We start from the raw sequence: 106,306 nt of genomic DNA, 5'->3' as shown, positions 1-106,306 counted from the left end.
AGAGGCGTAATCAAGGAGTCTGGGAGGTCTTTTTTGGTTTTGCTGGAAGATCCTAAAAGGAAACAAATCTGGGTCCCCTAAAGGGGGAGGTTTCTTCAAGAGGAAAGGAAATTTTAGCACCAGGGGCCTAGAAAGCGGAGGGCGAATGCAAGGCCGAGATGCAGAAAGTGCGGAGGTCGGGTAGGGCCCCCGGCGCGAGCTGGGGAGCTGCAAGGGGGCAGTTGGGGCTTGAGGGGGGGGGAGGAAAGAAAAGTGGGCCAGGGGTCTCTGAGGAGAGTCTTATCCAAGAGGGAAGGGGATGCAGAAGGTGCGTGCGTGACGCGGTGCGAGGGGCACCCGCGGCGCCTGCTGCGCCCCTCGAAAGGGAGATTGGGCCCCCCTAAAGAAGAAATATAAACGAATTAGATTTTAAAAGGGGGGAGGGGTTGAAGAATGAGGAAGGGGCGGGAAAGGACGGGGTAGCGAGGAAAGGGAGGGGGACAGGGGCAGTAGCAACCGGGTTTTACCCGCCCCCGGGGGCTCGCGCGCCGGGCCTCGCGCCTTGCGGACCTCCCAGCGGCCTCCGCCTCCCCCGCGCCGCCTGCCGGCCGGGCGCGCACGCGCAGCCGGGCCCGCTCCCGGGGCGCCCCGCTCACCCGCAGCGCGGACGCGCGTGCGTGGCCGCTGGCCGCCTCGTACGGCCCAGAGAGGCCTCGCGCGCGCGCCTCGCACCGCCCGGGCTCCCGGCGCGTGCCGCCCGGCGGCGCATTCTCTGCGGCTATTCGGCCGCCGCCGAGGGGCGGGGCCACACGAGGGGCGGGGCTTGGCTGGTCAGGTGGCCAGTGGCGGGCGGGAAAGGAGGCGGTTGGTCGCCATTTTGGGAGGAGGGTGGTTGAAGGCGGGAGAGTGTGAAGGCGTAGTTGGAAAGGAGCTGCGGGGGGAGGGGCCGGACCCCCACGACCCACACACCGAGGCCGAGAGTCGGGCAGCTCCGGCCATTGTTCCTTGAGAGCGTCGTTCGGACGCTGCATGTGGAGCTTCGGCTCCCCGCGGGCCAGCCTCCCGCGATGGAGGGGGGTGTTGAGAGCAGGGGCCGCCCTCGCAGCGTCGTGGGGCCCAGCGAGGCAGTCCCCCGTGGTCCCGAGGGGCCACCGAGGCCTGCCTGGCAGTGGGTTGGGAAGATGCGGGGCTGCAGAAGCACAAAGCGGTCTGCTCCACCTTTCTTTAAGCAAACCCTGAACCATTTGTGGAGCAGGCTATGTCCTGAGCTGTGCTGCCGGACAGAAGGAAACCGGGAGGAGCAATGGCCCGGGGTGAGGTGGGGGCGTGCTGATCGGGCAAGAAGTCTGAACCGTGGAACGACTTAAACGGGGAATTCATTCCTTAGAAATTGCGCACTGAAAACCTATGGAGACAGCAGATTCGTGGTTGCCTGGGGGCGGGAATGGGTATCGACTAGTAAACAAACTCCAGGGGATCTGATTGGGGTGATGGAAGTATTCTGAAAGTGGGTTGTAGCAACGGCTGCACAGCGTGGTGACTTTACTAAAAATCCTTGTATTTTACACTTAAAATGGGTGACTTTCATGTAAATTATATCCCAGTAAAGTTTTGATGTTTTAAAAAAAACTGATCCCTGAGGTAGGTAGAGCAGAGAGGAGAGGAAAAGGACTGGCATTCCACTTTTGGATTCCTTCATTCAACAAATATTGTTTATTGAGTTTCCGTTCTGTTCTGAAATACCACAGTATATGAGTCAAACATCCCTGCTCTGTTTTATGTTCTAGAGCAACACTGTCTGGTAGAAATATAATACAGGCCCCAAGTGCCAGTCACATAATTTTACATTTCTTAGTAGCCATATTTTTATTTTAATTTATTTATTTTTTTGTGTGGTACACGGGCCTCTCACTGTTGTGACCTCTCCCGTTGCGGAGCACAGGCTCCGGATGCACAGGCTCAGCGGCCATGGCTCACGGGCCCAGCCGCTCCGTGACATGTGGGATCTTCCCAGACCAGGGCACGAACCCGTGTCCCCTGCATCGGCAGGCGGATTCTCAACCACTGCGCCACCAGGGAAGCCCAGGAGCCATATTTTTAAAGGTTAAAATAAAAGTTTTAAAAAAGGTGAAATTAACTTTAATAATACAATTTAACCCTAAATGTTATTTCAACAGGTAATCAATACAAATTTTTTTAATGAGATAATTTACTTTGGGGGAGACTTTAAAATCTGGTGTGTATTTTACATTTACAGGACATCTCAGTTCAGACCAGCCACATTTCAAAGGCTCCATAGCCCAATGTAGCTAACGGCTTTGGTACTGAACAGCGAGCATACCTTTAGTGGGGGACAGGCAAATACATTTAGAATGCAATTTGGTTATCCTTTTTGAAAAATGTAAGGAAAGAAGGTAGAGACTGTCAGAGGATGCTATTTTATATAGGTCAATAAAAGCCTCTCTGGCAAAGTTACACTGAGCAGAGACTGGAAGGCCATGAGGAAGGGAGCTATAAAAATATCTGGGGGAGGAGCAAGTGCAAAGGCCCTGAGGCAGGAAAATGTGGGATCCATTTGAACAGCAGTGACCAGTGTGGTTAGAACGACGTGAGTAAAGGAAAGCGTAAACTAGGGATAGGTTATGTAGGGCCTTGTAGGTTATGCAAAGACAGGGATTAAAAGCCTGCCTTCGTTTTAGGAGGGATTCTTCATTTATATAGCAAACACTAAAAAATACTGAGTTTCAGCTGTATGATCTCTTGGTGGAAGAAATGAGGACCCTGGCCAATGGGTAGATGAGAGTTTAAAGAATAGGACTTAAGCTCCTGAAGGAAAGTGACATTTTCCTGTCCTTTGACAAACATTGATCACTTTATGGACAGAGACAAGATCCTTGCAACACATAACACAAAGAAGTAGCATTCAGAAATTATTTTAGAAGACTAGAAGTTAATGCGACAGCCCAATAAACAAACAAAGATATGAAGAGGCACTTCATACAAGAGGAAACATAGGAAAAGGGGCCTAATTATAGCAAGATTTTAATGCAAATTAAAACCACAGATATTAGGTCACACCCACCAGTTTGGCAAATTTTTACATTTTTTCTATCACGCAGAGCAAGGGGAACTCATAGTACTGGTCAGAGGAAAATTGGTACAATCACAGTGGAGTACAAATTGAAGATATTGAATAAAATTAAAGATGTGATGTGTCCCATGCCCCAGCAATCCAGGGATTGACGGTAGAGAAACTTGCTCATATGCACTAGGAGATGTGAACAAGAATAGTCATAAGCAGCAATGTTTGTAATAAACAAAAACAAACAAACCAACTTGGACGATTCTGGAACAGAAAAAGGACATTAGTGGAAAAATTAGTGAAATCTTAATGACTGAAATTCAATGCAGGGAACACAGGTTTGAGCCCTGGTCTGGGAGGATCCCACATGCCGTGGAGCAACTAAGCCCGTGTGCCACAACTACTGAGCCTGTGCTCTAGAGCCCGCGAGCCACAACTACTGAGCCCACGCACCACAACTACTGAAGCCCACGCACCTAGAGACTGTGCTCCACAACAAGAGAAGCCACTGCAATGAGAAGCCTGCACGCTGCAACCAAGAGTAGCCTCCGCTCGCTACAACTAGAGAAAAGTCCTCGTGCAGCAACGAAGACTCAACGCAGCCAAAAAAAAAAAAAATTATTGATGAAAGTTAAATTAAAATTCGGTAGTCACATTAAATGTAAATGTTAGTGATTAGATTATACTTTTTAAATAAATTTTGATTAAAATGTAGTAAATAAAAGTAAACAGTGAATTAAAATTTAAATTATTAAATTATATTTTCTGCAGATGATGTTCTACAATTTTAATTCTACAATGAAAGGAATTCATGCAACATGTGTGTGAAGGTACCAAACGCAGGGCCCTGGTGCATGGGAGATGCTCCGATGGGTGAGTTTCGAGGTAGGATGTGAGCTCAGGCTTAGAAGCTGGGGATGCTAACCTCTCGCCAGAGACCACATGCCATGGTGGAAGGAGCATGAGCTCTGGAATCAAATATTTATCAGCAGCAGCAGCATCCCTGCCATGTGCCAGGCACTGTTTGAAGCCCTTTACGTATATTAACTCACTTGAATCCTTATAAGCACCCTATGAGGCAGATACTATTCTTATCCCCATTTTCCAGATGAGTAAACTGAGGCACAGAGACACTCACTGAATCAATGGGGAGGAGTCAGGATCCAAAGACCTGGATTTGAACCCAGCCTAACCCACAAGCTATATGGCCTCAGTCGAACCTCAGTTTCTGCCCCACAGATTGAGTACAGTGACCCACTGCGTGGGAGGTCACAAAGAGAACATGGGAATACTTGGAAGAAAGCCCTCATTGAATCGTAACATATGCTGAACATATGTGAATGATTAAACAGCCAGGAGGGAGGCTGGCAGTCCAGGCAGGGAAAAAAGGCAGGAGCAAAGGTACTGAGGCCTCACCTTGGAGGCTGGGCCGGTATGGCTGTGCTGGAAATTGCTATAGGAGATGGGGAGTGAGGTGTGTTTGTGCCTGAATCCTGGATGCCTCCTGGAGCGGCCTTTTTCCTTCTGATGCTTAGTGAATGTGCCACTTGGTGGCCACAAGGCAAGGCACTCTTCTGGTAATGCTGGTTCCCATGGGTGGGGGTAGTGTGACTCTGAGGGGGTCAGCTCCTTGGGTCAGGGCCTCCCAACCTGAAGACATGTCCCATTATCTCCGGTGGAGTCTCAGAATTCCCCCCAAACCCCTAGAGAAAACTCACCTCAATTTAGGAAAGTGAAATAGGTTGTAGAACTGGAAAGGACCAGAGATGTCCTCTGGTCCAACCCTTTCAATATACTCAGATCAGGAGATTGAGGCCCAGAGAGGGCAAGGGACTTGCCTAAAGTTACACAGCAAGTCAGTGGCAGAAACAGGGCCAGATGCAGCTATCTTGACTCCTGGACCTGTGCTTTTTCATCTCCCCCAGGTTTGTGTATGGGAGTATCTGGGTATTCACATGAATTGAACAGATGGGAGCAGGGGAGGGGAGCTGCCAGCCATATTGCACTAAAGGAGAATTGGATGGGGCTTGCTTTGACAATGAACAACAACCACCATGCTATTAAATTTTTTTTAAGTTTGACATTCAGCCATTTTACTGAATAAATGATTCAACCAAGTATTTCCAAAGTCTCTACTATATCTCCAGTAAGCTAAGCACTGAAGGAGATTATAGACAAAGACCCAAGAAATTGTCCCACCTTGTTAGGTCTTAATGTTTGTGTCCCCCCTAAATTCATATGCTGAAACCTAACCCCCAATGTGATGGTATTAGGAGGTGGGCCTTTGAGATATAATTAGATCATGGGGTAGAGCCCTCATGAATGGGATTAGTGCCCTTTTAATTTATTTTTTATTAAAAATTTTTTTAATTGAAGTATAGTTGATTTACAATGTGTTAGTTTCAGGTGTACAACAAAATGATTCAGATATATATATATATGTTCTTCTTCAGATTCTTTTTCCTTGTAGGTGATTACAAAATATTAAGTATAGCTCCCTGTGCTATACAGTAGGTCCTTGTTCATTATCTATTTTATATATATAGTAGTGTGTATATGTTAATCCCAAACTCCTGATTTATCCCTCCCTCTCCTTTCCCCTTTGGTAACCATAAATTTGTTTTCTATGTCTGTGGGTCTCTTTCTGTTTTGTATATAAGTTCATTTGTATCTTTTTTTTTTGATTCCACATATAAGCAGTATCATATGATATTTGTCTTTCTCTGTCTGGCTTACTTCACTTAGTATGATAATCTCCAGGCTCATCCATGTTTGGATGTGATCAGATCATGGGGGTGGAGCCCTCATGAATGGGATTAGTGCCCTTTTAAAAGAGACCCTAGAGAGCTCCCTCACCCCTTCCGCCATGAGACGTTATAGCAAAAAAAAAAACCCAGCTGTCTATGAGGAAGCAATATCACCAGACATTGAATCTGCCGGCACCATGATCTTGGACTTTCCAGCCTCCAGAACTATGAGAAATACATGTTTATTGTTTATAAGCCACCAGTTTATAGTATATTTGCTATAGGAGCCCGAATGGACTAAGACACACCCTTACCAACTTCACAATTGTCATCAGATAAGGTTGGAGAAGTAAAAAGAGACACATAAAATAATAAAGAAAAATTATCAAGGTTAGGATTGGCCATGATTAAAAATAACACTAGGCAAGGTTTTGCTGTACTCTGCCACCCCTCCATCATCTTATAAGTGCATTTGCCCTTCAGGATCTTCTAGATGGACACCATCTCTTTTTATCTTTGAGTCTCCTGCAGTCAGACATTTAACAAATATTGAACACCTGCTCTGTGCCAGAATACCACAGTAAACAAGCAGACAATCTCCCTGGTCTCATGGCATTTACGTTCTTGTGTGGAAGACAAGCAATAAACAAGGAAAGAGATAACAAGTTAACTCCAAAATGAGATGAGAGCTGTGAAAGAAATGAACACGACAGTGTGATAGAAAGGGTCTGGGTGCTTTAGAACCTGGCTATTCAAAGCACAGTACCCAGACCAGCAGCATCAACAGCTTGTTAGAAATGCAGGAGCTCAGGCCCTACCCCAGACCTCCTAAGGCAAAATTCCCATGGGATTCATGTGTACCTTGAATTTTGAGAAGAACTGCCTCAGACGCATGATCCACGAAGACTTTTCGGAGGAGGTCGCATTTGAATTGAGACCTGAAGGTTAAGAGTGAGGCTGTCAAGCAGAGGTCTGGAGCAACAATTCCAGGCAAAGGGAACTTCAAGTACAAAGGTCATCATACCAAGTAGAGGTCTGAGGAGCTCCAAGAGGACCCGTGTGGCTATGGCAAGCAAGTTAGGGATACCGATGAGGTTAAAGAAGTGGATGAGGGCCAACCAGAGCCTGATGGGCCCTGGGAAGGGGTTTGGACAGCATGTGAAACCAACAGAATCCACTATATGCGAAGAGAGACACAATCTGATGGGCATTGACAAAAATGTTCCTCCGGGCCTGAGGGACTTCATACTGTGACAGCTTAGCTAAGCTGGAACCACATTTCTCAGAATTCCCTTCCATATATGGTCTGGGTTAGGCCTGGCCAGAGGAGAAATTCACACAACATTAAGATTCATTCAGTGATTTTTATCTAATGTCAATCCATGTTCAGATTTCCCAATCATCGTCCAAATATCTCACCTTAATAATATTAATATGAATAATATTCCAGGTGACGATTAGAGCTGTCCTAAGTTTGATCATACATAATTGCAAAAAAAAAGAAAAATCTTCTGGGGGTAGCAAACAGCATCTTCCAATAGTTTCTCCCCTTGGAGTGACCAAATTTTACACAACCAGCCCTAAACGGAATAGTGTGATGGGAAATGCACGTCTCATGCCTGGAGATTGTGAATGAATTGACAAGCCCGTGACCAGGGCATTGTTTGGTTTTAAAGCTTCCCCAGGGTGATCACAGCGTGCAGCCTGGTTTGGGAATCACTGCTGTGGCGACAGGAAAACCTGCGGGTCTCAGAAGTCAAAGCCTCCCCATTCTGTCCCTGGGATGTTGGTGGATAAAGCTGCCCCCGTGGTCCTCTCTGCCTCCCACCAGTGCCTGACCTGCATGCAGACCACCTGCTCTTTTCCACAGGTCATGACAGTGCTTCTGATACTGGGATCAGGAAGGTTATCTGGTCACCGAAGCTTTGGAAGGCGTGAGAATGCTTAGGAAGCCCAGGCAGAAAAGGAGAGTCAAGGGGTCGGGGGTGGGTGGGGGGTGTGTGTGCCCGGATTTGCACTCGGAAAAGTGCAGGCATTTGAGGAGAAGTCAATCAGTGAGGACACTGAAAAAGAAGAACCAGAGAAGTGGAAGGAAAACCATGAAAAATTAAGCCCCGGTGAAGCGAAGGAGAAAGACGCTGTCTCCAGAAGGAGTGAGGGGTCCACCCTGGCCACCGGTTTTTCCTCTCCATCCCGCTTTCCTGTCCTCACATTCGTCCCTTGAATCACTTCCTTCAAGCATCCTCAAAGCCCTTGCCCCTCCCAATCTGCAGTAGGCACCTGGCCAAACTCTGCCATCTGCCTCTCCAAGCCAGCTGAACACGGCGGGAGGAAACCACCCAGCCAGCCTGGCATGTTTTACCTGAATCACAGAAATCACAGACCTCGAGGGGGCACAGGGCACTCTCTCTGTGTCTCTGAGGAGCTTGCTTTCGCTCCATCACAATAGGACTGTTTACTTCCAGGCCTCCCACCCACCCAGCCCTGCCATCCAGCTGATGGCCATGTCCCATGCTTCTCTGTGCAAACTGAAGCCGTCAGTCGGGAACCCCCTCATTGACTAGCCTGAGAGCACAAGCCCCCTCATTTTTCTCATTGGTTACCAGTCCCCCAACCTTTGGGTTCCATCCTGTTTCTCAAGGACTGAGGTTATTTCCTTTCTTCTTTCTTTTTTACCTTCTTTCCTTCCTTCCCCATTTCCTCTTCTGCTGATGCTTCTAGTTCTCCTCCTCCTCCTCCCCGCTTCCTGTACAATCTGGCCCCATGCCAGCTGCTGTAATCCTTTCTAAAAGGCAGATGGGGACCCTCCACCTCTTGGTGGGAAGAAGGGTCATAGTACTGCGGACAGATTTAGCTACTACTGTCTTGTCTAGAGGTGTTTAGGTGGTGACTGTTAGCTCCCTCCGTAGTAAAGGAAACTCTTCTCCTTTGTGAACAGCAATCTGAGACGTGATGTTTTGAGACCGTGTGAGCATCCTGCACCCCCCCAACCTTTCCCCAGGGATGCTGGCATCTGATTCTGTTCTTCGCCTGGAAAAACGTTTCCCAGCAGTTGACCACGTCAGAGATGATAGCAGCCTGAACTCAAGTAGTTGGGATGGAGATGGTCAAAGGTGATGGCTCTGGGTTTAATTGTAATGAAATCAATTCCTCACTGTGTAACTAATGACTAAGTACGCATCTCCTTTGCTTGTTCCGTGAGGATGGGGGCCATGCAGGTCTTGGTCACTGTGTCTCCAGTACCTAAGAGGACCTTCCAGTAACAATAATATAAAAGCACCAGGTAGTGTTCGAGCACTTCACATCCACTCCCTCACTGAGCAAGGAGGGTTGCTGCTATGTCCATTGTACAGATGGGGAAACTGAGGCACAGAGAGGAGACTAACTTGCTCAAGGCACAGAGCCAGTAGGTGGCAGAGCTGGGATATGAACCTGGAGGCCTCATTCCAGAGCCTGCACTCTTCAATATCATACTCTCTGGCTTCAGAATGAAGCTGCAGGGCTTCCCTGGTGGCGCAGTGGTTAAGAATCTGCCTGCCAAGGCAGAGGACACGGGTTCGAGCCCTGGTCTGGGAAGATCCCACATACCACGGAGCAACTAAGCCCGTGAGCCACAACTGCGGGGCCTGCGCTCTAGAGCCCATGAGCCACAGCTACGGAAGACCACGTGCTTAGAGCCCATGCTCCGCAACAAGAGAAGCCACCACAGTGAGAAGCCCGTGCACCGCAACGAGGAGTAGCCCCTGCTCGCGGCAACTAGAGAAAAGCCCGCGCGCAGCAACGAAGACCCAACGCAGCCAAAAAAATATAAATAAAATAAATAAATTTAAAAAGAAAGAAAGAAAGAAGCGGCAGTGCCACTATGGAAAACAGTATGGAGGTTCCTCAAAAAACTAAAAATAGAATTGCCATATGTTCCTGCAATCTCTTTCCTGGGCATATATTTGGAGAAAACCATAATCGAAAAGATACAGGCACCCCAATGTTCATAGCAGCACTATTTACAATAGCCAAGACATGGAAGCAACCTAGATGTCCATCGACAGATGAATGGATAAAGAAGAGGTGGTATCAATACATATACACGATGGAATACTACTCAGCCATAAAAAGAATGAAAAAAAAAAAGAATGAAATAATGCCATTTGCAGCAACATGGATGGACCTAAAGATTATCATACCAAATGAAGTCAGACAGAGAAAGGCAAATACCATAAGATATCACTTATATGTGGCATCTAAAATATGACACAAATGAACCTATCAACAAAACAGAAACAGATGCACAGACATAGCGAACAGACTTGTGGTCACCAAGGGGGAGGGGGAGGGGGGGACGGAAGGATGGGGAGTTTGGAATTAGCAGATGCAAACTATTATATATGGGATGGATAAACAACAAGGCCCTACTGTAGAGCACAGGGAGCTATAGTCAATATCCTGTGATAAGCCATAATAGTTTATCACAAAAGAATGTGAAAAAGAATGTATATACAACTGAATCACTTTGCTGTACAGCAGAAATTAACACAACATTGTAAATCAACTATACTTCAATAAAAAAAGAAATCCTTTGAGACTATAATAATAAGGATATTCTCCTTAAACACAACCAAGCAAAAAACAGAAGAAGCTCCAGTAAAAATTTATTGAATGAGTTAACACTGCAGGGTGTGGAGAGGATGGGGGGTGGGGAGTTTGGGAAATGTGTTCCAGGTCATTTCAGCTCCCTCTACTTAAAATCCTTTTAAGGGGGATTTTTGTCTTGTTTGCTGGGTTTTTTTTTTCAATGATGGGGAAATGTCCAGCCTTCATCGAATGGGTTTTCTGATCACGAGTAGCACTGAGCCAGCCTGGCAGATGGGTCCCTGCTCTGCCATGCCAGGTCCTTTAGGGCACAAGGCGCCAAGATTCCAAAGTGCAGCTCCTTCCATGAAGAAGACAATTCAAGTGTGTCCTATGTCTGAAGCCACCCAGGATACTCATTTTCCTAACAGAAAAATCCAGATTCACAGATACTGTCCCTTCCTTACCAAAGTCGTTGAAGTTTCCCTGTGTGGGGTCCAGAAAAGAAAGGGTGTAACAAAGGCAATTTGGCCAAAGCCATCTTTGTGCAGGTGACGTGGGTGGCTGAGGAACCATGCTTCTCTCCCTTCCACTCCTACCTCTCACCTTATTTCCTGAGATTCAGCAAGATCATCAACTTCTCTGAAATTAAGACCATTGTTCCTTGATTTCAATGATAGTAATAGCTCTCAGCTAACACATGGTCCAAGTTTCAAAGCTGTTATTCTTTGGCCGTGGCTTCTCTCTTTCTTGAAATGTTAATTCAGCATCCATGGAAGGGGCATATTTTGTATTATTAGCAGCAAGCTATGAGCTGAATCGGAATAAGAGTTTCAAGAGGAAGTTGTTGAGGGAAAGGTGAGAGATAATTTTGGATTTCTTTTGTCATTCAATAGGTACAAAAATACTGGGTGTTGGGAATGCCCACACGTTTATCCCAGTGCTTAGCCTCTCCTTTTATCAGTTAGCTACAGCTGTGTAAGAAACCATCTTGAAATGTCGTGGCTTAAAACAACAACTTTTTCTTTTTTTCTCACGTGTATTTGGGTCGTCTAGACAGTTCTGCTAATCTGGGCCAGGCTTTGCTGACCTTGGCTGGTTTCACTCGTGAACCTGCCATCATCCTCTGGCAGGTTAACTAGAGGCTGGCTGGTTTCGCATTACTTCAGTTGGGATGACTCAATTCTTCTTTACCTCTCCCGCACGTCACTCCAGCAAGCTAGGCCAGGCGTGTTCTCATGGCAAAGGTGGAGAAGAAGAGAGAGAAGAGAAATACTCTGAGCCTCTCGAGGCTTAGCCTTGGAATTTGTACACTCCTGCTGTATTCTACTGGCTAAAGCAAGTTGTAAATTTCAGTTCAGGGAATGGGAAAAGAGACTCCATCTCTCTTTTTTTTAATTTTTAAAAAATATTTATTTATTTATTTTGGCCCTGCTGGGTCTTAATTGCGGCACGCAGGATCTTCACTGCGGCATGCAGGATCTTTAGTTGCGGCATGCATTTGGGATCTAGTTCCCCCATCAGGGATCGGACCCAGGCCCCCTCCATTGGGAGCGCGAAGTCCTACCCACTGGACCACCAGGAAAGTCCCAAGAGGCTCCATGTCTCGATGGGAGGAGCGGCGAAAGCACACTGCAAAGCGCCGGGATAAAGGGAGGGGTGGAAACGGGCAGCCTCAGGCAGGGAAGAGGGGTCTTTCGTATTTCTGCTTCTCCCGTGAGCCAACAAAAGTCTGAGTCCCATTGTCCACAGTTGCCTCATCTGCTCCACGGTCCTGTTTGCTGACTTTAAACTTCACTTCTTTCTGTGAGTCCCTTAGGTCTCTTTTGGGGCAGCTCAGTCCCATTCCTTACTCTCCAAGCCCCCAACCCCACCTCCACCCATCATTGGAGGCTGATGAACCCCCCGCCTACTTCAGGATGAGGCCGATTTCCAGCTTCCCTGCCTTTTGTTTGTTTCTTCCATCTCCTGTGAGGAAGTGTTTGTTCTCCACTGCTCATGAGGGAGGGGTTCAACCTGGACTCCTCCCACTTTCTCAGCCCCCCCCCTCATCCCCCACCCCGAGTTAGTCACCCTTCTACCTCCCTGTGGGTCAGTCCTCTTGTTAATATCCCCACGTTTCCACCCTGGTCCAGGCCCCACCATTATCTCTTGCCCTAGACTAACAACATACACACAGGCATTGTAGGGGATGGTGTCTGTTTTGTTTTGGTTTTTTTTAGCGGTACGCGGGCCTCTCACCGTTGTGGCCTCTCCCGTCGCGGAGCACAGGCTCCGCACGCGCAGGCCCAGCGGCCACGGCTCACGGCCCCAGACGCTCCGCGGCACGTGGGATCTTCCCGGACCGGGGCACGAACCCGTGTCCCCTGCATCGGCAGGCGGACTCTCAACCACTGCGCCACCAGGGAAGCCCAGTGTCTGGTTTTTAATCCTGGTTCTGCTGTTGATCAGCTGGGTGACCTCAGGGAACTGACTTTGCCTCTCTGTGCTTCAGTTTCCTCCTGCTGTAGACTGAATGTTTATTACCCCCCAGCCCTCAAACCCTGTGTGTTGAAACCTAATTCCCAAGGTGATGGTATGAGGAGATGGGGCCTTTAGGAGGTGATTAGGTCATGAGGGTGGTGTTCTCATGTATGAGATTAGTTCCCTTAGAAAAGTGAACCCAGAGAGCTCCCTCACCCTTTCTGCCATGTGAGGACATGCAAGAAGATGGCTGTCTGTGAACCAGGAAGCACCTTGATCTTGGACTTCCCAGCCTCTAGAACAGTAAGAAATAAATTTCTGTTGTTGATAAGCCACCCAGTGTATGGTATTCTGTTCCAGCAGCCTGAACAGACTAAAATACCTCTTCTATAAGACACCTCACTTCTATAGCTTAGTGATGATAATAGTATCTGCTTATAAGGTTGTTGGTTGTAAGGATCCGAAAAGCAACCTCATCTGAAGATCTGAAGCACTTGGGACTGTTCTGGTCCTGGAAATTGACGGGGATAAATGGCGATGATAGGATGGGGGTGGGGGGATTGATTCCATCCGATGTGCTAGGTCTGTGCTCAGTATGTCACTGGTCCTCCCAGGGAGCCTAGGGGTTAGTTCCATTTTCCTGAAGAGAAAACTGAGGCTCAGAGAGCCTCAAGGTCACGGTTGCCCAAGGTCACGGTTACTGAATAATTGGGCCACAATTTGAGCTGAGATCCATCTGATTCCTAAGTTTCCGGCTTCTCCCTTGTCTCCCCGCTTCCCCTCTGACCCCCAAGTCTCTGCTCCTCAGTCAGCCAAAGGGAGGCAAGGAAGGGGTAAAGCTAATCAAGTCTCCCCCTTCCTAAGATTTTTCAGCAACATGACTCAGTCCAATGCATGCTCCAAGATTGGATCCCATACTGGCAAAAACATGGCTATAAAGGACATTATTGAAGGGAAGGGAGAGATTTGAATTTGTGGATCAAACAACAGTATTACTGTATCAGTGTTACATTTCCTGATTTTGATAACTGTCCTGGGGTTTTTGAAGAGAAAGTCTTTGTTCTGTAGCTCCATGCTGAAGTATTTATAGGGATCAAGGGACAGGATGTCTGCCGCTGCCTCTCAAATGTTCAGAAAAGAGTGAGATAAAACACACGTGGTTAAATATTATTGACTGATGAACCTAGGAGAATGGAGTTCTTTTTACTCTTGTTTGAGAAGAGTAAACTGTGAAAGAGTTTTCTGTGGGCCTCTCACTGTCGTGGCCTCTCCCGTTGCGGAGCACAGGCTCCGGACGCGCAGGCTCAGCGGCCACGGCTCACGGGCCCAGCCGCTCCGCGGCATGTGGGATCTTCCCGGACCGGGGCACGAACCCGTGTCCCCTGCATTGGCAGGCAGACTCTCAACCACTGCGCCACCAGGGAAGCCCTGTGGTTTGGTCTTATTTCAGGTGAAAAACAAATCAGCAAAAACACACTCTTCATTCTGTTCCTCAGTAGGTACCCATGAGAAAGGAAAATCTATGTCCACACAGACACTTGTACACGAAGGTTCAAAGCAGCATTATTCACAGCAGCCAAAAAGCAGAAACAACCCAAATGTTTATCAACTGATGAATGGATAAACCAAATGTGGTGTATCCCAACAGTAGAAATATTTTAGTATAGTTGATTTACAATGTTGTGTCAGTTCCAGGTACACAGCAAAGTGATTCAGTTATATATATATATATAATATCCTTTTCCATCATAGGTTATTATAAGATATTGAATATAGTTCCCTGTGCTATACAGTAGGACCTTGTTGTTTATCTATTTTATGTTCAAAAAATTTTTATTGCGGTACAGTTGATTTACAATGTTATGTTACTTTCTGCTGTACAGCAAAGTGAATCAGTTATACATATATCCACTTTTTAAAATATTCTTTTCCCATGTAAGTCATTACAGAGTATTGAGTAGAGTTCCTTGTGCTTTGCAGTAGGCCTTTATTACTTATAGTGTGTATATATCAATCCCAGTCTCCCAATTTATCCCTCCCCCCTTGTAACCATAAGATTGTTTTCTACATCTGTGACCCTATTTGCGTCTTATGAATAAGTTCATTTGTACCATTTTTTTAGATTCCACATATAAGCAATATCATACGATATTTGTCCTTCTCGTCTGACTTACTTCACTTAGTATGATAATCTCTAGGTCCATCCATGTTGCTGCAAATGGCATTATTCTTTTTTATGGCTGAGTAATATTCCATTGTATCTATGTACCACATCTTCTTTATTCATTCCTCTGTCAATGGACATTTAGGTTGCTTCCATGTCCTGGCTATTGTAAACAGTACTGCAATGAATATTGGGGTGTATGTATCTTTTCGAATTACAGTTTTCTCTGGATATATGCCCAGGAGTGGGATTGCTGGATCATATGGTAGCTCTATTTTTAGTTTTTTACAGAACTGCCATACTGTTCTCCACAGTGGTTGTACCAATTTACATTTCCACCAAGAGTGTAGGAGGATTCCCTTTTCTCCACACCCTCTCCAACATTTATTATTGGTAGACTTTTTAATGTCAGCCATTCTGACCAGCGTGAAGTGATACCTCATTGTAGTTGTTTTATTTTTTTGGCTGCACCATGTGGCATGTGGGATCTTAGTTCCCCAACCAGGGATCGAAACTACGCCCCCTGCATTGGAAGTGTGGAGTCTTAACCACTGGACTGCCAGGAAAGTCTCCAACCTCACTGAAGTTTTGATTTGTATTTCACTAATAATGAGCAATGTTGAGCATCATTTCATGTGCCTATTGGGCATCTGTATATCTTCTTTGGAGAAATGTCTATTTAGGTCTTCTGTCCATTTTTTGATTGGGTTGCTTGTTTTTTTTGTTATCAAGTTGTATGAGCTATTTGTATATTTTGGAAATTAAGCCCTTGTCAGTTGCATCATTTACAAGTATTTTCTCCCAATCCACAGGTTGTCTTTTTGTTTTGTTTATGGTTTCCTTTGCTGTGCAAAAGCTCATAAGTTTCATTAGGTTCCATTTGTTTATTTTTGCTTTTATTTCTATTGCCTTGGGAGACCCAACGGTGGAATATTATTTAGCCATAAAAAGGAATGAAGTTCTGATTCATGCTACAGCATGGGTGAACTTTGAAAACATCATGCTGGGAATTCCCTGGCGGTCCAATGGTTAGGGACTCTGCGCTCTCACTGCCAAGGGCCTGGGCCAAAAAGAAAACATCATGCTAAGTGAAAGAAGCCAGACACAGAGGCCATATATTGTAGGATTCCATTTATATGAAACATCCGGAACAGACAAATCCATAGAGAGAGACAGCAGATTCGTGGTTGCCTAGGGTTGGTGGGGAGGGGGAAATAGGAAGGACTGCTAATGGTATAGGGTTTCTTGCTGGGGTGATGAAAATGTTCTGGAACTAGATAGTGGTGATGGTTGCACAGCCTTGTGAATATACAATAAACCATGGAATGGTCCACTTTAAATTAACAAGTTTTATGGTATGTGAATTGCATAGCAATTATAAGTAATAACGACAGTGACAACAAACCGTTCAATGACTGTTTATGGCTTTTGGGATCAAACCCCAAACCCCTGGGGTAAGGTCATCCAGTCCCGAAGCCTGTCTCAGCCAAGCTCTCAAGACTCCAGCAGTCCAACCTGCCTTCTTTCCCTGCCATTGCCACCTCTGCGGCTTTGCACCGACCTGCCCTTCCCCTCCACCCTTGTCTGACTAACTCTATTTATCTGGCAAGTCTTAGCTGACAGTTGACTTCCTTCCGGAAGGTGTCCCTTAATCCCAGAGTCTACGTCACCGGGTTCCCAAAGGAGCATTTGGGGTGACTTCCAGGTGACATTTTAACTGTTATGAATTTATTTTAAAGCACGTTGGGGAAAAAAGGAACTGGCCCTTCACACCCGTGACTTCATGACTACTGTTCCTTGGGATCAGCCTAAGGTAGCCCCAGGGGAACCCATCAGAGGAAGAAAAAAGTTGGTTGAAAGAACAAATTTTATTTTACTTTATTGAAGTATAGTTGATTTATAATGTGTTAATTTCTACTGTACAGCAAAGTGATTTGGTGATACATGTATATTTTTTCATATTCTTTTCCATTATGGTTTATCACAGGATACTGAATATAGTTCCCTGTGCTATACAGGAGGACTTTGTTGTTTATGAGAGAACACATTTTTAAGGTACAGACAATAGAGGCAGTACTCGGCAAAAGTTGTGAAATAGACCTTTAGGAATAATAGAAGTGGCGAAACCCCGGGGGGCTGAGTTAACTCCACCTGACCTCCCATAGCAGCCATCAGGCTAATATCTGTCACACTGCGAAATGATTTGTTTTTTGTCTGTCTCCCGCACTAGGGTGTGAGTCCCATGAAGGCAGGGCTGGGCCTGGCTCTTCCCTGCTGTGTCCCCAGCACTGACGGCACAGGGCAGGGCACGGAGCAGGTGCTCAGAGAGGGTGTGCTGAATAAACTGAGGCCCAGCTGTTCCGACTACCCCCAAGGGCACTAGGGAGCCTTAGGACGGTTTCAATCAGGGGAGTGTCAAGGTTGATCTGTGCTTTAGAAATTCCAGACTCCCTTTCTACTTTGGACCCGGAAAATCCACACTCCTCCCCATCTGACCTTTCCTATCAGACTCCCCTTTACCCTTCTCCTCTTCCGGGAAGCCTTCCTGAACTGCAGGCTGGGTCAGGTCCCTGCTCTGGGCTTCCACAACCCCCCACCTTCCCCCATCCCAGCCCTGTCTACCCTGGGGGTGGGTCCATATCCTCCAGAAACTTGTGAGATCTCCACAAGTTCTGCCCTAGGCTCTGAGGAACCACTCCAGAGCAGGTGTGTTGACTGGACCTCTCTCCACTGCCATCTCCCTAGATCTCCCTCCATTCTCTTCCTCCACCAGCCCTTCCCTAGCTGTTTTTGGATCCTCTCCTCGTATACACTGCCATGTGTATTATTTTTAAAATCGTGTGCTTAACACCACTGCTTTCTCACCATTTAAAATTAAAAAACAATTTTTGTATCACGAAATTGACTGTTTTCACCATTCAAAACGTACAATTCAGCGGCATTGAGCACATTCACAGTGCTGTACCACGATTACCGCTATCTAGTTCTCGAAATTTCCCATCACCCCCAAAGGAAACCCTATGCCCATGTAGCAGTCACTCGCCACTCCCCCCTCCCCCCCAGGCCCTGGCCACCTCTGCTTTCTGTCTCTATGGATTTGCCTCTTCTGGACAGTTCATATAATGGACTCAGCCAATATGTGGCCTTTTGGATCTAGCTTCTTACACTTAGCATCATGTTTTCAAGGTTCCATGTCATAGCATGGATCCGTTCCTTTTTGTGGCTGAATAATATTCCTGTGTGTGGATAGACCACATTTTGTTGATTCATTCATCTGCTAGTGGACATTTGGGTTGTTTCTACCTTCTGGCTATTGTGGATAATGCTGCTGGGGACATTCATGGACAAGTTATTGTTTGAGCCCCTGTTTTCAACTATTCCGGGTACACACGTAGGTGTGGCCATGTAGTAATTCCAGGTGCGACTTCTGGAGGAAACAGCAGACTGTTGTCCATATTGGTGGCCCCTTTACCCACCAGCAGTGTGTGAGGATTCTGATTTCCCCACGTCGCTCGTAACACTTGGTATTGTCCCTTTTTTGGATTATGGCCATTCTAGCAAGGGCAAAGTGGCCTCTCATGGCTTTGACTTGCATTTCCCTAATGACTAATAACCTTGAGTATCTTTTTATGCGCTTCTTGGTCATTTTCCCACTACCTTTTGCAAACTGACCTCAGCTCCTACCACCTTGCTAAAGCCATTTTCCCAATATTCACCAGTCCACTGACTTCCCTTTTTAAAAATTTTTTTTAAAATTTATTTTATTGAAGAATAGTTGATTTACAATGTTGTATTAATTTCTGCTGTACAGCAAAATGATAAAGTGATTCAGTTATATATATATATATATATATATATATATATATACTCTTTTTCATATTTGTTTCCATTATGGTTTATTACAGAATATTGAATATAGTTCCTTCGGCTATACAGTAGGACCTTGTTGTTTATCCACTGGCTTATCTTTTTTTTTTTTTTTTTTTTTTTTTTTTTGCGGTACGCGGGCCTCTCACTGTTGTGGCCTCTCCCGTTGCGGAGCACAGGCTCCGGACGCGCAGGCTCAGCTGCCGTGGCTCACGGGCCCAGCCGCTCCGCGGCACGTGGGATCTTCCCGGACCGGGGCACGAACCCGCGTCCCCTGAATCGGCAGGCGGACTCTCAACCACTGCGCCACCAGGGAAGCCCCACTGGCTTATCTTAATTCCCATTTTTTCCTGTCTCTCAGCAACTCTGGATGCTCTCCTCTCTCTCCCACCATGACCTACCCATTCTTGGTCTTCCTCTTCTTTTTCTGGAGAGAGATTGTGGGACCTTGGGCCAGTTATTTAACTTCTCTGTGCCTCGGTTTTTGCATCTGTGAAATGAGACTGCTAACTATTTCGCCTTCTTGGTTGTTGTAACAATTCAATGAGCTTAGAAGTGTGCCTGGTGATTACGCCGTAATGATCAGGGAAGTATTTAATGGTGAGAGGAGTAGGAGGGCTGAGGGCAGAACATTTCCTCGTGGAAGGTACTTAAAAAAATTAGGGGCTTCCCTGGTGGCGCAGTGGTTGAGAGTCCGCCTGCCGATGCAGGGAACGCGGGTTCGTGCCCCGGTCCGGGAAGATCCCACGGGCCCGTGAGCCGTGGCCGCTGGGCCTGCGCGTCCGGAGCCTGCGCTCCACAACGGGAGAGGCCGCAGCAGTGAGAGGCCCGTACCGGAAAAAAAAAAAAAAAAAAAACCTGGAGGGTGAAAAAAATAAAATAAAATTTAAAAGCTTGCCCTGATACAGAGTTTTAGGAAAAACCATCAGAAATTCTTTTATTTAAAAAAACCCCACAAGAATATTACTCAGCCATAAAAAAGAATGAAATAATGCCATTTGCAGCAACATGGATGGACCTGGAGATTATCATACTAAGTGAAGTAAGTCAGACAAAGACAAGTATCATATGATATCGCTTATATGTGGAATCTAAAAAGAAAAAAAAATACAAATGAACTTATTTACAAAAGAGGTTCACGGACATAGGAAACAAACTTATGGTTACCAAAGGAGAAAGGGGACGGGGGAAGGGATAAATTAGGAGTCTGGAATTAACATACACACACTACTATATATAAAAGAGATAACCAACAAGGATCTACTGTATAGCACAGGGAATAATACTATTTTGTAATAACCTACAAGGGAAGAGAATCTGAAAAAGAATATATATATAATATATATATATGGACTGAATCACTTTGCTGTACACCTGAAACTAACATGACATTGCAAATCAACTATACTTCAATTTTAAAAAGTGAAAAAAAAAACCCCACAAAACTCCTCTACAACAGAAAGCATACAAAATAGTTCACCTTCATTAAGAATCTGCATTAAGAAATAGAGACACAGATGTAGAGAACAAACGTATGGACACCAAGGGGGGAAAGAGGCGCGGGGCGGGGGTGGTGATGAATTGGGAGATTGGGATTGACATATATACACTAATATGTATAAAATAGATAACTAATAAGAACCTGCTGTATAAAAAAATAAATAAAATTCAAAGATTCAAAAAAAATCTGCATTAAGCTTCTTATAGCTTTTAAAACAATGCATCAAAAGACAAAAAAGTTTTTAGGGGCAAGTGTAATATGGTGGTTAAAAGTATGAACTTTGGAGAAGGGCTGCCTGGGTCCGAATCCCTGTGACGCCCGATGTGGGCAATTCTATAACTCTCTGTGACTCAGTTTCCACATGCGTAAAACGGGATGCTGTTAGAACCTGCTAGGATCTTTACGGGCATTCACCGAGTTTATCTATGTACCTGGGCCGGCAGCGGCAGCTCTGGTAGGCGTTAACTTAGAACTACAACATCTCGTAGCCGGTCAAGTTTTCACTCTAGGCCTGGGTGACTTTCCCAGCCATCTAAACAATGTTTCACAAACCCTGTAGCGAACTTATACAGAGGAAGTCTTGACAAGTAAGATCCATAACAGGTCAAATCTCAGCTGCAGGAAGTCGTTCTCATTCTCTGATCCAGATCTCCCGGAACAGAGAGTAATAATAAAAGTCAAAACCCGGACAACTCTCCCTTCTGCAGGTCAATTCCGCCAGCGTCGTTTTCCGGAGGAGGCAGGCTTCCCTTCTTAAAGGGGCCTCTCCTAGTTTTGACTTTCTCTTCTCTCTCCTAAGATGGCCTGGCTGGTTTCTCCTCCTCATCCCCCACTTAGCAGCTCTCAAGAAGCGGCCCCTCCCTCTCCGCTGGGATGTTAAATCCTGCAGTGATTACTAATAAATAAAGCCACTCTTCAATGAATCTGGATTTCTGTTGGTCCCGAGTACATGAAGCAGCTCAATTCCCCAAATACCATTGTGGGTTGTAGGGGGCGCAGGTCGGGGGTCCATGGCCTGTATAGCCAAGTCAAGAATTTTCCTAGGGGCCATTGCTTCGAGGTACGTGGATGAAAAGGGAGAGTTCTCAGAACTTAATATTTGTTTACAAGTTTCTAACTTTACAAAGGTCCAAATAGATCTACTCTCCATGCACCCCGGTCTCCCTCCCCACAGACGCTGCAGTTACCAGTTTGTTTCTGCTTTAGAAGATATTCTGTGCATTTACCAAGAAGAAGCTTATATTTTATCACCTCCCCCTTAAATTATTATACACTCTTCTTCCTTCATTGCCTTTTTCCCGTTAACTGAATTCATAGCTTATTCCGCGTCGGTTCATGTATTACTTCCTCATTTTACGGTTATTTCATGTCCCCCTGTGGGCCAGACCACAGCTTATTTAATGAGTCCCCTATCCATGGGCAGCTAGGTTGTTTTCGGGTTTGTTTATCCTTACTACTTTTTATGAAAACAAAAACAATGTTCCCTACCCCCTTGGTTAGCATTTATCAAGAAACCTGCTGAAGCCTCAACCTGCCCGCCTCCGCTGCCAGCCTCCACTTAGAGTATCCCCATCTCCAGGGTTCCAGTGCTTTGGCGGCGCGTCTTATGTGGGTTGCCTAGCTGTCAGGCGCAGGCCGGGGCCCTCTAGCGCCCCGCCCCATGGCCGGCCCGCAGTCGGGCCGATTCAAATCCAGCCAATGGCAGCGTGTAAACAAACCCAGGCCCCGCCCCACGATGAATAATTCCCCGGGCCGGCGCGAAGCCCATTTAACTAGGCGGGGAATGGAGGCGGGACGGAGATGTGGCCCCGCCCCCAAAGTGGGCCAATGGGCGACTAGACCCCGCCCCCCGCACTTGCCGCTCTGAGGACCCAAGGTCGGGGTGGGCTTGTAGCTGCCTGATTTGCCGCCGCTCGCGGTCTTGGCGCTCCAAGCGAGCCAGCGTAGCTGCGTGCTGGGGTAGCACTGTCCCGCTGTACGAGCCATATTTAAAGGGCGCGGTCCCAGGGCGCAGGTCGCTCCGGAGTTAGTGCTCTCCTAGTCCTCCTATTTTTCTCCTCCTGGCGGCTAGAATTCGGATCCTGGAGAGGTCTTTGATGAAAACTTTCCCCTGAAGTCGGATTGAACGAGAAGTGGAGGGACCGCAGGGGTGTTTGGGGCAAGGTTTTTTCTTGCTTTGTTCCTTCTTGTTATTGAAGTGTTACATGCCTCCAGAAAAGTGCACGGATCCTAAGCGTGCTGCTCAACTGAAGACGAAAAACACCGTGGAAACATCTTGCCAGATCCAGAAACAGAACTTGGGTTGGCCAAGTTTTAGACTTTGCAGTTGCGGGTGCGAGGGAGGAGCCGCCATGGCCGTTGTTTTGACTTTCAGAGGCACAAACAACTTGTTTAAAAAAAAAAAAAAAAGAAAAAGAAAGAAAGAAAAAGGAAAACCACTCCTCTGTAGAGAAACGGGAATCAGGCCAGGCTCTGGTTAGGCTCCCTCAGGGTACGCGCTGGGCTGTTGGACGGGTAGGAGGTGTAGGACTCAGAGATAAAGGGTATTAGGATCTGGTTGGGAGAGCTGAGGATGGGGTGGGGAAGGACTAGAAATTTGAGGGGACTAGAAATTTGAGGGGATAGAAAATGCGCTTGTACTGGGGGTGGGAGAGGGGAGGTTTCTGGGCTGGAGGGTTGGGAGGACCAGGGGGACTTGGAGCCGGTGGGCTAAAAGTGGAACAAGGCATCACACAGCCCCTGGAAGAGGGCAGGTTAATTCTCCAGTGTCCTGGACTTTCCACAGCAAATGGGTTTCCTGCTGTTCCTTTTCAGCTGCACGGTTATAATTAAAACACTCCGTTAAACGTTGAGATGAGGGGCCCAGAAATCCAAGCTCATTCAGCAAATATTTCTGACGTGTCTGTCTCCTGCCCAGACCTATGTTAGGAGAGAGGAAATATTGTGACCTATATGGGATTAAGTTCCATATTGGCAGGCAAGGACCCTGTGTCCAGAGCCCAGCTGAGCACAGCGGTGTAGCGTATTTGGTAGATGAGAAAAGGTGGGTGCATCTTCTCCCGTCCTAATTTCTCATATCTGGATGCTGCTCTGTCCCTGTCCCATAAGAGCTTCTATGTGCCTCGTCCCATTTCATCCTTTCCATAGCCTTCATAACGTCTGGACTCTGGGGACAAACAGAGCTGGGTTTGACTCCCCGGCTGTGTGACATTGATCTGGTTTCTTACCCTCTCTGAACTGGTTTCTCCACATAAAAAAGTTAGAATTGAGGTTTAAATGAGAGTCAAGGGGGCTGGTATTAACCGTTGTCAGAGTGTTTATCAAAGCGAGTAGTTAGTTAGGATTACCAGCTTAATGTGTTCGGGGGAGATAAACAGATGTCTGCAATGCATCAAAAACTGAGATGGATTTGATGGATGGATAGATGCACAGATGTGTGATTAAGCTAGTACAGTTAGGATGCTGATGATTGAATCTAGGTGGTGGGCATTTATCCTATTTCTTCCACTTTTCCATATTTGAAAGTGTTCAGAATAAAATGTTGGGGGGCGATGGATTTTGGTGTCTGACTATACGGTCTCATTTTACAGATGAGAAAATGGAGGAGCTGGAGAAGTGACTTGCCCCAGGTTCATCTGGTGACTTGGTAACAGAACATCTGGAATTAGTCCCTCCCCTGACTGGGTATCCCTGGGGCAAGTTGCCGAACCTATCTGGGTCTCACTGCCAACCCGATTCTGAACCTGGAACTTACAACTTGCATCTGATTTTCAAAGGGCAGGGGTGTGTCACCGCCTAAAGAATAGCAGTTCTCTTCCCATTTGGGCCCATATAGACCCCTCCTTTGGCCTTGGACATTTGACCTCCCAGGGCTTTAACAGCCATGGCTAGATTGGGGGCTTCTTTCACACCCATGCCCATTCCAGGCCACCTGGCCTCAAGACCATCTTCCTAAGAGGTCAGGTATACCTGTGGAAGGGTGGATATTATCTCATTGCTCAGCAGATCTTTCTTGAGCACTTATTTAAGTGGCAGGCATTGTGTGTTGGGGGGAGTTGATACCATAATGCACCTAAGAAGCCTGGAACCTGCTACAGAGGGCAGGGGAAACTGAGGCTAAGTGACTTATTTGTTTACTTGCTCATTGTCTGTGTCCCCTAATAGACTGTGAGCTGTGGAATGGGGGTGGGGGGTAGCGATAGGGCAGGAACCAGGGTGTTCTTGGTCACTGCTATATTCCTGGCACACACTAGATACCCATAAACAATACTTCCTATATGAATGAATAACCTTGGACAGTCATCCCCCGCAATGCCTCCGGTTTGCTACCTTTGAACCCCAGTCAGTTCCCTAGTTCCGAGTCCCCCAGGGTTGGCAGCTATAACAAGAGACACCAGTGCCACCCAGCTCAGATCAGGTCCCACTTCCCCGGTTGTGTGACCTTGGGCAAAACGCTTCCCCTCTGTGAGCCAATTTAGTTTTCTACACTGCAAGGTGGGAATAACTAAAGGTCTCTAGATGGGAGTTCCTGGAGGTCTCTTCTTGGTGAAGACTGGAAAAATGGCACCCAGATAAATGAATACAAGGTGTAGCCCAGTGGCTCAATCTTAGCAAATGGCAGGGCAAGCACAAAAATAATGTCCTTGTATGTTGCTGTTCCTGGAAGGGTCACATACCTCAGTGGGCCATGGATGACTACTATAACTATATGAGTTATAGATTGACCACTGTCTTATATTTGGGGCAACACGTGTTCACTTCTGGAATTGATAAAGTTTCCTTTTTCTGTAATTGTCAATAATAACAGCACTTATCTGGCACTTCCTGTCAGATGCTGCTCTCCATGAGAACATTTTCTCCTAATGACCTTGTGAAATGGGGCCTATTAATTATTTTCTCTTGGAAATGGAGGCACGGAGAGGTTTAGTAATTTGTCCAAGGTCACACAGCAAAGGAAGTGGCAGGATGTGAAGCACGGGCTCATTGGTTTGAGTCAGGGCGCTTAACCTCCGTGGTCTCTTAAATAATATGCGTAGTGCCACGAAGATGCCAGGATCAATTCTAAAGCTTAAAACACATAGGTCTCAATCACTCATTTACTCAACACACATTTATTGAGCTGCTTCGGTATACACATGGCTTTTCCAGGGCACCGGGGAAACAGAAGGTAAGAAGAGACCAGAATATAAGTCTTCTTGGCCTGTGCGCCCCGGCAGGGTAGCTCCGAGCTGTCTGGGTGCTCGATGGGCCGCGAGCAAGGCGCAGGGCAAACAGCAGGCGCTCAGCAAGCGTTCCCTGAACGAACGTGCGAATCGAAGTGTCACGCCCGCAAGGCGTACACTGCCCCGAGGGGCGGAAACAGACCCAACACCACCGAGGCGTCCCGGGGCTTCTGGGAGTCCCATCTGCGCGGCCCGAGAGGCCTCCAGGAGGCTCTAAGACAGGTCGGACACACGTCCCCGGCTCCCTCCCCGGGGCGTAGCAGCTCAAAAGACCGACTGAGGTGAGTGCGCGAGCCGCGTTCGGGGTCCCGGCCAGTAGCCCCAAAGCACCCCCCGACTCCGCGCCTTCCACCCTTTTGGCTCCGACTCCCGGCTCCTTCGCGATTCCACCTGCGGGGCCTCCCCTCTCCTCCAGCCGCGACTCCCGCTACCTTTTCGAACCTTCGGCGCTCCCCCTGGTCGCGTCCTTCAGCCCGGCGACCATCCCCCGCGTCGGGGCGCGCCCAGGGCGCACGGCGCCCGCTCCCCAGACGGGCTGGGCCCCCGGGATACGAGAGGGCGAATCCCTTCAGCCTTTCCCCCTAAGCCGGAGCACCGCTCAGTGTAGTCCGCGGACTCCACCGTAGCCTGGGAAGGCGCGCCCCTGAACCCCCGGGACTAGGGCTGAGGAGGGGGCGGTGCCGGTGCGGAGGTCACCCTCCCGGGGCGTTCGCAGCCTCCCATTCGTTCGCGGGCCCGCAGCTCGGCGCCCAGAGCCGAAGCTGGTTTGCTGAGTCGCGGGGCGGGGCCTCCCCCAAGCCCGTCCCTCGGCGAGGGCGGAGGGAGGAGGAGGAGGAGGAGGAGGAGGAAAGGGGGGGCGGAACACAAAACCTGCAAGGTTTTTTTTTTTCTTTTGCATGTAATTAAAATATAAATTTTTTTTTTTTTTTTTTTTTTTTTTTTTTGCAAACCCGAGGGGTCCCGCCCGGAGCGGGCGCGGGTCCGGGGCGCCCGGGCCGCGGCGCGGGGCGGCGGCAGGGGCCTGGCGGAGGCTGCCGGGCGGCCGCCATGCGATCAGGCAGTGCGCTGACCGGCCCGGCCGGTCGGCCCCTTCTGGGTCCTCCCTTTGCAGCCCGTGCGGGGCCGTCTCGGAGACCCCGCGCCGACGGCTGCTCAAACATCAGGGTGAGTTTCTCACAATGTAGCAATTTCTCTTTAAATCTCTTAACTCTCTCTACCTGCGAGTCGGGGCTGTGACAGGGCGCAAAAGCGAGGGGGGAGTGGGGGTTGGCGGCGAGGGTGTGTGTGGGGGGAGCCGGAGCCGGGGCCGAACCCACCCCCCCGACACTCACACACTTAGCCCCCCAACCGGGGCGCATCGCCCGCTGCCTCTTTTTCTGTTCGGCGCCCACCACCCCCGGCAGCCCCCCCTCACCCCCCGCGTCTCTCCATCACCGCCGCACCGATCCTGCAGGGACCCCCCCACCCCCACCCCGGGCTCCCCTGCCCAAACCCGGCGCCCGGTGCCTCCCCGGCCCTCCCGCCGGCTGCCGGGGATACAATGGAGCGGCGGAAAAACGAGACCTAACGTTCCACGGGGGGAGGGGTGGGGAGACCCCCTCCCCCGGCCCGGGCCCCCCCCTCCCCTCGCCCTGCTCCCTGCCTTTCGGGGAAGAAGAGGGCAATGGGGCAGCGGATGATGGTTTCCCGGCCGGAGCTGGCGAGCCTTCATCTCTCCTCGCCCGTCCCCTGCGCTCCCTCCTCAGATCCCTCCGGGGGTGCTGGAGAGAAACGGGGCCTCCGACATGCTGGGGAGGGATGGATGCGGAAGGAAGCCACTGGGTCTCCTCCTCCCCACCGCCCCGAAACAATGAAAGGAGTTGACTTGGTCCCCCACCCCCCAGCAATGAAAGGAGTTGACCCCCGCCCCCGCTAGCTGGCTGTTCCCGGAGGGGGCCGTTACGGGGGGTGGGGGGGAGGAGGGAGGTGAGCCTTACCCCTGTCACCTCCGAGATTTGGGGCGGCCCCCCATCTCCACCCCCTCGGCCTAGCAATGGGAGGCACCAGGCCCAGCCCGGGCACCGCGCTCGGGTGGTGACCTTTAGACAAAGGCAGCCCTTTCCCTGTGGTGAGCCCGGACGAGCCGGGCCCGAGGCCTCCCCGGGCCCCTGCGGAGGGCGGCCGGGCCGCGGGCACCCGGAGGGAGGGATGGAGGAGGAGGGATGGAGCCATCTGGTTTTTCCATCCCTCGCTGCCCCTCGGCTGCTTCTCCGGCTCCTGTCACGGGCAGCCGCGGGGAGACCAGGGACCGCGGGCTGCCCAGGCCTTGGTCCGCGGCCAGCGGCGAGCGGGGCGAGCAGCCGCGGGCGGGCTCGGGACGCAGCGGTGATTGGAAGGCACGGCGGCTCCTTCCTCTCCGCACCCCTTTGTTTTGCTTTGTGGTTCTGAGCAGCTGAACTTCCCGGGAGGTGGGGTCAGAGGCCGCTGTGTCAACTCTCCCCGGAGGCCCGGGGTGACAGCTCCCAGCCCTCTGGTGTACCCGGACCCGGTGCTCCTGCCTGTGCTCGGCCTTCTGTCCGGACAGGCAGCCCCTTTTGTCACACAGCCCTCCGATAGTATAGATCTGGGGATGCATTGAGGGTTTGCTTTTCCCTCACACCTCCTTTCCCAGGGCGCTTGCTTGTCAGGGAAACAGTTTTTAGAAACACCCCCAGACTTCACGGCCTGAGATTTCTGAGAAGTGCTCTGTGCTTTCAACCTCTCCCCTCACCTGGGGTGGGGATGGGGGCCTCAGTCAACGCCGACCTGTTAGGGTGGTGGGAGAACAGGGGAGGAGGACAGCTGAGGAGCCACCCCCTTCCCATGTGCCAGCGTCCAGTGAGACTTAAGGGGTGTGCTTAGATACACCCCCCTCCCCCAGAGCTCCCCCACTCCTGGAAGGTGGAAATAACATCTACCCAGAGAGCATTAGGGATTGGCTACTGTTAGGTGTGCTACCCACTGGCCACCACCCGAGGAGGAAGTTGGGTCAGTTATGTGGTTCCCATTTTGCAGACAGGCTAATGGAGGCTCAGAGAAGCTAAGTGACTTGCCTGGGGTCACACAGCCCCAATCTGTAACCGGCTCAAGTTTTTCCAACTCAGCTCAAAACTCTTAGGTTCTCCTGTACCCCTCTTTGGCAATTTGTCCCTTTGACTTCAGTTGAGTCTCAAATGTAGATAATACCAGGAAGGAGCGGCCAAATTCTACCACCCCGCCCCCCCCCGAGTGCCCCCCCCCCCCGCCGAGAGTGCTCGTTTGGGGAAGGGGTAAGGAGCATCTAGAAGGTGGGCTGAGGGCAGGATGCTTTCACCTGTGGCTGGAGCAGAGCATTTGCCTGCAAGAGCTGAGGATTGGAGGTGTGGAGTCAGGAGAAGGGGGGCCCCAGGCCTCGCTGGCTGGGGTTTGGGGGGCGCTTGGTCGGTGGCCCCTCTGTCATCCTCTTCCTGCTCCACCTGAGCTGGGACTTGGCCCCGCTGGGAGGGAATCTGAGCCGCCGGGGACCTTCGTCGTTTGTCACTCTGCCCTGTGACCCTCCGTGGCGCTGTGATGTAGCTGGCAGAGAACTCCCCTGCCCGTTCTCCCCTCGGCCTGGGTGGCAGACTCCCTGTCCCACCCTGTAACCTCAGGCCCTAGATTCAACTCACTAGTCCTCAGTTTCCTCATCTGCAGGTGGGGATCAGTAGAGCTTCCTTAACCAACCTTGCGGTGACTGAAAGTTTTATCCAAACGTGTTATTTTTAGTTTTTCTTCAGCATACGGGGATATGGCAGGCCTGTAGGTGTGGGGAGGAAAGTTGGGTGCTGGATATTTTAGGGTGGATGGCAAAAGGCATCTATCTACCCTGGAGGAATTCCCTGTGGTGGTGGGTGAGGGCAGGCTGTAAGGGGTTCCACTTTGGTGACTCTCTGCCTCCAGCTCTCTGGGACCCCACCCCTTCAGCACTTACTGGTGCCGAGTACACATGTGGCCGGGGGGAGGGGGGAGGGGGAAGGGCTGAGGAGGGCCCAGCTTACCCAGTGCGGGGGCAATATGGGTGATCTTGCCATTTTACAGATGAGGAAACTGAGTCCAGCGGAAGCCTGTTCCATGGCTGAGAGGGGACTCCAGCCCAGACTTCAGGGACGGGGGTGTGATTGGAGAGGGGCTGACACTTTGAGGGACACCCTGCAAATACCTTCCTGAGGTGACAGGCATCATAAGTGATCATAATTCCTGTGGGGCGGGGGCAGGAGGGGAGGGGCTGTAGGTCTCTCTAGGGTGAGCACTTCTTGAAAGTTGGAACTGACTTTTGGGGGGCAGGGTGGGGGTGGAAAAGGGGGGAAGTGTGAGGCCCAAGAGTGACAGGCCTATGCCCCGCCCCCCTTTTTTGCCCGCTTCCTTCCCAGAGGCCTCAGAGTCCTTTCCCAACCTTCCCTTGGGATGTGGGATCTTCCCCCTCTCCCCTCTGAGAGGCTGTGAAAGGGTCCAGGGGTCAGCGCCAAAGCCCAGGGTGTCTGGCAGGAGGGTCCTGGGGTGTGTGGGGGTACCCCGGGGTCCTGGGGGGGGGGTCATCTTTGAGCCCCAGACCCAGCCACCATCAGAGTTCCCGCCCGCCCTCCCAGCTCTGGCTGTCTTGACTCCTGGTCTCAAGAATGCAGAGGGCTGCTGGTGGGGGGAAGTTAATTGGAAACAGGAAAACATGGCATTCCTTTCTAGCCGGCCTGGGCCTGAAAAGCAGTGAGGGGCTGCCTTTCTCCCTCTCCCGCCCTGCAGGGGAGAGGTGGGGGGGGGGGGATGGCATGGTTCTCTTGCCTCTGTCTCTTCGGGCTCTGTCCCCCACCAGGCTCCCTGACTCTTAGTGGAAACAGCAAGTTGCCTGTTTTACATCCATGATGTAAGATGCTCTCCCCCCAGTCAGAATGACTTGCCCCCATTTTTCACCGGGTCATATCCAAGTTTGTCCCCGCTCTCTGAGGGCGGAGGGCCTGTCTCAGTTGGCTCCCCAGCGTAGGATGTGTCACACTAGAGACACATGGGAAATGTTTGGTTGACTGGTCCCCAAAGATTCCCTCCTCCTTCCTTCCCTAGACTTCTCCCCTGCCTGGGGTACCACCAGTAGAGTTTTATCCCCATTGACTGAAGCCTTTGTGTCTCAGTGCCATGCAGGGTCCCCCGACGGGAAAAGAGAAGGTTTTCTAAGACATTTCTGGTTTGGCGACAATTAGTTTTGTGTCCTGAGTTTGCAGGTATTCATGGTGGTGGGGGATCTGTTGGCAGGAGAAGCTGGAGAGAGGGCCTGTCTGTCTTTAATTGTCCCCGATTAAACTTCCTGAGGGCCTACTGTGTGCCACGGCCCTGGGGCCCAGATACGATATTGGGACCCAATCCGGGAGGAGACTAGAGAGAAGTGTTGTCTTCAAGGCTGCTGGGGGACTTTGATGCCTTCTGTCTGGGTGGTTTGCAAAGGCTCCAAGGGGGAAGCAGCTTCTTTCTCTCTTTCTCTTTTTTTCTAAGTGATACATCCACATGGGACAAATTCAAAATCTCAAACACAGTAAGTCTCCCCCCTTTACCCTCCGGGGCATTCCTGGTCCCCCAACTCACCTCCCCAGAGCACTGCCTCAGTCCTGATGCCCTGTGCGCACACCTTTATATACGTGTGTGTGTCTGAAAGAATATTTATTTTGCACGGACGGTAGCACCCCGTTCCCACCGTTCTGCACATTGCTTTTCTCACTTCCTCTCCCTGGGAGATGTGCACCATACCTGGAGGGGTTTCTTTGGCTTTTTCTCAGCTGCGTTGTATTCCTCCGTGTGGGCAAATCCTCCTCGACTCAACACGGATGTGGAGGTGTTTCCTAAAGTTTCAGCGTGCAGAGCCAGAGGGCACGTATCCATCTGTCTTACCGAGAAGTGGGTATGCCAGCGGGATAAACTCCTGGAGGCGGGATTGCTGGGTCAAGAGCCTGCCATTTGTCATTTGGTCACTCTTAAGGAGGCACCTGTGGAGCTGTATCTTGAAGGAAGTCGTTTCCCCTCCTGGTCAAGTCATCCCACCCATCCATCCATTGTCTTCGCCTCTCGTGACCTCCTTGCCCCTTCCTTCCTGCCTGTGGCCCGCACCCTGTGCTTGCTGCTTGGTGTGGAGGTCAAGGGTGGGGGCGCCGTTGATTCGAATCCCGGCTCTGCCGCTTGCTGGCTGAATGGATGCAGGCGGGGGGCTTGCTGGCTCTGGGCCTCAGTTGTCCCCTCTGTTAAATGGGTTCACCTCAGTACCTACTTTTGGAAAGCTTGTCGTGAGGATTAAATAATACCCATCAAGGTGCATGGGTAGCCTAGCTGAGTCATTCAGTGGAGGTGTCATCTGTCATTCTATGGCAGTTCTGTCTCCTGGGGTCAGGGACCCCTTAATTCTGGGCTGTGAGCCCCCTTACCGGCAGGCTGGGGACGGAATGCTGGCTTTTCCACTTACCTGCAGCGTGACCTTGGGCAAGCGATCCTTTTCTGGCTCTCGATTTCCTTGTCTGTAAAATAGGCCCGTGATGGCTCCCTGGCAGGGGGGCTGTGAGGGCCGAAGGAGGCACTGCCCTCCCCAGCCGGGCGTGCAGTAGCCGTTCAGGAAGGAGCACCTGACGTTGCTGTTATTTTCACTATGATTACGGTTCTCCTATGGGCCCCACGCTGACTTCGCCACTCTGAAAGCTCTCCATTGTCTTCCTGAAAGGCACATAGGGAACATTGTTGGCATTATAAACTGCACAGCAGTGGAGGGCACAGGGCAGGCTGCTGCGGTGGCATGGCCCTGGGGACAGACAGGGCCGTCCTGCTCTGGGTCTCGCTTTCCTCATCTGGAAGAACGGCTGTGATGGGAGACCTGCCTGTGTGCTCACGGATGTTCAGTGCTTAACACAGTGCCTTACGTGTCACAAGTGCTCAGAAAATGTCAGTGGCTGTGATGGTGCTGGTGGTGGTGGTGGTGGTGGCGGTGCTGGTGCTGGTGGTGATGGAGAGAAATCTCCCGTGGAATTAGATACCTGCGTCCTTGCCTCCTTCCCCTAAACCCCCGGGCAGTCAATGTTGGCACTTTAATCAGAGGGAAGTTTCCAAGGCGATCAAATACCCTTTGAGCCTAAGTTTCCTCGTCTGTAACAGAACTCATGGGGTCTTTGTGAAGCTTAAATGAGTGAAGATGTAGAAAGCTTTTAAGACAGGCCCTGGCTTGCAGGAGTGTGGTGAAAATTCACTTGCTTGTTGTTATTTTACTTTTTTATCATGGAAATTTTAAAGTACCCGCCAAGAATTGAGAGAATAAAATAATCAACCCCTGTGTACCCATCGCCAGCTTCACCAATTTTCCGCCGATCCCTCCTCCTGACCCCCCACCCGCCGCGCCACCCTGCACTTTCTTTTCCCTTTTCTGCTGGAGTACGTTTAAGCAAATTCCAGATAGCATATCAGTTCAACTGTATCATAATCGTTACTAACGGTGTTACTATTTTTGGTATCCAGAATCTGTTTCATCACCTCCGGGTTCTATCCTGTTCTGTGATGGAAGAGACATTAGGCCCATTTCATAGATTGGGGAAATCGAGGCTGCAGGCAGTAAACTTTGGTCAGGTTGTCCTTGATCTGTGTTCCCATCCTGTCTTGGCCACCCCAGGCTTTGCACCTTGGCGGCTGTTTCTGATCACACGGGCTTGGGCATTTATGCCTGGATGTGGGTTCTGATATTCTGTGCAGAAATCCCAGTCAGAGAAGGTAGGCCAGTGGCAGGGGGATGGACAGATGACCCCTGCAGTGAGGGGTTACTGGGTCAGCCGCCCGGGTTCGAGTCCTCTTTCTGCCCCTTCTAACCTTGTGACTTGGGGGCAAGTTACTTCCTTTCTCTAATTCCAGATTAGAGAACCAGAAGTACAGGAATAATAAATCGATGCTTCTTTCAAGAGCTTTTGCATCAGTTACATGAGGTCCTGAGTGGAAAAGTGTTTTGCAAGTGCTTGGCTCAGAGTGAGCTCTCTGCAGAAGGTAGCAGTCACCATTGTCACTGTACTTAGTTATCACTTCCGTGGAGGCTGTAACCAAACGCTCCTTCCAGGGGTAAGAGGGTCAGAGGAAGGGTTATATACCTGGAGCCCCTGACCAGGCCTGGCTGCCTTAATCCCCTCCTTTTGCTCACTCCATCCTCTATAATTCTCCTTCAAAGTGTTTCTTGTCCTTCGAGGGGCTGGCTGGAGGGGGCTGTTGACTTCTAGGTAACCCCCCCCCCCGCGCCCCCAGCCTCCTGTGTCCCCTATGGCCCATCCTGGCAGCCTTGGGTGCGGAGTGAGGGAGGAACATCTCTATGGCTGTGGGACCCTCGTTAATGACCCCCGGTGGCCTCCGCAGCTTGGAGGTGAAGGGCGGTCCATTCCTCCAGGACACCTGCAGATCGAAGGTCCCTGGAGCCCCCTTTCCAGAGGATGGATGCTGCCCTGTCTCTCGTCCACGATGTGGTACTGGGCAGGCTGTTGCTCACAGATGCTCACGGGATGATTGTGACAGTTGGCTAGACCGTAACCTCCCTTCTGTCCTTCAAGGCACCTCACCCATCTTCGAACACCAAGCGCTCCAGGCTAGGTGACGGGGCCCCCCCCGGAAGAGTTCTCAGCTCTTTACCCTCTCAGGCCAGGCTCCCCTCGGCCTAGCAGGCTCTGGCCACAGTGGCCTCACTTCTCTCCCCAGAACATGCCCAGTGCCCTCCCACTTTTGTGGACATGCATCCCCTTTCACAGAAAGGTGTGTGTGTGTGTGTGTGTGTGTGTATGTGTATGTATGTATTTCTCCCCCATCCTCTCATTGAGTGTAATTGGCATACAATGAAATACACAAAGATGAAGGGTGCTTCTCCACGAGTCTTGCCAAACCATAGCAGCCTGTGTAATCCACACCCCATCGAGATCCAGAGCGTTCACATCGCAGCCAAAAAGTTCCTTTGTGCCCCTTCCCAGCCAACACCCCCTCCCAGAGCAGCGGGTCACTGGCCCCGCTGCTCGTTGATCCTGTTATGGATCTGCCTCTTCTTGAATCTCAGCTCAGCATCACTGTTTTGAGATTTAGCCTTTTTATCACTGAGCAGGAGTCCTTGGGAAGGCTTTACCTCCTTTCTCTCGGAAGAGAGAAATCTGCCCCGCCGCTGCCCCTCCTTGAAGTCTCAGCATCGCATTCGCCCCTCCCCAGGGTGCCCTACCCAGCCTCTGGCCTAGGGATACTCTTCCATTTCACTGCTCCACCCCTCGTAGCCCCACTGGGATGTAGGTATCCTGTGAGCTTTTCTTCAGGCCTGGCTTTCTCACTAGATTCTATAAACTACAGAAGGAGGGAAATCATGTGCCCCGTGTTCTCCGCTCCTGGTGTGCAGTAGGAACCCTGTAGATGTTTGTTGACCGACTCACTGACGGACTGAAGGATGGACATGTCACAGGCATGGAGAAAGGGAGCAGAGAGCCTGTGCTTGGAGTCGCTATTCTGTTTCTTAAAGTGGGACCCACCTGCTTCCAAAGCACCAAAAATGCCAATCTCGGGGTGCCACGCATTTCCTGGGAGTCCTGGTGGGTGGGGCCCGAGAGGCCCCCAGCCAGGCTCAGCTGCCTTCATTGCCCCCCTCCCCGGGCCCATCCCCCCACCACTTTTATCAAGCCCGACCCCTGAGTGGTTCCTTGGCTCAGGAAGCCCAGCCCTCAAAGCTGCAGGGCTCTGCCTGCAGCGGCAGAGCTCCACCGGCAGGCCCCTCACCCAGGACAGGCAGCTAGGGGTCTCCCAACTGCACTTGACACTTGGTCCATGGCCATCGCCCATCCTGCCCTAGCCACCTCCCCATTGGCCAGTACTCGCTCCCTAAGTGTCTTCAGAGAGGGAATGAATCAGGGCCCATGGGGCAGGTCAGGACTGCCCACTGCCCAGCAGGGAGACTGAGGCTGCGGGGGGCACTCAGGTGCTGCCCTCCTCAGTTCAGCCAGGACTGGAAGCCACACATGCTGTGTTCCCACAAGCCATTTGTTGTAAGTTATGCCTCCTTTTACAGAGATGCTAAAATGGGGAAAGACTCAGGTCTCAAGTTGATAAAAACGTGCGGGAAACTTCTGCTCCATCTTTGCCTTCTGGTTTCTGCGGCCCTTCTGGGCTGCCTGTGCTTTGCCACCTAAAGTCTCAAAGCTGTTTCGTGAGCTGATTTTCTTTGTCAGATTTCTGTCTCCTTAGCTGGACCAGCAGAATTCCCTGACATCTGCCCAGCCCTTGCCCCTCCCTGAGCCCGTCCCCCTTCCGCAGTCCTGTTTTTTCTTTGCGACCTTTAAGGGGCAGGGAGCCTTGTCTGCATTGGTCACAGGGGACAGTGAGCCAACTTCTGGGCCTGAAGAGCCCCCGGCCAGACTCTGTAGCAGAAGAGGGAGATTTATCTAAGGGAGTTCCTAACAGAAGTCTGCTTTAAGGAAATGAACAGTACAATATATATACTCACACACATACATTAATATATGTTACATATTATCATACTTAATGTAATAATTTAGTGGTAAATTTAAACTCAGCAGTATAATAGGCATATAGTAAATGTGTATATTACGTATACATATATGCAAGTGCATATATATATATATATATATATATATATATATATGTATATATCTGTACAAAATTCCCTTGTATTCCCATTCCCTTCCCTGGCCCAGTGCCCTGGCAAATTGTTTGCTTTGTGTGGTGGACTTTTGCTTTCTACAGAGGATCCTGCTGTATTTCTCCTTCTGAGTCTTTTTCGCCCAGCACCCGCTTTCAGGCCTCCTGTGTTGCTTACTTGTCCATCTCGTCTGTTGCTTCTCCTGGCTGTGGGACTCTGTGCGGTGCAGTTTTCATGGTTTGCTTAGAATTTTCCCCAGGGCCAGACCCCCGGGTTGCCTTCCTCTCCCGTTACAGCGAGAGGTGAAGTGCCTTGTCCAAGGTCACACAGCTAGCTAGCTGCTGGCAGGGATTTGAATCCAGGTGCATTGTACAGGTTAATTCAGACCCACTTAGCAGGCCTCCCTCGTGTTGGGCCGCAGCTCTGCACTCGGGACAGGGGAGGGGGGTAAGCCCAAAACACACCCATCCTCCCTGCAAGGTGAGATCAGTGTCTCAGGAGTGTCAGCTGGGCTGGTGGAGGCCAGGAGGAGGCATTGCTTCTGGGGTATGTTGGTGCATCCGGGCAGGCTTCCTGGAGGAGAGGGCTTCTGGGGGCAGGCTTTGGGCTCCACGCCATTTCTAGCAGAGAGAAACCTGGGATGCTTTGCACAAAGGCCAGTTGAAGCTTCACGGGGAAAGAGGGCCCAGGACACTGGGACTGAGATCTGGGGTGCTTTGGTTTTGTTGATGGGAGGTAAGAGAAGGAGGGAGTCCAGGATGATCCAAAGTCACTGGCCTGAGCAACTGAGTGGATGCAGGTGTCCTTTCTTGAGATGCTGTAGTGGTCTCTATAGTTTGCGGAACACAAACCCCAGAGAGTAAAGCTCCAGCACCCTCTCGGCTGGTGGTGAGGTGCAGACGGAATGAATGAATGAACTGGAGGCGTCCCAGGGCTGGGCATGATTCCCCAGGGAGAGGACAGGAGAGGGTGGAGAATCAACTTAGGCGGCCACCCACGTGTAGGGAGGGGTAGGAGCTTCTTTGGCCAAAACAGAGAAAGAGGGAGGGGGAGCAGGATCTGGCACAATCAGCATCTCAGGAACAAAGTGGGAGAGTTTTTAGAAAGGTTTAACTTCCATGGACTTGAGGACAGGCTTCCTGGGTTGGATGCCGCTGTTCTGGAAGCAAAGATTTCCTGGGTTTGATGGGTATGTAGGGGCGGAAGCCAGACTGGAATATGGTGAGGAGTCATGAGAGAAGGATGCCTTCGTGGATGGATGGATGGATGGATGGATGGACGGACGGACGGACGGAAGGCAGGCAGGCAGATGGAGCTCTTGGCAGCCAGAGTTTGAAAAAAAAAAAAAATCTTGCTACCCATTATGGCTCCCTAGTGCCCTCAGGTGAAAGTCTAACCGCCACCTCCCCCCACAGAGCCCCATTAGTCTGGCCTGGGCTTATCTCCCTGACCTCATCTTCTGCCCTTTCACCTTTCTTCCTGCACCCAGCTTGTTCCTGCCTCCCCACCTTTGCCCTTGCCTCTACTTGCTGTGATCTTCTCCCATTCCTTCCTGTCTCTGGGCTCCCCGTCCAGTCCTGCAGGCCTCCGCTTAAATACCGCCTCCTCTGGGAAGCCTTCCTTGAACGACCCTGTCCAACTTCCTCCGTGTCACGCGGTTTATTTCTGTGTGAGGATTCATCCCCCGGACCTGACTGGGAATGCATCCAGACTCAGTATCACTGCAGGAAGGAGGGACCAGGCTTAGAGATTTTTAGGATCTGAGCAGGCTTAGAGAAAAGGAAAGGAGCGAAGGAAGATTCTAGAAGAAGGGGGGGGCGGTGCTGGGTTGGGCTCAAGAGTGAAGCTTCCTTACAGGTCAGGAGGTGAGGAAGAGAGGGGTGTGAAGGCAGAAGAAAGATGTTTGTGCAGTTGGGAAGGAGTTCAAGAGGCCACTGCAAACCTGCTTGGAGACAGGAGTGGGGGGCAGGAGGTGGGGGGCAGGAGAAGGGGAGGCCGGTGGTATTGCCAGCTGTTGGGAGGGTGAGAGCTTTGGCCGTCCTGCCCCAGCTGGGAGAGGCAGCCGCCTTTTATCTTTTCCAGGGCAAGGTCTTAAGAGCACGAGGTGGTCCTTAGTGTGGGGGAGGGAGGGCTCAGGTCCTTTGGGGAACCTGCTTGGAGGCCTCCGACCTTTCCCCCAGAGAAACGCATGCTTGACTCTACATCGCAGCCTTTGGCGGAGGATTTCGGGGGTGTTGTGGATCCAGTTGGGAGCTTTCCACAGCTCATGACCAAAGCGACAATAATAATAACAGCCACGCGGCCATGAGCACCCGTCTAGGGCCCTCAACAAGTCCTGACTCAGTTACTCACGTCAGGACCTTAGGAGGTAGGTGCAGTGAGCATCCGCATTTTACAGATGAGGAAACTGAAGCACTGGGCCGTTAAGTGACTCGCCCAGAGTCACACATCTGTTAAAGGGTAGACTGGGGATCCCCCACCCCACGCCGGGTGGGGGCAGTCTGGCCCCAAAGCCCAGGCTTTTAGCCATAAAGCCTCACTGCTTGTTACAGGGACCGGGACTGAAAGCCCACGGTCAGGAAGCTACCTTTGCCCCGCCCCCCTCCACTCTGCTTATTGCCCTGGGATCCAGCTTGGGTCTCAGCTTAGCCAGTGGAGGCCCCGGCTCAGCACGGTGCCGTCCCACCCTCCTCTTTCCCTTTTTAACCCCGCCCCCCACCCCCGTGGTGTCTTCATTAACATAACGATGGCGCCCCCAGCTTCTTCAGATGGGTTTGTGAGTTTGTGAGCGAGCCGCCACAGTCACCGGGTGGGTGACTGACGGCGAGACCTGCAAGGAAGGGGTCAGGACCCCGGAGGCAGATCTGGCCTGGAGGCAGCTGCCGGACTTGGAGCAGGGGCCCATCACCTCTCGCAGCCTCAGTTTCCCCATCAGCGAGGGGGGGGGGGCCTGATGCCTTCCTCTCGGAGGTTTCATAGATGACGTCACATGTCAACAGATGTGCTGCAAATTTATGGCAGTAACCGGCTTCCGAGGTGTGTCAACATTCAGAATATTTCAGACTGCAGCGCAGGCTGGAATGGGGTGGGACAGCCCTCAGCCAGGCAGGGCAGCTCCCCTTCCCCAAATAGGCTAAAGATTTCTGCAGCAAATACTATTCCTGCTGCTAATATATCTGTGGCTGTTTTACACTAAGGAGGATGCATAAGGATAGTCATTGCAGGTTAGCTTTTGCCCCACAATGAGTAAAGGGGGAAAAAAAGGGATGGTTTTTAGAGATTTTTGGAGGTTGGAATTGCAGATATGGGGTTGTAGATCGAGATGATCTGCGACGTGGTGGGATGTCTGTGGAGTTTCATTGAGGTAAGGTACCGCCTGGCACTTAATAAGCCCGTTGTAAGTGCTGGTAGCTGTTACTCTCACGGTGGCTGCTGTTATTATCACTGAACCAGCCTTTAGTCTGTACCTACTAAATCTGCGCAGATTGGGCTGTGTTGCAGATCAACAGTTTCTCAAACTTGAACGCGCACACGGATCCCTTGGGGAGCCTGTTCAAATGCGGAGTCTGATTCAGTGGGTCTGTGACGGGCCTGAGACTCTGCATTTCTAGCAGGCTCCCAGGGGACACTCGGGCCGCTCCTTTGAGCAGCAAGGGGTGGAGTGGTTTCTGGACGATTTCCGAGTTGCTTCAAGGGCCCTGCACCGGATGCCGAGGCTAAGATCAGATTCCTCAACTCTTTGGGGTTTGCCAATTTGAGGGCAGATCTGTATGAATTAATTAGACATGGAAAAAAGTCATATATAACACTATGAAAGTCTTTTCACTGTCCCCTTGTCCTGCCCTCTCCAGAGGTGCCCTCTGTGAGGAGTTTGGGTGCATTCTTTCTACCCCTCTATTCTGTGCATGCATTTTTTCCTCTTGATCACAGGTACCATGTGAATTATCCTACACCTTGCTTTTTAACTTGAACGAATGTCTTAGAATTATTTCCATGGCAGCAATCTAGAGCTCCAGTCTTTTTTTTTTTAAATTGAAGTATAGTTGACTTACAATGTTGTGTTAATTTCTGTTGTACAGCACAGTGATTCAGTTATACATATATATTTACATTCTTTTTCATAGTCTTTTCCATTGTGGTTTATTACAGAACATTGAATACAGTTCCCTGTGCTATACAGTAGGACCTTGTTTTTTTAAAAATCTTTATTTAATTAATTGATTGATTGATTTTTGGCTGTGTTGGGTCTTAGTTGTGGCACACAGGATCTTCACTGCGGTGCATGGGCTTCTCTCCAGTTGTGGCTCGCGGGCTCCAGAGCACGTGGGCTCAGTAGTTGCTGCGTGCAGGCTTAGGTGTGGTGTGCAGGCTTAGTTGCCCCAAGGCATGTGGGATCCTAGCTCCCTGACCAGGGATGGAACCCACGTCCTCTTCATTGGACGGCAGATTCTTAACCACTGGACCACTAGGGAAGTCCCCAGGACCTTGTTTTTTGTTGTTGTTGTTGCTGTTGTTTGTTTGTTCATTTGTTTTTTTTGTTTTTGTTTTTTGGCTGCACTGTGCAGCATGTGGGATCTTAGTTCCCCAACCCAGGATCAAACCCACGTCCCCTGCGTTGGAAGCACAGAGTCTTAACCACTGGACCACTGGGGAAGTCCCAGGACCTTGTTGTTTATTCATTCTGTATATAATAGTTTGCATCTGCTAATCCCAAACTCCCAATTCGATCCTCCCCCACCCCTCCCCCCAGAACCCATTCTTTTAGCAAACTAAAGAAGGAGGAGTATTCCATAATTTATTTAACCTCTACTCTATGGATTTTTTTTGGGGGGGGGTTCCAATTTTTACCTTGAGCTTATATATGTCTTTATATTTAAAGTGTGCTTACATTTAAAGTGTGTCTCTTGCAGACAGCAGATAGTCTGTATCCTTTTGATGATTGGAATGTTGAGACCAGTGCTGTCCAGTAAGAAAATCCTAGCCACTTACACATTTCTTAAAAGTTTCTAGTAGCCACAGGAGAAAGAAATAGGGAGAATTAATGTGAATATATTTTATACAACCTGTTATGTACAGAATACTATTATTTCAACATGTAATCAGTCTAGAAGTCACTAATGAGATCTTTTACAGTCTTTTTTTATTGCGGTAAAATGCACGTGACATAACATTTCCCATTTGCACCATTTTTAAGTGCACAATTCAGTGCCATTAAGTATATTTGCAATGTTGTGTAACCATCACCGCTATCCTTTTCCAGAACTTGTTCATCCTTCCAAACAGAAACTCTGTGCCCCTTAAACAATAATTCCCCATCCCCCTCTCCCACCACCTACTGGTAACCTCCATTCTACTTTCTTTCTCTATGAATTTGACCACTTCTTCCTCATATAAGTGGAATCATACAGTATTTATCCTTCTGTGTCTGGCTTATTTCACTTACCGTAATGTCTTCAAGGATAGTCATCACATTCGCAGCATCTATCAGAATTTCCTTCCTTTCTAAGGCCGAATACTATTCCATTGTCTGAATAGACCACACTGTGTTTATCCATCCAATAATAGACAGACACTTGGGTTATTTCCACCTTTTGGATATTGCGAATGGCGCTGCTGTAAACATCGGCATACAAGTACCTGAGTCTGCCTTCAGTGCTTTTGGATACATACCTAGGAATGGAGTTGCTTGGTCATCTGGTAATTCTCTTTCACTGTTGTCCACGGTGGCTGCACCATTTCACATTCCCACCAGTAACGCACAAGGGTTCCGATTTCTCCACGTCCTCGCCAACACGTGTGGTACAGTGTTTCCCCCCTTCCGCCCCGCACTGAGTCTTTGAAATCCAGTGTGTGTTTTCCACTCAGAACATCTTGTTGGACTAGCTCTGTTGCCAGGGCGGGGCAGTCACATGAGGCCTCTCTGAGTGGACGGTGCAGGGTTAGACCGTTTGTATTTGCCCTCGTTACTGATGTGGCTGCATTGAAATCTTCTATCTTACTACTCATTTTTGGTTTATCTCTGGTGTTCTTTGTTCCTTATTCTCTCGTTTCCTGCCTCCTTTAGATTAATTGGGTAATTTGGCCTTCTGTCTTATCTCCATTGGGAGCTGATTCATGCTACCTCTTTATTACCCTAGAGTTTCCATTCTGCGTCTTTGACCGGGACCTGGGCTCTGATCCTGAGTGAGATGGGAGCCATGGCAGGCTTTTGAGCAGGGGAGTGACCCAACCTGACATTTTTGTATCCGCACCTGCAGTTGCTTGTGCAAGAGCGTTTCTACTGGCCAGATTCCTAGAAGAGGACTTGCTAAGGCAAAGGGAAGCGTGTGTTGAGGTTTGAGGAGGCCCTGGCAAACGGCATTCCAGAAAGGCCTCACTGTTCTCATCCCTTGCAAACAGCAGCCAGAATTTACTGAGTGACTGCTTGGTGCCAGGCCCTAGACATGCTGGCGAGAATCAGCCCAAGTCCTGCTACTTAAATAACTCTTGGTCCTGGAAACGCAGGGCAGTCTCTGGAGCGGCCTCTGAGCTCAAAGGAAGGTGAAGCTTTCAGAGGAACCAGAAGAGGAGAGGCCAGACGCTATTCTAGGTGGCACAAGGAGACCTGGCACAGCCCTGGTGTGAGCTCTGGCTGGACCAAGCAGTGGACTTGATTGGCCGGGAGACTGCATGTGTGGGCTCCCCATCCACACGGGACATACCGAGGTACAGCTAAGGAGTAAAATAATAGTACCTCCCCCTTGGGGCTTGTTTGGGAGGGTTCAACAGGAAACAGGCAGCGCACGGGTTGCTGTTTGACTAACTTACCCCATTGGGAGGGGTTCAGCATCAGGAATGGGTCGGCCTGACCTCGGGACAGGCATGATCCATGCTTTGGACGTGTTTAGGCAGATAGACTTGGACTTGGAGCCCCAGCTGTCTTCCTTCTTGAGGCCAGCTGTGCCAGGCCTCTGTTAAAAGAGGATAAATAACAGTAGAAGCTGCTTCTCGGGAGAGTGATGAGGGTCAGGCAATGAGATGGTGGCCACATGGAGCTCAGGGCCCTCCTGGACCAGAGTAGGGTTAGCCACTATTGTTATTATTGCTGTTGCTGCTCTTGTCATTTTTGTTGATTTAAGGCTTAGAGGCAACAGCCAGATCCTTCCAGACCGGCCCCCCCCGCCCAGGACTGAGACCCCTGGAGAAATGAGGTCGGTTGCTCAGGGTCAGGAAATTGCAGAGCAGGGATTTGAAGCCAGGTTTGTCCGACCTGAGCTCAGGGGCTCCCCGCCTCCAGGCCTTGGGGGAGCCTTGGGCTCAGCACAAAGACTCTTCCCTTCATAGATCAACCAGCGAGCAAGGCGTGCTATCACGGTAACACCACCTTCATCAGTAATGATAACGGCAGCTCGCCAGCGGTGACTCAACAGGCAGCAGGACCTGACCCGAAGCCAAGCTATTTGTAGTCTGTCTTTGCTCTCCGTGTGAATATGCGTACATTTGGCTGCAGAAATATTAGTGTTTGATTACTGGGTGGCGTCTCAGAGCTGCTTGTGGGCGTTCCTTCATAGACAGGTGCGCATCCCAGCACCTGGCAGAGTCTGAAAAAGAACCTGCTTTTCGGAAAGCATCTCCCCTCAAAGGTTTTGAATAAAGGCTCTTGGACCCCTTAGAATATATATTCTGTCTCACGCTTGCCTCCCCCCCCCCCACCAAGGGTACACGTTGCCTGTACTGTTTGGCGACGTTGGATGGTGTTTACTATTCAGATTCCGCGCTCCTCGCTAGACGATGCAGAATGAGCCTTGATGGGCTCCAAAGGGGAGGAAGCCGGGTGGGTGGTAGGAGTGGGCAGAGAGGCTTCTGGAAGCCTGTTCCCCGAAAGCTGGGAGCCTGGAGGCTGTGCTGGGCTGTGACTGGTGATGAGGGAGGAAGGGGGAACGTGATGATGGGCCAGACTGGCGCCTGCCCTGTGATAGGGTGCTCCTTGCGTGGCTGGACACGGTGTCAAGGGAACCAAGAGAGAAGCCAGGCCCTGGAAATGGGCAGGAGAGGAATTCAGGGCGGATTTTATTCCCTTTTGTCTCCAGCCCTTCCCTCTCTGCCGGGCCCTCCGCTGGGTTGTCTCAGAGGCACCTCAAACTTAACACGTCGGACCCCTCACCCCCACCCCCGAAGCAAATAAACAAAAGTAAAGGCCGCCCCCGCCAGTCCGGCACCATCTCGTTCCATCCTCCCAGTGGCATGGGTCAGGTACTTGGGCATCATCCTTGACTCTTTTTTTTTTTCCTCTCTCTTTTTAAATTTTATTTATTTATTTATTTATGGCTGCTGCTTGGCTTGCGGGATCTTAGTTCCCCAGCCTGGGATCAGACCCAGGCTGCAGCAGTGAAAACGCCGAGTCCTAACCACTGGACCGCTAGGGAACTCCCAATTTGAATTTTTCTTATTGTGATAAACAACGCATGACATAAAACGTAACCATCTTAAGCCCTTTTTAGTCACACTGTTGTGTGGATGCCCCTTACCCTTCTGTCTTCTGCACCCCATCAGTCCAGCAGTGTAGCCTGTGAGCTCTGCCTGTGCGAGAGCTCCACGGTCTGGCCTGGCTCACCAGCCCCGCTGCGCCCACCCTGGTCCAGCCACCGTCACCTCCCGCCTGGACCATCTCAGTCTCCTCCTCCTGGGGCTCCCTCCGTCCCCTGCCCCCCACCGGCTATTTCCCTCCCTCAGCCAACCGGACCCTGTTGTAACCTGAGTCAGCTCACGGCCCGGCCCTCCTCTGCTCAGAGCCCTCCCGTGCTCCCGTCACTCAGAGCAAAAGCCCAAGAACTCCACTCACATATGGGTGAGCTGTGAGTGTTAAAAAAAAAAAAAAAAAAAACAAACCACACTGGATTTCAAAGACTTCAAAGGAAGGGGGGAAAAAAAGTCAGTTACCCATTAATACTATTTTTTTTCATTAATACTATTTTTATATTGATGACGCGTTGAAATGATCACGTTTGTATATATCATATTACATAAAATGTATTCTTGAAATTAACATACATTAAATTCACCTCTTCTTTCCACTAGAAAATTTAGAATGACACGTGGCAATTGCCTTTCTGGGGGGAAGCACTGGTTTAGAAGGCACCTCCCCTATTGGGTTGTCAGAGGGGTGAATGAATGAACATACGTAGCTTTGAGGACAGTGCCTGATACATCTGATGCAACACGTTAGCTGTTATTGCTTTTGAATTGTGGGAAAATGTGCATACCATAAAATTTACCATTTTTAAGTGCCCAGTTCAGTGGCACTAAGTGCGTTTATGGTGTTGTGTGACCATCACCGCTATCCATTTCCAGAACTTTTCCGTCATTCCAAACAGAAACTCAGTACCCATTAAACAATAACTCTCCGTTCTCCCCTCCCACCAGCCCCTCGTAACCTCTCATCTACTTCCTGTTTCCATGAACTTGCCTATTTTATGCACCTCATTTAAAAATTTTTTTTATTTTATTTTCTAATCTTTTGGCTGCACCCTGCGGCATGTGGGATCTTAGCTCCCCGACCAGGGATGGGACCCATGCCCCCTGCAGTGGAAGCGCAGTCTTATCTACTGGACTGCCGGGGAGGTCCCATATGCTCTCATTTAAATGGAATCATACCATATTTGTCCTTTTGAGTCTGAGTTATTTCACTTAGCATAATGTTGCCAAGGTTCATCGATAATATAGCACCTTTCAGAATTTCATTCCTTTCCAAGACTGAATAATATTCCAGGGTGTGGCTGTACCGCATTTTGTTTCTACATCCCTCAGGTGATGGGCACGTGGGTTGTTTCTGCCTTTTAGCTGATATTATTTTTAGTTCATGATCTGACCCCTGGCTTTCTATCTATCTATCTAACCTCATCTCCCACTAACTACTCTCCCCCTTACTTACTCTGCTTCAGCCTCACTGGCCTCCTTCCTTGACTCACATACACATCCACCTCAGGGCCTTTGCGCTTGCTATTCCTCTGCTCCATGATTCCCTCCCTCCCCTCCTCAGTCAAGCCTGCCTTTATTACTCTAGTTAAAATTACAAATACCTTGTCCTTCTTTTTCATTGCTTTTCCTCCACAGCACTTAGCAACTTCTGATATAATATTTATTTTACATTTATATTGATTTTACATGTCATAATCTTTTATAACATGTGTATTTTAAATATTGATAAATAATTCTATACATGACATATATATTCTAATACCTATTAAATATTTATTCAATAAATAAAAGCTAAATGCATGTGAATTAAATATTCGTAGATACTCAGTATAATCTGTTATATTGTTCTTTCTCCGTTTCCCTCCTTACCCTCCTCAAAAATGTAAGCTCCACGTGAACAGGGATCTTTGTTTTGCTCACAGCTATCCCTCCAGCTTCTAGAACAGAGCCTGGCACGCAGCACATATCCCAGGCCTTAATTGCTGAATGGATGAATATTTCGTGAATGAGGAACCCGGGAGGATGTGAATGAGCCAGAAGAAAGTGTGTTAATCTGGGAGAGGAGAGGAAGTTGGGAAGAGCAGGAAAAGGGCCCCGAGGCTTAAAAGCTGGGGTGATCAGGCCCTGGGTCAGTGTGAGGGACACCAGGGAACAGGCTGGCAGAAGAGACACAGTGAGCGCTTTGGCAGGGGTGGGGGTCTGAACTTCACCTGAAATGTGGTTCCCTCCTTTGCTGGGTAACCTTGAGTCAGTGACTTGCCCTCTCTGGGCCTCATTGCCTCGTCTGTAAAAAGGGAGAAGAACAGCTGTTTGTGCATGAATGCAGCATGAACATACACATTTCCTGCATTCCTGCCATGTGCCGGGCACTGTGGTAGATGAGGCAGGCAGCGTCCTCACCCTCATGGATCTATTCCAGGCCCCCCACCTCCAGGGTCATGTAGAATTAAGCACTGTGGTGGCCTGTGGTGAACCACAGTTCCTGTCGTCGGGTTAGTTGTAGGCTTCAGCTTTCCTCATCGGTAAGGTAGGGATAGAGGTACCCACCGTGCGTGGTTGTCATGGAAGCCCGGTGCCCCGTTTATGGTAATGGCAATTTCTCAATGGGGGCTTTGTTATTGGTGTGGTCTTGGGCTCAAGATGCAGCTTGGACCCTTCATCATTGAGCTTATGTTTCTTTTCTTTTCTTTTTCTTTTTTTTTTTGACCACGCCACGCAGCTTGCAGGATTTTAGTTCCCTGACCAGGTATTGAACCTGGGCCCCCCAGGCAGTGAAAGAGCTGAGTCCTAACCACTGGACCACCAGGGAATTCCCACGGAGCTTATGTTTCGTTTCAAAATATGAACTTGACGTGGCTTAGAACGCATTTTGTGGATGCTAAATCTCTGGCCTTGGACGTGGCCCTGATGCTTCACTAGGCTTTTCTGAGTTGGGCACACCTGTTGTACTGTGAGGCGTCCAGAGACTCAGGTTTCCTCTCCTCTCCTGTCTGGAACTTCAGCAAAAGATTCTTTGTTCAGCAGGCTGCTGAGTTAACCAACCTTCATTTGGGGCGTGTGTAAGTTAGCACAGGTCATGCTAGCTGCTGTAACAAATAAGCCCTTTATTCTCAGTGGCTTCAGTGTACTAAGTGGCTTCAAAGCATTTTTCTCACACATGTTATAGACCAGTGAGGGTGTTTCTGGTGGGGCAGCCTCATGTGAACTCTTTGAGAGAACCAGACTCCTTCCCTAGAGTGGCTTTGCCCTCCCCTAAGTCTGTGGAGTCCACTGTAGATGAAGAAGTATGGAGGGATGTCTTTTGTGCCAGGCCTGGAAAGTACGAATGTCACTTCCGCCTACGTTCTGTTGGCCAGAATTCAGTCATGTGACCACACCCAGCTACAGGGGATGCTGGGAAATGTAGTCCAGGGAAAGAAACTGGTTGGGGGAAACATACAGCAGTCTTCACCATAGTGGGTGGGTATTTGTAGATGCCCAGGTGGCCAGTGGAATGAGTGGGAAGGTCTCAGGTCTATGGGAGGGGGCATCTGGATTAGCTGTTTTCCTGACCTTTGGACCTACAGTCTCTGATAAGACATACATTTCACACCATGATCCAGGAGGGATACACACACACACACACACACACACACCTGAAACAAAGTTTTGTGGAACACTTAGCTGAACTACCTTTGAGTCATTCAATATGTTTTTTCAATTTTCCTCTGTTCTTTTTCCTTCATTTGTTTCAGTGATGGTTGAGACTCATTATACTGATTTCATCACTGCTCAAATTTTCCAACTTACAATTTGAAAAGCGCTGAAAATGAAAGTAGAAATGTGAGGGTTCGTATGGGCAACTTCTACACTCCTGAGAGAGTACGGCCTCAATTCCCCATGGGTCCCAAGCCCAGTTCCAGAAGCGAGTTGGAGGCACTGGGGCAATTCTGGAAGGTTAGAACACTTAGAACAAAATCTACTCGCTTCCCGTGCTGACGACCCCACCCACCCACCCCGCCCCAGCTACTTCTCCTCTCCAGTGCCCTCCACCCACCTCACAATGATCCAGTTGTTCTTGGTGCCCTCCAGGCACATTCCTGCCCTAGGGCCTTTGCACTCACTGTTCCCTCAGCCTGGGATGCTTTTCCCCCATCTATTTGCATGGCTCCCTTCGTTTCAGTCTCTGCTTCAGTGTCACATGTATTGACCACCCTGTTTTAAAGCTAAAGCCTCCCCTTCCCCATCATTCCCTTATCCTGCCTTTTGAGCTCCTCCTGGCCACTTGCCACTAGCCAGTATCACGTTGTAGACGACTCTGTTTACCAATTTATTTATGGTTCGCTTCTTCCTTGAGAATTTACCTCTGTGAGGGGCCTCCCAGGGCCTGGGGCATAGTAGGTGTTCACTGAATATTTGTTGAGTGAATGAATGCAAATGTTTGGGTTTTGTGTTTTTTTCCCTCCCTGCCCAGTGGGAAAGCCGCTTCCCCTCATCAGCATTTTGGGAAGGTGAATTGTCCGCAGGGTGTTTTAAGAGAGGCTCTGGGTGGGGGTTGGGTGGGAGGGAGAGAACCGAGCTGGGAAAGCTGTTCCCAGGAATTCTGTGGAATCAATAGCTTGGTGGCTTGACGGGAGAACATATGTCTATAGATAATTATTTCATAAAAGAATCGCTTAGGAACTGTGTGGGTTTTTCTGTCCCCCCTGCTGAAATAACAGTCCTAAATCTCACCTCTTAAGCAACTTAACCTCCCAAGGCACCGCAGGACATGGCGGGGCAGAGGGGGGTTCCCTCAGGTCCCTCTGACCTGATTTGCTCTGTGTGTAAGTGTTCTCACTTTTTGTTAAAGTCTAAAGGTTTCTATGTTTGCCTGGTTTTGTGTTTTTAAGTATAAAGGTATTTCTGCCTCCGAAATCAGCACTTTACACACTTAGAAAATTCTACAAACCCAGCACATTTCACACGCCTTTGTGGTTTCTGTGTTTTCTTGCCCATTTTTGGCTTTGGTGGGGTTGGGGGGCAGGGTGTGGTGGATGGAATGAGAGGCTAAAGCTTCATACTCACCTCTCACACGTGGCGTCCCCATCCCAGGGCCGGTAGTGGGTACAGAGGGAAGTGACCCAGGGACGCACTGGGGGTGACCCACCTGGGTCATGTAGGGCACCCAGGAAATTCAGCCAGGGCCGGAGGCGGGGGTCCGGGCGCTGCCCCGTGCGTTTGGGGGGCGGGGGCCATGCTGAGGGAACATATTCTGGGAGGATGTGCAGCCTGGTAAGTGCAGGTTGGGAGTCAGGGTCCCTGTGGGGGTGGGGGTGGGGGTGGGGATGGGCCATGTGACCAGTTCCTCCCTCCCTCCCTCCCTCCCTCTCCCTCCCTCCCTCCCTCTCCCTCCCTACCTCCCTTCCTTCTGTTTTTCCTTGCTTAAAATTTTGAGCAGCTTTATTGAGATATAATTCACATACCATAAACTTCCCCGTTTAAAGCATACAGTTCAGTGGTTTTCTGGTATATTCCCAGAGTTCTGCAGCCATCTCCACAATCTAGTTCCCGAACATTTTCATCCCCCCAAAATGGAAACCCCGTATCCTGAACAGTTGCTCCCCGTTCCCCCTTCCATCCAGCCCCTGGCAACCCCTAACCCGCTTTCTGCCTCATGAGTTTGCCTGTTCTGGACATTTTCTATAAATAGGACCCTACCCTATGTGGCTTTCGGGGTCTGGCTTTCATGCAGTGTGTTCTCAAGGTTCATCCACGTTGTAGCATGTGTCAGAGCTTCATTCCTTTTTTTTTCTTTTACACGTTGAGATATTTGCATACCATTCATTTCTCCCCTTTACGCGTACAGTTCAGTGGGTTTTAGCACATTTACAGAGTTGTGCAACCATCCTCACAATCTAGTTCTAGAACAATTTCATCACCCAAAAGGAAACCCTGTATGTTTTCCCCTAATCCCTGGCGACCATTAATTTACTTTGTCTTTGGGGATTTGCCTTTCCTGAACATTCGTACAAATGGAGTCGTGCAAGATGTGGTCTCTTGTGTCAGGCTGCTTTCATTTCATGTATTGTTTCCAAGCTTCATCCCCGTTGTAGCATGGATCAGTGCTTAATTCCTTTTTATGGCTGAATAATATTCTGTTGTACAAATGTACCGTATCTGGTTTATCCACTTGTCAGTTGGTGGACATTTGGGTTGTTTCCACTTTATGTCAACTGTGAATAAAGCTACTTGGTGGCTGTTTCTTCAGTTGAGGTGGAAGATAGCATTTCCAGCCACCCCCTGCCCAGGCCTGTTCTTCCTTTGTGTTCTTACAGGTACACAGGCTTCCCCTTCCCTCTCTCCCTCCCCCTCCTCCCCTTCCTCTTTTCTTTTCTTTTCCTAGTCTTCCTGTGCTTCCTGTCTTGTATCTCCCCCTCCCCCAACCTCAGCCAAGGGCTTAGGAGTCTGGAAATCATTTCCAGGGAGCCCTGGGCAGTGCCACAGGGCCCTTCTGCTCTCCCAGCAGGGAAGCCTCAGCCCTGCCTGGCCTCCCACCCCTGGGAGGGAACAGAGGGGACAACCTGATCCTTCTAATCCAGCCCCAGGGGAGATGTGTGGGGACAGGGCCACATGTAGAAAACAGCTTTTCTTTGGGACTTAAAAAATTTTTTTCCCTTTTTTTTAAACAGGAACAACGCATCCAAGTAGAAAACTCGAATAATATCAGAGATTTCTAGTGAAAAGTCTCCCTCCCTCTCCCAGCTCCCAGCTATCTTTACCCACATCCTCTTCCCAGAGGTAAATGGTTATAGTTTGGGGGCCTCTTTTCAAACAGACATTCTGTGCATGTGTAAGCATCTCTCTCTCTCTCTCTCTCTCTCCTTCTCCCTCCTTCCCTCCCTCCCTCTCTCATGCCCCCCCCCATTTTTTAAGGCACTAATGACAAGTTATTCTAACACTGTTCTGCCCTTTGCCTTTAGCTTTTAATGATATATCCTGGAGGTTCTAACTTGTCAAGTTCTGTGTCTTTCTCAGCTGCATGGTATTTATTTCACTGGAGGGCCCTAACTTGCTGAACCAGTCCCCATCTGCTGGACACTTGGGTTAGTTCTAGGCTATCACAAACAAGACTACAGTGAGGTACCGTGTGTACAACTTTTGATTTGCATGAATGTGAGTAATGTGAGTACAGTGTAAGTTCAAAGCCCAGAGGTGGAATTGCTGGGACAAAGGGTGTGCAGAAGAAAAAAAAAATTTATTAATGAAAATTTCCAAATGTGTACAAAATTAGAGAGAACTGCATAATGAACCCTCCTTACTTATCCCCAGGTTCCATAGATCAAGATCTGGCCATACTTGCTTGTATCAATATCTTTTTTGTTGCTGTTGAAGTATCAATATTTTAAAGCAAATCCCAGATCTCCTGTCATTTTAATTCTAAAAACTCAAGTGTGTATTTAAAAAGCAAAACTAAGCATTTTCTTACAGAGCCACAATGACATTGTCAAACCTAGTAAAAATTACGGTCATTTGGTATCATCAGGGATATGCTTTTTTTAATTACTTTTTTTTTTTTTTTTATTGGAGATGTGATTCACATACCATAAAATTCACTCTTTGAAAGTATACAGTTCAGTGGTTTTTAGTATATTTACAAGGTTGTACAACCATCACCGTTATCTGATTCTGGAATATTTTCATCACCCGCAAAAGAAGTCCCACTTCCATGAGAAGTCTCCTCCTTCCCCACTACAAGCCCCTGATCACCATTAATCTTTCTGTTTCTATAGATTTGCCTGTTCTGGACATTTCACATGAATGGAATCATACAGTATGTGTGTGGTCTTTTGTACTTGGCATCTTTCACTGAGTATAATATTTTCAAGGTTCGTCCATGTCGTAGCATGGATCAGTGCTTCATTCTTTTTTCTGGCTGATTAATATTCTATTATATGAATATACCGGGTTTTATTTATCCATTGATAGACATTTGGCTTGTTGCCACTTTTTTGTCTCTCGTGAATATGCTGGTATGGGCATGTGTGCAAAAGTCTTTGTGAGGATGTATGTTAATTCTCTTGCGTCTATACCTACGAGTGGAATTCCTGGGTTAAATGATAACTGTGTTCAGTTATTGAGGTGCTGCCAGACTTTCTCCCCCAGCGGCTGCACCAGTTTACTTTCCCACCAGTAATGCATGAGGATTCCAATTTGTCTTTTCTAACATAACCATCCTACTGGGTGTGAGGTGGTATCCCATTATGGTATTTAAAAAAAAAATTTAAATTTACTTTTGGCTGCATTGGGTCTTTGTCGCTGTGCGCGGGCTTTCTCCAGTTGCAGCGAGCGGGGGCTACTCTTCGTCGCGGTGCACGGGCTCCTCGTTGCCGTGGCTTCTTTTGTTGCAGAGCACGGGCTCTAGGTGCGTGGGCTTCAGTAGTTGGGGCACGTGGGCTCTAGAGCGCAAACTCAGTAGTTGTGGCACACGGGCTTAGTAGCTCCGCGGCATGTGAGATCTTCCCGGACCAGGGCTCGAACCCGTGTCCCCTGCATCGGCAGGCGGATTCTTAACCACCGCGCCACCAGGGAAGTCCCCCATTATGGTTTTGACTTGCATTTCTCTGATGGCTAATGATGTTGAACATCTTTAAATGGGGTGGGGGTGTGCATCTAAATTCTCATCTCTGTTTCCAGTTGGCGGATGGGACCACTGTTTTTCACTGCCTTGTCTTTAATTTTCCCCCAAACACTCTCCTTCCCTCTTCCCTGCCTGTTTTCTCTGCCCCTGCTTTCTCCGTCTTGACTGAGTAGTCTTTGTGTACAGAGACCGCCAATCCTTCTTGCTGCCTGTCATTCAGGGGATGAAATCTGGGCTTCATGGTGGTCTGGGCTCATGCCCTTCTCTGGGGCAGCATGCAGTGTGCAGTGTAGGTGGTTGGTGGTGTCAGCCTACCCAGTGGGGACCCAAGCTCCACCCCTTACTTGCTGTGTGACTTGGGGCCAGTGGCTTCGCCTCTCTGAGCTTCAGATCCTCGGGGTTAGTGGTGAAGCCCATTTCTTTCCATCTTCCCTTGTGCTTTCTCCTTCTTTCCTTTACTAGATACTTATTGAGCATTTTGCAATTCACATCCCAAAATAAGAGTAACATGTACCCCTTAGCTCACTTATTCAGCAGTTATTTACTAATTGCCCATTGTGTGCCAGGCACTATTCTAGAAGGGAGGATATAGCATGAACAAGACAAAAATCCCCACTGTCTGGGGACTGACTGGCTGGTGGGGGAGACCCATGATAGGACTCATCAGAAGGTACTGAATGCAGTGGAGAAAAAGGGAAAGTGGGTGGAGAGGGCTGGTGGTGTGAGTGGTCATTTTAACCTGCCCTCGCTGAAAATGTGACATTTGAGCAAAGACCTGAAGAAGGTGAGGGGGAAGCCCCGTAGCTATCTGCAGGAAGGGTGTTCCTGACAGAGGACAGCAAGTGCAAAGGTCCTGAGGCAGGGAAGGGAAGGTACTTGCCCCAATTCACAACTGGTAACTTGTGGAGCCACAGTTTGATCCAGGCAGTCTGGAGTTAGAGTCTGTTTTTGTTTTGTAATGAACTTCATTAAGGTATAATTTATATTTAATGTGATACATCCATTTAAAAATTTTTTTAATTTAATATTCTTTAATTGAAGTGTAGTTGATTTACCATGTTTCAGGTGTACAGCAAAGTGATTCAGTTATACATATATATATATATATTCTTTTATTTATTTATGGCTGCATTGGGTCTTCGTTGCTGCGTGTGGGCTTCTCATTGTGGTGACTTCTCTTGTTGCGGAGCACAGTCTCTAGGCACGTGGGCTTCAGTAGTTGTGCCTCCCGGGCTCTAGACCACACGCTCAGAAGTTGTGCCACACGGGCTTAGTTGCTTCATGGCATGTGGGATCTTCCCAGACCAGGGCTTGACCCGTGTCCCCTGCATTGGCAGGCGGATTCTCAACCACTGCGCCACCAGGGAAGTCCCATACATATATTCTTCTTCAGATTCTTTTCCGTTATAGATTATTACAAGATACTGAGTGTAGTTCCCTGTGCTATACGGTAGGTCCTTCTTGTGTCTCTATTTTATATATAGTAGTGTGTATCTGTTAATCCCAAACTCCTAAATTATCCCTCCTCCCAAGTGACACGTCCATTTTAAGGGTACTCATTGGATGCATTTTGACAAATCCGTACCGTCGTGTGACCGCCTTCTCAGTCAAGGCACAGAACATTTTCTAGCGTTTGATGTAAATAGAATCACACAGCCTGTATTCTTGGGTGTCCGGCCCCTGCCACTCAGCCCAGTGAGCTTGAGGTTCATCTATGTTGCGCATCTTAGGGGTTCGTTTCTTTTTGTTGCTGTGCGGTAATTCCATTGTTCAGATATAATACATTGTGATCTGTTTATCCCTTCGGCTGTGGGTGTACCTTTGGGCTGTTGCCAGTGTTCGGCCATTACACATGAAGCTGCTGTGAACATTAGGGTACTAATCATTGTGTGACATATGCCATCCTTTCTCTTGGGTAAGTACCTAGGCGTGGAAGGGCTGGGTTGGATGAGGCTATGTTTAACTTTATTAGAAACTGTTAAGCCATTTTCCAAAGCGGCCGGAACGTCTAACGTTACCCCGAGCCCTGCGTGAGAGTTCCAGTTGCTCCACGTCCTCACCACCACTTGCTGTTATCGGTCTCATACAATTTCAAATGGGTGTGTGGTGGTGTCTCATTATGGTCTTAAGTGAAATTTCCCTCATGACTCAAGGTGTCGAATATCTCATTGGCTTATGCGCCGTTTGTAGGTCTCCTTTCGCTCGTTTTTAAATTGGGGTGTTGGTCTTCTTCTTGTGTTGTAGGATTTCTTTATATATTCTGAATATGTATGTCCTGGTCTGATATATGTGTTGTGAACATTTTCTCGCAACCTGTGAGGCCATGCTTGTTATTGGCGGTAGGTGTGTTCTGTAAGGTTCGCGAAGTCACCGCGTTGGGGTCTTTTCAGAGATCCTGCTGGCTTTCCAAGTGGCGGGCAGCTAACTGAGGCCCCAGCTGATGTGCCGCTGTGGTGATTCCCCCCCCACCAGCCTACACCCCAATCCAGAGACCTCTCAAGACCACCCTGTCTCTTCTGCAAGCACCCTGTTCCCACCTTAGGCCTCCTCTGGTGCCTCTCTTTAAATGGCTTTATGGGATGTAATTCGCATACCCTCCAATTCACCAGCGGCTCTTCGTATATTCACAGAGTTGTACAACCGTCACCGCCATCAATTTTGGAACATTTTCATTCGCCCCCAGAAGAAACTGGGAACAGTCCCCTGCCAGGTAGCCCTGGACAGACAGGCAAGGGAGAGGCAGGTTGAGGAGGCCTGTGTCGCTGGAGCTGAGTGGAAAAAGGAGGGAGGGCGGGGAATGAGGGTAGTGGGAACAGGGCCAGTTCCCCTGTGGCCTGGTGGGCCTCAGTGAGGACTTTGCTTTGCCTCCGAGTGAGACAAGAACTCTGCTCAGATTCAGGGCAGAGGAGGGACACGAGGTGACTCAGGGTCAAACCAGATCCCTAGACTGGGAGTGGGGGTGGGGAGACTGTTGAGGAGGCTGCTGAAGAAATTCAGGCATAAGGTGGGTTCGGGAAATAGTTATTGAGTTTTGAATCAAATGAAGGAATGATTTCAGCAAAGCAGTGGGAGGCATTTGCTGAAGCAGATGTGCAGGGGAGAGGGCTGGAAGGTGTTTCCCAGCCACATTCCCAACCAGTCTCTCCTGCTTCTGACCCCTAGAACAAGCAGGGTATCGGGAGGACCCAGCCACTTAACAACCAAAAGCCCGGCTTCCAGGCAGACCTACTTTGTGACCTGGGGCATGCTCAGGGGGTCGTTGCCTCAATTTTCATTCTGTAAAATGGGAATAATCAAGTGCCTGGGTGTGGTCCGTACATGTTTGCTAGTTTTCGGGTTTTTTTAAGTTTGAAATAGTGTTCGTACAGAAAAGTAGAAACTGTGGCTTCCGCCTAGCAATGATTAACTGACACTCTCACGGTTACTTTTTTTTTTTTTTTAACAGCTTTATTGAGCTTCAATTCATGTATCATACAATTCACCCATTTAAAATGTACGACTCTGGTTTATGGTACATTCGCAGAGATGTGTAGCCGTCACCATTTCAATTTAAAACATTTTCATCACCCCCCAAAATAAACACTGTGCCCCTGAGCCATCACCCTCCCCCGCCACTCCCATCCGTCCCGGGCCTGGCAACCGCTGACCTACTTTCTGTCTCTGTGGATTTGTCTATTCTGGACATTTCATATAAACAGAATCATATAATATGTGGTCTTTGGTGCCTGGCTTCTTTCAGTTGGCATGATAGTTTCTCTGCTCACCCATGCTGTAGCATGTGTCAGTGCTCCATTCCTTTTCATGGCTGAGTAATATTCCATTGTATGGATGGACCACATCTTGTTTCTGCATCCATCCGTTAATGGGCATTTGGATTGCTTTTACCTTTGGCCGTTATGAATAATGCTGCTGTGAACATTTGTGTACATGTTTTTCAGTGCATACATGTTTTCATGTTTCCTGGGTGATGTACCCGGGAGTGGAATTGCCGGGTCATAGGGTAGCTCTGTTTAACCCCTCAAGGAGCTGCCAGACTGTTTCCCACGCAGTCACACCATGTTACATTCTACCAGTAGTGGATGAGGGAGACAGTTATTCTTTTGTATTCTTCTGTCTTCTCACCCTTTGGGGGAACTTTTTGTTGAATTACAACATGGAGAAAAGAGCACACATCATAAATGTCCAGTTGGATGAATTTTTTGCACGTTGGACACACCCATGTAACTGGCTCCCAGATTTAAAAACAGAAAACAAAAAAACCCCCGGAACATGATCCCCTCCCAAAAGATGCCCCCACCCTTTCTGGCCCCTCCATCTGCCCCCCACCCCTCCAACCCCCAGGGAACCACCCTCCTGATTCTAACTGCATAGTTAAAAGTGGGTGTGTACTTTACACACGAAACCGTACAGTGGTGTTTTCTTTCACTCAACATGATGTTTGTGAGATGATTCCATGTTGTATATACCAGTAGTTTGTTCCTTTTTCATTGCTGTGTAGTATTCCATTGTGTGATGGACCGCAGCGTATTCAGGCATTCTTCCATTGATGGGCATCTGGGTTGTTTCAAGTTCAAGGGTGCTGTGAACATTCTAGAATGTTCTACACCTGCCCCATTATTCATAAGGGTGGAACTAGAGTAGCCCCAGGCTCTGTGTGATGCCAGGTGGAAATTATCTGTAGGCTCCCCTCCCTTCTTGAGGGAGGTGTGCCCCCCATCGCATGTTCTAGAACCCTCCTTTCTGAGTGAGGGTTGAAAGCCACCATGGCAGTCCCTGCTGCTGCTGTTGGTTCTTTAACTCTTGCTCTGTGGACTTGAGAGATGTTCTCCTCCACAGCGCCTGTGAACGAGCTGTCCACGATGTCATTGGGGTTGCGGGCGTTATCTGGGGGTCCTGCCCCTGTGGAGGGTTCCTAACCAGCTTGACAGGGTTCGTCGGGGTGGTGTCTGCACACTTGCCTGGAGTTTTTATTGTCTTCCATATTGGGATGGCTCCTGGCACTTGGGGCTGGAGCCACTGGTGTAGACTGATTGGATTAATTTGCCTCCTGGGTTGGTGTGCTGGGTGGGGCGGGTGGATAAGTCCCGTAGAGCATCCCCCCCACTGTCCTGGGAAGATGCACCCACCTCCTCTCTCTCTCCCCGTGTCTGACTGTCTCTGAGACGTTCTCTGTGGCATCGGCCCCATCAGCACCTCTGCTCAGCTCTCCCTTCTCTGAGCAGCTTTCTGTGGTGAGGCCCAGTTTCACCCCTCCCCCACCTGTGACCTTTCACCTCCTCTCCCATCTGCCCCTGACAGGTTCCCTCTGGGCCCCTGGGCCTTGCTCTCATCCCAGTGACCGGTCCCCCATTGTGAGCCCTGCCCGATGGGTCCCTGGTCAGCCTGTGATGTGTCCCCCCCTGCCCACCACGCCCTCCCCCAAACCTGGTCCCACACCTACTCTGTTCAGAATCAGCTGTGACCACTGAGAATGGTCCCCCCTTTGTCATTCAGTCCATGTTTACACAGAGGGAACAAAACAGACCGAAACCTGGGCTCACCCCCTCCTCAGAAGAGTCAGGCAATAGATAAGATAAATCAGAGTCACACGTGAGATAGTAATCAGAGCTTTGAAGTAAAGCAAAGCAGGAGAGGGAGGTGGAAGTGCTGGGTGAGGGGGTGGAGATCCCGGCTGCCAACAGAATCGGGTTGAGCCTCACGGATCTGGTGCAAAGGTCCTGAGGCAGGTGTGTGCCTGGTGCATTGGAGGAATATGAAGCAGGCTGGTGTAGGTGGAGGGGAGTGAAGGAGGGAGAGAGGGTGAGAGGTGAGGACAGAGGTGGTGGAATGGGGGCAGATGGTCACAGTAAGAACTTGGACTTTGATTCTGAGTGAGGCAGGAGCCATGGGAGAGCTTCGGGCAGAGGAGGGACGCGAGCGGACTTGCATTCTCACGTGATCCCTTTGGTCACCATGTGGGGATGAGATTGTAGGAGAACCAGGGCAGAATCAGGGGGACAGATGTTTGTCACAGCCAAAAACCAACATCACCGTGAACCCAACTCCAGAACTGATTCAGATTTCCTTAGTTTCCCCCTAATGTCCTTTTTCTGTTCCAGGGCTCCAGCCAGCGCACCACATTACATTGCCTTGTCGTGTCTCCTTAGACCTCTCTTGGCTGTGACAGTTTCTCAGACTTTCCTTACTTTTGATGACCTCGACATTTTGGGGGACTGCTGGCCAGGGATTTTGGAGAATGTGATTTGTCTGATGTCTTTCTCGAGATTAGACAAGGGGTTAGGGGTTTGGGAGAAAGACCACAGAGATAAGGTGCCCTTCCCATCTTATCACATCAAAGGTACATACTATCCACTTGACATATTATGGCTGATGTTGACCTTGATCGCTGCCTGGCGGAGGCCACGATACTTTGGATTCTACACTCCTGGCAGTAAAAATGGTAAGCGTGTGCCTAATGCATATCTATTTACATGCATCCATTCACTTTAATCCTCACAACCCTCTGAGGTGGGCACTATTTTTAATCCCATTTTATAGAGAAAGAAACTGTAGGGAAAGGGAGGCTGAAGTGACTCGCCTGAGCTCACACATCACTTAAGTGGCATTTGAACCCAGAAGGTCTCGTTCCAAAGTCCAGGCCTTAACCGTCACCTGTTTTTTATAAACTGTATACGTACGTGACTCCACTTTGGTACATTATAAAAAAATACATTAAAATGTACATTAAAAACAGGTGAGGAAGATTTTTAAAAATCAAACATTTTAGGGCTTCCCTGGTGGCGCAGTGGTTGAGAATCCGCCTGCCGATGCAGGGGACACGGGTTCGTGCCCTGGTCCGGGAGGATCCCACGTGCCGCGGCGCGGCTGGGCCCGTGAGCCGTGGCCGCTGAGCCTGCGCGTCCGGAGCCTGTGCTCCGCAACGGGAGAGGCCACAACAGTGAGAGGCCCGCATACCGCAAAAAAAAAAAAAAAAAATCAAACATTTTAAATAGCATTATATTTATCAATAGTCATTACTAATGCTAAAACCTAAAGTCTCTATCTTGAATGAGGTCCTTGATAATTAAAGCTTCAGTCAACTTTTTGCCAGTTCTGCTGAAAACATCACTGATTTTACTTTTTAATGTGGCTTAAAAAGAGCTTACAATAGGAACAGGGCTTCCCTCGTGGCGCGGTGGTTGAGAGTCCGCCTGCCGATGCAGGGAACACGGGTTCGAGCCCCGGTCCGGGAGGATCCCACGTGCCGCGGAGCGGCTGGGCCCGTGAGCCGTGGCCGCTGAGCCTGCGCGTTCGGAACCTGTGCTCCGAACAGTGAGAGGCCCGCGTACCGCCAAAAAAAAAGGAACAGCTTACAATAGGAATGGGACCATCGTCTTTGTTTTCTGCTTACATTAACTGTTTTCTTTTTTTGAGATAACATTCACATAGCATAAAAATTAACCATTTTGAGGGGGAAAGGATAAATTAGGAGTTTGGGATTAACAGATACACACTACTATATATAAAAGAGATAAACAACAAGGACCTACTGGGTAGCACAGGGAACTATACTCAATATTTTGTAATAACCTATAAGGGAAAAAGCAACTGAAAACTTCTATGTATGTATATATATATATATATATATATATATATATCTGAATCACTTTGCTGTACACCTGAAACTAACACAACATTGTAAATCAACTATACTTCAATTTTAAAAAGTTAACCGTTTTAAAGTGCACAGTTCAGTGGCTTTTAGTACGCCAATAATGTTATGCAACCATCACCTCTATCTAGTTTCCTGCCAACCCACCTATCTAGGATAATTTCCTTTGCCCAAAAGGAAACTCTATACCCATTAAGCAGTTTCTCTTCATTTCTCCTCCCCCCAGCCCCCGGCAACCACGAATTTGCTTTCTGTCTCTACGGATTTACCTTTTCTGGACATTTCTTAGAAGTCGTATCATACGATATGTGACCTTTTGTGTCTGTAGATTATGATTTTTAATCTTTGGGTTTCTTTGTGAGTACTTTCTTATGCCCTCTGTCTTTTTTTGTGAGGATGGTTTCATTAAAAGTTGATAACGTGAGGGCTTCCGTGGTGGCGCAGTGGTTAGGAGTCCGCCTGCGGATGCGGGGGGCGCGGGTTCGTGCCCCGGTCCGGGAGGATCCCGCGTGCCGCGGAGCAGCTGGGCCCATGGGCCGTGGCCGCTGGGCCTGTGCGTCTGGAGCCTGTGCTCTGCAATGGGTGAGGCCGCAGCAGTGAGAGGCCCGCGTACCACCACCAAAAAAAAAAAAAAGTTGATAACGTGATATGTAAGTCAAGTTACTCGAGAATGTATAGTCAAGCAAAGGGACATCAAGGTCTCTGCTTTGGGGACCTTGTACCCTTCTGAGGCGCCTGCTGCCTGGACTATCCATCACCTTCTGCTCAGCTCAGTCCATATATTGATTACCTGTCCAGCTGAATAGGTTTTATCTCCGAGATTTGGCAAGAAATAGAAATTGACATTTTACCAATGGAAAAGAACAGAGAGCCCAGGATGAGAGCCAGGCAAGGTGTGGACATCTGGTCTGAGGCCAAAGTGGCCAGTGGTCACATTGATGGGGAAGGGAGAGGCTTAATAAACCAAGCTGGGGACCAAAAACTAGTCATTCATTTGGAAAGAGATGAAATGGGATCCCTACCTTACACCATATACCCCCAGATGGTTCAAGGATTCAAAGTCAGATGTAAACTGCCAATCTCAGTTTAGACTTTGGGGAAAGGCCAGGTTCTGAAACGACACACAAAGAGCTGCTGGGTGAGGAAGATCTGAAGACCTTGCGTATCTCAGCAATTTTTGCTCTGTCTCTGAGGCTCTGAGCAGCAGCCGTCCCTGTTTTGTCCTGGGTGGGAGGCCAACCCCTCTCCTAATAAGATAATTAGTAGCTTTGGGACATTCAGAATACCTTAGCGAGAAATGGCCTTAGCTGGAGCAGGTGCTAGATCCACCAAGAGAGCTGGTGTAAGGGTGCGTCTGCACTTCACATCCTGCCTGGCCGCCCACTTTTAGCTGCTCTGCCCTGCTGTCCGTCTCAAATTCCAGCGGGCCCTTGACTCTGCTCTTTCCCCTACACCTCCTGGTCAATCCGTCTGCAGACCCTGTTGCTTTGCCATCAAATCCAGATTCCAACCACGTTTCACCTCTTCCCCTGCCACCATTGCCTCCTCTCTGAGCTCCCTGCTCCCATCCTCGCCTCTTGCAGTTCGTTCTCCACTCAGCAGCCGGAGGGATCCTGTGAAAACCCAAGTCAGGTCACGTCCCTGGACTCAACCCAGAATAAAAGCCCAAGTCCTCACCACGGCCCACCAGGCCCTCTGTGGCTGACCCTCATTGTCTCCTCAACCCCACTTCACCTCCTTGCTGTTGCTCAAGTAGCCCCAGCATGTTTCTGCCACAGGACCTTTGCATCTGCTGTTCCTTCTTCCTGGACCACCCTTCCCTGGGTGTCTGAATCGCTCCTTCCCTTAGCTTCTGCACATCAGCTCAGACTCCCCTTTCTCTGTGAGGCCGCCCCAACCACTTTCGCTAAAGATGCCCCCCGCAGCCCTCCCCGCCCCCACCCCACAGCACCTTTCTCCCGCCTCCTTGCTCTCCTCCTCTGGGCACCATGTCTTTGTTCTGTTCGTGGTCTGACTCCTGCCCTGGAATGTCACCAGGAGAGTAGGGATGTCTGTTGTCCTTGCCGCTGTCTACCCAGCACTGTTTTGTTGAGTGGGTCAGTGAAGAGTCCTGGGAAGGGGAAACCACGTGACCTCAAATCAAATGGATCTCTTTGGCCCGAGTGGGGAGCTGAGTTTAGAAGGGACCCGAGAGGAAGCCGGAGGCCGGTTAGCGACTCCCCTGCAACCCTCCGGGTGGTGAGCACAGACAGGGTTAGATGGACAATGCTGCTTGTAAGTAAGCCCTGGAGGAGGGTGGGGGGCATTTGTTACGAAACAGGATGAAGTGTGGCATCTTGAAACCAGGACCACAAACCCTGGCTGGCTCAGGACCTGCCCACCCAACTTCCTGGCCCTCGTGGGGTAGACCCCAGGCTCCCACGTCTCAGGACTCCCCAGTGGTTCTGCCTCAAGCGTTATGTGAGAGAAATCGGGCCATGATTAGGGAAGGCTCCTGACAAGTTCAGGAAGAGAAGAATTTCTGCCGGGGAGGGGTAGAGGGAAGGGAGGTCGTGCCAGCAGATGCCCAGTTTCACAGCATTTTCATGGACACTGGAAACGAGGCAGTGGGGTGTCCTGGAACGCAGTCCAAGGATTTGGTGTCCCAAAGTCTGGGTTCAAATCCCACTGCTTCCTTTTACCACTGAATATCTTTTTAGTTTGTGTGCATTCAGCTGCAAGTTAACAGTTTACGCTGATGAGTGATGGCGGAAAGTGTCCTCTTATTTATTTATTTATTTTTTTATTTTTTTATTTTTATTTTTATTTTTTTTTGTGATATGCGGGCCTCTCACTGTTGTGGCCTCTCCCTTTGCGGAGCACAGGCTCCGGACGCACAGGCTCAGTGGCCACGGCTCACGGGCCCAGCCGCTCCGCGGCACGTGGGATCTTCCCGGACCGGGGCACGAACCCGTGTCCCCTGCATCGGCAGGCGGACTCCCAACCACTGCGCCACCAGGGAAGCCCCTGTCCTCTTATTTTTTTTTTTAACACCTTTTAAAAAAAAAAAAATGTACTTTTGGGGGAATTCCCTGGTGGTCCAGTGGTTAGGACTTGGAGCCTTCACTGCTATGGCCTGTGTTCAATCCCTGGTCAGGGAACAAAGATCCCGCAAGCCTCGGGGCATGGCCAGAAAAACCCCCAAAAACCCAAAAAAAAACAAAATTAAAAAAAAGTTTGCTTTTTGGAATGGCTAGGACATTGGCTGAAAAACCAAAAACTATTTTTGAAAAATTTGCAGCGGAGTGTCTCCGTCCTATCTTTGTCCCATCTGCTGGGTCCCCCTCCTAGTTCATAAGTGGGTTTAGTGCTGTAGAGATCCTTCTGGAAGTTCTTTAGACCTAGAAAGGCATTTAAGATATATAGTCTTTTTTTTTTAATGGATATATAGTTGATTTACTAGAATATATATTCTTGTATCTCCTCCCCACTGTCTTTAAGCAGATGGTAACGTTTTATACACTTCGCACAGAACAATAGTCGTGGAGAACTTTCTCTGTCAGTATATGGAGAACATCCTTGTTCCTTTTTAAAAAATAACATCTTTATTAACACATAATTCGCATACCATGAAATTCACCCATCTAAAGTGTACAATTCAGCCCTTTCTGGTATATGCACAGGTTATATATTCAAGATTATGTAATATGCAACCATCACCGCTATCTAGTTTCAGAACATTTTTATCACCCCCCCCCAAAAAAAAAATTTTGTGCCCAAAAACAACCCCTTCAAATTCCTCCCTCTCCACAGCCTCTGGCAACCACTAATCTTTCTGTCTCTGTGGATTTGTTTATTCTGGACAGTTCATAAAATGGGATCATACAATATATGGTCCTTTGTGTCTGGCCGCTTTTACTTGATGCTTTCAAGGATCATCTATCTGTGTTGTACTGTGGTATATCAGTACCTCATTCCTTCTGGTGTCTGAGTAATATCCCACCATATTGAGAGACCACGTTTTGTGGATCCGTGCATCCATTGGTGGACATTTGGGTTATTTCAACCTTTTGGCTATTATGAATAATGCTGCTGTGGACATTTGTATACCAGTTTTTGTGTGAATGCATGTATTCATTTCTCTTGGGTATATATGTAGGAGTGAAATCGCTGGGTCACATGGTAACAGTGTTTAACTGTTTGGGGAGTTTCCCAGACTACTTTCCACTGAGGCCCCACCATTTTCTATTCCCACCAGCAGTGTACGAGGGTTCCGATTTGTACACATCCTCGCCAGCACTCATTATTGTCTGTCTTTTTGATTGTAGCCATCCTAGTGGGTGAAGCGGTCTCCACTTGTGGTTTTGATTTGCATTTCCCTGGAGGCTAATGATATTGAGCATCTCTTCCCGGGCTTGTTGGCCATTTGCATTCTTTAAAAAAAAATTTTTTTTTAAATTTTACCTTAGAGTATAGTTGATTTACAATGTTGTGTTAATTTCAGGTATACAGCAAAGTGATTCAGTTATATATCTATACGTATATCTCTTCTTTTTCAGATTCTTTTCCCATATAGGTGGCCATTTGTATTCTTTTTTACGGCAGCATAGTATTCCCATGTAGATGGACCCAGTTTATTTAACCTGTTTTCCACTGATGGCCAGTGGATTACTTCCAATATCTCACTGGTAGACGCACACCTTGCCCTAAAAACCTCCTAAATGTATAATTTTGGATATGTCAGATGGTACCTGTAGGATCAGGCCCATGAGTGAAATCTCCGGGTAAAGGGTAAGTAAATGTGCTATAATCTTGACCCATATTTCCCCATACAGTTGATTCTCATTCCCACATGCCATCTTTGTGAATTCATCTACCTGCTAAAATTTTCTTTGTGACCCCCAGATCAGCAGACCGGGTGCTCTCCCAGTCATTTACAGACGTGTGCACAGAGCAAGTGAAAAATTTGAGTTGTCCTGTGTTCCTGTTCCGAGCTGAGGTCGACCAGGGCGACCCTCTGTCTTCTTGTTTCAGCTCCTACTCTGTAGCCAAGTGGCTTTTTCTTGGTCTGTTGAGTGCCACGTTTTTCACATTTGGGGGCTCTTTGTGGCTGGTTTAGCTGTTTCAAATGCACAGCACAACATTGTGCTGAAGTGTTGGCTAGTGTTCCCGAGTTCCAGAAGGCTGTGACGTGTCTCACATGATCTTCATTGAGGTGTGAGTTACAGCGCCGTTGGTTATGGGTTCACTGCGAATGAATCAGCCATATATATTACATCAGGTGTCTTTAAACAGAAACACGCGTAAAAACAAGGTTATGTATTGATCAGTCGATGAGAATGTTGGGACCAGAGGCTCATAAGAACCTGTATTTCCCCCAGGAGCAATAGTTCCTTATTCTCTAATTCAGTGTTCGTGGCAACTTTGTAGAACATAACTACCACGAATAACAAGAATCGATTGTGTAGGTTTTTTGTTTTTTTGGTTTTTTTTTTTTTAGCTGTGCTTTACTGGGATACAAATTAAGTATAATAAAAGGCACAAACCTTAAGTGCACTGCTTGATGAATTTTAGCAAATATTACCTATATAACCATCTCCCAGATCTAGCTACAGACCATTTCCATCATCCCAGAAGATTTCCTCATGGACCTTCCTAGTCAGTACTTAGCCCTCTCCCCCTCCTGCTGCCCTCTTAAGGCAATCACACCTCTGATTTTTTTTTCCCCATCAGTTTCACTAGAACTTTACCTCAAGGGGGTCGCACAGTGAATGGTCTTTTGTGTCTGGCTTCCTTTCCTCAGCACGGTGGATTTGAGATTCGTCCATGACCTTGCCTGTATCAGTAGTTTATTCCCTTTCATTATTAAGCTGTATTCAAGTGCGTGGATATAACATAGTTTGTTTCTCCATCTACCAGTCGCTGGACACTGTGCTGTTTCCAATTTGGGGCTTTTGTGAATAATGCTGCTATGAAAATTTCTGTACCAATGTTTTTGTAGACATACTTTTCACATCCGTTAAGTCAATACCTTGGAGTGGAATTTCTGGGTCATAGAGTAGGTATATGTTTAACCTTAGTTAATTCAGGCTTTTGGTTCTCTTCTGGAACAAAACATCTAGTTGAAGGCCATTCCAGGGATATTTGGCAGCTCAGTATTGCCAGGCCGCTGGGTCTGTCTCTGATTCACCGGGCCTTCGCCCTCAGGAGGGCAAAATGGCTGCTGTAGCACTGGCCATTGTCACCATGCTTCATATCATTCTCTCAAGCAGGAAAGAGGAGGGGCCAATAATCTTCCCAATGTAAGGCTCTCTCTTTTTTATCCAATTGTAAAAATCTTCCCACGTCCACACTTGGCTGCAAAGGAGGCTGAGAAAGGAAGTTTCTGGCAAAGGGGCAAAAGGCCTATACTCACTGTGAGTCATCCTCTTAGGAGGGTATATTGCTGAATGGAACCAAATCCAAGCGCTGTTTAAAAGGATATCAGACCGAGACTGGCTGTTGGACCCTCCTGAGCCTCGGAGAGGACCCTGCGAGGCCACATTGTCAGGGGCCCGGACGCTGGCTAGGAACTGGTGGCTTGTGTTCTATACAAGAGCAAGAGCCCCAGAAGGAAAACTAAAGAGACAAAAGCTTCTAGAGCAGTGGTCCTCGGACCAGCAGCATCACCCCCACCCCCGCCCCCGCCCCCAACCTGCTGATTCTGAAATCCATTCTTTCATTCTTTCTTTTAAAAACCTTCCAGGTGATTCTGGTGCCTGCCCACGTTTAGGACCGAGTGGTCTAAAGCATGCGTGGAATGTTGTAGGGGCTTTTCTTTCCCCTTGGCTTCTCTTAACTCCATTTTTTTCCTGAACTTAAAGTGTCCTCTTCTGCTTGATGCGCTTGGCAGCCCTGTGTCCGGTCAGTGTAATCGCTGCTCTTGTTCCCTTCACCCCGCCCCATTACCTGTTTCACTCCTCAGAGTGTCCCCCTGTTTTTTATACACTAGTAGTAAGAAAAAAATCAAAAACCTTTTCAGATGCCTGATTTTCTTGGCAAGTCTGTGGCTTTATAGCTTCGTTTAGAACAGCGGTGAATGGCAAAAAGGGAAGAGAGAAAACATACCTAACATTTCTAGTGTGTGACTACCTGTGTAAACAAGGCTTTTAGGAGCTAGACACCAGTTGCTTTACGAGCAATCCAAGTTTTATAGGGCACGCTTTTATGTTGTTAAACTAATTCAGTGATTTTAGAACTCTAAAAGTCACTGAAAATAAAGATGGTGTTGATTTTAATTGCTCTCCAAATAGCTCTTTCTTTCTCTCTCCCCAAAAGGCTGGGTGGATGGACAGATGAAAAGAGAGATGGTGAGGCCTGGATCTGGGCAGGAATAGTGGTCATGGAGAGGAGGAGATAAAGTGGAGAGATTTGGGAGGTGGCATGGGTAAGACTTGGGTGAGGGACTTCCCTGGTGGCACAGTGGTTAAGAATCCACCTGCCAACGCAGGGAACATGGGTTCAATCCCTGGTCTGGGAAGATCCCACATGCTGCGGATCAGCTAAACCCGTGTGCCACAACTACTGAGCCCGCGTGCCACAACTACTGAAGCCCGTGCACCTAGAGCCCGTGCCCCACAACAAGAGAAGCCACCGCAGTGAGAAGCACGTGCACCACAACGAAGAATAGCCCCCATCGCCTCAACTAGAGAAAGCCTGCACGCAGCAATGAAGACCCAATGCAGCCAAAAATAAATAAATTAATTTTTTACAAAAAGAAAGAGTTGGGTGAGTCAGAGGTGTGAGGTCAAAGTTGGTACTTAGTCTCTAGAGAGGGCTGTATCAGCTAGCTGCTGCCACATAACAAATAACCCCCAACTTTAGAGGCTGTTCTGGTTACTGTTGCTGTTTAACAAATTACCCCCAAATGTAGCAGCTTAATGGAACAATTGTATTATACTCACAGGTTTTATGGGCCAAGAATTTGACGTGGAATTTGAAATAGTGGGTCTTTGCTTCATGATGTCTGTGGTCTTGGCTGGGAAGACTCGCAGGCTGGGGGCTGAGGGCTTGTTCCTATGCCATGCATGGCACCTGGGCTGGGATGACTTGAAGATAAGACCACCAACCAGGGCATCTACTCATGGTCTCTCCATGTGTCTAGCTTAGGCTTCCCCATAGCATGGTGGCCTCAGAGCAGTCAGAATTCTATTAAGGTGGCTTAGGGCTTCCAGGGTAGATGTCCTGGTGGACATGGCAGAACCTGAATTGACTTTTATGACCTAGCTTCAGAAGTCACATAGTGGCACATCTGTTGCACTGTCCTAGTTGAAGTAGTCACAAAGTTTCCTCAATTCAAGGGGACTGGCAAGGTCGTACTTCGGTAGATCATGGGAGGTTGGAGACATTATTTCAGCCATCTTTGGAAAACACGATGCACCAGAGTGGATTAAAACAAAACTGTGATTCTAATGGTTGGAATTTGGCCTTGGGTACCTCTGGTTACTTCTCTTTTGCCTGGGTCTGGTCAGCTCTAGGTCAGCTAGGCGGCTCTGCTTCTAGGCCTTGGCTGGCTGTGAGCTGGGATGGTAGAGGTGATGGGCATGTGTCTCTTGTCCTCCAAAAGGCTAGCCTGGACTTTGTCACATGGCAGCTGGGCAAAGAGTAGGCTCAGAAATGCACACCATCACTTCCACCACATTCTGTTGGCCAAGGCAAGTCAAAAGGCCAGCCCAACTTCAAGGGTTGGATAATAAATAGGAGGAGCTGTAAACAGTGGGACTAGGGAGAAGAAGAGTTTTTGTCCCCAGTGGTGTTTTTTTCAGATCCCCTTACCATCAGCCCTCTCCCATTTTGCTGGGCCTCTCTTCTCAATTAGCGGATTCACAGAGTACAGTCCTTGACCCATGGAAGGCTTTGAGAATCCTTTTGATGGGCTGCAAAGATGTCTAGAAATGCCAACTTGTTTGTGTCAGGTTGTGTTTGACTGCAAATAATGGAAAACCTAACAGTGGCTTAAACTGTAAGGATTAAGAAGTCTGGAGGCAGGCAACCTGTGAGGAGTTGTTAAGAACCTAGTCTTTTTCTCTCCCCTCATCAGTTATCCTCCGTAGGTAGGCTTATCGGCCTCAGCTTTATTGCCCCATGATTGCAAAATGGCTGCCACAGCTCCAGTCTTCTCAACTGTATTCAAAGCTGGAAGCAGGAAGCAAAAGACTTTCTCCCTAGAGAAGCTCTGTCTTTATATTCTGGAAGAAAAACTTTCCCAAATTCTGTCTTCCCCAAAAGATTCATTGAGCAGAACCCAACTCTATACACTTTGGCTTTTACTTATTTGCAAAACTATGGCTAGCCTAGCTGTTAGGAAGCCTGGGAAAGTGAATGGCTGATAAAGGGGATAGCAGTGCTACTGGCCTGGTCCAATTATTTTAAAGCTATTTTGGCCACAACCCACAGTAGGAAATATGTACACACAGAGACACACACATAATTGAAACCAGTATCACAAACTGATCCTTTTGCTTACCCTGTGTGATGCCTTTTAATATTTTCTATTCTATCCCATTCCATTTGACCCTATACTCTTTAACTTAAAAAAAAATTCCTTGTCACAACCTGCTAATTTGATGCCACAACCCTCAAAGGCATGACCCATAGTTTGAAAAAGACTGACTGACTCAGAGCAGCATTTGTTTACATCTTGGAATTGGCAGGGGTTACCCCGAGCAGCATCAGGCTTCTGTGAGTAAGGCGAGGAGGGGTGAGGAAATGGTGTTTGGAAAAGCAACAGCTAGACTTTGCCACATCCTCTCCTCCACCTATCACTTCCCATCAGCAAATGGTAAAGTTCCGACGACTTTCATTTTTATGACTTGCAAATAACCTGAGGGTTACTAGCATTAAATTAAATCTAAATTAAAATTAGCCTGTTTCTGGAGCTTCTGCGGGGACTTTTAATTCTGTATCCTGCTCAGCAGCCTGGCTTCTGCACAACTCCTGATGACAACGCAAAACTCCGATGGCATTCCAAGTGCCGGAGGAATTCACACGATTTTCTGGAAGGACACTTTGTCATTGTTGCATCATGGCTGTTCTCTTGAGCTGGTTGTGGTTTCGCAAGCCCAGCTTTTCCTGCTTTTTATAGCCCAGTGGTGGAGAATGAGGTTCTTCAGAATCACAGGGTCTGAGTTCAAATTCTGGCCCCACAGTGTGGTTTGGGGCAAGTGTCCCGACCCCTGGGAGCCTCAGTTTCCTGCGCTGTGGGAAACGTTCCTCCTGCCTCCCCGGGGACTGGGAGGAATCAACAGGTGTGGGGTTAGCACAGGGCCTGATACCAAGGAAGCACTGGGGCAGGGTGGGCTCTTCCGAGACGTATCAGTCAGCTTTGCCTGAGTGATTTTCAGTAACGAGTGAGCCCTAGATCTCAGTGGCTGACAACAGCAAAGGCTCCTCTCTCGCTTGTGTGTCCGAGCTTCGTGCATTGGCTGTGGCTCTGTCCATGTATCCATGTCATGCCAGGACTTGGGCAGAACCGTGCGATGGCTTTTAAAGCTTCTGCTCTGAAGGAGCGCAAGACGTCCATTCCCCTGTGCGTAATTTGGGGTTGCAGCTTTGCATGTGAATTGGGTGTCCCCCGCCTCCCATGGTCACTTTTTCAAAAGCTTTTTGAGTATGTGTGTGTCGAGGAAGGAGAGGGGCGTCTAATGTCACCCCTGGTTGAGAACCACTAGTCATGATCTTCCCCAAAGTCAGGGACTGGGTCTGCTTTTGTTCGTTACGGTCTCCTCAGCTCTCCCCCATGCTGGACACAGAGCGGGCGATTGGTAAATGCCTTTCTCACCAGGCTGCTCTTTGAACGAATGATTGGGTTTGTTTGACCCCCTGTGCAAATTCATTTGTTCACCCCACTAATATTTAGTGACCCCCTACCATGTGCCATGCTCTGTGCAGGCTGTGTGTGTCCCACAGGGAGCAAAACAGACAAAAATCCCTGTCCTTGGGGGGGTTGACAGACAATAAAAAAATCAGAAAGACGTATGATTTTTTTTTTTTTTTTTTTTTTTTTTTTTGCGGTACGCGGGCCTCTCACTGTTGTGGCCTCTCCCGTTGTGGAGCACAGGCTCCGGACGCGCAGACTCAGCGGCCACGGCTCACGGGCCCAGCCGCTCCGCGGCACGTGGGATCCTCCCGGACCGGGACACGAACCCGCGTCCCCTGCATCGGCAGGTGGACTCTCAACCACTGCGCCACCAGGGAAGCCCTTGATTTTTTGACGTGCAAGGATTTTCCAAGTAAAAAATTTTCATTTTGGAAAACTGCAAATGTGTACAAAGTAGAATAGTAAAACATGGACCCCATCAACCAACTCTTTGCCAATTTTCAGTTTTCTGCCATTCTGACAGACCAGCGCTGTCCAGGAGAGCTTTCTGCCACCATGGGAATGTTCTAGATCTGCGGTGTCCTGTGTGGTAGCCACCAGCCACGTGTGGCTGTCAAGCCCACGAAATGTGGCCACCGTGACCGCAAACTAAATGTTTAATTTCCTTTACACTTTTAAGGTAAATCTTTCATATTCCCCATTGTCCCCCTTTTTTTTTTTCCCATTTGTTTATTGCGGTAAAATATACATAACAAAACTTACCATCTCAGCCATTTCGAAGTGTACAATTCAGCGACATTAAGTGCGTTTGCACAGTTGTGCAACCGTCAGCCCCATCCTTCTCCAGAACTTGTAGCATCTTGCAGAACTGAAAGTCTGCACCCACTAGACAGTAACTCCCGGTTTCTCCTCCGCTGCCCCCAGCCCCTGGCAACTGCCATTCTACTTCCTGTCTCTCCGTCACTAGTGGAATCAAATGGCATCTTTGTCTTTTCGTCACTGGCTCACTTCACTTAGCGTAAGGGTCATCCATGCTGTTGCCTGTATCAGCATTTCCTCCCTGAATGATATTCCATTGTAAATAGACACCACAGTTGGCTTATCCATTCATCTGTTGATGGACACTTGGGTCGTCTCTACCTTTTGGCTCTTGTGAATAGTGTTGCTGTGAACGTGGGCGTATAAGTACGTCTTCAAGACCCTGCTCTCAATTCTTTTGTGTATATATCCAGAAGTGGACTCGCTGGGGTCATTTGCTAATTCTATTTTTAATTTTTTGAGGAACCGCCAAAGCGTTTTTCACGGCAGCTGCAACATTTTACATTCCCACTAACTGAGCACGGGGGTTCCAGTTTCTCCAGGTCCTCGGCAAGACTTGTTAGTTTTTGGGTTTTTGACAGCAGCCATTCTAATGGGGGGTGAGGCAGCATCTGTGGTTTTGATTGCGTTTCCTTAATGATTGGTGGTGTCGATCAACTTTTCCTGTGCTTATGGCCATTTGGATATCTTCTTTGGACGAATAACTGCTCAAGTCGTTTGCCCTGATTTCATTTCATTAGCTTGAACTTAAATGCGTAGTCGCACTATGGCTAGTGGCCTCTGTACTGGACAGCACAGGTCAGTGTGCCCCCGAACTCCTGGCACTGGATTATTTTGCAGTAAATCACAGACAGTTTATCATTTCACCCCTACGTATTTTAGGGTGTATTTCTAAAAGGTAAGGACTCTAAAGGAAAAAAAGCAGAAAAACCAAAACCCGATGCCACTGTTATACCTAGAATCTTAATCACAATTTCTTAGTATCATCAAATATCCAGACAGCATTCAGATTCTGTCTTTGCACTCTTAGTGGGTTCATTTGTGTCCTTCCAGGCTCCCCCTGTCCGCCGGGTTGAGAGCCGCAGGACGCTGGGTAGCCCTGTGCGCCAGTGGGCTGGGGGCACGTGTCGCTGGTTGTGTGTGGCCCGTGGTTTCCCATTCACCACTCTGTTTAGTCTCATTTACCTCACCGGACAAACAGAGTAGCAACAGGGATTTGGAAGGACCCAAGGAGACTTGGTACCTGGCAGTTTAAGTCAGACCACATGCCCAACATATATACCCCCACCATATAATCAAACGATATGTAAACCCTTCCATATGGTAACTCCAATTTTAGTTTTTTAAGGAACCTCCCTACTGTTCTCCGCATTGGCTGCACCAATTTCCATTCCCACCCGCAGTATAGGAAGGTTCCCTTTTCTCCACACCGTCTCCAGCATTTATTATTTGTAGACTTTTTAATGATGGCCATTCTGACTGGTGTGAGGGGATATATCCCTCATTGTGGTTTTGATGTGCATTTCTCTCATAATTAGCACCGTCCAGCATCTTTTCAAGAGCCTGTCGGTCATCTGTATGTCTCCTTTGGAGCAACGACTGTTTAGGTGTTCTGCCCACTTTTTCGATTGGGTTGTTGGTTTTGTTGTTATTGAGCTGTATGAGCTGTTTGTATATTTTGGAAATTAAGCCCTTGTCAGTCACATCATTTGCTAGTATCTTCTCCCAGGCTGTAGGTTGTCTCTTCCTTTTGTTTATGGTTTCCTTTACTTTGTGCAAAAGAATATAAGTTTGATTAGGCCCCATTTGTTTATTTTTGCTTTCATTTCTATTGCCTTGGGTGTAAACCCTTCAAAATGTGCTCAAGGGCCAAATGTGGCAAAAGGCACCAGGTGGAAAAGCTGGGGACCTGGGGACTTTTGTCCAACCTGACTGTGCTGTGGCCGGAAAGCTTTGGGAGTTACCACACTAGGTAAGATTCACAATGGCAGATAAAATGATTGTGTCACAGCATCTATCGCTCACAAAATACTTCACCGCACCTGAGGATTAAAGGCCTAAGAGCCTCTCCGCTGCCGTACGCGAAAATAAGGACTGTGATTGTGCCCATTTTACAGATGAGGGCACTGAAGCCTAGAGCGGTGAAGTCGCTTGCCCGACTTCAGCCCATGTGTGGGGAAGTGGGGAGTTGAACCTGCTGGCACCAACCCCAAACTGTCACCCCATGCTGGGCCTCTTGGCATCAACCTGATAGGCGACGTAGGTGCCAACCCTGGCACCTGAACGGGGGACCCATCTCAGAGGAACCCCGGACCTGCTGATCATTGACAAATGGTTTTCTTTTTATTACGGAAACTTTCAAGAAGATGTAAGTTAACTAGAATCGTGTACTGAAGCCCCCAGGTAGCCACCATCCAGCTCTAACAGTTACCAGCATTTGCCATGTCTGTTAGCTCTCCCCACCCACTACAACTCCACGCTGATTATTTATTTTGTACAGTGTTTTTTTTTTTTTTTTTTTTTGGTGGTACGTGGGCCTCTCACTGTTGTGGCCTCTCCCTTTGCGGAGCACAGGCTCCGGACGCGCAGGCTCAGCGACCATGGTTCACAGGCCCAGCCGCTCCGCGGCATGTGGGATCTTCCCGGACCGGGGCACGAACCCGTGTCCCCTGCATCCTCAGGCGGATTCTCAACCACTGCGCCACCAGGGAAGCCCTTGTACAGTTTTTTTAAGGTAAAATTAACATGCGTTGAATTGACATGTGTTGACATACACAAGTCTGAGCTGTGAATTTTTAACCCCCCACGTAACGGACGCCCCATCACCACGCAGAACCTTGCCCTCTCCCCGGAAAGTCCCCCTCGTCCATTGCTCTGCTGCTACCATCTGGATGGAAAACACGTGGATAACAGATTCTCACAGGCTGGAGCCTCCCACTGGACATTCACCCGCAGATCCCATTTGGAGAGCCCTGTTCAGGAGACACCCACCTCCTGGCTCTACTTCTGGTCCGACGTTTACCGAACTTGGGCCACACCCAAAGCTCGGGGCAGGGAGGCCGGGAGAACCCACATGGAGCTGGCGGCTCACAAAGCCTCCTTGGGCGCTTGTGCTCACCCTGGTCCTAGGCGGTGCACCTGGAATCTAGATGGGCCAGGATCCCGTGTTCCAGGGTCTTGTGACAGACGCTTTCTAGATCTTTCCGGGGCCTGGGGCTCTCCATAAAAAGGAGAAGCAGCTCCCATTCCTCCTCTCTCTTCCATCTGCTTGCTTTATCGCTTTTTTGGATCTGAGCTATCCCAGGCATTCACAAAATGCTAACAAAGGCTGTCACACCAGCTTCGTCTTATCTTGACGCTGTGGCCAGTGTTGGCTTCACATTTAAAAGAGAAACAACGTGATGAGAGGACCTAAGGGCGGGGACTCTGGGGTCAGCCTACCTCGGCTCAGACCCCAGCCTGACCGCTGACCACTGGAGGGGTCTAGGGCGTATGGCTCACCGTTCGGAGCCTCGCCTTCCTCATCTGTGGTATGGGGCTGCGAAAAGCACCTGCTTCGTAGGGCTTCAGAGATGGTGAACAGGCTAATACGTGCAGAGTACTTGAAACCAGCAGCCACCATCGTCACCATCACACCCACCATCATTTATTGTCATCAGGTCAATCCTTGTTATTCGTGGACTCCATATTTGTGAATCCGCCTATTTGCTAACATTGATAACCCCCAAATCAATACTCACGGCGCTTTCCTGGTCACTTGCAGACGTGTGCAGAGCCGTGAGTCTATCTGAGTCTCCCGATGCAGGAGCTCCCAGCTGAGGTTGAACGCGGCGACCCTCTGCGTCTCTGTCCAGCTCGAGAGCTATAAACAAGCATCCTCTTTAGTGCCCTGTTGTTTTGCACTTTTGTGCTTTTTTTTGTTGGTGGTTTTGCTGTTAAAGACGGCCCCTCCCGTGTAGTGCTGGAGGGCCGCCCAGCGTAAGCACAGGAATGCTGCAATGTGCTCTATGGAGAAATCACGCGCGTGTGAGATGACCTGCCCTCTGGCGTGAGTTATAGCGCTGTTGGCCTTGAGCTCAGTGTGAGCGAATCAACGATTTATATTAAACAAGGTGTCTTTATTGTTTTTATGATTTTTAAATAAATTTATTTATTTATTATTTATGGCTGAGTTGGGTCTTCGTTGCTGTGAGCGGGCTTTCTCTAGTTGCGGCGAGCGGGGGCTACTCTTCATTGCGGTGCGCGGGCTTCTCATTGCGGTGGCTTCTCTTGTTGCGGAGCACGGGCTCTAGGTGTGCGGGCTTCAGTAGTTGTGGCGCACGGGCTCTGTTGCTCCGCGGCATGTGAGATCTTCCCGGAGCAGGGATCGAACCCGTGTCCCTTGCATTGGCAGGTGGATTCTTAACCACTGCGCCACCAGGGCAGTCCCAAACAAGGTGTCTTTAAACAGAAACACACATAATGAACCAAGGGGACATACTGATGGGTTGATGAGAATGGGAGCAGAGGCTGGCAGGAAGCTAACCCTGTCTTTCCCCAGGGGCGGCGGCTCAGCAGCCATAATCGCAAATCACGGTGACCTTATAGGACATAAGCACCTCAGATGACGAGACCTGACTGTATTTTGCTAGATTGAAGTGCTGATGGATTATATCATATAATGTTATATCCTATTGCATGATGTGCGTGTATGTGTGTGTGTGTGTGTGTATATATATATATATATATACACACACACACTATATGTAGATATAGTGCAGTGTGTCTGCATATATATATGTGATAACGTAGTGTTGTTTCCTGTGGTTTTAAACTTGTATTTGACCTCTCGTCTCTCTGGCTACATCTTTCTCCTTGTCACTGAGCGTCCCACTCACATCGTGTCTCTCATTCTCTCTCCACAGCTGGCCCCCGAAAGGACGCTCCCCACGTCCCCAGCTGGGGGCCCTGCGTAGACCTGGAGTGGACGCCCCCTCCTTCCCTTCATGATTCGTTTGTAGCGCAGGTAACCAGCCAAGCATCCCGCTCATTCCCGGAGGGGCCGTGGTCCCCCGTCCGCCGCCCCGGAAGGGACGTTCCCTCTTGGAAGAGCCTGGCTCAGCTGCATCCTTCAGCCCCGCCCTCTCCAGCCTGGGCCCCCTGGGTCGAATATTTGGGCCATTCCCCCAGCCTCCATGCCACCTGCAGGCAGGATCTCCCTCCCCGCTTTCCGTCTTCTCCAGATTCTCTGCAGATCCTGCCTTGTCATTCCCTGGCCAGGCCTTGCCCACCTTAGGCTGGTTGGGAAGGGCAGGGGCTCATAGGCCACAGAGCTGGTGACACGGGAAGACTGGGTGTGGGCGGAGATATGAATGAAGCCGGAGAGAGTGTGTTATCTTGCTGCACTGATGCAGCAAGAGCCTTGGAAGGGCCTCTCTGGGGACAGTCCCCGGGGCCAGCTCTAGAGGCAAGGGTGATTGGTGTGTGAGGCTCCGGGGCCGTGTGTTTCTGTTCTAGACTGGGTTTGTTAACCCAGGGCCCGTGAAGTGTGTACGTGTGTGCATACGTGTGTGTGTGTGTCCCATGACACACTTCCCCCTGGGAAAGAACGTGTAACATTTCTGGACCACATGCATGTTTCTGGCAAGAGGGTCTTTTGCTTTCATCAGACTCTCCAAGGTACTGTTCAGAGAAGACCCTGAACTAAGCACGTGGGGTCCCTCCCCGAGATTCTTTATGTCACAGAGCCGTCGAGGGTAACAGGGGCTGTAGCGGCGATCAGGAAGTTCAGAGAATGCCATAGGGGGTTAGGGGTTGTGACCCAGCTGAGCGCACAAGTAAGATTTTGTGTGTGTTTGGCCGGGGGGGCGGCGGGGGCACGACGGTCACCATGTCCTCGGTGAGTTCAGGACCATGCCCCTCCCCCTCCCAAGAAGGAAAAGAGAGGGTAAGAACTCCACGGCCCTGGGCTGGGATTGTGTGTGATTTCCCATCGTGTCCCGTCCGCGTGGCTGGGAGGGAAGGATGCGTGGGCTGATGGGAGGACAGGCGGGTGGGGACTTCCCCGGCGGTGCAGTGGTTAGGGCTCAGTGCTTTCCCTGCCCGGGCCCCGGGCTTCAATCCCTGATCGGAGAACTGAGATCCCGCAAGCCTCTCAGTGCGGCCCAAGAAAGTAAAAAGGCGGAGCGGATGGAAGGATGGGTCAGTGTGTGTGTTTGGAAGACGGGAAAGATGGGTGGTTGGGTGGAAGTTTGGAAAGGTGGGTGCACGGAAGCTTGGTGGGATGTCTGGAGCAGTGGTGGTTGGCGTGGGGGTGGGTGGGCAAACACAGAGAACTTGTGTTCTCGCCTGTAAAACGGGGCACACGGCATCCCTTTCCTGTGGGGGCTGAACAAGCTAACATTTGTGAAACGCTTGGGACAGTGCCTGGCACATGGTAAGCACGAGACAAATGTTAGCCATCCTCATCCTCATCATTCTGACAGGCTCAGCCCGGCTCGGGCGGCTCCTCTGACTAGAGCGCCCGCCCTCCTGGTCCCTCTCCCTCTCTCTTCCCTTCCTTGAGAACCACGCTGCATGTGTCTTCCAGGGGGACCCAGAACCTGGGCCCCTTCATGCCACCTCCCCTCCCTCCCTCCTTCACCCGGTCACGTGTAGGACAGGAGCGCAGGCTTGGGGCCAGACTTCTGGGTTCAGGCCCGGCTCTGCCACCTGCTGGCAGGGAGACAGAGAGCCATGGTCTCAGCTCTTCCTTTTTTTCATCTGCAAAGCGGGGGTGGCAGGACCCACCTCGAGGGATACTGTGGGGATTCAATGAGTTACGTGTGTGAAGCACTTAGCACGGGGCCTGCATGTGATCAGGACTCAGTCTGGGTTGACGTCATCACCATCGTCATCAGATGCTGGGGAGAGAGAGGGAGGAGGAAAAGGCAGCTGTCTGTCTCTGATCAGGAGGTTCTGGTACGGAGGGCACCTGCCCCACCCCTGCCCATGCCCCTAGACTCAAGGGGACAGAAACCCTGACCCCTCCAGGGGTCTTGGCCCCAGCGAATGGGCCTTGCAGGGAGGGTCCTGGCACGCTGCCGACATCTAACTTGTCTCCCTTGCCCTCTTCCCGCCCCGCCCCGTCCAGTGGCGATGGATGATGAGGATGGGAGATGCTTACTAGACGTGATTTGGTGAGTAATGGGCTCCCCACCCCACCCTCCCCCACCCTCTCCCTCCCCTCCCCTGTCCCTCATCTCCTCAAATGTCTCTCCCCTTCTCTCTTTCAGTGACCCTCAGGCCCTCAATGACTTCTTACATGGATCTGAGAAGGTGAGTGCTGGGGCAGGGAGAAGCATCCCCAGGGTAGGGGCCTGTGGAATTGGGATCTGAGAGACACTCCCCCCTGATTCAGTAGACATCTGCCCCTTGCCTTCCATGAGCCCGGCCCCAGGGTTATGGCAGAGAGTGAAAGAGATGGCAAATCCCTGCCCTCACTCCATACACATTTCCTTGGTAAACAAAGCAACCAAGAGCTAATAAAGGTGATGGTGGAAAGCACCATGTAGAGCAGCATAAGAAATAATAATGTCACTTGCACCACAAAAGAGGTTTAAAAGAAAATGAATGGGAGGCGGAGGCAGCGGCTTCTTTAGTTGGTGTGAACCTGAAGGATCAAAGGGAGGTGCCCATGGCGCTCTAGGCAGGGGAAGGACTGGTAGGAAGGTTAGAAAGTTTGAGAAAGAAGGCCAGTGGGGCCGGAATGAAGGGGAAACTAGAAGGTGGTAAGACTGGAGTGGACAAAAATCACCAGGTCATGCAGGGCTTGGAGGACCTAGATTGAGTTCAGACTTTATTCTGAACATGACAGGCAGTTCTGACGGGTTATTAAGCAGGAGAATGCCACATTCTGTTTGCACTCCAGAGAATGGAACAAAGTGGGGGAGAGTGGATGTCTGTTGAGCCATGAGGAGCTGTATCAGTCACCTACAGCTGCATAACAAGTTATCCCATCACTTAGTGACTTAAAACAACATTTGTTAGAGCTCTCAGTTTCTGAGTGTCAGGAACTGGGGAGTGGCTTAGCTGGGTGTCTAGCTCAGTGTCTCCCCTGATTAGCAGTCAGGATGTTGCCTGGAGCCGCTGTCATCTGAGGGCTTGTCTGGGGCTGGAGGATGTGCTTCCACGATGACTCACTGCTGTGGCTGTTGGCTGGAGGCCTCAGCTCCTCACCATGTGGGCCTCCCCATAGGATTGCTTGAGTGTCCTCACAGCACGGCAGCTCGTTCCCCCAGAGCAAGTGACCCAAGGGAGAGAGCCAGGAGGAAGCTCAGTGCCTTTTATGACCTAGTCTCCAAAGTCGCACACTGTCACTTCCGTCATACTGCATTTACTAGAAGCGAGTCACTAAGCCCGCCCACACTCACAGGGAGGGAACGGAGCTCTGTTCCTTGAGAGGGGATGTATCAAATAATTTGTGGAGCGGAGGCGAGTGCCGAGAGGAGGCTGGTGGCCTGGGCCCCAGGGCAGGTGCGGGAGGAGGTGCCAGGCGCTGGCTCTGGGATCCGTCTGGGAGGCAGAATCACTAGACTTGCTGGTGGATTAGATGGTGAGGAAGAAAGAGCATCCAGAATGCCTCCTGGACTTGACCTGAGCAGCTGAGTGGGTGGTGGTACCGTTCTCTGAGACTGGGAGTTCGAGGTGGATTCCAGCAGTCCAAGGGCGGCTACTGGATATACCAGTCTGGGGTTCTGGAAAAAGATCAGCTGGACAGAGAAACTGGGGAGGCTTGGCTGTGGACAGACATTCATTGGGCGCTTAGGGCCTGTTCTAGGCGTTGCCCATGTCTGCGGGAACGAGACAGGTCCCTGTGCTCCCAGACACGGGAACAGCACGCACATCAGGCACCCGGCTGGCAGGGTGTGCCGGGTGCTTGGGCTGGGCAGTGGAAGTAGTGACTTAGTAGGAAGGGACAGACAGTTGTCGGGAGGAGGTGACAAATGTGACAGGCCCTGCCAGATGTGTTACCAAAGACGCTCGAGCAAAGCCATGGAGGCAGGATTCTAGAGTTCAAGGCAGGCGCGTGTCGGGAGAGGCTCGGACTCAGTGCTGGGGTTGCCTCGCGTTTTAATCTTGCAGCCAAGCCCCTTTCTTTGGCGCATCTTTTCTGGAGGCGGAGTTTCCTGTACCCTTCGAATCTCCCCCCCCCCCCGCCAACCCCCCCACCTCGTCTTTGTCTTTTTGTCCCTTGTAACCCTAAATTGGTCTTTGTTCTAGAGGTGGGCCGGCCCACTGCCCAGCTGACCTTTGACCTTGGGTGGGGGCGGGTCTTGTTGCAGCTTGACAGTGATGACCTCCTGGATAATCCCGGGGAGGCCCAAAGTGCCTTCTATGAAGGTCCTGGGGTAAGTGGCCCGGGGGCTCGGGGAGGGCCGTGGGCTCCAGGCATCACCCGAGTTGCCTGTGGTGGCAGCCAGTGGGGGAGGGGAGAAGGGGGTCACGCTCGTCCCCTGAGGCACTGTGCCGGGAGGGGGGCAGGGGGCAGTCACTGAGGAGCAGTGTGGGGTGGAGGTGAGGCCGGAGCTGCTGGACCCCCAGCTGTGCCCTCAGGCCCCTCAGAGAAGGAGGTGCGGCCCTGAGTCCCTGGCCTTGGAGGTCAGCTGCTGCAGAGCTGGTACAGAGGCAGAGGCTGGCTCTGGAGTTCACAGTGGGCAGGACGGGGTGGTGCTCCTGAGGGGCTGTGCGGGGGGGGCTGGGGTGTCCTGTCTCGGCCCAGCCATGGGTGGGGTGTGTGACCTGGGGGCAGGGGATCGACCGTTGTGGACCTCAGTCTCCACCGGGAAGATGAAGGCAGGGGCGATGAGCAAATCCCAGAGCAGGGGACACAGTGGACTTTTATTGAGCACCTACTGTGTGCCGGGCCCGTTACTCAACGCCAGTGGCCCCTCCCTCCTCTTCCTCTTCTGTGGCCTCTCCCCTCCCCGCTTCGCTCGCCATCCAGCTCCCCCCTTTTTCCTCCTCCCCCCTCTTCTCCCTCCCGCTCACCCCCCCTCCGTCTTCATCAACATAATTATCAGTTACTGAATACCTATCACATGCCAGGCCCTTTACGGTAATTTTCATTTAGTCCTCACAACAACCATAGTTAACATTCCAAATAATTTATCTGGCATAATATAAATGACTAAATCCAGAACCCAACAAATAAACATTATGTTCCTGTTATTGCATTTATAGACCAGTAACAATGTGCATTATTCCTATCCGTGCCATCCTCTTTTAATACCCATAACGTCCCAGGTCAGGTTCTCAGCACCTCCTGTATGTGACGTCAGTGAGTGTCTCGACTGTCCTGGGAGGCGGGTTTGGTCATGGCCATTTAGCGGTTAGGAACTCAGAACTGCCTGGTCGTTGGTTGGGGGCTGAGCCGGAGCCCCATCCTGCCAGGCATTGCCCTCCACTCAGCAGCAGGGCGACCCCTTTCCCCGGTCTGGGAGGCAAGGAGGGAGCAGTGCCCACCTCACTGGGCTGTTATTAACAAAAACATGGACAGTAATAATGACAGGAGCAGCGATAGATGATGTTTCTCGCGTGCCAGCCAAGAGCCAGGTACTGCTCTGAGCCCTCCATTTGGATTAACTCAGAATCTTTCAAACTACAGGTGTTGTTTGTTTTTTTAAAAAAAAAAAAATTTTATTTATTTTATTTATTTATTTTTGGCTGCGTTGGGTCTTCGTTGCTGTGCGTGGGCTTTCTCCAGTTGCAGCGAGCGGGGGCTACTCTTCGTTGCGGTGCGCGGGCTTCTCATTGCGGTGGCTTCTCTTGTTGCAGAGCACGGGCTCTAGGCGTGCGGGCTTCAGTAGTTGTGGCTTGCGGGCTCTAGAGCACAGGCTCACTAGTGGCGCATGGGCTTAGTTGCTCCGCAGCATGTGGGATCTTCCCGGACCAGGGCTCGAACCCGTGTCCCCTGCATTGGCAGGCGGATTCTTAACCACTGCGCCACCAGGGAAGCCCCCAAACTACAGGTTTTGACCCATTACCTGGTCAAGTATCAGTGGGTTTTCCACGCCCTTGGCATAATTATTACTTGTGGAGTATTTGCTCAAAAATGCATGCACGTATCGATTACACACTCGTGTCCTGCACTGCCATCCCAGGAAGCATTTAAGAAACATCAGGCTCGGGACTTCCTTGGTGGCGCAGTGGTTGGGAGTCTGCCTGCCGATGCAGGGGACACGGGTTCGGGCCTTGGTCTGGGAAGATCCCCCGTGCCACGGAGCGGCTGGGCCCGTGCGGCACAGCTGCTGAGCCTGTGTGCCACAGCTGCTGGAGCCCGCCCATCTAGAGCCCGCGCTCTGCAGCAGGAGAAGCCACTGCAGTGAGAAGCCCGCGCACCGCGACAAAAACCCACCGCAGCAAGCAAGCAAACAAACAAATAATCAATCAGTCACTCATTCAGGCTCACACTGCACTGGGCGCCAAGTAAGGCTCCCGTCCGGTAGCCGCTGCCGCTGCTGCCTTTAACAGAACCACGATCTTTTATCTGAAACCTTTGGGGCCAGGCTTGTTTTGGAATTCAGGGTTTTTCAGATACTGGAAAGGTGATGCAGAATATGTGTGTGCTGCATGTAACATAACACACTCACTTTTCTGTGGTCAAACTTCAGGTGAGTCACGTTACATGGATGAATTATGCCTTTCCCTCAGAGCATCACCTGAGTTCCGTTCAGGATTTACAGCCTAAAGTTAGCAAAACATTTGCGGTTTTCAGAGCCTTTCGGGTTTTGGAATTGCAGATAAGTATCACGGGCCTGTAGGGCTGTTTGGAGAATGGTTTTTATTACATTCCGCTGACGTGCGCAGATGGGGAAACAGGCTGGATTAAGCAAGCCCCAGGTTGCCCAGCCCAGCCCTGGCAAAGCTGGCATTTGAACCCGGGTCCAGCCACTTCTAGGTGGAAGGTTCTTCCTATCCCTGCCGCCCTGACTCCGAGTGCCCTTTGCTTCCGCGGTGCCGAGCCCGGCCCCTGGCTAACCTCGGCCCTCTCTCCTTCACACCTTACCTGCCTCCAGCTCCACGTGCAAGAAGCTTCTGGCAACCACTTGAACCCAGAGCCCAGCCAGCCGGCCCCCAGCGTGGACCTCGACTTCCTAGAAGATGATATCCTGGGCTCGCCTGCGGCGGGGGGCGGGGGCGGCGGGGGCGCCGACCAGCCCTGTGACATCCTCCAGCAGAGCCTCCAGGAGGCCAACATCACCGAGCAGACACTCGAAGCCGAGGCCGAGCTGGACCTGGGCCCCTTCCAGCTGCCCACCCTGCAGCCTGCGGATGGCGGGGCCGGCCCAGCGGGGACCGGAGGGGCTGCCGCCGTGGCCACGGGGCCCCAGGCCCTCTTCCCGGGTGGCGCTGACCTGCTGGGGCTGCAGGCCCCGCCCACCGTGCTGACCCACCAGGCCCTGGTGCCGCCCCAGGACGTGGTCAGCAAAGCCCTCAGTGTCCAGCCCTTCCTGCAGCCCGTGGGCCTGGGCAACGTGACCCTGCAGCCCATCCCAGGCCTCCAGGGCCTGCCCAACGGCAGCCCCGGGGGCGCCGCGGCGGCTACTCTCGGCCTGGCTCCCATCCAGGTGGTGGGCCAGCCCGTCATGGCCCTCAACCCGCCCACCTCCCAGCTCCTGGCCAAGCAGGTGCCCGTCAGTGGTTATCTGGCCTCGGCAGCTGGCCCTTCCGAGCCAGTGACCCTGGCATCGGCCGGCGTCTCGCCGCAGGGGGCTGGCCTGGTCATCCAGAAGAACCTCCCTGCCGCCGTGGCCACCACACTCAATGGGAACTCGGTGTTCGGAGGGGCGGGAGCCGCCACGGTCGCGGCCAGCGGGGCGCCCTCGGGACAGCCGCTGGCGGTGGCCCCGGGCCTCGGCTCGTCGCCGCTGGTTCCGGCACCCAACGTGATCCTGCACCGCACGCCCACGCCCATCCAGCCCAAGCCTGCCGGCGTGCTGCCCCCCAAGCTCTACCAGCTGACACCCAAGCCGTTCGCCCCCGCGGGCGCCACGCTTACCATCCAGGGCGAGGCAGGGGGCCTCCCGCAGCAGCCCAAGGCCCCCCAGAACCTGACTTTCATGGCGGCGGGCAAGGCCGGCCAGAACGTGGTGCTGTCGGGCTTCCCGGCGCCCGCCCTGCAGGCGAACGTCTTCAAGCAGCCTCCCGCCACCACCACGGGCGCGGCCCCGCCGCAGCCCCCCGGGGCCCTGAGCAAGCCCATGAGCGTGCACCTCCTGAATCAAGGCAGCAGCATCGTCATCCCCGCCCAGCACATGCTGCCGGGCCAGAACCAGTTCTTGCTGCCCGGCACGTCGGCCGTCCAGCTCCCCCAGCCGCTCTCGGCCCTGCCGGCCAACGTGGGCGGGCAGATCCTGGCGGCCGCGGCCCCCCATGCGGGCGGACAGCTCATCGCCAACCCCATCCTCACCAACCAGAACCTGGCGGGCCCGCTGAGCCTGGGCCCCGTGCTGGCCCCCCACTCCGGGGCCCACAGCGCAGCCCACATCCTCTCGGCGGCCCCCATCCAGGTGGGCCAGCCAGCACTCTTCCAGATGCCCGTGTCACTGGCCGCGGGCAGCCTGCCCACACAGAGCCAGCCGGCACCCACCGGCCCCGCCGCCACTACCGTCCTCCAGGGGGTCACCCTGCCCCCCAGCGCCGTGGCTATGCTCAACGCCCCCGACGGTCTGGTGCAGCCTGCCACCCCTGCCGCCGCCGCCGCCGGGGAGGCCGCGCCTGTCCTCGCGGTGCAGGCGGCGCCCCAGGCGTCCCCCGCGGTCAGCACGCCGCTGCCTCTGGGCCTCCAGCAGCCGCAGGCACAGCAACAGCAGCAGCCCGCACAGGGCCCCGCCCCGCAGGCCGCCCCAGCTCAGGCCTCCACCCCCCAGCCCAGCCCAGGCCTGGCGTCCAGCCCGGAGAAGATTGTCCTGGGGCAGCCGCCCTCTGCCGCCACCACGGCCATCCTCACTCAGGACTCCCTGCAGATGTTCCTGCCCCAGGTAACCAGGGCTGCCGGGCAGGGGAGGGGACGGCAAGGGCAAAGGCAGGGGCAGGGGGTGTGTGTGGAGAGGGGCCAAGAGCTGGGACCGGGTGTGGTTGGAAGCAGCGGGAGGGAGGGTCCTGTGGGTTAGGGAGAGCGTCTCAGACACGGCCCCCCTGCTCCAGGTCCCCGAGGAGGAGGCCTGAGCGTGACAGGGCCAACTGACTGACACGGAGACAGACAGACAAGGAGAGTGACTGGCTGACAGACGGCCCACTTGCCGGAGGGTTGGAGAGGGGTCACACAGAGAGTGGCTGAGACATGGACGGACAGATGGGACAGGAGAGATGCACGTTGGGGGGCGGGGGGGGGCTGGAAGACGACTCATGGGACTGACGGTTCCGAGCTGCCCCGAGTTGCGGCCTCCTAGACCCTGGGGCTCCCTCCCCGCCCCCGGCCTTGGTGCCCCCCAGCCGGTTCCCACCACCCGCTGCCCTGGTGCATCAGTGGTGGGGGGTGGGGTGTCAGGGTGGGGAGGCCGCGGGTCCGTCCGTGGGGATGGCCTCTGACCCTGTGCGGGCTGCCTGTTTCAGGAGAGGAGCCAGCAGCCCCTCTCCACAGAGGGCCCCCACCTCTCCGTGCCCGCCTCGGTCATAGTCAGCGCCCCGCCTCCCGCCCAAGACCCAGCCCTGACCACCCCCGTCACCAAAGGAGCCGGCCTTGGCCCTCAGGCCCCCGACAGCCAGGCCTCCCCGGCGCCGGCCCCCCAGGTAGACGAACCCCAGCAGCCTCTGTCCCGGCGCAGACCAGCCCTGCCCCTCGCCCCCCTTCCCCGCTCCCTCCGCTCGCTCCCTGGCTGCCCTGCCTGCCTCTCTGTCTCGCTGGCTTGGGAAACGGTGCTCTCCTTGGCTCCCCAGATGTTTCCTGAGGGTCTCCGGACAGTCATGGATGCTTGAGACCACACTCTAGTCAGGGACACAAGATCCACACAGCAGGAAATGGATTAGGTCCTAGAATGATCATTTTCCTATCTGGATAACTAATATTCAGGTAGCTCACATTTTAAGGAAGATACCAGGAGGTCTAGATCAAAGCCCCCTCTCCTGCTTTCCCTCCCAAGGCAGTTTCTTGCACTCCTTTCCCACGCATAGACAAGCAAAATGACAACTGGATTCCTTCCCTTCCGTTTTTACCAAAGTGATAGCGTACTCTGCATGCATTCTGCTCCTTTCATTATTTAAAAGTTCATCTTGGAGACTGTACTTCATTCTTGCATAGTATTCCATTGTGTGGAGGTACTGTTATTTATTTAAACAGTTGTTGTTGGGAATTTAGGTCACTTTCGGTCTTTAACTGGATGAACAAGGTTGCAAAGAAGAACTCTACATATGTCGCTTTGTAGGATAAGTTCTTTAAAAGGAGATTTCCAGGTCTAAGAGCAACTGTATTTGTAGTTTTGACAGATATTGCCAAATTGCTCTGGAGTATAAATTGGTTTAACAGATTATCAGCAATATATGATCTGTGCCTTTTTGCCCCCACCCTCAGCAATATTGAACTTGGCTGATCAGATAGGTGAAAATAGTATCTTGTTTTGATTTAATATGCATTTTGTTTTACGGTAAATGAGGTGGGACAGGTTTTTATAGATTTAGAGCTATTGTGTTTTCCTTTCTACGGAATTGTCTGTTCATATCCTTGGCCATTTTCAGATTTGGGGTGATGGTCATTTTCTTGTTGATCTGTAGAAACTCTTTACATATTAGAGAAATTAGCCTTTGTCTCATATGAGTCATTAGCACATCAGCATTTGACAGGTTAGGGTGGGCCACCTTTTTATTCTGGAGGGATGGATGTTGTACTCCTTCGAAAAGGACCAGTGGGTAGGTGGATTAGGGTAGGCAGGAAGAGGAGGGAATAACATGAATGAGGTCCAGGAAGGCAGAAATCAGCTGGGCCTTGGCCTTAAACAGCCATGATTTCATTCTCAGGCTCTGCTACTCACCATGTGACTTGAAGCAACTAGTTTCTTCATTCCATCAACAGTTGTTTAGGGAAAGGGGTGCACTACGTATGTGTCAGGCCTTGTGCTAACCCTGGGCGAGTCCCTGTAACTGCCGAGCCTTGATTTCCTCATCTGGAAGATGGGAATAATAGTTTCTTTATAGGTCTGTTAGGACAAGTAAACCAGTTAATATGTGCTTTGCACAGGGTACGCACTCCGTAAATATTTGCTATTATTATTATTATTTTAGCTATTGTGTTTATGGGTCAGTCCAGAGGGACATGGGGCCAGGATGTCCTCAGATCATCTCTACCCAGAGAGCAAAACCAGGCAGGAGTAGGGGAGGGGCGAGGGACCTCCTGGCCCATGAGAGACTCAGGTTGGAAGCACTGTTTCCGGAGTGGTCGGACCGGGCCTGGGCCGCTGGGGCCAAGGGCAGTCCCCTCTGCGTGCCTCGCGAGCTCCCGTCCTCAGCTGGAACGTGGGGCTGGTAGGAGCCTTTTTTCCGAGTGCTGTGGTTGAGAGCCAGGCCAGGACACGTGTACGCTGCCACTTTAATGTTGTGCACCCTGCAGGTGCTTGTCTAGGCTCGCTCCTTGGGTGACCAACCAGCCCAGTTTACCCAGTACCGAGGAGGATCTCGGGAGACGGGACTTTCAGTTTTAAAACTGAGACGGTCCCGGACAGACCAGGACAAGTCGGTCACCTTCCCGACTCCTCCCGGCCCTCCCTTGCCACCTTCCCTGCTTTGCATTTCTCCATAGCACTGACCACCCTCTGACCAGGCTGCCTGTTTTCCCTGTTTCCTGTCTCCACTATAACGTAAATGCCTCTCTGTAACACATGCGTACTCTCCACTATAACGTAAAGTCCACGAGGCAGAGAGTTGTGTGCGTTCAGGTCCTGCCGTCTCCCCAGCGCCCCGAACAGTGCCTGGCCTGCAGCAGACGCTTGGTGGGCATTTGTAAAATAAATGAATGGAGGAAGGAACCCAGCCACACGTATGAGCACCCGCCCGTTGCTGAGCACCCCTCGGCGAGAGCAAAGGGAGAGCCATTACCGATGGGCACTGGGGGTGCCTTGGAAAACCACTGTCCCGGAGGGTTGTTGTTAGGAGAGCTTAGGAACAGGGACTCTGCTCCCGACCCTGTCACTTAGCAGGCTCTGTGACCTCCGCCAAGTCCCTTACCGCTCTGTGCCTCAATTTCCTGACCTGTCAAATAAGGATGATGATAACGGCATCTACTTCATAGGCTGTTGTGAGGGATAAGTAATGTATGTAAAGTGCTTGAACAGGGCCGGGCATGTTGAAAGTCCCGCAAGCGTGAAAGAAGCCGGGTGAATTTTCCACAAAGGGCCAATAGGAAACATTTTAGGCTTTGCAGGTCTCTGTCATCATAGCCTAGCAGCAGTTCTAGATCTAGATTCTAGATAAATGAATGAGCATGGACGTGTTCCAATAAAACCTTATTTATGGACACTGAGGTTTGAATCCCCTGTCAGTGTCGCAAGTCAGGAAATCTTCTTCTTTTGACTTCTTTTCAACCATTGAAAAATGTAAAAACGATTCTTAGCTTGCGGGTCATACAGAATGGTCGGCTAAGCGGGTGGCAGGCCAGGTTTGGCCTCTGGGCCATAGTTTGCCAACCCTTTTGATGTCTTCATTTCGTTACGTAGACACACAAGGCTCCGTTTATTCAGTCCCCTGTTCATGAATACTTACGGTGGTTTCCCGTGAAGTTGGTAACAAACCACACTCCCCTACCTGTTCTTGTATCGGGCTTTGCACACGCATGAGAATACGCATGGGGTAAATTTCTAGAAATAGAATTTCTGGAACAGAGGGTATACAGTCAGCCCTCCACATCCACAGGTTCTGCATCCGCAGATTCAGCCAACTGCAGGTCAGAAATACTCGGGGAAGAATATTCCAGAAAAAGCAAAATTGAATTTGCTGCTCTCAGACAGCTGCTTACATAGCATTTACATTGTATTAGATATTATAAGCAATCTAGAGATGATTTAAAATGTACGAGAGGATGTGCAGAGGTTATATGCAAACACTGTGCCATTTATATAAGGGACTTGAGCATCCTTGGATTTTGGTATCCGAGGGAGTCCTGGAGTCAGTCCCCATGGATACAGAGGGTTGACTGTAAGTGCTTCCCAAGCATGTTATGGGCCAAACCAGTTGCTCCTCTATGAGGTCTGTGCCAGCGAAGGCCTTTTCCCACAGCTTCCTCAACCCCAGGTCAGCAGCCAGGCGGAAAAATGCGCTCCTCCTCCTGTGCTTCTCTCTCATTCTCTGCGGCAATCGAGCATCTTCCCATCTCCTCACGGGCAGTTGGAATCTCTCAGTAAACAGTCCACTCATGTGGGAGCTTAAAAAAAAAGTGATTATAAAAATAATTTCATGCTTCTTTAGAGAATTTAGAAAATACAGAAAAGAACCAAGAAGAAAAACAAATCAACCATAATACCAGCATGCAGAAGCCACTGGTAACATTTTGGGGATGACGTTTCCTTTTGGCCTTGCTTTTTGTTCTTCCCATCCATTTAAAACATTTGTCCTTTTGACATTAGGTATTATAGTCACATGGTTCAATCCTGAAAAAGCTTTTTTTTTTTTTTTTTTGCGGTACGCGAGCCTCTCACCGTCGTGGTCTCTCCCGTTGCGGAGCACAGGCTCCGGACACGCAGGCTCAGCGGCCACGGCTCACGGGCCCAGCCGCTCCGCGGCACGTGGGATCCACCCGGACCGGGGCACGAACCCGCGTCCCCTGCATCGGCAGGCGGACTCCCAACCACTGCGCCACCAGGAAAGCCTGAAAAAGCATTTTTAAAGTACGGGGAAAAGCATCCCACCCCATGCCTGCATTCCCAGCCCCCGGCCCTTCCCTATAGCCTCAGCACTTACTTTTTGTATCTCCTTCCAGCTCTGTGTATATACAGCCTCGTGCAAATATGGGTTTACATTTCTGTCTCTGCAGCAGGTAGCACATTATCCGCTTACTTGGGCAGTGCATGAGGAGTTTCCTTGGCCCTTTGTTACAGTGGAGAAGTGTTCCTCTGTACAGATAGGGATGGACGAGCATTCATCCCCAGAAGTGCTGTCCTGATGCGCGATAGACCACGTTCAGGCTCTGGTCCTCCACACAGAGCTGCAGTAAACAACTCCTCCACCTGTCATTTCCCACATGTGCAGGCATATCTCTCTGGTCACTTCCCGGAAGCCTGTTTGCTGGTTCAAAGCACAGGTGCACTTAGAATTTGCACAGCTGCTGCTAAATTGCATTCCTCTGAGGCTGTAGCAAATGGTGCCAGTTTAGACCCCCAAAGGCAATGCACGAGTGTCTTTATGAGACATACGGCTTATTCCTAATGCGATGCCTGGACATGGTTCCATAGGGCGTTTTGATTTGCGTCTCTCTTATTACAAGTGAGGTTGAACATCTCTTGAAATATTTCAGCCTCTTGTGTTTCTTTTTCTGCGCACTGTCTCATCATCTCCTTTGCCCCTTTTTTCTCACTGCTTGTTATTCTTTGTGATTTCTAGAGGCTCTTTGTATGTGAGAGAGATGAGCTTTGTCTAGGCTATGAGTTGCAACTCTTTCCCCCAGTATGTCATTTGGCTTTTGACTTGGTTTTGGGGGAGTGTGTGAGTATTTATCTCTGTATTTTTAATGAGGATGAGATTCTTTCTTTAATTTTTAAACTTTTTTGCTTACTTTTAAACTTTTCTTTCTTTCTTTCGTTTTTTTTTTTTTTTTTTTTTGGCTGCACCATGGCGGCTTGCAGGATCTTAGTTCGCCAATCAGGGATTGAACCCGTGCCCTTGGTAGTGAAAGTGCGGAGTCTTAACCACTGGACTGCCAGGGAATTCCCTAAACTTTTCATTTTAAAATCATTTCAAACATACAGCAAATTTATAAGACTAAGTACATGGGAATAATACTCGTGAGAGTTTACTCTCTGGCCAGATGTATTAGTTGTCTATTGCTGTGTAACAAATTACCCCCCCCCCCCCCCCCCCCCCCCCCGCCAAATGTAGCGGCTTGAAACAACAGACATTAACTTATCTCACATGGTTTCTAAGGATCAGGAATTGGAAGCAGATTAACTGGAAGGTCCTGGCTAGTGATCTCTTGGGTGATTCTAGTCAAGGTATCAACCAGGACTGCAGTGATATGAGGGCTTGACCCGGCTGGAGAATCTGCTTCCAAGATGGTGCACTCGTGCAACTGCTGGCAGGAGGGGGGGCCTGTGTAGAGACAACTGAGGCTGTGGCCTCTCCGAAGGGCAGCTCATAACATGCTGTACAGTTGGCTTCCCCCAATTGCCTGATCCAACAGAAAGAGATCACCCAGGATAGAAGCCACAGTCTTCTTTATAGTATAACCTAATCTTGGAAGTGACGTGTGGTCACTTCTCCTGAGTTCTTTTGGCCACTTTTGACCAGAGACCAACCCTGATACCGTGTGGGAGACTGAATACAAGGAGGAGGGGATCGCTGGGGGCCGTCTCAGAATCTGGCTGCCCCGCCACATTTACCCACTGTAAATATCTGGCTGCGTTCGCTCTAGCTGTAGCCCTCTCAGCATGTATACATTTCTTTTTTCCTGACTCATTTGAGGGTAAATTGCAGACATCATGCTTCTTTACCCCTTAATATTTTAGCATAGTATTTCAGCCCTTGAGAATAAGAGCATTCTCTTATTCGATCACAGAAGAGTTATCGAATTCCGCAAATCTAGCCGTGAGACCGTACGGTTATCAAATCCACTGTCCATGATGCAGTCTAGCCAGTTGTCCGGTGATCGTGTCATGGATCATTTTCCTTATCTCACTTAGCATCTGGCACATCTGTGTTGCCACTTCACCAAGCCCTGGGAAGCCTGTGCTTGGTGGCGGGGGCGGGGGGAGTGTCTAGTGGGACGGCTCCCTTCACCCTTACTCACTTTAGCTACTCACCTGCTGCTGCCATTGGGTTTCTTCTCCTACCTTCTCTATTGCAAATAGTCCCACAGTGGCCAGCCCCGTGAGCATGCGCCTGAATGCTCCTTACCACAGATTCCTGGAGGGGGGATTACCAGGTCAACTCGAGGATCTTTCAGAACCACCAGATCAAACCGCCTTCCAGAGCGTTGTCCAGGTGACAATCTCACCAGCCCCTTGAGAGCCAAGGTCCAAGCTTCTGACACCTCCTTAGAGGTGGCAAGCCTTTGGGGACATAAGAGAGTGGTTGATAGGTTTAGTTGGTGTAACTTTGAATTGCCAGAAGTTATTCAGGGTCAAGCTTGGAGGCTTAAAGCAAGCCATAACTCCGGAATTGTCAGTTGGCCCACTTTGGAGGCTTGAAGGAAAGAGCCCGAGCTTTGGAGCGTGGCAGCCATGGGTGGCCTTGGGCAAGTCCCCTGAGCCCTCTGAGCATGAGTCCTCCTTGCTCAGCTTGGAAGTCACTCACTGGGTGGTGTAGATAAGCCAGGGAGACGAGGAGCACCTGTCCGAGACTCGACCAGTAATCTTGGCTCCCTGGCCTCAATTTTTCTCATCTGTGAAATGGGTCCAATATCATCACAGCTCTCGGGACCGTGGAGAGACCACATGCGTGGGTACAAGCTCCCAGCCGTGCACTCTGGATCCGTGTGCACCGTGGGGGGTACGGTGAGCAGAAAGGCGCCGCCAGCTCAGTGTCAGGTCCCCGGGTGGTGCTGGCTGGTTCAACAGTAGCTGCCGAGGTGATGGTTCTTGGGGAGGTGACCTCTGAGGGAAGAGAGTGCAGAGGGCTAAGGCGCTCTGGCTGAGGTGTGTTGTAGGCGAGGTCACTGTACGTGTTACAGAACTAGTGCCCGGATTGCGTGTGCAAGTCTGACACATGCGTGTGCCCACGCGTGCGCACACACACGCACGCCCGTACCTGCAGGCTCACGTGGCTCCCAGGTAGGCGTGCAGCACGGCCACCCAGGCACACGGAGGCAGCGGCCACGGACACTTAGAAGGGGACCCATAACTCCTGGGCTGGTGTCCGGAGGGGCCTGACCCTGACCCTCAGTTTCAGTCCTTACCCCTGCCTCCCTGGATCCCCTAGTCCCCAGCCGTGCCCTCCTCGGCCGTCAGCCCCGCGCCCCAGTACGCAGCCGCAGTGTCTGCGCTGGCATCTGTTTTCCTGGGTTAGCTGGACGGTGGGGCCGGGCCGGCGGCTGGAACGCTGCCCCCGCCTGGCCGCCTCCCTTCCCCTTGCTGCTGTGCTCGCGCGTCCCGGCCCCCGCCTACCCGCTGGGCAGCTGGTGTGGTGCCCCCGCCGCCGCCACCGCTTCCTACGCTGCTACCCCCAAAGCCTGCAGAGCTCGCCTTCATGGGGGGGGGGACTGGGGGCGGCACATGGGGAGGGGGGTGAGGTCGGAGGGCAGAGGTGTGTGGGGGGGTGGATGGAAGGGGGAGGTGGGGACAGACGGTGTGGGGGAAGGTGGGGGGCGGGTTGAGGGAAGGAGGTAGGTGGATGTGTGAGGGCTGGAGGGGGACGGGTGGAGCGGTGAGGCGGGAAGGGTGGTGGGGTCCTTTCAGGACAAGGGGTGGCTAAGAAGGGGGGGCTTCTGGTGGGAGCGGCCGGGGTCCCCAGTGTCTTGGGGCAACGGGAGCCAAGGCTGGTTCTGACCCCCGCCCCCTCCCCTCTCCCTCCCTCCCCTGCCCAGATCCCAGCGGCGGCTCCGCTGAAGGGCCCAGGCCCCTCCTCCTCCCCATCACTACCTCACCAGGCCCCTCTGGGAGACAGCCCTCACCTGCCCTCCCCACACCCCCCGCGGCCCCCTTCCCGCCCGCCCTCCCGCCCCCACTCGCGCCCCCCTTCGCAGCCCCAGAGCTTGTCCCGCCCGCCCTCAGAGCCCGCCCTGCACCCTTGCCCTCCGCCCCAGGCCCCCCCCACCCTGCCTAGCATCTTTGTCATCCAGAACCAGCTGGGCGTCCCCCCACCTGTGAGCACGCCGGCCCCCCCTGCCCCAGGCCCACCGCAGCCCCCTCTGCGACCCCCATCCCAGCCCTTGGAGGGGCCGCTGGCCCCAGCCTCCACCTCCTCTGTCGTGGCCTCCTCCTCCGAGACGTCCTCCAGGCTGCCAGCCCCCACGCCGCCTGACTTCCAGCTCCAGTTCCCCCCTGGCCAGGGGCCCCACAAGTCCCCCACGCCCCCTCCGACCCTCCACCTGGTCCCCGAGCCCGCAGCGCCCCCGCCCCCGCCTCCTCGGACCTTCCAGATGGTGGCCACCCCCTTCCCGGCGCTGCCCCAGCCGAAGGCTCTTCTCGAGAGATTTCACCAGGTAATCGGAGGCAGGGACCGGCCCCCCGCCCGCCCCGCCCGCCCCTTCAGTCCCATTGGAGCCCCTGGCACTTCATGGCTTTGTCTTCGCCCCCAGCCCTGGTTCCTGGCCGCCCCCACTCCTAGCGTGTGCCCCCCAGCCACCTGTCGCCCTCCTCAGGTGCCGTCCGGAATCATTCTCCAGAGCAAGGCTGTGGGCGCCCCCGCCGCCCCGCAGACCTCCGCCAGCCTGGGGCCCCTCGGCAGCCCCACCGCCTCAGGGCTGGTCAGCGGGCAGGCCCCATCTGGGACCTCCACCGCCCCCAGCCATGCCCCGGCCCCGGCGCCCGTGGCCACTGCAGGTAGGGGAGAGGTGGCCCACGCACGAGAGCTGGGGGGCCCGAAGGTGGGTGGGTGGGAGGGGGGCTGAGGGCCGGGGAGGATGGGTTAGGGCAGAGCCTGGGGGCGTGAGCCCAAGGGGTCACCCCGACCTCCCGGGACAGGGAAGGTGGGAGGAGGAAGGGCCGTCTCTCCAGATGTCCCTCCAGGGGGCACTCCCTGCAGGGCTGACACAGCCACCGAAGCCAAAGAAGCAGAGAAGTGAGGGGTGCAGGGTCGCGTCTTCGGAGGCGCCTTCGTGCCAGCGACCCCTGAGCCCTGTCTGCCCCACCTCGCCCCCAGGTCTCCCTCCTCTGCTTCCCGCCGAGAGCAAAGCCTTTGCCAGCAACCTCCCGACCCTGACTGTGGCCAAGGCCGCTGCATCTGGGCCAGGGAAGTCCTCCGGGCTGCAGGTAAGGGGCCGCCAGAGTGGAGGGCTAGGGCCCGAGCGACTTCGCCGGGAAACCGGGACGGGGGCCGGAGGGGCAGGGGGTGCTGACCGGCAGACAGAGACGAGCAGATGAGACGCAGCCTGGCGATGGGTGAGGCACCTGGACGGTCTGGGCGGGGCACGGGAGACGGAGATAGTTGGACAGAGACCCCTCCCGGACACCAAAAGGACAGGGTGATGATAAGAGAGGTGGCTTGAGTGAGAACCCAGACAGTCACTGGGGACTGGAGCAGGTGAGCGCTTGACTGTAGGAGGAGGGGCTGCATGGGCTCCCGACAGGTGGGGTGAGACCCTAGACGGAGGGGCGGGGCGGGGTGGGCAGTGAGACGCTGAGTCGGACGGGGGCAGTGGAGATGCGGGGGCAGGTTGCGGGGGGGGGGGGTTGGGGAACTAGGATAGTGGTGCCCAGACCGGAGGGGCGAGGCAGTGGGCGGGGTCGCGGGGAGACCGAGGCGGAGACCAAGATTCGAAAGAGCTTGAGAGGGAAGACCGCGCGTGAGCAAGGGAAGTCCAGAGAGAGGTTTAGGCAAAATGAGAAGCGTCTGTGCAAATCAGATGCCGGACAAGGGACGAGGGAAGCAAGGGCCGTTTGGTGGGCGGGGAGGGAGACGCCAGGCGGAGGCCGAGAGACCCAGGCCGGATACGGGGCTGGAGGGGACCCAGGCAGAGGGCGCCGAGGGCGCGAGCCTACCTGTCACCCTCTCCTCACCGTGTACCGCCCCTGGATCCAGCCCGGGTCTTCCCCGCAGGTTGAATGTGAGGGGCAGGGCGTCCTGCAGCTGGGACCAGGACCCCATCCCGGGCGACGTCGGCCCCCTCCCATCTTTGTCCCGGGCTGGGGGCTAGAGAGGGTCAGGCTGCCAAGGGAAGGCTCCTCCGCTGCAGTACCTCTCACTGGCCTCTTCCCCCCCCCCCCCACCCCGCAGTATGAGAGCAAGTTGAGCAGCCTGAAGAAACCACCTCCCCTTCAGCCCAGCAAAGAAGCCTGGTGAGTTCGGTGCCCGGTCCTTGAGCCTCCCCACCCCGTGCTGTCCCTCCACTTCTCATCAGCCCTGTGGTTTGGGCAGTGCCATTTCCCAGCTTCCCCCCTCTAGGAAGTGGGGTGGGAATAGTAGTGATAATAGGGTGATGGGTGAGGATTCGGTGAGGCTGGATTAGGAGCATTCATGAGCCGGCTAGGCTGCTGGCTTCAAGAGGGAGGGATTCGGCGTGACTTGGTCACCTCTGCACCCCCAGCATCTCAAACAGGCCTGGGGCAGGCAGCGCTTCTTATCAGGGGCTGGGTGATGAGCGTTTGGGCGGGTGAATAGACGGACGGGTGGCGATCAGACTGGTGCGTGCGTGGCTGATCCGATGTTTGGGTGGATAGGCGGCGTGCCTGCGTTCTGTCCCCCTCTTCTGCCCTCCTTCCACTGAGTGTTGGTCGTGTCGGTCCTCATACAGTACCCAGTCCTGTGCCAGGCCGGGTCTGTGGTGTGCGGGGGCTGCTGGTCTAGAGCACAGGGTACAGCCAGGCATGTCTGGTGGGACATTATGTCTGGTGTATTACGTACATCCGTACATAATGTTTACGTGCTGGGCAAGAAAACAGCGCATTGAGAGAACAGGATCTTATCAACCAACCGACCAGGGGCCCCACCTCCCTGCCCGCCTCCCCAAGCCTGCTGCTGGGTCAGAGGCAGAGCGGGGACATGCTGACCCCAGGTGGCAGGAGACGGTATTGCATGGAGGCTGAGTCTCAAGCTCTGGCCTCTGACTCCCAGCGCTTCCTCTTCCTCGCTGTAGGTGCCTTGGGTCAGGGACTTCACCTTTGTGAACCCCAGTTTCCTCACCTGTAAAATGGGCATAATGATAGAGCCTGCTGCCTTTGGTTGTGCCCAGAGATGCACTGAGGCAGAACAGGCACGTTCGGCACCCGTTAACACGCACTCCCCCAGCGTTCCTTTCCGTGCCCCGTCGTTTTCTGCCTTGTGGCCTGGGGCTCAGGGTCCAGGATCTGCTGTCTCCTGGCCTCACCACCAGCTCGGTGTGTGTGTGTATGTGTGTGTGTGTGTGGTGTCCTCCCCACCCCTCAGCTTCCTGGAGCATTTGCACAAACATCAGGGCTCCGTCCTGCACCCTGACTACAAGACGGCCTTTCCCTCCTTTGAGGACGCCCTGCATCGCCTCCTGCCCTACCACGTCTACCAGGGTGCCCTGCCCTCCCCCAACGACTACCACAAAGGTGAGGCCTCCCCTGGGACTCTCCCCACCCTGTCCCCGGCGTGTGGAGGCGGGTGGTGAGGACTGAAGAGGGTGCCAAGGAGCAGATGCTAGTGCAACTCTGCACGCGCCCTTGACTGTGGGTCAGGATGCGCCCAGCTCCGTGCGCATCCGCGGGTCCCTAGGTCCCCAACATCTGGGCCTCCGGACCCCTTCTCTTCCTCCACAGTGGACGAGGAGTTTGAGACGGTCTCCACGCAGCTGCTGAAACGCACCCAGGCCATGCTCAATAAATACCGCCTCCTGCTCTTGGAGGAGTCCCGGGTAGGGTGGCCGTCACCTTCTTCCCCGGGGGACCCTGCCCCTTTCCCCTCACCGCCTCTGGGCAAGAAGAGGGAGGGGGGCTGGGTGGGGTCACAAGGACAGTTTGGAATGTGTTGCCATCCGTGCCGCTTGCTCGCGTCCCCTCCCCCACCTCACCTCTTCACTTGCGCATCTTGTCTTCTCTCCCCCCCCCCCCAGAGGGTGAGCCCCTCAGCGGAGATGGTAATGATCGACCGAATGTTCATTCAGGAGGAAAAGACCACGCTGGCCTTGGACAAGCAGCTGGCCAAGGAGAAGCCTGGTGAGAGGGGAGAGAGGCGGGGTCCCCCACTCCTACCCGCGTAGTGTCCAGTGCCAGAGCCGCCGAATTAGACTTGGGGCGGGAGCGGGGTGCGTGGCCTTACCTCACCCCACCACTGGGCGGCGCCCGAGCCCCGCCTTCCTGCCGAGTGCTCCCGGCTCTGAAACCACAGAAAGCTGAGTTCATGTTCCTCTTCCTCCGTCACCGTGTGTGCATTTCACCTCCTCGATCCTGGCCTGGATGGAGGGAACATTCTGCCACCCCCGGGGGATAGAAAAGCGGGGGAGCAGAGCCAGGACTGGGGTGAAGCAAGCAAGGTGCCTGGGTTGCAGAAGTTAAGGTGGCGTCCACTCTCCGGTGCTGACCTGTGCTTGCGCACCGGGGGGGGGGGGACTTGGGAATTGGGCAAAGGGTCCTACCTCGCAGTATGTCCTTAGGACTTGATGGGTCAAGGGCTTAGCCCCGGGCCTGGCAGGTAGTAGGCGCCCAGTGTACGCCGGCTCCTCTCAGCTCTGCTCTGCAGGCGCCTCGTGCTTTCCCTAACCCCCTGGGTCTTCTCGGCCCCCTTCTCCTGCAGATGAGTATGTGTCTTCCTCGCGTTCTCTCGGCCTCCCCATCGCCGCCTCTTCCGAGGGACACCGGCTCCCCAGCCACGGCCCATCACCGTCCTCAGCGTCTGGGGCCCCGACCCAACCCCCTCTGCACCTGCCCACCAAGCTGGTGATCCGGCACGGTGGGGCGGGCGGCTCCGCTTCCGTGAGCTGGGCCCGGGCGTCCTCCTCCTCCCTGTCCTCGTCCTCCTTGTCCTCCGCTGCCTCCTCCCTGGACGCCGACGAGGACGGCCCGATGCCTTCCCGTAACCGCCCGCCCATCAAGACCTATGAGGCCCGGAGCCGCATCGGCCTCAAGCTCAAGATCAAACAGGAAGCCGGACTCAGCAAGGTCGTCCACAACACAGCCCTGGACCCGGTGCACCAGACCCCGCCGCCGCCCCCCGCCGCCCTGAAGGCGGCCGAGCCCCCGCCCCGGCCCCCGCCGCCGCCCCCCGCCACCGGCCACATGAACGGCACGGTGGACCACCCGCCGCCGCCGGCCGCCGCCGACCGCAAGCCGCCGCCGCCGGCGCCCCACTGCCCGCGCCTGCCCCTGCGCAAGACCTACCGCGAGAACGTGGAGGCCCCGGGCGGCGGGGCGGCCGAGGCGGCGGCGGCGGCGGCGGCGGCGGGCAGAGCCCGGGGTGGCAGCCCGGCCCCGCTGCCCGCCAAAGTGGACGAGGCCACGAGCGGGCTCATCCGCGAGCTGGCGGCGGTGGAGGACGAGCTGTACCAGCGCATGCTGAAGGGCGCCCCGGCCGAGCCCGCGGCCAGCGCCGGGCAGGGCAGCGGCAGCCGGGAGCCCGGCTGGGAGGCGCCCCCGCTGCCCCCGGCCAAGCGGCGCAAGTCCGAGTCGCCCGACGTGGACCAGGCCAGCTTCTCCAGCGACAGCCCGCAGGACGACACGCTCACGGAGCACCTCCAGAGCGCCATCGACAGCATCCTGAACCTCCAGCAGGCCCCCGGCCGGACGCCCGCTCCCCCGTACCCACACGCCGCCCCGGCGGCCGTCACGCCCGCCTCCCCGACGCCCCTGCACAGGCCGGAGGCCTACCCGCCCTCCAGTCACAACGGTGGCCTCGGCGCCAGGACGTTGAACAGATAACACCGGGCTGGTCTTCCCTTCCCTGTCCCCTCGCTCCGCAGGGACGCCGCGGGGAGGGGGGAGGGGGGAGGGGGGCAGCCGGGCGGGCGTCCGACCTCAGCCTCCTGGGGAACACGAGCCGGGGACCCCTTGAGTTTTTCTTGCCTAAGTTATTTGAGTCACAAAGGCCTCGTCCCCCGCCTCCTGCTTCCGCCGGGTTGTTGGGTGGGGGCCGTGGATTTCGGGGAGGGGCTGTAATGTAAACTGTCCCCCTGCCAAAGGAGGGGGAAATCCTGGTGTGTCGTTTCCTATTTCTTCCCATTACCTGCCCACTCCGCCCCTCCACCGGGGGACACGTGCGCTTTTGCCAGGGATGAGGGCTTCCTGGTTGTCCCCGCTGCTCACGCGTCTCCGGGTACCGGGCCTGTCCGTGCGGCTTCACGGATCCCTGCGTGGAGGGCGCTCAGAGCCGGCAGGGTCCTTGCGAGCTGCGCTCAGCCTCTCGCCACCGCCCCCCACAGGCCGAGAGAGGAAACGCACGGGAGGGGCGGCGTGAGCCTGCATGCGGGGACCCCCAGCTGGGAGCGCTGTGCCCGCGGGCGGCTGTGTCCCATCCATGTGTGTGCGCCCCGCTCCGTGTCCTATGTCCCTCTGTGTGCGCTCGAATGAGAACGAGAGATTGCGAAGCCTCCAGTCCCTCGACCGAAATCCGAGCACCTCCAAAACAGGAAACCGGGGTCTTCCTCCCCGCCCCCCCCCCAGCCACCCACGCCAGATTTCGAAATCTTGGAGACAAAACTAGTACTGTAAGATAAATTTTTTTGTACTGTATTTATTGTGTATAACGATTTTTTTAAAGGAGAATTCTGTACATTTAGAACTCTTGTAAATTAAAAAACGATCCTTTTTTTTAAAACTGTACTGACGCCCCCCCGGCCCCCTTTGCTTTCGGGTCTCCGGGGACTTGTTTGGAGTGCGGGGGTAGGGGCGACAGGTGGGTGGAGAGGGGGATTGCGAGGACTTAGTCCGCATACATATGTGAGCCCCTCCTGGGCGCCAGGCCCTGTTCCAGGCACAGGGGTGCAGCTGAACAAGACAAGTGCCTGTCCTGGGAGGGCCAGCTTGGTGGTGGAGAAGGCAGACAGTGAAAAAGTTCAACCAAACACAGGCGATCCGTATCATTCCTGGTAAGGTTCTGTGGTCTCTGGGAACACGGAATTAGCAAATACTGAACCATCGCTCCTGGGGGAAAATATAGGGTTGGCATCCTGCCAGCCTCTGGTCACGTTTTTGTCAAGCCGTCAAGACATCGCCTTGTTTTATGTGTGTTTCTGTTTAAAGACACCTCACTTAATGCATAGTGCTGATTCGTTAACATTGAACTCACGGCCAACGGCACTGTAACTCGTTGCTGAGTGAAACTTCTCTAACCCGTGTTTTCTCCATGAGGCACACATCCCAGCCTCCTTGTGCTTAAGCACTTGAGACAGCACAAAGCACTACACCTGGGGCCCATTTATTTAAGACAGAGAAATCAGGGCTTCCGTGGTGGCGCAGTGGTTGAGAATCCACCTGCCAATGCAGGGGACACGGGTTCGAGCCCTGGTCCGGGAAGATCCCACATGCCGCAGAGCAACTAAGCCCGTGCGCCACAACTGCTGAGCCTGCGCTCTAGAGCCCGCGCTCCGCAACCAAAGAAGTCATGGCAATAAGCCCGCGCACTGCAAGGAAGAGTAGCCCCGGCTTGCCACAACTAAAGAAAGCCCCGCGCTCAGCAAGGAAGACCCAACACAGCCAAAAATTAAATTAAAAAAAAAAAAAACTATGAAAAATAAAACAGTGAAATCAACAAAAGCACAAAAATGCGAGACACGTGGCACTAAATAGACCCCCAAAAGGTTACTTCATTTCCGGCACAAGGGCGCCGCCTTAGCGACTCAACGTTTTTGCCACTCTGCGCACGTCCGTGGAAGTGCTGCGAGTTTGTGGCATCACAGATACATTTTAACAAGTGGACTAATTCACAAATAGGGCACCTGCTCACAGTGGGGGTTGACTGTAAACGTGTACCGTGTCAGAGATGTGGGGAAAATCAAACAGGGTGTGTTAGTTTCCCATGGCTGCCATAACAAGGTACCACCAATTGGCTGGGTGGCTTAAAAGAAAGAAATGTATTCTCTCAGTTCCGGAGGCTAGAAGTCTCAAAGTGTGAGCAGGGCCACAGTCCCTCTAGAGACTCTAGGGGAGGATCGAGCCTTCCTTACCTTTTCCAGTCTTTGGCCCTCCCAGGTGTTCCTTGGTTTGTGTCCGCATCACTCCAGTCTCTCCTTCCAAGCCATCTCCCCTGTACATCAGTGTGTCGGATTAGAGCCTATCCTACTCCAGTATGAGCTCATCTTAACTTGATTCCATCTGCAAAGACCCTATTTCCAAATAAGATCACATTCACGCCTGATTCACTAGGGGTTAGGACATTGATGTAACTTTTGGGGAGCCACAACTCCATCCTTGACACAGAGTGAAGGAGTGGACAAAGCAGCTGCTAGCCCCTAGAACCCCTTTGTGTGAACTAGAAAACAGCACCCCTTTCTCCTAGAGTTTGGCGAGCAGCCTGTGACCTGGAGTCCAGCCCCCTTCATACAAGCGAGTGCTTTGTGCAGTGAACAACCTGCCCAACTGCACATGACGGCCCTCAGGATCAGGTGGGAGCGGAAGACTTCTTTGAGGAGGTGACATTTGAGCAGAGAGCTGCATGAAATAAGGGAGGGAACCACGGGGAGATCTAGGGATAGAGCACCCAAGGCAGTGAGAACAGGCAGTGCAAAGGTCCTGAGGCAGGAGCGTGGGTGGAATGTTAAACAGCGAGGAGGCCCTGTGACTGGAACCTAGGGAAGAAGGGGGTGCAGACAAGAGGTAAGGTCAGAGAGAACAAGCGGGGCCTATCCTGTAGCATCTTGAGCCCCACAGTGATGACTGCTTTGACCGTGAGTGAGGCGGGAGCCCCAGGAGGGTTCCGAGCAGAGAGCTGAGCTGTTTTAGGTTTCCCAGGCGCCCTCTGGCGGCTGAACTAGGGTGATGCTCCCCGTTCCTCTTCATGCCCCTGGGGGTGTTTGAGGGGGAGGAGCATATACATGGGATCTCCAGGAGAGGGACGGCCCCCCCATCCTAGCTCCAGACCTACTTCTCCCACGTACGTAATAAAGCACTGAAGGAGAATAGCAGTTCTTAACATCCTCTAACCACCCTCCAACCCCCGCAAGCTCCTGGAAGACCTCACGTGGACTGGCCGCGTAAAGAAGTTAGCCAGTGATTTCCACCTGCTCACGGCCTCAGTTCTGGAAGGCTGGCTGCATGCGGCCCGAGCAGAGGAACACGAACACGATAACCAACGTTTTCAGAACACTTACCAAGGCACTGCTCCGAGCCCTTCACCTGGGGTATCTTACTTGATGCTCACAGAATCCCTCGTGTGGGAATTGATAGCCCCACCTCGCAGGTGAGGAAACCGAGGCCCCGAGGGATGCAGTAAGTGTCAGACTGGGCTGCAAGCCCCGAGGTCTGTCTGGGAGCCTGCGACCTTCCCCTATGCACATCCAGCTTGGGGGGAGGGGTGTCTATAACAGCAAGGCCTTGGCCGGCTGTGCAGGAACCAGAGCCACACCCCCTCCAGGGCCCCTGGGCAGGAGACCAAAACTGATCTCAGCTCCTACGGTTAGTCCTTGGGACCAAACTTCTTTTTTTTTTTTTTTCCATGTGGACCAATTTTAAAGTCTTTATTGAATTTGTTACAATAGTGCTTCTGTTTTATGTGTTGGTTTTGGGGCCGCAAGGCAACGTGGGACTTAGCTCCCCCATCAAGGATCCGGCCCGCACCCTTTACACTGGAAGGCGAAGTCTTAACCACTGGACCGCCAGGGAAGTCCCGGGACCAAACTTCTTAGATACTTGTTCTTAGATGCTGGAAGCAGCAGAGTGGGCATATGGCGGTGGGGGGGGGGTCCTTTTTCTACAGCTGAGCTATCTGGAAAAAGAGGCCAGGAATGGCTACCTCAGGGCCCAGATCACCTGGACACACAGCAGGATTGGAACCCAAGATTGACAGTGTCCGAACTACAAGGCCACTGGCTGCCTTCTTCATCTTCTTCTTCTTCTTTTTTAGTTTATTTACTTGTATTTATTTATTTATTTTGGGCTGCATTGGGTCTTCATTGCTGCTCACGGGCTTTCTCTAGTTGCGGCGAGCAGGGGCTACTCTTCGTTGCGGTGCAAAGGCTCTAGGCGCGCGGGCTCAGTAGTTGTGGCGCAGGGGCTTAGTTGCTCCGCGGCATGTGGGATCTTCCTGGACCAGGGCTCGAACCCGTGTCCCCTGCATTGGCAGGTGGATTCTTAACTACCGCTCCACCAGGAAAGTCCCTGAAGGTGTATTCTTAACCACTGCGCCACCAGGGAAGTCCCATCAGTATATTTTTAAAAATCCACAAGTCTGGTGCTTTGCTGGCGGTCCAGTGGTTAAGACTCCACGCTTCCACTGCAGGGGGCCCCGGTTCGATCCCTGGTTGGGGGACCAAGATCCCGCATGCCGCACGGCCAAATAAAAAAAAATTTTTTTTTTAACATCCACAAGTTTGTGACATAGTAATAGGGGCTGGTGTATCAGCGCACGATTAGCTGTGGGTCTAATCAGCGATGAGTAAACAATCCCTAGAAATTCCAAAGCAACCGAAGTGTGAGAACATCAGCGATTCCTCTTGGTGACAGTCTAAAATCCCTGCTCTCATGGAGCTCATTTTCTCGTGAGGGAGACCGTCACTGAAGCAGAGAAATGTAAAATATGTAGAGTGGTGATAAACACGGCAGAGAAGAATAAAGCAGCGATAATGGATAAATCGTGGGAGATCAGGGAGGGCTTCTCAGAGGAGGTGACATTTGGGTGGAGACCTGAAGGAGGGGAGGGAGGGAGCCACTTGGATCCCTGGGGGAGACAGCATTCCGGATGGAGGAACCAGAAGGGCAAAGGCCCTGAAGTTGGAAGGTTGTATGAGGAACAGCGAAGAGGCCAGTGTGGCTGGAGCTGAGTGAGCGAGGGGGAGAGAG

General features: G+C 51.5%; 1 protein-coding gene and 2 long non-coding RNA genes across 7 annotated transcripts; 1 reads left to right on the top strand and 2 right to left on the bottom strand.

Annotated features, from left to right (window-relative positions):
• The first annotated feature begins 22,839 nt into the window (after window positions 1-22,839).
• Window positions 22,840-102,133, top strand: BICRA (BRD4 interacting chromatin remodeling complex associated protein). 5 transcript variants are annotated; one of them, XM_067018442.1, is made up of 16 exons: window positions 26,627-26,755; window positions 51,350-51,458; window positions 77,510-77,610; window positions 79,717-79,762; window positions 79,859-79,901; window positions 81,908-81,973; window positions 84,641-86,605; window positions 87,180-87,356; window positions 95,284-95,901; window positions 96,061-96,241; window positions 96,561-96,670; window positions 97,635-97,696; window positions 98,784-98,932; window positions 99,140-99,234; window positions 99,433-99,535; window positions 100,113-102,133. In XM_067018442.1, the coding sequence occupies exons 4-16, from the start codon at window positions 79,722-79,724 to the stop codon at window positions 101,231-101,233; spliced, it is 4,731 nt and encodes a 1,576-aa protein (XP_066874543.1). In that variant the 5' UTR covers window positions 26,627-26,755; window positions 51,350-51,458; window positions 77,510-77,610; window positions 79,717-79,721; the 3' UTR covers window positions 101,234-102,133. The 5 variants fall into 5 exon arrangements, with proteins under 5 accessions (XP_066874545.1, XP_066874543.1, XP_058901710.1 ...); XM_067018444.1 differs by lacking the exons at window positions 26,627-26,755; window positions 51,350-51,458 and adding an exon at window positions 22,840-22,860; XM_059045727.2 differs by lacking the exon at window positions 51,350-51,458.
• On the bottom strand, window positions 25,458-26,341 carry LOC136792997 (uncharacterized). Its single transcript, XR_010837663.1, has 2 exons — window positions 26,023-26,341; window positions 25,458-25,664 (listed from the first exon to the last, which is right to left on the bottom strand). It is a non-coding gene; the product is annotated as an uncharacterized lncRNA (long non-coding RNA).
• On the bottom strand, window positions 63,771-76,518 carry LOC136792976 (uncharacterized). Its single transcript, XR_010837638.1, has 3 exons — window positions 76,346-76,518; window positions 72,549-74,374; window positions 63,771-66,176 (listed from the first exon to the last, which is right to left on the bottom strand). It is a non-coding gene; the product is annotated as an uncharacterized lncRNA (long non-coding RNA).
• Window positions 102,134-106,306: the final 4,173 nt, after the last annotated feature.

The sequence above is a fragment of the Kogia breviceps genome, chromosome 18, assembly GCF_026419965.1.
Source record: "Kogia breviceps isolate mKogBre1 chromosome 18, mKogBre1 haplotype 1, whole genome shotgun sequence".
Lineage (NCBI taxonomy): Eukaryota > Metazoa > Chordata > Mammalia > Artiodactyla > Physeteridae > Kogia > Kogia breviceps.
Note: the sequence above shows the minus strand (reverse complement) of the source record. Positions and strands in the feature narration are given on the sequence as shown.

What these genes read in the sequence shown, in the direction of transcription:
- BICRA (XM_067018444.1), top strand. Translation starts at nt 79,722, where the DNA reads ATGGATGATGAGGATGGGAGATGCTTACTAGACGTGATTTG. An exon ending in CCCCAACGACTACCACAAAG is followed by an intron (nt 98,933 to 99,139) that starts GTGAGGCCTCCC and finishes CTTCCTCCACAG; the next exon opens with TGGACGAGGAGTTTGAGACG. An exon ending in TGCTCTTGGAGGAGTCCCGG is followed by an intron (nt 99,235 to 99,432) that starts GTAGGGTGGCCG and finishes CCCCCCCCCCAG; the next exon opens with AGGGTGAGCCCCTCAGCGGA.